This window comes from Rhamphochromis longiceps, linkage group LG4, assembly GCF_057381845.1.
Source record: "Rhamphochromis longiceps isolate RC_006_pf linkage group LG4, R_longiceps_female_GT1.1, whole genome shotgun sequence".
Classification (NCBI taxonomy): domain Eukaryota; kingdom Metazoa; phylum Chordata; class Actinopteri; order Cichliformes; family Cichlidae; genus Rhamphochromis; species Rhamphochromis longiceps.
The window spans coordinates 36188331-36290725 of NC_140560.1; the positions used below are offsets into that span (position 1 = coordinate 36188331).

Sequence of the window (102395 nt, forward strand, 5' to 3'; positions counted from 1 at the left end):
TCCAACAACGAGAAGCATGTTTAGTTGTCTGTTTCGTTTTTTTAAAGCGACTCTCTTTTTCCTACAGTGCTGTTTTTACCGTGCTCTGAGCCCAGGACAACAAAAAACACTCGCTGTGCAGCAAAACTGGACAAAAAAGCTCCTCAGAGCTCAGAGAGGCTTGGAAAGGCCACGTTCCTACTGTTGTAATCTAAAAAAAAATTGATAACTATAGGGTTAAACTGTTTATGCAGGTGCTGGTTCCAGTTTCTTTAAAATAAGAAATTGCTGCTTTATTTTGAAATTATTATAAACTGAATAGTTTAAGTTTTGGACTGATACAAGTTTGGCTGGTCTGTTTTGTGTTTGTTTGTTTGTTTGTTTGTTTGTTTTCTTTTATTTGATCAATGAAATTGTTTAAAAAAAGAAAAAAAAAAAAGAGAAAAGAAACAAGAAAAGCCACTTATAAAACGAATGGTTCCACAGGGTTGTGATGTCGCTTTATGGTGTGGCGTTAATGCAATATAAATAATGTTGCTCCAACCAAAAAAAAACATGTTTTGATTAGGGGGGGGGAAAAAACACCTGGAAGTCTAAAGTTGGCTGGAGGAGGTGATGGTGGATGGATCAAATCCAGGCCTTTCACACAGGACGTTTGGGGTTTGAGTCCACCATGATGGGAAAAGTTAGTACTGATTTATCACTTTTAGACCAAGCGACACACTCGGAGACTGAAATAAGTATGAAAATGTGCAGTTCCTGTAGCGACCACCAGAGGCTCCTGCAGTGGATCAGTCTACGTTAAAATGTCCAACTTTAATTTGTTTAAATAAACATGTTTTCAGCCAGATATAAAAAAATAAATACATTTCTGGATGGTTTCTTCCTTCAGAAAAACTGCACAGCTTAAAGTGACCACTCTGACACGTGGGTCAAACCATCTACTTCATGTAGATGATGTCATCTCGCTTTCACATTTAGGCTAATGCTACGCAGCTTGGTTAGCACATTTCATATCCATAAAGTTGATACAGCACACAGACATGCATGTCTGTTAATTGGTACTAAGAAACTCTAAAACTGGATGCTTTTCCTTTTGGATTTTTGTTTATTAGAATTGGACAGGTCCATGTTGAGACAGGCAGCTGTAGATGTTAGCTCCTAGGGTGCACTGTATTCTTGCTAACCAAACTAGCTAGCATTAGCTGATAGCTTGGTACACCAGTTTTCATCCAGTCTTTTCACTTCTGGCTCCAAAAATCAACATTGTTGGAGGCCAAACTGTGAAGTACAGAATCCAGCAGGTGAAGGCACAGTAACTTCGTCCATCTTTTAGCTTTCTTTACCCCCACGAATCTGCAAAATTGTGACATCACAACAGTGTGACTGGTCCTGGAGCAACATTAAAATGATGAGGGGACACCATGGCGGCACATGTAGTTACTGAACACGCCCACTACACCTGTTATATATAAATGTAAATATGACTGTAAAAAAAAAAACGATAGCTTTGTGATATGTATGTTTTTGAAACTCAAACACCATCAGTGACATTTTAGGTGTTTTTTAGTTAAAGGACCAAATTGGGATTCATTTCCTGCAGATTTCTTTGCTCTTATGTGTCCTGCGTCATGTGACTCCTGGATCCCTGCTGCCGTCATTACTTTGACATTTAACCTCGAGAACACGCCGGGTAAAGATTAGACATTACAGACGAATCGCACCGGGAGCATTTCAGTCTCCACGGGCAATTTTATTTTGAAAATTAAAACCGTGCTCCTGTATAGACTGTATATGAATGTTGGATGCATCTATTGTGGACCCTCTGTGTAGGTTTTTCGCGAAACAACAGGAGTAGTAACTCCTGGAGTTCTTCCATTCTCCTGCAAGAGGGTCCCCAAAACACTCGAGGGCGCTGCCACAGATTTGTAAATGAAAATATTTCATCACCCCACCCACTAGTAACAGAGTCAGGCAGTCCAGGTGCTGATGTTTTACCCGTGCCATTTTAGCCTAAATGCAGTACGAGCCTCCAGATGTGGGCAGCTGTGAGGCCATGGGAGCATAACGTCAGACATGATCATTTGGATGTATTTAGAGCTTATCGATCTTTTTTGTGTTGTTTTAAAAAGCTTTATGCCTGCTGGTGACTGATCCAGCCTGCTGAAATCTGCAGATCTGAAACCTTGTCTTTGTTCACGAGACCCAGCAGCGTTTTGCACAATACGGGAGGAGCCGTGTCGGCCAAACGAGACTTTTCTTTAACAATAATGTAAAACTAGTTCGAGTCACAATGGTTTTCTATTAAAAAGGACAATTTTGTAATAATATTGGCATCATGCTCCATTTCTTTCACCAAAGTACACGTCACTCACAGCTCGGTCACACTAGGTTCAAAATAGGACAACAGTGACTAAGTGTCGTCGTTTCAGGATTGCACTGATTTCATTTGCTGTCTGAGACTGATTGCAAGTACTTGCTGCGACCAGCTGATCGCTCAGAGCTGCAACATCCCAAACCTCTGGGTGACTTTTGATCACAAAGAGATTGCACAGGTTGATTGCACGTGGCTCTTCCCTCTCATGTTGCTGGATTGAGAGCTCTGACTTTAAAGCTGTTGTTTGGTTTTTTTGATAAAGGCTGTTGTGTCTGATCTGGTACCTTTCATTTATAGACAAATGTTGATTTATATTTTCTATAAATTATATTATGGCTGGAGCATTCCCCGCATGATTGTTCCAATATAATATTGTACAACTTTTTGCAAAGACAAAAAAAATCAAAGCAATCTGCATGCTGGGTTTTCAAATCTTCCAAGTATGAACGTTAACTGCTCACACAACAGTTGGTAACTACTTTTACTGCCCTCTCGTGTCTGCAGTGAGGAACTACAACACAAATGCAGGCAGCAGCATTTCTAAAATACAGCGACCTATAGAAGTGAAATAAGCTGATCTCGTTGCCATAGTGAAGACTTCAAACACTGATCAACACTAAAACGCACACTGATGATCTTGATCATTGATATCTGCCAACTATAATCCAGATGCTGTCCTACATGTGACCTTAGTGACTCCCCACATGAGGTGAAACATCTTCATGAACAGCTGTCATCCACTCAAGACGGTGAAGATGCACAGACGTCTTTATAGAGGTTTAACAAACTGATGTTGTGGTTCCTGTCGTGACCACTGGGGGCAGCACAGATTAGAATACATTTGCCCCTTAAACAGGCAAATTAAACTTGCATTGATGTCATTAATAAGCCAATACATCATATTTTTAAAACTGAGAATCACATGATGATCTTTATTGAACACAATGTGAAGAGACCAGCAGTGAACACACATGCAATACAAAGGTTTGACCAGCAGGTGTCACTGATGTGACTTTGACACAAACAGGTTTGTTTCCTCCACCTTCAGACGAAAAATAAAATAAAAGGGTTTTTTGAGGTTGCTGGTTTCCGGACTTTTGTACCATCAACTGGACCAAATCCAGAGTCCCACAGTTCTCTAAAAACACGAAACACTGTGCTCAGTTCTTCAGAAAAACAGGAGAACATCTGTGAGCAACAAGCTGTCCCGGCCTGTCTTTGTATCAGCTGATAACAGATTACGCCAGGCGGCTGAAATGTGTCCAGACGTGTAATAAAAGCAAGACAAGTGAGCAGTTGCAGCAGATAAATCCTATGACAGTGTGTGTGCAGAACACGTATGTAAAAACAAAAAGCTACGCAGGAAAACTCGCAATGTTAAGACATCTGAAGACATTTTTAAACCACATCAGGCCCTCTGCTCCACCAGAGTGCAAACATGAGCATGAAAAAAATTGGCAGGGCAGGAAAAACCATGGGGAAACTTCCTGTACATTACCACAGACTTTACTCCGTTTAGTTGACTGTTTTGTTAAAATGGCTGCCGGTTCGCTACTGAAAGAAATGATAACGGATCATTTGCCATTTGACGCCCTCCTCCTGCTTTAAATACTGTCAGCAAGCTTAAAAGTAACCATGTAACTAAAAAAAATAAAAAAGCAAAAACAGAATGAAACGCTCAGAGCGCCACCTGTCAGCCAGAAATCAGTCATCAGCTGTGAAATTGGGACGCATGATTCAGATTTCATTTTAAAGCCTCAGCGTCACATTTTGGATTTCTACATGTTGATCCAGGTCACATAGGTGACCGAGGTTAGAGTCAAGATCAAATCAAAAGTCCCCATAGACTCCCATCTGTACAGCAGAAAGACGTGTTTACAGCCTGCTGTGTGTCAGTTTTTAAGCCTCAACAAAATCTAAATGAGTTCAAAAAAATGTTATGAAGGAAAAATTGTGCACTGAGACCAAAACAGCGTCTGTATCAGGCTGTAAACATGTTTATTTCCGCTTTAAAGTTGCACATTTTTAACATGGGAGTCTATGGGGACTTTTGGAGACAACTAGTGGACGTTGGAGGAACTGCAGCTCGTGGCACTTTTTTAGCCCTGATAATCATCACTTTCAGCCACTGTAGACGTCTGATTTCATGCAGGACTCTAACCGCAGGCTAACATGTAAAGGTCCTGAAATGGAGCGCTTCACCTCAGATATTTCTGTGCTGCAGCCCTGAAGGATCCGATTGGTCAGAGCATTCTGAACGAGCATTTTTATATGATGCCGACATGTGTGTGGGTTGCTGTTCCCAAACGCCACGTGGAGGTTTATGGATAAAATCTGATTCCTCAGGACTTTTACTGGTTTTGGCTTTATCCTCCTCTATAACCCGTGAAGTCCAAGTAACCCTAACCTGTAGTAACCATAGTAACCCTGTGCTATGAAATTATGCGATTTTCTCAGAAGTCAAACGCCAAAAACGACACAGTCCTTTTAATCATGTCCAAACCTCAGGGTTAGGGGCTCGAGCTACTTCTCATTATCTCTGATGACTTAATAGTGCGTCCACATCAAACAAAGGCTTTGCAGGCTGCCACTCAGAAATGCAGGACGAGGTTTCTAAAAGTGAAGGGTAAACCATGTAACGTGATATCAGGGTGAATGCTGTGGGGTTCTGAGCGGCTGCAAAGTGGTTCACCCTCCATTTGGTGTGAACACATGAGACCTCACTGGGTAAATGTGCAGATGGAGGACGGCTGAGCTCAATCAGTGTTACTCAGAAAGTGAGAGGACTGCAGGAGAGGGGACAGTTAGTCCTCAGACTGAAACTCTGTCCACGGCCTCGATTACAAACAGCAGAAACCGTCACTGCAGAACCGAGCCGAAGACAGGAGCTGCAGTTTGTGACAAGCAGAAGGAAACGTCGGCAGACGCCGCCGGTTGAAAACTCGCTCCAGCGAGGAAACTCCAGAAGAGAAAGGCTCCTGTTTGAGCTTCAACCCAACAGACGTGCGAGCGGCTTTTTTGTGTGTGTGAGGTGAAAAAAAGAGGAGCACAAATGTTTGGACTGGGACGCCGGAGGAGCTGGCGTCTTAAAACACGAGCACCTTCCAGCCGGAGTGGACGAAGGAGCAGCCGAAGAAGAGGCAGTCCACCGGCTGGTCCACCAGCCAATCGAACACCACCTCGCGGTTCCCCGAGCCGATCGTCACCCTCAGCTTGAAGTTGCCGCCCTCGCTCGTGTTGTTGTTGCTGATGGGGAACAGGCTCACCACCTCCATGTCAAAGGTGACGGCGGAGCCAACGGTGACAGCGGGCAGCTGGTTGGTCATCTCTTTCCCGTTGACGAAAACGGCACCTGAGGAGAAGAAGTTTGAGAGAATTCAACATTTGTTATTTATCATAAAAAAGAATCGAAGCTGAACTTTAGTTAAATTGAAGTTTGAAGTTTAATTTTCAAGCATCTCGTTTAAATGCTTCCCACAGAGGAATTCTACACTTCAGGAGGTTTTTCCACTCTCCTGTTTTCAGCTTCGGTGATTTTGCTTTAAGTCTCTTTGTCTCCTCGTCTCCGACGATGCTCTGCTCTTTGCTTCTGCATCAACACGTCAGCACCACAGAAACAGTCTGAGTTGATTTGCCTGAAACTCGTCTCCAGACTGTTTCTTCATCTTTGCAGCATCACCAGTTCTTCTTCTTCGACATCTGGTGGGGTTCTTTTTAATTTAATTTTGGCTCCACCTTTCAGTGAGTGGCTTCAAACATTATACATCCCATAACTGGGAATAAATTAAATTATGGTCCATACTCACAATCCTGCCCGGAAATCTAATCCCTATAATGGCTCCATCTCCCACCAGGAGGGAAACCATTGATCTAAAACATGGCGTCCACACAGAAAGCCTCATCAAGAGCAACCTTTCAAAGTATCAGAGCATCAGAACTTGAAGGAAATGACTTTTCAGATCTGATCAACAGAAATTAGAGACTTCAAGAGCAGTTTTTGGAATAATGGAATCTAAACAGTCTGCAGCCTGTTTTTATACTTCAATGAAGCTTAAAGTGCCGCTGTAGGAAAACAGTAGCGTGGTGGTTAGACCCTGTGGATCCGCCATCTGATAGTGACTCCTCCCATTTTAAAGCCTCGACTTTAACCATTGTGTTTAAATGTGTCTAAACAAGAACAATTTGCACTGGCCTCATCATTTATTTACAGTCTTTGAAAAGGACCCATTAGAAATGAATCCGCCACTGAAAATAGTCCCTGACAAGTGCACTATTGTCTCTGGTGTAATTCAGTTTTGTTTGTATTTCACCGATTCACAACTGCAGTCGCCTCAAGGTGCTTGGATTAATACAGAGAAATCCCAACAATCAAACGACCCCCTTTGAGAAAGCACTTGGCGACTGTGGGAAGGAAAAACTCCCCTTTAACAGGAAGAAACCGGCTGGGGGTGAGAGCCTTTCTTATCTGCCAAAAAACAAACATTTTCAAGGAGACTAACGACTTTCAGGCTCGAATCCTCAGCTGTGAGCCACGCAGACTCGCCCTGTACAAGCTGAGTTTTTCAAGTCTATCTGAGGCGGCATACCATTGGTGGAAATGCAGACAGCCTGGTCCCGCTGTAGTGACTCCTCCTCACTCTCGCTGTCTATGCACACGCCCAGACTGTCCCTCCGATCCATCTGACCCGCTGCAGAGATCCTGCACAGACACACAAAAACACGCCGTTAGCATCTAACTGTGGATTTACATATGATCTGTACGTGACGTCCAGGAGAGAAATGGAAAGATCTCCATCTTTAAAGCTTTGTTGTGGGCGTACTTGAACGTGAGCGTCTGGCCGCAGAAGTAGGTGGGCGCTTTGGAGTAGAGGACAGGGCAGCGCGATTGGGAGGAGTCATTGCGCAAAGCGATGTTCTTCCTGCTGCTCAGGATGTAGCCCTCGGTCCCTGAACGCCACTCTGGAAGATAAAACAAACACACAGCGTTCGTTAGCGGACCTGATCTGCTTCAGTTTAAACTTTCAGGTTTCTATATATTAACACGGCTCCATACTGCAGTGGAGACAGAGACGGTCTCTGCTGATAGTACAGAAACACAGAGGTCATGCTGATGTTTCCATTAGATGCTGCCTTCCTGTTAGAGGTGCACTGATTGGCTAGTGACTGCATGAGAAGGCTGCAGCGAGTCCTGCGCACATAAATGCTTACAGGCCTGTGATGATGTCACGGTTCCTGCAAACAATTACCAACGCGACTGCATTCACAGCTCTGTTATTTCAGCTGCAACCCGGGAGGCGTTAAAGGGTCTGAGAGTTAAAAACAGAATGAAAACTGGCAAATATTTTAGAGAAAGGTCACAAACACGAGACAGAGGTCCTTGAAGGACGATAGAGTAATAATATTATTGCTTTAAAGTTATCTGTAGCCAACAGGAGGTGAAATCTCTGTTTCTTACTGGAGCATCTGATTTTAGTGGCTTAAAAGCCTGGAAGGCTTTTGGGAAGAGATGCAGGTCTTTGATTTGCTTTAGTAACTCAGACACGAGTGAACTTCACCGTTTGCTGCTACAGGGTTTCCCTCTCTCGGATGTCTCCACCTACCGTGCGGTGCCAGCGTGGTGTAGCCCGTCTGCGGGATGCTCCAGGGGCTCCACTCGGTGCGACCCTCCCCGCGGGCGCAGACCCTGAACAAATAATCCGTGTGAGGGTCCAAGTGGAGAACCAGGAACTCCGATTCCCGCCCGATGTAGGCGTCCTCATACTGGCTTCCCCCACTGCCGGAGCGCCGGTACTGCAGCCGATAATCTGCAGCCGCGAAGTCCTCGTCCACCTGAAGCACAAACGATAATGTCCAGTTTTAATTAAGATGCAGAATAATGTACTTCCTCATTTCACCAAGTTTTACATTGTAACAACAAATGTCCATATTTGAGCTGCGATTCCTCGGCACAAACTTAAAGGAACACGTGTGTTTCCACCAGAGACTAAATTAACTTCATGATTTTATCCATACAAACAGATGTGCTCGAAGGATTTTGGTGCAGAGAAGACTTCACTGCAGAGGCTGACACTCAGGTGAAGTTTAAATGCTGTGAAAACTCAAACTTAAAGGACTTCTCTGAACTTCTGAAGTCCATTTATGATCAAGAAATGTCAGTAGTAAGTTCAAAGAGCCCTTAATTACACTGGCAGTTTAACCTCCTCATTACACCGACCTTAACTTTCACTGTTTGAGTCGAGTAGTCTGGTTTTCGTCCACAACATTAAAAGTCACACCACTACGAGCGTTTTACAGAGCGAGTGAGCAGCCTGCCTGGGAACTTTTATTTTGAAAGCTGACTGGATCTTCCTACCCACCTCTGTGTGGTGCGATGGGACTTTAAACAATAGGCTCAGCATTATCTCAGATCGTGGGCTTGATAAGGTCTTTTGTTACGCTCTGCAAACTCCAACAAGCTTCCTGCTCAGTCTCTTCACCTGGAAAAGCACCGTGTGTGTCCCGTTTACCCCTGCTGACCTTACACCAGCGAACCAGGATGCTGCCTGGTCTCTCCTGCAGCTCCTCTATCTGGACGGGCGGGTGGGAGGAGACGGCGCCGTGGCGAGCCACCCGGTCCCTCAGCAGGCTCAGCAGGGAGTCATCAAACTGGGCTGAGACACACGGCACGTCCACCAACGCTGGAACCTCTGGCAGGCTGGAAAACACGCACACAGTTCTAAACAGCAGCTGATTAACTTTTTCCTTTAAACACCTGCAGCGAAACACCTTCGCCCGTATCACCTGTCCAGCTGGATGTGCATGGCCTTCTTCGTGAAGCTGCCCAGTTTGTCCTCCTTTTCTCCAAGACCACATCGCAGAGCTGCTTCTCCTGCAGAGAATAAGCATGGATCATCTTTCTGGGCTTGCTTTTGCTCTGAATAATTGTGAAAACTGTGGTGGCTGTAAATCATCGTCTCTCCTTCTTGAAAATAATAGTTTGCAGCTGTGTTCGTGGCAGTGTTTGTGCGACCCACCCTCTCTCAGCAGCTCGTCGGCCTGGCCCACGCCGTGCTCGATCAGGCTCTGACAGTCGTCCAACGGCTTGATGCTGTCGGCCTCGATGGTGTCGACCTCGGTCAGGAGGTTAGCCAGCCGCTCCGCCAGCAGTCGAGTAGCCGCCGCCTGCAGCTCGGCAAAGTGCTTCCGGAGGGTCTCGCGGGCCTGACCCGAGCTGCCTCGAATCTGAGCCACCAATCAAAGAGGAAGAAGGTAAAAACAGGTGAGGACGCGACTCCGAGAGAGAACGACATAACCGAGTGTTTCTGTCATCAGACGTCTCCTCGTTAGCTTTATTGGTGCTAATTGTTGCTGTTTTGTGTTTTCTTTTGTCTTTGCTCGTTTCAGCTCCTGAACAGATTTTAGCCAAAGAGTGAGCTCTGAAATAAACATAAAGGGGCTGCGTGAAGGGAAAATATAACATTTAAAGGCAGTGTGGCAGATCGTCAGCACACTAATTGTAACATAAGCTGAAAAATAACAACAATAATAATGCAAATTCAAAAGTACCAAATTTCGACCTGCCAGTGTCGTCTGAGCGCTCAGTCTCAAGACCATCAAGGAAAAAATGAGTTCATCTGGAATCTGATGTGAAAACACGTTTCTAAAAGTCGGGTCGGGGTCGTGTTTCCCACTGAGGAGCATCTTCTCTCCTTCAACATCTGTAAACATCTGTGAGCTGAGCAGCTGCTGCACTGTTGGGAGACAAATGCCTGATGGAGGATTGTCGCTGCTCAGCAGTCCTGGCTCTTCTTTGTCCTGTTGTGGGTTCGTGAAGCTCCAGATGAGCTCATCCGGTGAAAGGTCGCACAGACGGTGATTTCTGGAAGTGTTTTTGAGCCCGTGCACTCGTTTCCATCCCAGAATCGTGCCTGTTTTTAATGCAGCGCTGCCTGAGTGCCTGAAGATCACGGGTACCTGCCTCATCTCAGAGCCTTTTGATGAGATTATACTGAGTTGGTTGTAGAAACGTTTACTTTGCCCGTCTCCAGCAGCCACAGAGACCCACAGTCTGTGCTGAGATGCACAAATCATCACCTTCTGTATTTATTTACGGTGCACAGAGCGTCCCAGCTGTTGTGGGGTTGTACTTTAAGCGCTTATAAATCAGGAAACATTCAGAGTATAAAGGTAAAGTTCTGCAGGGCTTCATCACACGTACTGAAGTTATTATACATTAAAAACACAGTCGGTTGATTCTGGGGTTTCGTTTGGGAGGAACCGATAGAGTTTCATTGAATGACCAGCCACAGTTACGCCGCAGTTAGCGCTATGACAGGTTACACCTCACACAGAGGCGGTGCGGACCGTCTGCACACACCAGCAGCTCATCAGGAAGCTGACTTACTCGTCATCTGCAGCGGCGGAGGTCATGTTTCAGTTCCTCTTTGCAGAACACACAGAGTGAGATTTCACAATGAGTACACGGAGAGCGACGGCAGGAAACGGAAGGCTGATTGACAACTGCTGCACTGATAAAGCAGGGACTGTATGACGACGGAAAGCCGCTCTGCCAGAGTACACTCGGATCTTTTTGTGTGTGTGAGCAGTTCTCCAGCAGAGGCATCATATCCTGAGGATTATCAGCTGGACACAGATGAGCAATTATCAATATTTTGGGATTTGAAAAGTAAAATAAGACTAAAGATATGATCCAAACACGAGGCAGGACAGAAATAGTTTTCCTCTTACAAGAAGAGAGATGCTGCAGTGATAGCATTGTCTCAGATCTCAAACACACACTTTGGTATCCCTTATTCGCTCTGTGTGTGTGTGTGTGTGTGTGTGTGTGTGTGTGTGTGTGTGTGTGTGTGTGTGTGTGTGTGTGTGTGTGTGTTGTTTCCTGGACTATAATCTGGTGGGGAGCCGTCTCCCTCTGTGGGAAATCGGGGGGTCATGGGAAAGAAAAGAAAGCACATCTCGATCCAGGATAACGTGCGATGGAACAGCTGAGGGAGGTGGAGGGAGTCTCAGCTGCACTAACAAAACAAATGAAACACATCCCACATCGAATTTTACTAACAAGTCTAATAAGTCTGCAGATTGTTTCTCTGGATGAGGCAAACTGTACGTGTGTGTGGATCAGCTGGAGGGGCTCAGGTTTGCTTTGTGATACATTATGTGCTCTGGACCGCACTGATTCAGTTAGCGTGGCGACTCTTGCAGGAGACAAAATACTGATGGAAAGGCAGACAGGAATTCAAAGTAACCGGATCACAGACAGCAGCACCAGCAGCAACCCTCTGATAGAGATCATGTCAGAGAAAGATAAAAACTGGAAAAAAAAAGGCAGATTTACCAACTGGAAGTCGCTCGTGGAGCAAAGGAATACATGATTATGCCCCAGGTCACCTACATATTACACCTACGGGAGCAGCTCAGCCATGCCATCAAGTCATCAGAGCGTCAGCGACTTCTGAACATTTAGTTTGCAATAAAAGCACTTACAGTTCCTTCCATCCATCCCCTTCTGCTTATCCTTATCTGCTTACCAGGAAATCTCCTTTTTAACTTCTTTATTAGTGTTTTTAGCCACTTTATGTGTAAGTAACCTAACAAGCTTAGGCTGAAAGGGGGGTGGGGTCAACTTCAAATATAACCCTGAACAGTGTAGGTGATTATCAGCTGCACAGGGCTGGAGCCTGTCCTCGCTGCCAGAGAGGCGGGGTACAGCTAAACACATCCAATCAGAGAGACGCGACACACTCTCACACCCACACCTACAGCCAATTAAGAATCACTAAAAGAAGAGATGTTTGAACCCAGAATCATCCACTACTGCCCCCTGGTGGCGGCATTTTTAGGTATATTTTGAATTTAATGGCTGCCATCCTGTCCTGGTTAGTCGGCGCTCTCGTCCCTCAGCTTTTCTGTCGCTCCATTTTCATTGGAAGATGGTCTTTATGGTAAAATAACCTCCCCCGCCAACTCTATGCCTTCCCCTCAATAATCTATAGATACCCATTTTTATACCACCATGTGCACACGTCTATGTCCGTCATTTTAACCAGACCAACTCACTGTTGGAGCCCCCTGTGGAGATTAGAGGAACTGCAGTTGCTGCTTATTCTGAATGAAAAAACAACAATCCCATATTTTATGTTCTTGGACCAAAATCTGCCTCGTTTCTCTCCCGCTCTCCTTTTTTAATCTCTCCTCTAAGGCTCGCTGTCCGTCCACAGCGACAGGAAACAGCAGCATTGTTTACTGCGAGCAGCTGGAGGGGTAAAACTAGACAGCAGGGGGAAGGAAGAGATAGCAGAGAGGGAGGGAGGGGGGAGAATTTACTCTCCCGGGATTCTTCTGAGTCAGGAGCGAAGACAAATCACACCGCCTGGGCCTGCACGAGTCTTTCAGAATGAGCGGGTGCAGTGAAACCGACAAAGAAAGCACTGAGGGAGTGAAGCGCATCACAGGAGGAGGGAAACACGAGGCCTGAGCTTCACAACAGATCACAAATCAGGATGCAGTACCTGTTTACGGGCCTGGTTGAGGCCATGCAGGCGCTGCTGGAGTTCGCTGCGGTAGTTCTGCGCCGCCTCGATGCTTTCCTTCGCCTCCTGCAGCAACACGTCCACCTCCACAGACATCCTCCCGGCCTGCTGTCACACACACGAGGGAGGGATACTTACTAAACACACCCAGAACGCAGCGTAACCTGAAACTAAGCACTTAGAAGATGTATTTGCACAGATGACAGAGGCTGAAAAATGACTCCAGCAAACAGAATCAGGCCTCAGTAATCATGTTGTTTTTAAATCACAGACAAAACAGAAACGTGTTGTCCCTGAGAGGCACACGGTGTCCCGAATGCCCTGCTTCATCTTCTGTTTTACCTCGAGTGTGACCATAATTTACAACATGAACATCGAGTTGTATCACAAAGCCTGCAAACTAAAGACTGGGACCATAACCTGGCTGTAAAGTGTTTCAGGTTTCTCTACATTCAGACCACAGGAGTCGCCCCCTGCTGGCCATTAGAAAGGACACAGGCTTAAGGCACCTTTGCATTGAATTAACTGTTTACGGCACAAAGCGAGTGACTCAGAGTGACTGAGCGGACACCAGCGTGTCCTGTAGCTGGTCGTGACTCATCGATGCAGACGTCTCATTGGACAAACGGCCCACAGCGTTCTTCATAATTCACCTCTGCAGAGGCGCTGCTGTGGCTAATAACCAATAACGGAGTAAGACTCGATCTTCTGCTAGAAAAACTACAAGTCAACCAAGTGCGTTGAGCATTTTCAGTGACAGAGGAAATGAGAAAACAAGTAAACCACTTCCTCTGCTGCCAGCCAGCCGCAGTACCAGCCGCTTTACGACACGGCGAAAACACAGGACTTCTGGTTTCATTGCAGCAGCGTGGGACCACATTCTTCACGACCTTTACGTACAATGCTCAGTGTGGTCCACCGGCCTCACATAACTACGAAAATAAAACCCCACAATGATCATAAACACGCTTTAATGAGCCTCTTCCTGTGACCTTAATATGATTATCAAACATCAGTAAAATAATGCTTTGTTACTGATTTTGGCTTCATTTTAATGTCAAAAGCAACGACTGGAAAACTGATAGCATGGAGTTCGTCTAGTTTTAAAACTGCAGCTCTGTCCGTCTTCACGTCTCTGCACCGGGAGCCAAATGACCTCTAAGACCACTTTTACAACAGCAGACACTCAGGTTTATCAGAGTAATCAAGGCTGGAGGGTCCCTGAGCTCTTTAGTGTTTTAAAGCAGCAAGTTTAATTTTTAGACATTTTTTAGCCCTCAAATGATTTTTGTGGACCTCGTTTTTGTCGATCGTTTAAAGGAAGCTACAGTTTTAGCATCCACAGACTATTAAACCTAGAACATCCAAATAAAAACATTATTATGGTATTCTGGATTTTATTTATTTTAACTTTATCCTCCCTAAAAATCCAGTTCCCTCACGGCTAAACCGTTCACTTCACTTTGAGTCATTTAGTTTATTCATTGGACTCGAATCCGAGAGGAATCGTGTGAATCGATGCTTTCCTCGAAGCGTTCCCAAACCAGCAGAGATCACTCCAGAGTGTCCTGGGTCCACTCCAGAGCCTTCTCCCAGCTGGACATTCCTGAAACACCTCAGCTAGGAGGGGCCCAGGAGGCATCTCAGCTGGCTCCTTTCAGTTTGGAGGAGCAGCTCCACTCTGATATGTCAGTGTAGGGTCTCAGTCATCCGGGTCATGGTAGTCTTAGGAGCTTGGAAAGAAACTGACTGGACTCCTTTAAGTTTTGTGAGGATGTTTCACCTCTCATCAAATGACAAGATAAAGGAAAACCCCCACTAAGGTTTAAATTCCTGGGACTCTCCACCTGGATTTGGTTTCAGAACTGGAGAAGCTTCTCGGATCAGAGGTGAAATTCACGGGAATTAAAGAAATCCAGTCACTTTCTTTCTAAGCTCTACTCTGATGTCTTCACTCTCTGTCTAAAGCAGAACCCAGATGTCTCATTTCTGCCTCTTTCATCTATGATCTTATTCCTTCAGACCCATAGCTCGTGGCCACAGATGAGGAATGTAGATTGACAGTTAAACCAACAGCTTCACTCTCAGTTCTTTCTTTAGCACAACAGGCTGTTAAAGGGTCTACATCACTAATCAACCTGCTCCAGCCTCCCACTCACCATGACAAAAACCCAGAGATACTTGAAATTCTCCACATGAGGCAGCAACTAGTTTTAAATCCACCCTAATCTGGCCTCGGACCTTGAGGTGCCGATTCTCATCCCAGCTGCAAAGCATCCCAGCAGAAGTTGGAGGTTACCTCGTAACGAGGCCAGCAGAGCCTCTTCTTCCACCAAAAGAGGAGATCACACAGCAGGTCTGGCCAACATGCACTGGAAATATTCCTGATTTACTGACACAATGTGGATCAAGCTCTCACAAGTAACCAAGGCTTCAAAATGTAGTAGAGTAAAGGCTTTGGCACAAAGCTTTACAAGAAGTCTGCATATTTTAGCTTCTTCTTTATTTAGCTGTGCTCTCAGCTCTGTGCTGCTTCGTTTTATGTTCAGGATACAGCGTTGGAAATAATCGTTTCATCACTTCCACCTCACTTGATTTGCATGTCACTGAGTAAAATAAGACAAACATGACTTAGTGCTTGGTGAAGAAACCCTGATTAGTGTAAGACGTTTGCACACATTTACACCCACTCCTCTTTGCAGAAACTCTGTAATCTTTTGGGTTTCTTCTTCTCAAAGCTTCAGCTCACTCCGCAAATTTTCAGACTGGACTGAGGTCTGGCTAGGCCACTTGTCTATGTTTTGGGTTACTGTCATGCTTGAAGACCAGTACAAAGATATTATGGAAACGGCCCCATGCACTGGCCCCTCAATGCGATGAAGTCATCCAGTAGCCCTAAAAAACAGCCCCAAAGCATAACGTCTCCACCTCTGTGCTCGACTGAGGATGGTGTTCTTTTGGTCATGCTCAGCATATCTATTACGCCAAACATGGCGGGTCGAGTTGATGCTTTAGACGTTCAGTGGCAAACTTAAGACGTGCCTGTACATGCGCACTCTTGAGCAGGGGGACCTGCAAGATTTCAGTGCACTGCAGTGTGCTATCAGCGGTGTTCTTGGTGACCGTGGTCCCGACTGCCTTCAGTTTGATAATGAGCTCCTCCCGTGTGATTTTGGGCTGATCTTCCACCTTTCTCATGATCATCCTCACCCCACAAGCAAAGATCTTGCATGGAGCTACAGACCGATGGTGACTGATAGTCTTTTTATCAGCGTCTTCCTGATGGTCCGTCCATTTTCCCCTGACAGCCTTTGCATGTTGGTCTTTCCCAACCTTGCTGGAGAGGCTGGAACATTTTCTGTGGACAGGTAAGCTTTGAACACACACCGAGTTGCGAACAGGAGAAGCAGTTATTCCTGCTGGGTTGTAGGGGATCAAATACTTCTTTCTCCCAGTAGCATGCAAATCCTTTTTTAACTTTTATGTAATGTGGTTTTTTTTCCTGGATTTTTCCTAGGAGCACCAATCAGCTGCAGGAGCGTAGCTGGACTCTTATTGGATGGATCTGGACACTCAAAGCCCACGAACAGACAAGACATTAGTCACAGGAACATATCTAATCTTACCTGCATGATGGAAAGCATCACCTGAGTTCAATTATTCAAAGTACTCTGAGATAAGTGAACATGAGCAGTGTAATGTCAAAGTACTGTAACAGCCTCCACTTTAATAATTATTTTAATGTAAGTTTGAAAATTAATACCATAAAACAAATACCAAATTCTGCCACAAACCTCTGAGAGAAGCAGCAACTTTGTGTCCTCACAAAGGGGATAAAAGCAGCACGGAAATCTCTGTAGACAGAATGAAAGTGAAGGTGAGGTGAATTACCACCAGCCTTCAACGTCTTCCTGTCAGAGGTGTCCGCTGACAGGTTACACGTTTAAAACCGATCCTTTATCTCATCGATTAATCTGTTTATTTCACAGGTTTCCCAGAAATTGTGGTGTTTATTTTCTCTCAATGTTTACCCGACAAACATTCATACCTAATCCTTTAAACTCATGTGATCTGATAGTTCCTGTGCTTGTATTTAAAACCACATTTAAAGGTTTTTTTGTATTCTTCTTTATTTTTGGGGTGAATGTGAGATAACAAAATAAAAAAAAACATTAAAAATGACTCATTATATATAGTAAGAAATTATATATTTAGAGTCTTTTTTGCATGATAATAACTCCTCTGAGCACAGCTTTTACACCACTGCTTTGGGGCTAATATTCACCTACATTTGGTGCTTGTTGAGTGAATTTAGGACCCTGGAAGGAGGTCTCGGAGGAGTATAAATACTCCAGTTCTGAATCTATTTTGGTGAAGGCAGTGTTGGAAAAAATATCTTTTTGTTGACATAGAACAATGAAATATATCACAAAAACGCTGGATTAAATGATCTTCATGCTACAGAATATCTGGCTTGGACCTTCATGTACCTTCCGATGCTTCGGCAACATTCAGTGACGCGCTGGATCGCGAGTTTTGTCTCTATGTGAAGCAGGTGCGTTAAGTCTGAGCCAAGTCCTTCTCAAAGCTGAAAGTAATGCCGCTACCTGCTGCGGTCGGCCACGCTTCCTTTAAAGCATCTAAAGAGGAAGTTACTAAAATGCATCACGCTCCCGCCACATACAGTATGCAAAGTGTCACATGTGGTCCGCTGCTGCAGGTTATGGAGGAAAGGAATAATCTATACAAGAAATCCAGCACAGCAAATGCTTTTTTAACCTTTAACCCCTGCTAATGAGTCCTGGTGATTAAAGTGAAACTTGGAGATAAGTCGAATAATTTATACTGTAAACTCCAGTGTGATTTAAAAAAAACCCTCAAAAACTAAAGTTAAAATTACTTCAGTGGAGTTTTGCTACTGTGCAAAAGTCTTGAGCCACCACTTAGTGCTCCGAGGAAAATAAGAAAAAGGTGCAGCGATGTATCGAAACGTGCAATCATGCATAGAAACACAGTGTGTAAGAGAAAACATTTACCAAATAAATGCATTTGGTATTTTTCAGCACAGCCTGAACTCTCAGGCAGCTTTCTGTGATTTAAGTGTCTGTTCTCCAGATTCTTGAAGGACATTCAAAGCTCTCTGGATGTTTCTGCTCTCTGTCAGGACGATCCCACGCTGCTTCAGTCACGTTGAGGTCCGGTCTGATCCATGACTGATGCTGTTTGTGTGTTTTTCTATCCAGGTACGTTTTTACTGCATTGGCAGTGTGTTTGAGATCATTGCATTCAGAGGATTTCCAGATGGTACAGCATGGTGGAACAAAACGGGATGTCCAACAGCACGTGCTGAAATGCAGCTCCCAACAATGGCAGAGCCTCCGCCATGTTTTCCAGACGGCTGCAGACTCACTGCTGTAGCTCTCTGCTGACTTCGTCCATAAACACTGGACATGATTAGAACGAGACATTTCAAATCCAGATTCGTCTGTAACACCTGTTTTGCTGATTTTCAGTCCAGTTCTTGTGTAATTTTTATACGTCAGCCTTTTCTTTCTGTTTCCCTTCGTAAGAATGGCGTCTCGACAGCCGCCCTTCCACTGAGACCATCTCTGATGAGGCTTCAGTGAGCAGTAGATGGATCAGCTGACGGTACAGATGCATCTCTCTTTGCTCTTTTCCTTTTTCTCGTTTCTTAATGACTTTCACATGCTGTTCATCTGCTGTAGATATTTTTTGTCCTCCACTTGTTCAGTTTTAAGGATACACTGCACAACATGCCAAAATATGCCAAGTTTTTGGCTAATAGCTCTCTTTGGGAATCACTTTGCTGCTGTTATTCCTGTCAAACTTTTACCTTTAGCATTTTTAATACATTCATCTAAAGAAATGAGAACAGGCTGTGCTTTTGTGACAGGCTGCTAGTAACAAAATGCAAAGATACAATTAATAATAATAATAATGGATTGGATTTATATAGCGCTTTTCAAGGCACCCAAAGCGCTTTACAATGCCACTATTCATTCACTCTCACATTCACACAATTTGAAGATGGATCTTTGCTGTGTAGACACAACACTGGTTCTCCCTTCAGCTGCGTACTTTTTATATCCGAATGGTTAATAGGTCAGTGTTTAAAACCAGTAAACCTGTGAAAATGGTCAGGTACAAGGACTGGACTGAAAATGAGTGAAAACACAGCCAGTGAAGAACTTTGAAAGACCTTCAGAGAGCTGGAGAACTTTTGACGAGCACTTCAAAAAACTATTACACTAAAATCTGGCTCATTTGAAATAAAACAAAGAAATTAGGGGTGGCTCAAGATTTTCGCACAGTCCTGCCATACCAATCACCTGAATCAAACTAAACAGGACGTTTTCTGTTGATGCACAGACAGACAACCGACCAGAGATCCAGTGTCATGCCTCCAAACAAAACCCCAGTATATATATATTTATACACATGAATGCAAATAAGTATGCAGGCATGCAGTCACTTTGACTTAAACAGCGCCCACTGCTAACACTGCTCCTCGACTCTCACGCTCCTTTAACAGCCCAGACATTGTTTTACATCCTTCAAAGAGAGGGGTGCAGGCCCTCTCTCCCTCTGTCTCTGTAATCCTGTGGCTTATAATCCCTCTCTCTGAGCGCTCAGCCAGGTCGACTTGGTTTCCCTCTCTGTTTAGATGACACGGGTGTGGCTAGAAACAAATGAACAGGAATTTCTCCTCCTACTTTTTATTTATTCTCTAAAGAGTTCAGCCGTCTGTGTCTCTGGGATATTTAGGTCAACCTGCATGGAGCCATGACCCGCTGTCCTGCTTTCAAGCTCCCCCACACCGTTTACAGTCTCACAAATATATGTGTGCTGCAGCGGGGCTCCTGTGACACTTTAGCAGTCAAAAATCAATGCTTTTTAAGATCTGTGTGTAATTAAATGAAGCCTACAGTGTGTCAAAAATAGGCCTTATAGTTCAGCTTTTATAAACAAGCTCTAACTACAAGTTGGGTATGCAATTATCCAATCAACAAAGGCATGCTTCTCTTTGCCACACATGACAGTTGAGTCAATCTCTTGTGAATTTTTGGACTATTAAGCTGTTTTACTGTCTAAGCACAAGTATTTTAGCCACAGACGCAGGGTGTTTCTCACTTTTTCTCATTATTATACAAGATTTCCTCCACAGGGAATACTTCCACCTTACCCACAACAACTTTTTGTGCATTGTTGAGACATCCTAAAATGTGCATCTCCACTCATGCTCTACTTGTGCAACAGTCTTTGCTTCAATACACATCAGGGAGCAGGGCTGTAAACACTTATCTAATGCTGCCCTAGACGGAGAAAGAAAACACTGAATTTGTATCACGATGGTTATAGTGTGTACTGTGTACTACATACTGTTTCGTGAACGGGAAATTAAGCTGTTGAGGCTGTAAATAGGTCATTTTTCATGACCTTAGTTCGGATTTTAGCTTCATGCTAAACAAGCACAAGTTTCCAAGAAGAAACTAGAAGATGCAACCTTTCAAATGAAGTCTCATTTGGGTGAAGAGTCAATAAAATGTTTGGATGCTAAGAGGTTAAAATACCGTATGCCAACAATAAAAACAATAAAGATGACACATTGCATGTCAGAAGGCACAAACATATCCTCTACATCAAAAGTGTTCTGAATATATATTAAAATCAACCTCAGTGTTGCATTTAAATGCCCCAAAATGTGTGGATTTGAATGTAAAGTTGATAAAGCCCAGCTAGAAGGTCCCTAAAGAGGCCTGAGGCAGCTCCTCTGAGCAAGCTGCACATGCAACAGGAAAGCTATGACAGGCACTCAAGTGCAAACCCACGCTATTATTATTATTAACAGCGCAGGAGGCATCAGACATGTCGTGGCTCGCTTCTGTTACTTCCGTATTTTGCAGTTATTTTCTAGATAAACTCCCGCCCACCACCAACTGCAGGGGCTTCTCCAGTCTTTTTAAAAGTGCTCGAGAATGCATAAAATGTGTGACTGCATAGCTCACTCTGCGTGGTTTCTCATGCTCTGGAGCTCCAACAGTTGAGTTGAGCCGAACTCTGCTGGAAAAACTCCCATTTTTAAGTTTGTGCTGGTGTCGGCAAACAATAATAAGTCATAACAAAACAGTACATTGTTTTTTATTATAAATAAGTTGTTTAAAATAATTCGGCATGAAAACTATTTAAAAGTAATAACACTCTTGACTGAAAGTCTAACCTAAAGGACAGTACGTGCTGTTCGTGTAAGTGAAAGAGGACGGCGATAATACGATAATGACAGAAGAATTTAAAATATAGAGCTGCTCTTGTCGTCTTTAAAAAATCAAGAATACATAAAATGTTTAATAAGGTAAGTCACGCCGCATAATTTCTCACATTTTTGGTCCTGGAATGTCTTTTAAAGTCGGGTTGAGCCGAACTCCGTTAGAAAATCACCAGTTTTCCAAGTTTACGCGAGTGGCAGCAAAAACGATCAATCATAGTAAAATATTATTTACTTTGAAAAGATTTACAACGTGTTAAAAAAAATCGGCATGGAATATTTTTAGCAGGTAGCAACTTTTTCCATGAAAACCCAAACTTAATGGATGCTTCGTGCTGCTTGTCAGGCTGAATTTAAGAGGATGAGGAGAGCGTTCGACCAACTGCCGAGAAAGTTGTAAAGTATGAGGCGTAAACTGGTAATAAAGAGGTGATGAAGAGGGACGACAAAGAGTAGATATACACGAGTTGGTGTTGAGACTAGTTTGTCGTCAGCTTCTCAGAATAAGGTCGGAAACCTGAGAAAAAGTTGAAGCTTGCTTGTTGTGGAAAAAAGACAATGAAATCGGAGCACGCTTGAGAGAACAAACACAACACACACATTAATCACGACAACAAGACAACCGACACATCGACTAAATCAACAGCCCTTCTTAACATGCGGCGGTAAAAACCCCAGCCGTACCTGTTTTAGTGCTTTCTGGTGGCCATTTCTTCCCGAGAGTTATGAATCAGCTCGAAGCCGCCGCCACACCGATATGCCCAAGTTTTCACTCAAGTCCAAAAATGACACTTCCGAGGCTTTAAGGGCAGCAGCCAATCACAGAGGAAGTCGCTTCGAACGACAAGACAATCAACCAATAGGAGTAAGATATTCTCTCTTTTCCCCACCCTAATCAGACTAACCTTCTAATCGAAGTGGAACTGATGGAAGTTAAGCGACCGACTGTGTATGGAATGCCCCTTAGGCCAAAACTAAACTGACTAAATACATCAATAAATAAACTGTATATTTTATAAATAGTTATGTATACAATTTAGCCTTTTCCTACATTAAAATGTCATATATATATATATATATATATTATCGTATATATTTTCTAATTTTGTACTTCACAAGCGAGAAAAGGAAAACAGCCCCAGTGTGGAGAGATGTCGCCCTCTAGTGCTCTGTAATGGATATGGCATTTGGATCACAACCTTCCATCATTCAAGTTTTCGTGATGTCTTTCCAGACAACTCCTGGTTTTATTTGATTTAGTTGCAGTATTAGGGAAAACCTTTGGCTGTACAGGCCTTTAAGAAAAGACAGAGGATAATCTATTTAAGGATCCTCAGAATGAGAGATCTACATTTTTCTCCATAGTATTTGAAGTCTTTACCTGGCTGTACACTCAGAAAGATTCTGCCCAAACTCTTAACTTTTACATAATTTAATTACATGTAAATTTCCCGAGTAATTTTGTTAAATATTTGGCGTGTAAAATGTTACATTTAATGGAATCTGGTCAAATTAAATTAATTGTGCTGCTGTGTTGGTGACGCAGTTGGACGGGATGTACGCCTGAGCAGATTAGCGCTTGACCTGCAAGATTTGTTGCTGGAGACGCACCTGATTCACGGGAAGTAGAAAGAATGATCTGGATTTAAATTTACCGTGACCAAAGCGAAGCCATGGCAGGTTTTATGCATTGCATTTTTCGGGGAGTTTTTTGGGCATTTCTCATCTGAGATCTGATGATGTGCGATATTCCTGCTGCCAGCGGAAACGTGTAATCCCTCCCAGATTACGGCGCACTGATGGATTGCGTCCTGTCGTCCAGTAGGCTGGCACTAGGGCCTAGCCAAACGAATCCAACCGGTATGCCTGCATCCTGACTGCTGAGGTGAAACCACTCAGGGCAGGTCATTCTGTAGGCACCTGCGTCCCTGTCGGTGCCAAAGACGATGAGGAGAGCTGTACTCAAAGAAGCCGCCAAGCGATTCCCCTGGCTGGCTAATGTCACCTTGTACGGATGCTTATTCGCCGGCGGTGACCTAGTCCACCAGCTCATCGCTCAGAAGGAGCACATGGACTGGAAACACACTCGCAATGTCGCCATCGTGGCAATCAGCTTCCAGGGAAACTTTAACTACTTCTGGCTACGCGCCCTGGAGAGGCGCTTCCCTGGAAAGTCCGCCGGGATGGTTTTCCGCAAACTGCTGCTGGACCAAAGCTTCGCGTCGCCTTTGGCCACCAGTGTCTTCTACACCGGTAAGATGGGCAGCTTTCATTTTATCCACGTTAAGGGTTACAGAACTGAGAGTTTGCTTCGTGTTAAAGCAAAGCGCGTGAGTACACCCCCCCTTCAGCGCGCTTTTGTTTGAAGCCAGCAAATATTATCTTTAGTCGGAACATCAAATATGAGAGTTATTGATTATTTTTCCAACTATAAATGTCAACCAGCCATCGGAGCCAGAGCGCAGACGCAGAATGACGCTGATAATGAGTGATAATTGGACAATCGGGACAAACCATTACTATAAAATCTAAAGAGTGTCAGTTTGTGAATGAAACTCTAACATCTTAAATGAGTGTGAAGGTGAAGTGGTTTCCGGTCAAGGTTGTCTCTCAGTCAAATACTAAAGTGTTCAAGGTGATGTCTTGTTCCATAGTTTTTACATTTGTGCGTAAAGACGCACGTCCCAAGCCGTGCCTTAAACCTGCTCTCTGTTTCGCAGGGGTGAGCTTCTTGGAGGGAAAGGAGGACGTCTTTGAGGACTGGAGGGAGAAGTTCTTCAACACCTGGAAGGTGAGAAGCGCTTCAGCAGCGGCGCGAAACGAAGGAAAGTCGCCTTTCTTTCACACACGGTAGCTTCTGCCGCTGCCAGCTCACAACCGGATTAATGTAGATTACGCCACCGGCACTTCTGCTTTTGCGCAGTGGGCTCGGCGCCCGGAGGAGAGCACGCGGGGTAATTCAGCCAGAGGATAAAAATGTCAGTGGGTTTCAGGACGTTCAGGAGCTGACGTCCTGCCAAGTGTGACTCATAGTGTCATGTTGCTGTGATTACAGTAAAACAGCTTCGGGTTGCTTTATTTGTACTTGCAGTCGTGAGTCATCCATCCTCACACGCAGACAACAGTTATGCATAATACAATATCTTGAAAAACAGTGACTAAACACACACACACACACACACACTAAACAACAAAAGTGAGCACCATTAGAAATCAGTCCATCAGAGGGACAGCTCAGAGTTCGAGAGGCTGAGGTGGTCTGAGTATGTGCAGAGGTGGGAGGGAGGATCTACTGGACAAAGTATGATGGAGCTGCCAGGCAGGAGGAGAAGAGGAAGACCTCAGAGGAGGTTCATGGATGTAGTGAAGGAGGAGATGCAGAGGATCAGTGTGACAGAGGAGGATGCTGCTGCTGCACTTCCCCCTCTGTTAACTTGTAACCCACACCTAAACCTAACTTCTCTTTCATGTAACGTTTTCTAACCCCAGTCTTTTAGCTTCAGTGCTGAGCTCTAACCATGTTTGGTGGCCATGCTTCACTGTTTTTCTGAGATTGGCGTGTCTCCCTTCTATCTCTGTCTTATTCAGATCTTTTCTGCTTTATCACCTTTGTGTAAATTATACTCTAAGGAGTATAATAATTTGCACACACTAATTGAAGTGCAGTTGTGCAGGCGTTGCTGCTGACTCTCCATTTCAAGCTGCGTTAAGTGAGTGGATTGAAACTGCGAGTGAGATATGTCCTCTTTTCTAACCTTAGAAGGATCCACAGTGACCAATGTTTTAAATAGTAAAGCAACAGATGTTGCTGCGTGCAGTTTGGCAGCTCTGTGTGCGATGTTTTAATGAACGGAAGCATCCCAATCACAGCACCTTCGCCTCAGTTCTACACTCATCCCTGGCCTCTCCCTGGGATCCTCTCAGGTGTGCATGGAGATGGAAACTCTGATCGTGTCTTGTTTTCTCTTTCAGACTGGACTCATGTACTGGCCATTCATGCAGGTGAGCCTGTTTTCATTTTTATTTGTTTAAAGTCAGAAAAAATAAAAATCTCAGAGGAGTGGAACTAAAAATCAGAGATTTTGCTGCTGTGCTGTCTGATATTATTTACTGGTAAATGTTGTTGTTTTTTCACATGAAGTGTGTAGATTCAGAATCACAGTGTGCACCCCACTGACAAGAAAACCTCTCAGAAGACCCTTTTCCATGATGGTCCTCTTCTCTGCTTCTACTTTTCTAGTTCCTCAACTTCGTCCTGATGCCGTTGTACATGCGGACTGCCTTCATGGGCTGCTGCGCCTTCCTCTGGGCCACCTTCCTGTGCTTCTCTCGGCAGAACGGCGATGGCACGGCCGGAGTGGCTTTTGCGTTCATCATGGACCCACGTAAAACTCTGGAGGAGATGCGTGAGGCCCGGCTGGCCCGGAAGAAGCAAAAGACCCAACGGGAAAACTAAAGCGAGGAGGAAGGAATGGAAGAGGAAGCCGCTTCAGTCATTCAGGTTGTTGAGCCGTGGAGGAAAGACCGAGAGTTCGTTACCTCCACTTAAACCAGCACGATGAGAGCTGAGGAGCGAATGAAAGCAAAATCACTGAATACTCTCACTGTCTGTCACAAGGTTTGACTGATGTGGATTTTGAAGGCGAGTTTTTAAATTAAGGGCATTGATTGACAGGCAGGAGTCTGTCAAGGAAGTTTATGAGTCCAGCGTGTTTTATTGATTCTTTTTATGGCGATGAACGTTTTTAGGATTTATGAAAATATGATGTTGTTTGCGTACCAATTTAAAGGCTCTCACAGCTACAGGAGAATCTTCTAAAGCTACACATTAATGCAGTACTCCAGCTGGTACCCAGAACTCTTTAGTCAGTTTTGGTTAGATCAGTCTGGTAACATCCACAAGGGTCAGCCTCAGGGTTCAGTAAGCGTCCGTCCTTTTTCATGCATTTTTAATCTTTTTGGAGCAACCATAGGTAAAAGTCCCGCAGCTCTGCTCACTTTTCTTCAAACCCTCTCCCTTATTTTGCATCTTTATATAAAGCAATGGTAAATCATACGATTTAGCTGTGCACAAGCGACAACATGAAGCTTGTCCTTCATTTCTCGTTGCAAAGGTTCATTCGGTGTGAAAACTTGTTATTATATTTACTTCGAGTACACTGTGAGTCAAGGTCAAGGTCATTAAACTGGTTCCTGCTCAGGCAAGCATGAAGGCTCATTTAAACTCATTAGATCAGGTTATTTAATGTGTAGCTGAGACTTTTTTTGGGTCAAATGAGGCTGCTGGTCGTCACCATTCAACCTCAGGGAGCTTAGAAACACACCAAGAAGCTGCTGAGATGCACTATACTGCCAAAAGTATTTGCTCTTCTTCCTTCCTTTGACCATTCATCCACAAGCACCTTTGTGAGGTCAGACACTGATGTTGGATGAGAAGGCCTGCCTCACAGACTCAGCTCTAATTCACCCCAAATGTCTCTTATCAGGTTGAGGTCAGGACTCTGCAGGCCAGTCAAGTTCTTCCACACCAAACTGACTCATTCACGTCTTTATGGACCCTGCTTTGTGCACTGGTGTGCAGTCATGTTGGAACAGGAAGGAGCCATCCCCAAACTGTTCCCACAACATTGGGAACATGAAAATGTCCAAAATGTCTTGGTATGCTGAAGCATGAAGAATTCCTTCCATTGGAACTGAGGGCCAAGCTCAGCTCCTGAAAACAACCCCACACCATAATCCCCGCTCCACCAAACTTTACACTTGGCGCAATACAGTGAGAGAAGTACTGTTGTCCTGGCAAACACCAAACCCAGACTCGTCCATCAGATTGCCAGATGGAGAAGTTTGATTCATCACTTCAGAGAACACATCTCTGCTGCTCTAGATGCTTTACACACTGCATCTGACCCTTTGCATTGCACTTGGTGATGCAAGGCTTGGTTGCCATGGAAACCAGCGATCAACCTCTGCTCACTATGCACCTCTGCATCCGCTGACCTGTGATTTCAGGTCGGTCTACCTCTTTGTAGCTGAGTTGCTCTCTTTCTCACTCACTTCCACGTTTCTTTTTTATAAAACCACTAACAGCTGACTGTGGAATATTTAGTAGCGAAGATATTTCATGCCTGGTCTTGTTGCACAGGTGGCATCCTATCACGGTACCACGGTGAAATTCACCGAGCTCCTGAGAGCGACTCATCCTCTCACTAATGCTTGTAGAAGCAGTCTGCATGTCTAGGTGCTTGGCTGTACACGCCTGTGCTCATGGAAGTGATGCAACGCCTGAATTCAATGATCTGGATGGGTGAGTGAACACTTTTGGCAATATAGTCTATTTTTGCTCTGGACCAAAGTGAAGCAAACAGCGATGAATCAGCACTAAAGCAGCTGTAGGGCTAAAGCTGAACAGCAGATGTTTGCAGCTGTGGTGACGTCTCGACTTCAAACATCGCAGGTTTCACTTGAAATAAACGGGGACGTTTTATCTGACATATCGAGCCACAGCTACTGGTTCCTGATCTGATCTGAGCCTGCAGCTCAGCGGAGCTCCTGAGACCAGTTTCAAGGGCTGATATTTCTGCTTTATACCAGTCGTGCCTTTTTCTGTTGACAACAAGTCTGCAGATGTGTTTGGCTGACTGGTGACTGCCATCAGTTACAATCAATACTACGAAAGATGTGTGTTGCTGTATATTTATGTGTGTATGTACAATTAAAAACGTAGTTGCGCTGGGATGCACTGACGTATCTGCAGGATAAAAACTCAGAAAGGTTCACTCTGTGTGATTGTGCTCAGTAAATGTCAAAGTAATCAAACTTGAGAATTTAAAAGAATACCCGCTAATGCCACTAGATAAGTAATATTAAAAATAAATATACATGAAGGATCGAGCAGGCAGGTGAGCAGTTAGACAGTAAAGATAGATGACTGTCAGTTACTTGCATCGGGTGGCTTAGAAATGTGGTGGGGACCTTTTTAAAGGAGGCAGTTGAGATGGTTTGGGCATCCAGCTAGAATGTGTCCTGGGCACCTCCTTTTGGCCGATTTCAGGACACACCCAACTGGGATGAGACCCTGGCCTAGACCTAGACCTTCTTGGAGAGATTATATAGCTCATTTGGTCTAAGAACACCTGGCCTGGGCAGCCTGCTGCTAGTTGGACACAACTTTGGATTGGTGGGAGATCATAAATGGATTGATGCACAAGTAGAATTACAGATGTTTCCTCCTTACCTCCTCCCTTCCTGCCCCTACAAGCGTGCAAACGTAACCTAAACCTCACGTTTATGTGGAGAAGAAGCGACTGACCTGATGTCCTGTTTCCTGAGATGCGGTGTTACCAGAAAACATCTGTATCAATACAGATACACAAGAAGAAGAGTTAGACCATTACTAGAAGGTTACTTTACTTCACTGAAGGCCTGGAGGGAACCCAGAGGGCTCATTATAAGTTATTAGAGCAGGATACGTATCAGTGCATCCCACTTCTGCTGTGTTTGGTAGTTTGAAATGTGAAGTTACAACATTTGAATCCTGTTCTGTTACTTGAACCATCCAATACAGGTGAGTGACAAATTAAAGGAAAAGTAAAGTGCTGAACCAAAATCTCCCACCTGTGGTCAGCTGGGTTGAGATCATGTGACTGTGAAGGCCAGAGCTAGTGATGAATGTCATCTTCATCCCAACGCCCTGCTAGGCCCCGAAACAGCAGAGGGAAGCGTTCCTTCACAGGATGAAGCAGGAGGCAGCGAGCCTTCCCTCGCAGGTTTCACTGGTTTTTATTTAATTTGTCACTGTTCTGTATTTTGCCATCAGCCCAGAAACCTTACTGTGTTCACATCACTTACCTGAGTTACACGAGTTTAGATTTACTGATTCTGTAAGACTTTTGGTTTTGGTGTTATCAGATGAGATCATGTATCAAATGAAAAACAGCCCTTCAGTGGATAAACCTAGAAATCCTGTTTTCCATGTTTAGAACATTAAACCTCAACAAATGTTCATTTATTTTGCAAAGTGGTTTATAAAAGTTATCACTAGGATCTTACAGCGACTAGTTTACAGCAGCTGTGATGACCTCAGCTGTTCTGTTGTTCCATCACTTTAATATTTTCACAACGAGGCCACGTCTTTGTGCGTCCTTTTGACACGTGTTCACAGAGTAAACCTGACACCAATAAACCGGTCAAACAGCTCTCTCCTGTTGTCTCCAGTGGACGGGGTTATTGTCCTGATTCGAATGAGATGCGATGGGAAAATTGTGTCCCAGTTAAGCCATGAACAGTGAGGCTGTTGGACTGTTGAGCATTAAACAGGTTCCCGGAGCAGATAAAGACCACAGTTAGCGGCACGGTCACAGGGGTGGAGTAAATGTTGTTTCCACCCTCCTGAGACCCAGCCTGTTCACTTATGTCCTCTGTAATGGACATTTCTTTTAGGTCTCTATCTTTTGAGTTATTTGAGCAACCCCACTAAGTACTGATGTGCTAAAAAGAGGACATTGTGGCCTTTCCAGTGATATTTCATGTGTTTTGGTGATCTTGTTTAGCTCCAAAAGGGCAGGAAATCACAAAAAAGTTAATCTGGAAGATACTTTTTTCCTCAGCGACTAGAATCTCACGAGGTTCTCACGAGGATACGCACCAATTCTTCTAGAATTTATTGTCCAATAAGAGGTTTTACTTTTTATATAAGTTAAATGAAAAACAGTTAATACATTCTGATGAATTTTTCTGTGTTAGTCTCAGAATCATCCCACAGTTAACAGTTAAATATAGGAATCTTAAAGAGTCGCTGTCTATTTATACTGCAGCACCACGAGGAGGTGTTTCAGGCCAGTTTCTGGAATCTGATGCTCAAAGTCTTTTCCCAGCAGTGCTCAAAAATGAAAACTAAAATGATTAAATAAACACTTTAACTTAGTCTAAGTATTCTCTAAGATTTGACTCTTAAGTACATCACTCTAAGTTTATGTTTTTGTTTTGTTTTCCAATTTCTGGCAACTCGTTTGTCTAACCAGATCGAGCTATCCTGTAAAAATCGACAGACTGGCTTTAATTAAAACCTTTAATACAAACTCTTAAAAAGAGTCTTAAAACATTAGCTAACCTTAAATTAGGATTGATGCATTGTTTTGTTTTTAGTGTGCATAACAGGATAAGTCACTTAATGTACCGGTAAACAAGAGTGGAAGAGCTAAATATTATCCATCCATCCATCCATTCGCTTCCGCTTATCCTTTCCCAGCTGTCATAGGGCGAGAGGCGGGGTACACCCTGGACAGGTCGCCAGTCTGTCGCAGGGCAGATAAATATATTTTTTAGCTAAATTATAGTGAAGAAATTCATGCTGACGTAAGAAAGCGTCATTATAAATGGGCTGGATATTTACTTTATAGCATGTACACAATATTTACGATTCAGAGACAGGGTTCTCTGTTTTCTGTGACCCATACGCTGCAGAGACAACAGGAAAGCTGGATTTATTAAAGTTACTGATCACTGCAGAAGTCTCAAACGTGGTCGTCTAAACACATCATAGTGAAGTGAAGACTAAATCAAAGATCTGAGGTGAAACATCAACAGCCCAGTGAGTCTTTGTTCTCACCACAGAGGAAGTATTCTTAATACAAATTATTACCTTTAAATGAGTTTAGTCAACTCTACTGCTCAGCACAGACAACTAATACTAATATAAGTAAGTAAACTCCAAAAACAAGTGTGAATAAAATTAAAGTTAGATTTTACCAACACACAGTACTGACATCAGTCTTTTAATAGATTTCATTCTAAAAGCAAATAAAAGTATTTCTTAAAACAGAGATGTATCACTTTAACCAGACTGCCGCTAATGTCAGTGACGGTCACATGTTCATGTTTATAATCTGCTGTCAGTGTGTGGACTCAAAACATGCAGCACAGATATGAAGCAAGGGTACAGTGTGTGTGTGTGTGTGTGTGTGTGTGTGTGTGTGTGTGTGTGTGTGTGTGTGTGTGTGTGTGTGTGTGTGTGTGTGTGTATAAAAGCTTTATGCTCCAGTGATGTGTGGGTGGATTAACCAGGATCAGATAGGCCTCCTTAATCCCTTTGCAAAAGGACAGAGTTGACCCAGTCATTCCGACCTCTGACCCCATCAACAGGAAGTGAAATTTTTACCCAATCAGAGTGAAGGACGCTGCCAAGTGCCCTTCTTTTCTAACCCTGGGAAACATAAGCGACAGACTGTGAGGGGGCGGCTGCAGAGGACTTAAATTTAAGCACAGGTTTAGTAACTGATACAAAAAAAAAAACACAATGGTTAATATAAATAACCATTAATGACGTCATCTCAGTAAAAAAGTGATCACATGATGAAGCTTCTGTTGCCACCCAGTGTTGGAAAGTGATTTTGGTTTTTATAAAATTGTTTTAAAAAGCTGAAACTCACATTTGGGTTGGCAGAAATAAAAGTAACTTGAAGTAAGCAGACAAAGAAGTTGAATATTTAACATGCTTCTTGATCTCTTTTTAAATCACACATCCACACAGTTTCAGCTTTATCACACAGCTCCTTGTCTGGTTATGTGAAAACAACAAGTGGTTTTTTTCCACTGAGAAACCCTGAGGTTTCTTTTGAGCAAGTACTTGGTGACAACACTCGTCCTGTGGTCTTATTGGCCACAGAGCCAGGGATGCCTGCAGACAGATGAAGGGAGACCGAAGCTGCAAAGGCAACTAGGGGGGACCAGCACTGCCAAAATAATGAGGTCATAAATAAATGAATAGCTCTACTAAAAAACAAAACAAAAAAACATGCACATATACATTTGCAAAAAAGTATAAGCATGAACGAATCTTCCTTTAGCCGTCTGGCTTCTGTCTCACCCTGTTACTACCATCCTGTCCTGTCACACCAGCCCTTTGTTTTACAGATTCTGAGCTGAGCTACATTTGTGACCTCACCAGTATCCTCGTCATTATTGGTAGTGACTGAAAGAATAAGAACCAAGATACCAGTAGCAGAAATAAGCATCTTCTAAAAGTGACAGCTGCATCCTTCAGTATTGGCTCAACATCTGACCAGGATGCCTTGGACAAATGCCGGATGGATGGTACATTATTATCTTCTCCAAACAATATTATTTCTTATGAATGTACTTTTTTCTTTAACAATAAGAAAACTTAAGGTGCACTCCAAGAGAATACAAAAATAATTTAAATGCCATCTTTTAACAATATGCAATACAAACACAGGACTGTCGTGAGCAGGGGCTCTTTAAAGTAGAACGCACACACAAAATAAACAACAAGTAAATAAAATAAAAGCTTTCCTGAACTTTTTTGCAAAAATAATTTACCACCCTTTCAAAAAACAAACAAAATCTATCTGAATTTATCACTTTTCTTTATGGCTGGCAGCTATTTATGAAACAAAAAAAATTGTTAAATAAATATAAACATAAATATATTTATATATGTTTTTATTTTGCAATTAAAAATAATAATGGTCTTGTTAATAACTTTTACATGCCTATATTCTAGAACTTTTTAATATTTGTTTTTTCGACACATTTCCAACAGCACTTAAAGGCAGCATCCTCTGGTAATCCATCAAAAACGTCTAGACTCTTGGGACTGTTAAGATCCCTTTTAGTAGATTCCCCCATTCTACATTGATATCATTACTGTGATTGGACAATAATTATAAACCCCGCCTGCCAGTCCTTGATTGACAGACAGTTCACCAATAGCGAGAGGCAACGAGGCTCCCTTGTAACCTCTGATTGGTGGATTGGTCTGGACAATATGAATGGCAAAGTGTATTGTTCGACGTCTTCCCAAAGAGCAGCAACTTTGCGGTTCTCCAACTTAAGGCGAGTCCGTTAAATTGGTTTGTTTGAACGATTCTGCTTGAAATTTCATCGTCAAAGCGCCACAAGTTAAAGAAGACATGGAGAAGATTTAGATTTAGTTCAATCTGGTTAATTTGTCGTCGAACGGAGACAACTGTTGAGCGTAAGTAGCTGAAGTCATATGTTAGTCTCAGCGGGGATTTAAATGGTTAAACTCCGTTAGCCCAACTAGGTGGCTAGCGGTGGCTTGTTTGCAGTCATCTAACTTTGTTGTATACGAGTTAAAAACCAATACGACTCTAAAGGAATGTGTTACTAGTATGAAAAAAAAGATAAACTAAGTTCTAGGTTTTGATGCAAGTCTTACTGCTCATTAAGTTCCCTTTTTTGGTCTCGCTCACAGTGTGACCAGACTCCATGTAAGTTTTTCATTTAAAATCGTTTACATTAGTTCAATTGCTTACACTATTTGTGGAAGTTGGAAATATTATTACGTTCTTGGACGCAACACGGTATGCTCCTTAATTCGGCATACACTCAGGTGTTCGATAAACTGCACTTAAAACTGAACGATGTTCTCCAAGCACGCCCTTACACCACGGATAGCTGCGACGAGCGAACTCTGAAAGTTCAGATTTATTTTGTATAAATTCTGCTTCTTTTCGTGCCGGATTATTGCGAAAACTCACAAGAATCATCTCAATTTATTTCCTACTTCAGGTCCTGTTTTTTCACAAGCCTGTGTAACAATGAAGATAAACTGGCCGCTTTCAAACAGTAGTTCAGCTCTTTATTGAAATTGCCCACAGACTAGTGTTGGTGTGTGAGAGAAGAGCCTGCCCTAGAGATGGGGGACCGGGAGCCTCCAGTGTTTGGGTCCCTGGAGGAAGAGCTGGAGTACTGGAAGGAACAGGCTGCCAAGCACCAACAGAGGTATGGCCCCTGGTGATCTTCTTATAATTTTATTAATTTATAAACCCTAAGCTGTATATAGAATGAAGTGGATGTGTATCTTAATCTCACGTTAAATTCACCGCTGGTGGCGTGTTTAAAAATAGTTGGGAGTGAGACATGTTTATCACTGTGTTGCATCACGTTCTTCTTTTATCAGCGCTCAGAGTGTTTAGAAAACCAAATGTTTCTCAGTTCTCAGTGGATATTGGATTTCAGCACTTCCAGCTGTCGTAGGTTTTTGTTTCATAATGTGCCAAATGTTTTCGACAGGTGATCGGTCAGGGGCCGCTAAAGCACGTTTAACATACCCCGGATATTTTTTCCTTATCTGGCTTCACTCGAACATCCACAAATAAATCAACCTGGGGTCTAACAGCGTAGCCGAGGCAGGGTTTGCAGCATCTGACCAAGCAGAAACACTGAGAGGTCTGCTGGCAGCAGCTGATTTTTAGGGCATGTGGACACGTGTGAATGAGAGTTGGCTTTACGAGGTTTATTCAGTCGGGCTGGAAAACTGTTGCTATGTTCATAAAGTTTATTTGAAGCCCAGAAGGAAAGCTGACTAAAAGCATGACTGTATAAGTTAAGTCTTCTGTTAATCTCACTGTATTTTTATTTTGTATCATTTCTGCTCCATCGTTAGGAGTTTTTAACGCTCTGAAAGCAAAGAACACAAAAGCAAAATTCAAATTTGGGTTATCAATAAGTAAGAACGCCGTTTGAAGTTTACATGTTTAGGCTCATAGAACAATAAAATGGTTTTTAAATCGTACATAACGGAACGAAAAGCAGCAGTGACGTTGCTTCAGTGGATCTTTGTTTGTTACTGGTGCTCTTATAAACTTCAGACGCTCTTACTATCTGGGTGCTGAGGCCTTGTTTGTCTTCAAGCAATGCTGATGCACATTTCCAGAGAGCTGATTGGCCAGTAGAAAGTGATTTAATACCTGTTGATTTGTGTTCTCGCTTCTGAGCAGGTTAGGTCTGGAGCGTAAGTTACCATGGTGGTGAACCGCATGTGTAATACTGCGTCCCTGGGTCCTAAAGCTGCCTGCTAGTACGAGCTTTCAGACTGCAGGCGGGATGGTTTAATCTGGAGCTGTGTGTTGGAGTCTGAGCAACACGCAAATAATAACAGGTTGTATGTTTCTCTGCAGCCTGAGTTAGGGTTCGGGGCATATGTCGTTCAGCATTAGTGGGGCCTTCACAGATGTTCATATTACCAATCTAACATGCACTGATGCTCCGCCAGACCATCGCTGATGCAGGTCTTCTTGCAGTTTACTGATACATGACACATGTTGCTGTAATCAAATGAAAAGTGAAAATAGATTTGTCAAAGACTAAACATTTATTTGTAATTAGGGAGGTCTGCAAATGAAGGCCGCCTTCTTTTTATTTTTATTTTACACAGCATCCCAACATGCTTGTACCCCCTCCCCCAGTTAAACAGCTTCCCATAATGCTGACTGTGGTTATGTTGGTCAAGTTGGATCCAGCTGCATCTGGTTTAAATTGATCCAGATCTTTGTCTTAAACATCGTCTTGGTCTGATTGTTTTCACTGGAAGAACCAAACTCACAACCCGAGCTGTATTCATTTATGAGTTGGGATTGATTTGCAGTGAAAATATCCAACGGTAACAAACATGCGGGGCATGTTCTGTGTTTTCAGTGCAGAGGAAGCTCAGGAGGAATTGCAGGAGTTCCAGCAGATGAGTCGGGACTACGAGGTGGAGCTGGAGACGGAGCTGAAGCAGTATGAGACGCGAAACCGCGAGCTTCTGACTGCCAACAACCGGCTGCGCATGGAACTGGAAAACTATAAGGTACGGGAGACGCAAGGAGTTCTCAGTATTCTGCATCTCAGCTCTCCAAGCTAACTCAAGACTGAAAACTGAGACTCCACCAATGAAGAAATGAAACTTTCCAGCATTCAGCAGCAGAGAAGACCTCCAACAGAGCCCTGATTTTCAAGATACTCCCTTTGATTCTCTGAAGCTACAGTCACAGTGGGGGAAACGGTGGTGGGAGACCACAGCATGACCAAAATTATTGCAACTGTGTGCAATGAACTTCAGCACAGGAAGCAGGTCTGCGACCAGCTGCAGACATTTACAATCTTCAAAGTGACTTTGGTGCGTAACTGTAGCAACAAGACAGTCAGTCTGCTACCAGCGTGCAGCTGAACGAGATGGAAAATCAGCAAAAAGTGCAAATCTGGAGCAGTGTACACCGAGATTCACATTAACAACTAGCTTTCAGAGTCCTTTCGATTCAAAATTCCTCCACAAATAGTGACGTAGTTGCTGCAGGATCATTTGCTTATTTTCCAGACATGCACATCATTTTTTAGTCAAAGTGAATATGTTAATGTGCTGAGGAAATGCAGCGCTTCAAACACAGAAAATAATGGGCAGATTTCAAATATGAGAATCTTTGACGAAGCAAAATGAAGAGAATCTCCACCTAATCAAATACCTGCACCACCTCACCTGGCTCATCTTGATGTGGAATAGCAGTAGCTTTACTCTGAGCTGCCATGCTATAGGAGTCAGTTTCATAATTTATAAAGAAAAAGTAGTGAAAACCACAAATGAGACAGTTCTGTTCAATTCACTCTTTCCTCAGTTTTCTGTTTACTTTATTCACACAAAGTAAATGTTGAAAGGGTTATTGCACTGGTGACCGAACCTGTATTAGGCTCGGATATATGGCTAATTTTTCAGTGTTTGATGTTTAAAAAGCATAAATGTTGTCTTTTAAGATCCTGCAGAAACTCTGAAAGGAGCTTCTGTGACGCAAGTCTGTATCTAAACTTGAACTAAAGTGTTCAGCCGTCTTTGAATTTGCATTCAGCCGACTGACCGTTGAAGCGGCTTTGATGAGGATTTTCATATCGCTCAGCTGATTGCGAGTCGGGTTTTCTGGCTCTGGTTTGCCTGCAGTGAAGAGGAGCCGCTGCTCAGCGTAAGCAGCGCGCTCTTCGCTCTCACAGAGGATCGATTCAGGCCAGAGAGAGGCAGCTGACGCCTCCTGCGCTCCATCTGTGTCTGGAGGGGATGGCAGTACCTCCAGAAGATCCTTGGTACAAATCTCATTAGTTTGTCCCGCTGCTGTGCACAGAGCCGGGTGTGCGCCGGCATTTTGAGGAGCTCGGTTAAAAAGCAAAAAGGGGACAATGGCGCAGAGTTTGTTCATGGTGGGCGCCGCGCCCCCGGTGCCAGGCACAGTGAAAATGACGTCATGCCATTGTGTTTGATGGTGAACTGTCCCCACACGCTGCAGTGATAAGACGGTTAACAGCTGTATCTGCTGTTGCGCTCACTGCTCAGAGCCAACATCAACCCTGACGCTTGCTTGTAATGATGACGGTGCCGTTTTCTCCTCGTCATACAGAACGCAGCAGCCTGACGCTGGACCCAGACTTCTGTGGAGCGTCTGTGCAGACGGCTCCGGCGTTGCTGCCTGTGTGAGCAGCATCGATGGGGACGGTGGTGTCACCAAAACGTTGGAGAGAGAAATGCAGAATAATTTACTTTTAGATGTTGTTTTTTATATTAATATCTAAATATGCAGCACGATTCATGACTAAGGTTTTGAAATAAATGCTGAACACTGGCTGCTCTGTCGTTCACAAGAAATATGAGAAAATGTTGACGTCCTGGAGGCGAACCCTGCCACAAAAAACCTTCCAGGTGTACGAAATAAGAGACAGAGTTCAGATGGTCTCGCGGCACAGAAAAGGCTTCATCTTGGAAGGATTTTTGCTGTGCTGGATGAGAATTTATTTATTTATTTTCTGACAAGGCCAAAATAACTCCAGTAAAGTAAGCGAAGGACCAGACTTTGAAGAACTGAAACATGGCGACACTTTGCTGAATCAAACATTTGAGCCCAAACTTTCAACCTGGCATAAAAGATTCGACTAAAGAAATGTGAACATGTGAAGTGTTTTTGTGACAGACTGGGTGCAACCAAGTGCCCGAAGATACAAATGAAATTTGGTTCTTTGCTAAATTGTCTGACTGACTCGTCGCTTTAGCTTTGGAGCCTTTTATGCTTGAATGATTCGTAGGTCGGTGTGAAGCAGCTTGACAAACAAAAGGTTCTGACAGAGCTCGCGTCTAAAGGCTGGATTGAAAACGAGCGAAAAAAGCTCTTCAAGTCTGACATTTGTTTATAAAGGTTGAATATTATGCCTTCAGTCGTGGTTTCTTCATTTGTGAGGCATTTGAAAGGTTCTCTGGTGAATTTGATTCTTGAAACGGTTTGTTTTTACTAAAAGTTTATTCATTTATTTCTGCCTTTAAAGCTGAAATCAATCCTCTTGAATATTTGTTGAGGTTTAAGCCGAGTTCCTGAAGATCTGCTCCACTCCAGCCGCCGAGGTCTGTCTTTATTTTGCTTCTCATTCTCTCTCTGACTGTATTTTTCTTGTATTTTCGTCCCTCCTGCCAGGATAAGTATGAGACGCAGCACTCTGAGGCCTGTCGGCAGATCTCCAGCCTGGAGGGAGACCTGGCTGAAACCACTGCCGTCCGAGACCAGCTTCACAAATACATCAGAGAGCTGGAGCAGGCCAACGACGACCTGGAGAGGGCCAAGAGGTCAGGAGGAGCATGAGCATGGTTTTATTGAATTTCCAGAAATAAATGAAGAAATTTAAGTTAAGTGGAGGTAAAAGAAACTGGAAAATTGTACATCTGTCCACCAAAACGGGCTCGAAACCAGCAGAAGACAAATGTAGAGAAACGACAACAAAAAGCTGCAGGGCTCCAGGTTTACTGATTTATTAAATAAATGACATTTTGAACATGCATGCTCTTAAATCAGATGATTGTGGTACCACCTTAAATCACAGCGCCCAATCAGTTCTTTGATATTGTCCAGTTAAAATATAAAAATGAGCCTTAAGATATTTTTCAAAAACAAAATATTAAATATACAGAAATAAAACATTGATAAAATATGAACAATGTATGTTTTTATAACCTATTAAATAAATTAGAAGAAGAAACAGTGAAAATAATTGAAATAATTGGGGGAGAATAAAAAAAAAAAAAAAAAAAAAAAAAAAATTATATATATATATATATATATATATATATATATATATATATATATATATATATATATATATATATATATATATATATATATATATATATATATATATATATATATATATATATATATATATATATATATATATATATATATATATATATATATATATATATATATATATATATATATATATATATATATATATATACATACATACATACATACATACATACATACATACATACATACACCGGTAAATGTAATAAGGAAAAACTCCAAACATTCATAAATGAATTAGTAAAATAAATCCTTTTTTTTTTTTTTTTAAACATGCACTAACCAGCTGGTAAAAATGAAATGAGCCTTAAAAACAGCAGCAAGCCCTCCTCCACGACCAGAAGCTCTCAGAACATTAAAAAAGGTTCAGCCGGCACTAGCTCAATGAAGGTGCTTAACTCAGCGGGAGAAATCCAGGTTTCAGTCAGGAAGAGCAAATCCAGAACACGAGATACAATGGCTGTCTCCCAATTCAGGGTCTGCAGCCTTAAAGTACGCAGCCTCAACGATCCTCAAGGGCCGCGTACTCAAAGACCGCTAATGCCGGAAGTGCGAGGCTTGTGAAATGGGACGGTCTAGCCTCCGTTGCGATGCCCAGGTTGCCTAGCAACCATGATACTAACAGCTGGAAACGTGTCATACAGCTGTGTTTGACAGAGATGAAGGAGACAATCTTTTGTTCATTTGTTTGTTGCTACATGAGCTTTGATCATTCTCTGTAAGATTAAGCTCAGCTATTGAACGCCGTATATTTTAAAGTAAAGGCTTTAAAACCAAGTTAGTACAAACGTCACTAATGTCACATGACTTTGCCAACATGTGACCAACAGGAATGTTTAATGTTCTTCGTTATTAAACATTTGCACATAAGTGACGTAATATTCAGTACTTAAAGTTTACTCTTCGGGAGCCCCTCATCCGCAGTTTTTTTTTTCGGCAATTTTATCCACACCCACCGCCGCGCTATGCATTCTGGGATATGTTGGGCCACGAAGTCTACACCGCCACAGCCTTAAAATTCAGGGAAATGAAGGACGCATTTCAGGGCCGCATTTCGAGCAGCCTTTGAATTGGGACCGCCTTCGGCGCGCCGCTGTGACGTAATCGGCCTTGAAATGCTACTTTAAGGCTGCAGACCCTGAATTGGGATGCAGCCAAAGAATTCCTTCAGTATGAAGGTCTTGTTTGCCACCGACCTGGTATTTATTAGACCCAGCCTGAGAGGAACTGGGCCCAAAACTTCCGAGGCATTAGCAAGCAGATCCACCGGTCGAAGGTTGTTTTTTTTTTTTGTTTGTTTTTTTGCCAACTCCACGCCAGCACAAATGTCGTAGAGGACAGAGAGTTGCAGGACCATTTTCGAGAGATGCAACGGGAACCAACCAGGAGTCCACGGCACACAATGCAACCAAAAGTCACGGATGGAGCGGAGCTCATAGGGAAAATGAGAAATCCAGGATTTCAGCTTGACAAGACGACCTCCACGGTGACCCCGTCTCCTGCGTCGCTTCCGCAAATCCAGTGACAGTGGTAGGGAACGCCAGTACGGTGGTACTGGTTCCAGATAGGGAGGCAAAAAGCCTTGGTTGTCACATCCAGGCCGGTCAGACATCCGGACATTTTTTTGACTTAAAGACACTTTTAGTACAATTTTACCTTCATAAATGAATCTTTTCTGAGTAACAGGTGGATTCAGATTTTATTCAGTTTTTCAGTTTTGATCCTTCATAACTCCAGAAGTTCAGGAGAAACATGAAAAACACCTTTCATAGTTTCAACAGCAAAACTGCAGCGGCTCTGGTGTCTGCTCATCTCCATGTCTGCTTTGCTGTCCTCTTTCCTGGTCTCTCTTGTTACAGGACAGACTCGCTGATTTTAATGCAGTGACCCTGTAAACGGTCTGTTTTGTGACGTTTCTGGTTCGGTGCCTTTCAGGGCGACGATCATGTCACTGGAGGACTTCGAGCAGAGGATGAATCAGGTCATAGAGAGGAACGCCTTCCTCGAGAGCGAGCTGGACGAGAAGGAGAACCTGTTAGAGTCCGTCCAGAGACTGAAGGACGAAGCCAGAGGTGCAGCGAGATCTTTTTCTTCTGCAGTTTCGTTCGTGTTTGCTTTTGCTCGTCTTCATCACTTCTTTGTGTGTCTGCACAGACCTGAGGCAGGAGCTCGCCGTGCAGCAAAAACAGCAGGTACAGGAGAGGAAACCGTCCTTCAGCAGTGCAGCCAAAGAGCCTTCTTCATCAGCGTCGTCGTCCTCGGCTGGGCTGCCCACCCCTCCTCTCACCCCGTTAGACAAAAGAACAGAAGACAAACCCGCGTCTTCGTCCTCTAACCAGCCCCTTCCCTCCGCCGCCACGCCGCCCAGACCCCCCGCCTCCACAGAGCTCTTCAGCACCCCGCAGCCCCCCGTCAGCAGAGGTCAGTCTATGTTCTGTGGTGGTGTTAACCTTTTTACCATCCAGCTCTGTTTATGAAGTGTGACTTTCTCAAAATGTGCTTGAAACACAACCTGAGCTCTTCTATAATCAGTCGTATCTGAGCCACAGCGATTCCAAGAACATGCTTTATGCCTGATTCAAGAAAAAGCTCCAAAAAGTTTCAGATCCCTACAGATAAACTCTCTTTAGTGACACTAAAACAACTATAAAAGCTTCTGGCATCATAAAAAACAATGCTGTTCTTTTCTTGCTGCTAATTATGGATTTGCCCGCGATAAGCGCTCAAACTGCTCGGCTGAAATCCAACCAAACTGCCCGTGTTTACTGCTGCTGGGAAAGGATCAGCGCCGATCCTGATTGGTTGCTGAGCTGCCCCGTGGTGGAAACTACACCGAAAATACTGGGGGCTCATTTTGTAGTTGGCAACAGTATCCAGGAAGAAAGAAAAAATATGATGTTTTTTGTTTGTCTTTTCTGAACAAAACCGCCAGTGGAAAGGCTGCAGCAGCACTTTTAATATAGAAAATCCCCTTTGGTGTTTATTTTCTGTGGATCCTGAAGGAGAAACGGGTCGAGCTCAGTGTTCAGCTTTTATTTTACTTTATTTGTATGTGTCAGCTGTCCTGCATGGGTTACCCTGATCCTGTGGAGTGGGTTTTGCAGCAGTAGTCTCAGTTCTGCAGCTTCAGTTTAGGTCCGTGTGGGTCCGTGAGTCGGGTCTCATCCTGCTGCAGGTTCTGGTTAGCCTGACATCACCGGTGGAGTCCGACTCTGTCGACGGGCGACCCTTCCACCAGAGAAACACGAGGCAGGAAAGGACGGAGCGGACTCGCCAACAGTGAACTTTCACAATAAGAGTGTGATGATTGTTGATAAGTTTGAATTGGCTACAGATGATGATCATATTCATGAATCTGATTATTTGTGAATGTTTTCTTTAACTAACTGCTTTATCGAGTGTAAATCGGTCATCCTGCTCGTCTGTTTTCGTTATCACTGTGAGCTGCGTGTCTGTTTCTCAGGTGAAAGCCTGTCTGGGACCCCGCTCACCACGTCGGCGAGGATCTCTGCTTTGAACATTGTCGGAGAGCTGCTGAGGAAAGTCGGGGTAAGAAGCTCGGCTCGTGTTTTTCATCATCTGACTTACCGTCATGTGATGCTGCAGGCAGTTTCTCAGAGTCCATTAAACATTACACAGACTTATCTTTGACTTTTGGGAAGAATAACACAGCCAGTGATTTTTCTTTCTTTCTGTTTTTAAATCACCGGTACAGAGTGAAGACAGTAACTTGGCATATTTTTAGATAAACAATAGTAAGATGGGAGCAAAGCAAGAAAAGCCTTAAAAATTATACAAAAGGTACTTGGTGTCACATGACAGGAACATGTGGTCCGTTATGGCCGGTGGTTTGTGACACTCATTAAATCAGAGATTTGAACCTTTCGTTTTTTCTTCTCCGTTCAGAGTCTGGAGTCCAGGCTGGCATCGTGTCGGGAATATGTCCAAGAGCAGGCGGTGAATCGCAGAGCCCACGCTGGTGGACAGGGGGCAGCAGCGGGTCAGAGCAGCTCCTCAGAGAGCCATCCAACCAACGGCCTCTACAACAAGGGGTGAGCTTCTGTGCAGCCATGAAAGGCAGCGTAAGACTCACTGTAAGTCTCCTGCTTATCAGGGGAACCTTCATATTACTGAGAGAGGCCTAAAAATTTGGATGCATGTGTTTGGTCATCTAAACTTTCCACTGTTGCTTTCCTCGCCGGTCAGCATCGAGCGCATTAGTGAGATGAACGACTGATTTTCTTGCTGTAACGTACGATGCTGCAGCCCCGGGTTGTTCTGCAGATTTACTGATCTTTATTAAAGTCCGTCCTGTGAAGTGGAAATACTCACTCTGTTGTCTGATCAGAGATGGCACTGAAAGACGTTCAGAGGTTGTGACTGTTTACTTGTTGTTTCCAGGCTCGTTAAGAGGTTGGATTTAGGAGCTGGATCCAAGCTGCTGCTGTGAAAGTAAAAGTGCTGCTGGGCCCGTCGTCTCCGTCCACCCCGGGTCTCCCGAACGTGACACAGGTATCGCCCTTGTCGCCTCTTCAGGACACAGACTACCGAAGCTCTGAGGACACGTTACTCCAGACACGTCGGGATGTTTTTGTTTGTTCGTTAACAGGACTCTTTTCAGCACTCGCACTTGGCTTTGAACTGATCTACTGGACCCTCTCAGCTCCTTTTGTTTGGATCTTCTTGTTTTCCCCTCTCCCTCTAAAAGTTTTGTTCAGATTAAACACAAAGTGAGCTTGAGAGAAGTCTGATGGCTGAGCACTGGACGGGCACCTTTATGCACACACTGGGGGGTAAAACTGCCTTTAAACCTCCTGACAGTCAAGAAGCTTCCACCGTCAGGAGTGTCTCTGAGTTCACACAGAGAGGAGATGATGAGCACACGTGGTGGCCTAGAAAGACGATATGTTTACACATTCTTACAGACTGAGCAGAGACTTTGACTACGTTACTTAGGGCTGGGCAATGTGTCGATTTGGTAAATACGTCGATATATTTTCAAAAAATCCACATGGTTTACTTCTACGTGTAGCGTGAATAATGACTTGAAATGTAACGGTACATGTTAACTTGATGTCTGTGGTAGCAGAAAACTTGAGGAGAGGGAATCGGACTTCGTTAACAAAAACACATTTTTACCTCGCAGGAAGCCGGATTTACCCGTCACTTCAGATCCAAACTGACTGCAGGGTTTCTGCCGCTGTGCTACAACCCTGCCCCAAGCTGCTGGGATTAATGGCTTTTCCTAGCAAAACCTCTGTAACCACCTTTATCATAGTAACTAAAGCTAAACTAAAAGGGCGGCGTGGCAAGTCAACTACTAAAGGCCCATCTTGAGCCAGGAAATACCCCAGAGGTGTTTCCCAAACTTCCACGCCACCACGTTTATTAGAACCAACCGAAACTATTGAACGACTAACTCTGCCAGTAACCACCGCCGTGCAGTAACACGAACTAATGATGAGCAGCTTCTGCTCTGGCAGGTAAACTTCCTGTTTTTGTGAATGGAGTCTGGTGGAGCGTTGCAGCTTCTTGTTTTACCACAAAGAGCAACTGTGAAAAGTCTTTGAAACAGAGCTTCCACTTAAACCCGCAGTGACTGAACCTCAAACAAGCAGCGTTTTATGTTCAACAGCAGAACGAAAGGTGGACGCAGACTGTTGGTGAGCGGTCACGTGACCGCTCAGGATGTAATGTGTATTAATGTTTTTGTCTATATCGCCCAGCTCTAACATGACCGAAGATTTTACTGCTGAGGCAGCAAAGCTCAGAAGAAATAGTGTTGTTACCTTTTGACCTTTTATAAGGAAGTCACAGACAGCACGGTCACGGAAAGGTGACGCGCTGTCTGTGACTATTTTTGAAGGATCCTGCGACACCAGGTGACCATTTTGGGATGTATCTGTCAAAGGTGTCTAAATGTGTTTATAATGATTAATTGAATGTGAGAAGTTGGCTCCTCTGCAGCTCCATGTGGCCCTTTGGCCTCGTTCTGTGGTTCACTCTTTGCCTTCTGGTTCTCGGGCAGTTCTCCATGAATTTCATTTTAGTTTGTCAAAGTCAGGCTAAAACCTAGATTGAGGTGGGCCGAACACAGTAAACTGTTTTGTTTGGGTTTATTAGTGTTATTGTCTTAATTATGGAGTTCAGCTCAGTTTGTCATCAATAACCTGATTGTAGAGGAAGGAGGCTTTCTCACAGTTTAAGTTTGTGGCTGTCTGTCCACACGTGGTGTTCATAATTCTGTCATCTACAATTATTTCACGAAGACTAACCGATGGACATAATGAGCTGGTCTGACTCCGCCCTCCTGGATTGTAACTGGTAGTCTTTGTTCTCAGTGTAGTGCAGCGTAAACCAGCTCTTCACCACTTTGCTGTTTTTAACTCGCAGTCCGACTGCAGGATGAAACTTTCTGAAGAAGCAGCTGAATGATTTCTTTCAAAATCAGAGCGAAAGCATTGTCCACCTCGTTTGGTGCGTTCACACTAAAGAATCGAAGAATCGTCATATGAAAATCCACAATTATTCAATCGTGACAGCCAACGAGACGAGGAAGAGTCCAGCCCACAGCTGGAATAACGTTTCAGTAGCATATTTTCAGAGTTTCGCAGGAAGTCTTCCTTTTCTCCACGTTCTCCAAGTTAACTTGAGTAATGCCTCGAGATTCAAACAGCGACGGGTGTCAGGAGAATCTCAGCTGATCGCCTGAAATATTTTTACCTCCATTCATGTCACCAGCTCAAAATTTAGTCTCCTTCTTTGCATAAACTTTGATTCTTTTTTCTGTGAATGCACCATAACGCTCAGGTGAAGAAGATGAACCCGATAAAACCGGTTTTATTTCTCTGTGTGGTGGAAACATTAGGAAAGATTAGCCGTGGATATTCATCGTTCCTGGATGATGATTACTAATGATTCTGGAGACTTCCCTTCAGACCAAAGTTCAGTTTTATACTTAAAATGTTTCACTTAAATCACCAGCTTGACGTGAAATTTACAGGTAACATTAATGCCTCTAACAGGGTGAAACTTTATAACTTATTGTAAATTCCTGCATTTAAACAAACAAGAAACAAAACTTTTTAACCTTCCAAAACGAACCAAAGCTACCAACAGAATGTAAATAACTGCTATAAATTTGTGCCCAAATTGTACCAGGATACAGTGCAGCAGGTCTGGGAAAGCAGCCGCAACATCTGGTGAAACACTGCCCCCTGCTGGTTAAAGATTGCAAACGGTAGTTACAAAAAGTACCTCTGGCGACCCTCAGGATATTTCAGATGAGCTTTTATGCTTATAAAAATATTTGTTCCGTCCAAAAGTTTGATGTTATAGCTAACGTGTAGATGTTAGATGATTCTAATGATGGAGATTTGTGAGATCTGTGTGGCAGACGGGTAGTTTAGGCACTTTTTAGTCTGTGGAGACGTTTGTTAGATCCCTCTGCAGGGCTACTTCTGTCTTTCCAGGAGTGAAATCTGAAACATCTTCTGTTTCTGAGGAGATTCGATTACTTCAGTGAAGGCTACTCGTGTTTTATGTTAAAAAAAGTATGTCGTAGTGTTGTCTACTCACTGTAGGGTCACTAAAATGTAGGATGAGGATGTGTAGGTTGGGTTGCTCAAGCCTTGAGTCAGGACCTGTTATAAGTAGCCGCTCAGGGTGGGAGTAAAGCAACAGGCTCTGGTGTTTTTCTTTTGCCTTATGTGACTCTGTAAAATGAAGTGCTTGCATGCTCACATGAAGTGCTGAAGACCTGTTCTGGCCTTTGTTGTTTTTTACCTTCAGCGCTGCTTCTGAAAAAGCAATAAAACTTGAAACGCACAGAAGGATTGTCCTTTTTCATTTTTATTTATCACAGGAAGTGGAAACAGAAAACATTTGTAAGAGTTTGGTTTCAGTCTGATATCATTTCTGTGGTTTACAGAGCACAGACTCCTGCTTCACCCTTCGCCAAGTGTGGGGGACTTTGAGCCTTCTGTGAGTATCTGTGAGATTTAAAACCAAGTGTGTCAGGAATTAATGTGGACCCGGTTGGATACATTCAGTTTCCAAACATACAGATTTTCTCTAAATATTCCTGAAACCCTCAAAGAAAGTCCAGAAAGGATCGCCTCAGTTTGTGCGCTGAAGAGTTGCATATGATCTCCCGAATCCTGGCAAAGCCAGAAGGTTGTTTAGACAAAACAAAAGATCTACAGGTAATATTTTGACAGGAAAATCACACTGATGACACAAACCGAGGCGAGCAAGGCCGACTTCTTATATAAGAGTTATTTAGCTTAATAACACTCCACGTAACAAAAGCTGAAACGGCAAACGTTCATCTAAAGTGTGCAGCCTAAATTCCTCCTGTGTTAAAGCAGCACAGATTGTTAAAGTGTGACGGCAGGGCTGGAGCTGGCAGCTCTTCAGCTGTTGTCTGAACCTCGTTTTATTCAGTTTGACATTGTGAAGCCAGGATCCTCCCCACAGGTACACGGATGGTTTTAAAAACTGCTTTTATCCACCTGTTGTACAGTTTAGAACACAGTTTACTGTAAATGAAGATATTCCAAAACTGCTAGGTTTGGTTTTTGGGTTTGTGCAGTTTCACTGCATCTGATTGGCTGAGTAGACCTTTAATAAAGGGTGATGCTGCCATCTGCTGGTTAGGAATGCTCCTAACAGCACTTTAAAGGAGAACTATTGAGCTAATTTATTCATCTTAAAGCTTCTTTGTTGGTCTAAAAACTGCTGCAGTGTTGCACTGTAGACACATCCTGCTCATGTTTGTCTCCACGTTATGATTCTTAGACTCCACCTGAGGAGCTTTGCATGATTCATGTCCCATTTGTCCACCTATCTTCAGGTGTGTGTGGCTTGTGTGCCCGAGATGAGCAAACTGTGATAAACAGCGTTTAGAGCAGCCGGAGCTCTGGGCTCACAGGGACTCTTGTACATAATCATCTCATTATTAGAAACCCTATATGAGCGTAGACTGCTGGAACAGTGAGAAGATTTAAATGTTTTCCACCAGTTAATTATTAATAATTCTTCTCCTGTGGAGCTGCTGTCAGGACAGGGATGAACAGGCTCAGATGCAAAGCTGCAGATATTTGTGGAGCTCTGGAACTGAAGTTCATGTTTGTTTTTAACTCCAGCATGTGGTGGGAGGTTATTTGGACAGGAGATGCCAATTAAATTTTACCAATTCAATGAAATTAATTTCTATATTTCTATAAACTAGAGCGGCAGACTTTGGCGGGACTAATGGGACCCAAAATCTGAAACTCATTAAAATCAGCTTTAAGAGTTCTTGGGTGAATTTAGGAACCTTACTGTGGTGTTTTACATGTATTTGCAGGGATAAAATGTTTTTTAAAATAATTGGAGATATGTGCATATTTATGGAACAACAAAAGAAGGGAAATTCATCCACAAAGAATCATAAATTAATTAAATTGGTCTCAAATCTCACAGATTATTTCCTATAGAAACAGATTATGTATAAAATGTAAAAGCGTAGGCACAGAGGCTTTAAAATGCTCTCAGATGTGACGGTAAAACAAATTCTCACACTGAGGAAGTGAAAGTGGAACATTTGGAGAGTTTTTGCTCGTAAAATAACATTTTACTGACTTTTAGTGTCAGAAATAATTAAAAATAAATAAATAAATGATCAGACTAACAGGTTGGTAGCATTGTATGGATGAAGTATGAAATACTTGCGCTAATATTTCTAATATTTGGGACATTAAATTGTAGCTTCAGGCTATTAAATGACTTTTTTTCTTGTTTTGTTGGGGATAAATTTGGTCCGTCCACAGTTTGTCCCTCAGTGTGTTTGGAATAACTTAAAAACAAAACTATTTGCTTCAAACATAAATCCATAGTATTGATTAAATATCCAGCTCCTCCTGTGACTCTACGCTTGGTTGTTTCCTAAAACACTTCTTTATCTGCTCCTGGTCGTCTACTCATTGGGGGAGCAGGTGTAGACCTCGGCACGGGGCTCCAGAGGTGGGGTGCGGGCGGGTGAGGAAGGTGAGGGAGGCTCTTCCTCGTGCAGCTCCACCGAGTTCTCTTTGATGTTGCTCCTCCGGTTGATGCTCCCTCCGAGCCCCAAACTCCTCATGCTGCCGCCACCACTGCTGCGAGGAGTGGAGCTGCTGTACAACATCTCCCCACCAGCACCGCTGCCGCCACGCCTGGGAACACCCGACACATCGGGAGGAAGAGGAGGGTCAGAAAGAGAGGAAAGGCGGCAGAGGAAGAGGAAATGGCTTTCTGCAAAGCAAAATAATTAAGAGGTAGGGCCTGAAATCCTGAAGCAGGAGTAAACTGGAGGCAGAGCAGTGAGGGGGGGGGGGGAAAAAAGCCCGCTGAGGAAGAGGAGAACATTCCCAGAAGGCTTTGAGTTTGCAGATCAGAGGCGCCTGAAGACGAGCGTGAAACAAGAGCAGCGAGACATGAAAGGAGCAAAAGGAAATTTAAAATCACAAGTGAGCTCGTCTTCGACACTCAGCCGCTACAAACACGAGAGCGTTCGATACATTCAACAACAAAACACTTTGATTTGTGGAGACTGTCACTGAGGCTCATTTATGAGGGAAGTGTCCTGTTAAAGCTGAGCTCTGATTGGTTACTGAGAGGGAGCCGATGCTTCCAGCCTGTCAGAGCGCAGGATTAACCAAAGAGCCCCACCTTAACACCCGGAGGACACACATCTGTTTGGGGCATCCAGTGAAAAAACTAGTTGGCGTACCTGCTGTGGTGACTCCATCAGTGTTTTAAAGCAGAGTTATTAACTTACCAAATATAACCAACTAGTTTCCAGCATTTAATTTGGTCAAGTAACTTTTGGCATCTCCACCTAAGCAGGAAGATTTTAATGACTACACCTCGACAGGTAGTTTTTCTGCTAGAGTAGCTAATGCGTCCAAATTTGTCTGTTACGAACTCTCCTCCACCTTTCTTCTGATTGGCTGTCTATCTTAAAGACGAGGTTTAACCAGAAGGTGGGCGGGGCTTCTGTGCCGTGTGACCATATTAGCGAGATCCTCTCTCTGTGACGACATTCAGATTCAAGAGAGGACAAAACAGTAACTGAGGGATTGCTGTTCATACACTGATCAGGCACAAGGTTATGACCACACACAGGTGAGAGGAGTAACACTGATTCTCTTCATGGCGCCAGCTGTTAGTGGGCGGGATATATCAGAGAGCAGGTGAACATTTTGTCCTTTTTGCAGAGCTGCAGACCAGAACATGGAGCCCTACCATCCGCGTGGATGTTACACCTACTAAAGCATCGTTGCAGACCATGTACAGCCTTTCATGGAGGCGATACTCCCTGAGGGCTGTGGTCTCTCTCAGCAGGCTAAAGCTGCAGAAATGGTTCAGGAATGGTTTGAGGTGTTGACCTGGCCATCGAATTCCCCAGATCTCAATCCAATCGAGGGTTTGTGGGATGTGCTGGACAAAGACGTCTGCTCCATGAAGGCCCCGCCTCAGAGCTTACAGGACTGTGTTGATGGTGCAGCTACCACAGCACAGCCTCAGGGCTGTTCTGGCAGGAAAAGGCGACCAACGCAATATCAAACAGGTGTTTATGATGTCACGCCTGATTGGTGTGTACTCATCGCACCATAAGAAAATGCAGCAATGCTTATTATGCTCGCCCACTGTGGAACAGCAGATACGAGAGGAAACAATTGTCATTTGTCTTGTTTCAAACTCCAGAGCAGAAGAGGCGCTGAGGTGACCTTTGCTCACATTGTTCTAGTTTTGCTTCGCGGTGGGTGTGACGTATTTATCGAACGTCTCTGTGCTCGAGACCTTCGTTACCTGAGTTTGCTCCTGAGCGAAGCAACCTCTCTGTTCAGGGCGTCGTTGGACTCTGTCGCCTCTTCCAGCTCCCTCTGCAGCTTCCTGCGGGCTGCCACCACGCGCTGCGCCTCCTCCTCCGCTTCCTCCAGCTGATGCTTCAGCTGCTTCACCCGCACGTTGCTCTTCTCCACCTGCAGGGGGCAGACATGGTTTTATTTACAGTTTGTAAATGACCAAAACTCTGAACTGTCATTCATCCTTTGATCTTGCGTCACCTGATCTTTGTACTGCTGCGCCTGCTTCCTCTCGTCCTCCATCTGGATCGTTAAATCTTTCAGTTTCTTCTCTTTCTGGCGCAGATTCTTAGCGTTGGCCTGCCGCTCTCTGCACAACAAAGTGGCACAAAGTCATCTCCTCAGTGCTCGGCACACGTTGAGTTGGGATCAACACTCCTCATCCCACCGTGCGCCCTCACCTGCTCTCCACCTCCAGCTGCTCCTCGGCCTCTCGGAGTTTGGCCTCCAGAGCAGTGATTGAGGACTTGAGTTTGGAGCGGCCCTGGTCCTCCAGCTCCTGCAGCTTGGCCTTCAGCTCTCGGTTCTGCCTCTCCAGCTGCTGCCTGGATCCCTCCCTGCTCTGAGCAGAAGACCTCTCCGTGGCCAGCTCTGCTCCGAGCTGATCCACCTGTAGGAAAATCAGTTTCAGTGGCTGTTAGAGGAACTGAACTTGAGCATCAGCTTCACTGGTCAGGCCTGCTGTAATGAAATGAGATTAGAGACGATCATGAACCTACCAGCTGCTGGCTCTTCCTCAGCCGGTCGTTGAGGCCCTCCATGTTGGCCTGCTCCTCCTCCAGCTCCTCCTCCAACTGGCTGATCTTAGTCTCCAGACGACGTTTTTCATCGGACAGCAGTGACCTGAGCGAGGACATTCAAGTCAGAGTTAGATTTCGCCATCAGAAGACTAGAGATATAAATGACTCAGATATTTAACTAAATCTGAAAACATGATCAGTGTTCTTGCCGATTCCTGATTAATTCATTTACATTCAGAAATGTTTTCATTTAACCTTAAAATCTCAGTGACAGCCAGCTGGGACGACCTTTAGTGGATGTTAATGATCCCTAGATGACAAATTCCAGTGAATTTATTGATCTCTTGGGTTTTCCCCTCCCAAAGTAAAGACTAAAATTCCAGGAAGTGAAGTTGAAGCTTGATGAGACTCATGCTCCTCATTTTAAATGCATCAATAATGTAAGACACCTACTTTCCAGATGAGTTACTGGCCAGTTCCTCGGACAGCTCGTCTCTCTCCGTCTCCGCCTGCTTACGAGCTCTCTCGGCAGCTGCCAACGCCTGGACAGATGGAGACAGCAGTGTAAGAAACGATTTCCAGAGGACAACCTGTGCAATGCTGGTGAAGCCTGAAACCTTTATCGTTCCAAAAAGTGCTAAAAAACACTTGGAAGAAACTGATTCTGTGGATTAATCGCATAACGATAATGAGTATCTGCGTCTGACTGATTGAACTCGCTGTATAAAATCAGCTTTAGCTCTCCAGGCACGCCCTTTAAACCACATTTCTTCTGACCGCCCCTCCTCAGGTGGCCATATTGGGTCGATCCACCTCTCTGTGATTTCATACAAACTAAAGACTAAAAATTCAACGTTTAGAGCAGGCAGCTCCTACGGCCTTACCTCATTCAGATGCATGATGTCGGCCTCCATGGCCTTGGACCTGCGCTCAGACTCTTTGGCTGAGGCAAGGACCTCCTTCTGGGCTGCACGGGAGTCCTCCAGCTCCCTCTGGAGATCTTTCATCTGGCCCTGTGAGGAGAGCAAGGAGGCTCATGTGGGGTTTTGAACTGGTTTCTAAATACTTCAGCTCTTATAGTTACCCAAACCTGCTCAGGCAAAATGTGAAAATACATCAAACGTGGTTATGTTTAGGACTTTGTTAGGACAACTCAGCTTCAGAAACGACGAGTTCAGAGAAATAAGAAGTCAATAAAAGAGTTTGCTGACCTGGATTTTGCGGAGCTGTTTGAGCGCCTCGTCACGCCCCCTGCTGCTGGCCTCCAGCTGATCCTCCGCGTCCTTCAGCTCCCCCTCCAGCTTCTTCTTCCCGGCTGAAGCCTGACTTCGCTGCTTCTTCTCCTCCTCCAGCTCTGACTCCAGCTCTCGGACCTGACGGACGCCAAGAGGAAAACATTAGCTGTCTGAAAACTTGCGCTTTTTTCCTAACATGTGCTTAGAAATGTTCTCAGTAAGTGCACTGGCCAGTTTTGTTCTTACTGTTACATCAATGATAGCAAATCAGAATCTTTCTAAACCACTACCTGCAGTCTCCATCCCACCAGGTCTATTTCTCCAGATAAGGAAACAGATAAACCTCACAGTATTCGGGAGAGAGAAGTCTGCACCACTAAAGCAAAAAGCAGGAAGACCTCAAAGTGGAGAAACATCATCAAGTTTAAGGAGGAAGCCAGTTCAGAGAATTCAAACTTCTTCTCCTTCTCAACTCTTAAAGGACCTAAATTATGATGATAAATTCTAAAACTGTGACGAGGTGCGAGTGTTTACAAAATGAGATGAAGTAAAAACCAGCGGTGGCGAGGTTTCCCGACCTGTTTCAGGAGCTGCTTCCTCTTCTCCTCTCCCAGCTCGTCGCGGGCCTGCAGCTCCCTCTCGTGCTGAGCTTTCAGAGCCTGACTGTTGACCTCCAGACGCAGCTTGGCATCCTCGGCCACCTGCAGCTCGTCCTCCAGCTCCTCCATCTGCGTCCTCATCTCCTCCACGATGGCCTCCAGGCCGCGCTTCGCCTTCTCCAGGTCATGCACCTGAAATATAACCAGAAACACATCCACCTTCATCGGAAATACTGACCACGGATAGTAGGAGTCGCTCATGTCCAGGTTCAGTGTTTTACATTCTTTCCCACGTCGTCCTTGGAGCTGATGAGATCTTCCATCTCGGCTCGGAGCGCCTTCACCGTCTTCTCCGCCTCCTCCAGAGCCTCGTGGCTTTCTTCCAGCCCTCGGGTAAGAGCCAGCACCTTTGTCTCCTTGTCCCGCACCTCTGCCTCCGCTCGATCCCGCTCCTCCGCATACTTACAGGACACAGTGCGCTCCTCGGCCAGCATCTGATGGACATGGAGGACATTAGAGATCACAGATCATTGCAGGCTCAAAAAAAAAGCACTGAGAGAAGCTTTTGTGGAACATCTGGTTCCTGGGACAAACTCTCCCGTCTTTAATACGTGTGGAAACAAAACTGGAAAATCTGAAAAACTGATCAGTGGGTAGGTAACTGAAGCAGTCATTGTGGAGCTGCCAGACCTGATCGAACTTCTTCTGCTTCTTCTCCAGGTTGGAGACGAGCTGCCGCTGGCTGTCCAGGTCCATGAGGACGTCCTCCAGCTCCTGCTGCAGCCGGCTCCGGCTCTTCTCCAGCTTGTCGTAAGCGGAGGCCTTCTCCTCGTACTCTGTGTTGGTCGCCTCCAGCTCACGCTGCAGACGCTTCTTCCCTTCCTCCAGCAGCTCCACCGTCCCCGACATCTCGTCCAGCTTCTTCTTGTAGTCGGACAGCTGAGAAAAGTCAGAAGAATGAGAACTTCAGTGTGAGAGAGGATGAGCTTAAGCATTAGGAAAAATCCCAGTCGGCCTTTGAAACGATTGCTTCGGAGACCCGGAGCAGAGCTGACCTGCATGTTGAGGCTGGACACCTGCCTCTCCACGGCCCGTTTGACCTCAGTCTCCTCCTCCAGCTGCTCCATGAGGCTGTTCCTGTCGTCCTCCATCTGACGCAGACGCCCAGACAGATTCAGCTTCTGACGCGTCTCCTCTGACAGCAGCTCCTGAAAGAGTTGGGGGGAGGAGGACGCTGTTTAGAAACCTGGCTTCATGCATCACAGCATTTAGCAGTCAGGATGCTCCTCACCTGTGTGTCGTGCAGCTGAGAGGACAGGCTGGAGACGTCTTTACCCAGCTTGATGTTCTTTCCCTCGGCCTCGTTCAGCAGACCCGTCACGCTGTCCAGCTCCAACTAACAGAGAAGAAGAGACGAGAACTGTAAACACAAAGGCTAAAGTCAAGCGCAGATACGTGTCTCTTTAAATCTGAGTGTGACTTTTCATGAAGATCCATTTGTTCTCTTTAAGTAGAAGAAGCAGAAAGTTTAAAGTTAACTGAGAAAGCTTACAGCTACTGCTGCCAACCTCTTTATCTCTGATTGGAGTTTAGGTCTTGTTGAACCAGCTAACACAAACACAGCCTGGATATTTAAGACTCTGTTCACATACTGTGCTCCTGATGAGCCTTTATCCTTTAAACCCAGAGACATGGTGGTAACTCAGATTATAATTTATTTTTACCTCAAAATATTCTTTGACTTCTAAATATGTTTGTTTACAATGCTTTATCTTTGCTTTAATAACCAGTTTATAAATCAATATCTGTTTTGTGCATTTTAGATGTACTAGTTTCTCATTTATCTGTAATTAGGATCTAAAACATTTCCAATTAGTTACTTAATCACATTTAAAGAGGAACTATTATGATTTAGGTCAATATTTGAATTATGTTTCAGGCACTTTTATTTCAGTTTGTCACTGATTTCCTTATATGGTCATAAGAAACACCCACAGTCACTCCTCATAGGAGGCGGAGCTTCCCATTTATTGACAGCGTTTGTGTAAGTAAAGCAATCTGGTAGCTAATCAGAGGACAGTGGCCTTTAAAGGAAGATGACGAGCTTGTTTCAGAGGACAGACTCGGGGACTTGTACTCTCAGGCATTCAAAGCTAATTTGGAGAAATCTCAGAATTAAAACATGAAGATGGAAAAGAGTAGAAAAAAGCCAACTTGTAATTATAAATAGCCGACTGATATCTTCCTATCTGACTCACTTCTGTCATTGTTTGTATGGCTCACCGTCATCTTTGAGACTCGCTCCGACAGCTCGTTCTTCTGCCGCTCGCTCTCATTGAAGCGAGAATTTAGATCATTCAGCTGACCCTCCAACTTCTTCTTTTTGTGCTCAACGTCCTGTTTGGCGCTGGTGAGGGAACGCAGGTCAGCACTCAGGTCTGCTGACTCCTTCTCCAGACCTTGCTTGGCTTTCTCAAGACCAGCTCTTACCTGGACAGAAGGAACAGATGCTGAATGAGTGAAAATATCCACCTCTGTCTCACTGTTCTTATAAGGACGTGCCAGTAGCAATATCCATGTACCTAATATTAAACAAAAGTATATCTGCACCTCGTATGAATGAAAGTGTCTGACTTTGCTGAACTGACCCGCTTGGCCTGCTCCAGGTGCTCATTCAGCTCCTCCACAGCCTGACTGTGTTTCTGTCTCAGTTCCTGGATTTGGGCCTCATGGCTCCGCCCCTCTTCCTCCATGGCTCTCTTCAACATGGCCACTTCCTGCTCACGTTTCGCCCTGCCAACCATAAACACAAAACATCCGGTAAGATGGTGCAGATTAAAACAACTTAAAAGCTGCTCTTCTATGCAGATGATACTCTTATTTACTGCAACGTTTCAGATTTGTGTCGCATTAACTGTTATGGATGTTTAACCGATACCTGAAGCTCATTCTTATGTAACTGGAAAAGATTTAAGCATTTTTTTAAACGCCGGACCAATTTCTTTTCTCATCTTTTGGGTATCTTTCTTTGGATTATCTAATTCCAGGGATGAAGAATTGCTGTATATATATTTTCCCAGACACAGATTAGGGCTAGTCTCATGCTAAAAGTAAAATTAAATGAAAAACATTCAATTTGTGATTCATTAATTTTGTCCTACAGAATATGAATAACGGAAAAATGAGCTTGCTTATCAAATTATGTGGTTCATTTCGAGGATGTATATGGACGACACGGACCGTAATTCCTGCTGGGCAGCAGTCGTGTCCAGACTGTCCTCCAGCTCGGTACGTAGAGCATTAAGCTCCTCCCCGAGGTCCCGTCGTGCTGCCTCAGCCTTCCCTCTCGCCGCCCTTTCAGCCTCTAAGTCCTCCTGCAGCTCTGAGAGCAAAGCCTCCAACTCCCGAATGCGTTTCACCGCCGCCCCACGCTGACTGCTCTCCTCCTCCAGGCTGTGGACACAAATTTGTTGGAAAGGAAATCATGAAGGTTGGAGAAATGTTACAGTTTTTCTATGGTTTCATTCACACTGTTCAATTAGGAGAGAATTTAAACAACTCTGTATCTGCATCTCTTGGGTATGGTGTCCCACAGGGATCATTTTTGAGACCCATTTGATTTCCTTTATATGTGCTTAGCCACATAATTCATGATGTCTCTTTTCAAGTTTATGCTAATAAAACACAAACCCTTCCCCTTTAGATCATCTGACCTGGTACGATTAAGTTCTCTAAACAGCTACATTCATAAAGTTCAAAACTGGATGCACTGGTTCCCTCCTGGATCATATCAAGCCATGTTTGATGGCCTCGCTTCAAGCTTCGACCTGTCAGGACATCTTCAGCATTCATAATGCATCGTCTGTTCATGTTAGTCCTCACCGCTCCTGTGTGGCCTGCAGCTCCTCCTCCTTGGCAGCAAGCTGGGCCCGCAGCTCAGCTAACTGCGCCTGCAGGTCGGCGTGCTGCTCGTGCAGTTCAGCAAGCTCCGCCTCCACCTTCCTCTTCGCCTTTTCCACATCTTGGCGACTCTTCTCTTCCTTCTTCAGACGCACTGGACACAAAAAAACCAAATTTCTTTAGATGTTACAGACACGAGTTACTCCATACTAAAGCAGCAGAATGAAATAGTTGATATTCGGGTTGTCATATTATTTTAATCTTGAGATGAAATATGATATAATGCAATAAAGAGACATTTGCTCTCTGTACTGACTGCAAGGTCAGTTATCACTCCTGAAATAACTCCTTTAACTCCAACTTCACACTGAGAGTTGAAATTTACTGTAACAGCTGAAATCTTCCCCCAGGTTTAAAGCTTTAAACATTTCCTCGGTCCAACATGTGATTGCTGCAACGTCTGCACCGTGCTGTAAACTGAACATGCACCACAGATTTGTATTCAGCTCATGAGCCAAACAAACAAAGACAAAGTGCTGACTGACCTTCGAGGTCAGAGATCATGGACTCGTGCTTGGCCTTGAGTTTGGTTAGATTCTTAGACTTCTCCTCCTCCTCGGCCAGGTTGGAGCTCATGTCAGCCATCCTCTCCTCCAGCAGCTTTCGCTCCTAAAAACAGACGCATGTGAGCGCGTGCAGTGCAGTGTTCACGCTGAATGAAGCGCTCTCTTAGAGCAGAGCGTGAAGCTGCCTCTTCATACCTTCTGCAGCTTGTTGTTCTGGTCCTCCATCAGCAGAATGTCCTCCTCCAGCTTCTTCACCTTTCCCTCCACAGCCGCTTTCTCCAGCTGCAGCGTCTGCTTGGCGTCTTCTTCCTGTGCTATGTGGGCCTCCATCAGCTGCAGGAAAAGACGACGCAAAGTTAACGGACAGAAAATATAAGGATGCAGTAGGAGGACAAGCTTTCAGTGTAAGACCAGAGTTATTATCCATCATTGAGTAAGTTTATACCTGTAATCTCTTCTTATTTGCTGGACTTGAAAGATAGTATTTTAATTAACAACAAGATAAACTAACCATACGTGTCTGTGCCTTACATTGGCGATACAAAAAGCGTTGCATGTCTTGTTTTTGTAATGATAACGAGACAAACCTGTAGCTGCTGCTCCATCTCCTTCTTCTCCTGCTGCAGGGCGTTACTGCGGTCCTCCTCTTCCTCCAGCCGGGCCTCCATCTCGTGCAGCACCTCCTCCAGCTCCTGCTTCTTGGCCTCCAGTCGCACCCTTATCTCCTCTGCCTCAGCGCACAGCTCCGTCTCCGCCTGAAGCTTCAACTCCAGCTGCGCCCGCTCCTCCATCAGCTATAAACACCACAGCGAGAACATTTACTCAAAATGACTTAACGCTCAGATAAAACCCAGATAAAAACCCGAGTTTGTGTCACCTGGGTGTGCTTCTGGGTAATGTCCTTCAGTTCAGCCTCAGTTTTGGCCGCCACCTCTTTGGCGGCCTTCAGCTCCTCCTCTTTCTGACCCATCTCCTCCTCTTGTCTGGTCACCTGCAGCAGCGGCTTGACCTGAACCACAGACAGATGAAGCAAAGTTTGTTCATCTGACCTAAATAAAAATGTATTTGAGAGACATTTAAGAACAAATATGTCCTCTGGTTGGATGGTGGTGTGAACTGTTTGAATCACCTTAGTGAAAAGCCTCCACCACTGCCAGTTCTTGAGCTTGAGGTAGCAGGCGCAGTTCCTCTGGATGACCTTCATGGCGGTGAGCTGCTGCTGACGTTTGCTGAAAGCCCTGAAAACACATGAAGAAGAATCAGACCTGCAGAGATCACAGACTGTAAAGAAATGATGCATAACAGAAGACAACGTGGAAGCAGCCTACACACGTATTCTTTCTAATGGCCAGCAGCACTGCCTTTCAAAGTCTATGGGATAATGACCCTACTGCTCACTGGATTTATGACTTTGAAAAACATTTTCCTGATGAGTTTATGATCTTAATCACTAGTTTAGAGTCTTCTTTAATATGACATAAGGTTTCTTAAAAAAATTCTGGTCCCATTTAGAGTCAAATAATAAAACTGGTCATGCTTTAGGGCACGGAGCCTTCTGTTGTTTAAACCAAACAAAGATTGTGGCAAAACATCAAACTTGAAGCTTCCAACAGGACTTCTCTGTTATTTCCTGATGACTGCGTCTATCATGGGCCCCGAAAAGTAGAGGAAATGACTTCTGGGTCTTAATGCTCCACCTACTTGCGGCCCAGGAAGCCTCTTGCTTGCGCCTGGAAGGCGATGATGACGACAGTCAGTTTGAGGTCTCGCTCCTCTTCCAGCTGAGCCAAAACTCCTGTCCTGAAGAACATTTTGCTTTGACCGATGCGATACAAGTTAGGGTCCAGATCCAGGTGCTTTACCTGGAGACGAGCAGAGGAATGAACCCTGCTTCTTCCTTTTCACAGTAAATTAATATTCAAATAGCATAAATTTGTAAGCATTAAACGTTTTACTCCATCGAGCTCACCATTAAACTGCAGGCCTGTTTTCCATCCATGAAGCCTTTAGGGATGGCATTGGCAGCCAGGATCTCGTACCTGCAAACAGCACATTACCGGTGAGACCAAACCTACTACTACATGAAGTACTCGTTCCTTAAATGGGTTATCGATCGAAGTATAATTGCAAAGCGGTCAAAGAATATTCTAAATTGGAAGATATGAGGTCCCAATTCACTCTAATCTCAAACACAATCTGCTTGACACTTTATTCCCGTACCAAGCTTATTCATTTCCTTTCTCGTGGGTAAGGGGCAAGCCCATTAAAATTTAGTTTAGATGCAGATCACCTTCACGTAACTGCAAAATATAGCAATAAGCTAGCAATGAAGAAAAACAAAATAAGATAAAGAAATAGAAAAAACTCTTGTGTTTTAAACTCATCCAATTTTTGATCTGAAGGAACTTTTCTAAAAGAGGAAGAAGCATCTGCCTTCAGTCCAGAGTGAGGAACAACCAACGAAACCTGATCACAGGGCCTCAGACTGTGGGCAGGTGTCCATGGACTTATTTGAATATTTAGTAATAGCCATAGGTACATGCAGGTAGCTGTGGGTTTGTGAGATGTGTGTCTGCTGTGGGCTCTCACTGCAGCTGCATGAGTAACTTTTTTATGCAGGAATTCTTTTGACATGCCAACTTTACACAGCAGCTAATAATATTCCACAGCTGACAAGTATTTTTAAACAAAAGCATTTACACGACACTTAAGGCTCACAGTTGATAGCATCTCCCATCAAACTTTTACAGAAATAAAAACATTCTGAAGAAACAATGTTTTAGTCTCAAGTGAGATACAGAATTGAACATCATCTGCATACAGTGGAAGCAAAAATCTTTAAAGTCGTTAGCATTCAAACTTAGTATTATTATAAAGGAACTATGATACTGTTATCAGTATAAATGATCTCAGACATCTCCCTCACCTCTGCCTGAACTCCTGGAACACAATCCGGTTTGGAAATCCCTGCCTGCAGATTCGAATCCCCTCCAACACTCCATTACACCTCAGCTGCTCCAGCACCAGGTTGGAATCCATCTTTCCAGCCTGCACCACAGCAAAAAGCCAACAACTCCTCAATGAATTAACAGACTGTCTTTTATCTCGGGGTTAGAGTCAGCTAGGGCTGCCACAAACGATTATTTTGATAGTTGACTAGTCACCGATTATTTTTGCGATTAGTCGACTAATCAGATCATCATCCACTGGACGTAAAACGTACAGCTTATTGCACCAGCAGCATCTGCTCTTATATAACTATCATTATCTTACAGCTTTAAGTGTTTAAGGTCTGTGCTAACTAAAGATAAAGACAAGATGATAGTTTATTAAATTTTAATGAAGTTTGCAGATTGTTTTGGTGAAGTTTAATAAACTCCTTGCTATCTAAAATATAACAGGACACTGGAGTAAATTCTGGAGCATCTCACACTTCTGATAATCAGCTGTCTGCTTCACGTTTATTCAGCTGTGTAAAAACTATAACTTTAATCTCAGCCAAACCGATTTACTCAGAAACAAATAAAATACTGAAAAAAGCCAAACAATAACATTTTTAAGTTATCTAAGTGACTCATATATCATGTTTAACCTGAGTAGCGAAAGACGGTGGTGGGTTTGAAAATGATCTGCCGGGAGTCCGGTGTTCTCACGGCTCTAGTGACCTAGCCTCCGGCTAGCTATCGAGCTAGTGGGTAACAGACGTCTCCGAAAACGTCGGAGCGCTTTTGAAAATATGCGGTGTCCTGATAAACTGAGCAGATATTTGAGGTTTACACAGCTACATTCTCGCCTGAAAATATGTTAAACGTTTATTTTGTGACCCAGAAAGAATAATAAGAGTAACATTAAAACTAACTAGCTGCCGCCATTGTTGGAAACTGAGCTGGGCTGCGCTATGAATTCTGGGATACAGCTTCTTCTTCTTCGGGGTTTAACGGCAGCTGGCATCCTTGTACATGCAGTGCTGCCATCTTCTGTTTCAGTCCGTTTTTACACTCTTAAATCCTACTACTTATTCCTGCGTCTTTTGTGATCTTACAAAGCTTCAAACGACGCGTCGATTATTAAATTCGTCGTCGACGATTTTGATAGTCGACGTAATCGTGACTAGTCGACTAATCGTGGCAGCCCTAGAGTCAGCTATAATAACCTACCCGCTTCTCGTGGTTTGGAATGATGCAGCGGACGAAGTTGGGCTGGGTGTTGTGTAACGTGGTCATCAGTTTGCCCAAAGACTCTTTGTACAGCTGACCCACAGTGCGAAACATGCCCTTCTTGGATTTGGTGGAACTGGGCGCTGAGCTCTCAGACATCTTGGTCATGGTCTCCAGACCTACAACTCGATCCACTGACATGGAGAATAAAACAGGAAAGATTTATGACGACTTTTAATGCCCTGCTTTATGTTATTGCTCTACTGTGATGACGACTCACCGTCTTTCCACAGATCCTGAATGAAGGCACTGGAGGAGTTGTTGAGCAGAGCTGTTACGTTGTCATTCAGAGGGTCCATGTTCTTTGTCAACCAGTTGGCGGCATTATAGTCAACCTGGAGTCACAATTTTTAAAAGAAATCTCAAAATATTTAAATCACCGTGCCCAAAATCATAGAGTCCATTGGTTTCCACTCAGCATTTATCATACACCTCACAAATATACACAGTACTTCCCTGGATCTAGACCAGCGGTCCCCAACCTTTTTTGCGCCACGGACCGGTTTATGCCCGACAATATTTTCATGGACCGGCCTTTAAGGTGTCGCGGATAAATACAACAAAATAAAACTAGTACCGTACCGAAAAAAAGAAAATTTATTCATAACACATGTGAAAAGACCAAGGAAAACAGAGTAAACGATAAAAACGATAACAAAATAACCCTGAAAACCGATAAAAACCCTGAAAACCAGACATTTCACACCTGAGCCTCAACTCTCGCGGCCCGGTACCAAATGACTCACGGACCAGTACTGGTCCGAGGCCCGGGGGTTGGGGACCGCTGATCTAGACCATTGAATTGGTTGTTGTTTTCAGAAAAATTGCATGAGAGAAATTAAAATCACATCAATCAAGAGCAACAGAACCAAACAGACCCTCTGTTTCACTGTGAGTCATTTTTTCTTAAGTGTTTAAATATTTTTCACAAATGCAAAGTTTTACAGATGACTGTCCGTCTCGGGAAGCTGTCCTCACCTTTCCAGCGTAGTGCAGGACAGTGAACATCAGTTTGTCTTTGTGCTGTTTGGGTTTGGAGAATTTAACGTGACCAGTGTGGGTGTTCAGCAGCTTGTCCACGAAAGAAATATCAGTGGCTTTGGGGAACCAGCACTCCTCGTCCAGCAGGGCCAGGATACCCGGAGGGTTGTTCTGGAAGAGAGTGTCGGATCCACGGCTCAGTTTAGGAGAACATTTTTACAAACAGTTACTTTTTGATCAGTGTCGAGTACAGGGATGTTTAAAAGTCGTTCCTATACAGGCAAACATCCTTTATAGCAGTCCTGATAGGAGCAAAGAGAACGCAGTCCCTTCCTCAAAGACCTCGAAAAATTAACCTAAAATTATCCCCATATGGAAAAGAAATAGTAAAAACTTATATGTGATTACTCGTGAAAGTGGCCACTTTCTCATTACTTTCATATATTGTTTTAGTAAGTATCCAAAACATACAAGTTTCATTATATAATTTTTCAAGGGATCTTATATCTTTTTTCACACTTATATGCTTTTCATACAAGTTTCACACAAGACAGATACAAACTTTATAAGATTTATATATATCTTTTCCATATGGGTTATTGTTGGATGTTTGGGAATAACATGATGGAAAAATATTTTAAGGGCATTTAAAACACATACTTTCTTGGTCCAAATCTTCTCTTATCATTTTGTTTTATCTGTCCAGAATAATCTTAATTAGATAATCTTGTTAAATTTAAACCTTCTTGAAATTGATCTGTTAACAATCTTACAGAAAGATCTCTTTGCTCACTCTTCATTTGTTAAAGACCATGAATGTTATCTTAATTCATCAAATTGCTTTTGTCCTGTTCATAAAATAAAGGCAAACTTTGAGTTATCTTTCAATTAATCCTTCGTTAACTTAGATGCCATATTTTCTTCTTTTGCATTTATCAGTTGTGCAACACCGGCGTAGACTTTATTGTTATACATGTTAAGTTGCTTGTGTGTGTAGCTGTCTGACCGGCCTCTCGATGAGCTCGATGCAGGGCTGCAGGTCGAGGCCGAAGTCGATGAAGTTCCACTCGATGCCCTCCCTCTTATACTCCTCCTGCTCCAGGATGAACATGGTGTGGTTGAAGAGCTGCTGCAAACGTTCGTTGGTGTAGTTGATGCAGAGCTGCTCGAATGAGTTGTCCTGTGGGATCGAAATTCATGATTAAAAACTGACAAAAAACACAATTAAACTTTCATACATCCATTTTCCCAACTTATCCAGGTCACAAGTGCTTCAGTCTAAGGAGAGACTCCCTCAGGTGCTTCTGGGGGCAGTCCCAAGTAAACCGGCATAATGTCAGATGCCTGAACCATCTCAACTGTCTTCTTTCAATACGGAGGATGATTTTCGAGAACGATGATGATGACACAATGATTCTTTTTTTTTTTTTTTGCAAACGCCCTGTTGACTCCAGAAAGTTCTATCAGAAAAACTTGTCACCCTCAGCCCTCGATTTTGTAGAACAGACCAGTGAGTCTGCACAACGATCCAGGTAACTGGGGAAAAAAGACCCCAAGACTCTGAAGCTCATTCCCAACCAGTGTGGTCAATCCACCATTTTCCAGTTAAGAACCAGCGATAGAAATGCTATATCTCATTTTGGCCACTACAAAGGAGGCTGCTTGGAGCTTGAAGCCAGAAGAACCAGAGACCAACCAACCCTCTTCTCTTCGTCTTTCATTATGAAGAGGACACGTGACAGGGTGGGGCCTCATTATGGTTGTGCACACACTAAAACACCCATAGAAGGGGACACGGGACTTCTCCAAGTCTATAAAACACGACTGAATTTCCTCGAGAAGATAGAGAGCTGGACCGGCGTTCCACAGAACGAAAATCTCATTGTTTCTCCTTAGTCCTCCACCAGGAGTGGGCTCTCCACCCTTATCTGGCTAAGACCCACAGACAGAGGTCTTAATTCTCATTTCCACCACTTCTCAGTTGACTGAAAACCAGCTAAATGAAACAGTGACTTCCAGCTTACATTACTCCGAAAAACGTATCAACAGGGCCTGAGGTGCTCTCGGCAATGGACCTCGAGGGATGCATACCCTCAAATATCCTCAACAGGATAAAGAGCCGGTCCACTTTTACGCAACTGCAAACCTGGCTGTTCTTCTTGAATGATTAGTTCGACTGACTCATAGGAATGACATGAAACAGTGAAATGTTTCATGTCATTCCTATGACACACACTAAAAGTTAGTTTTTAGGAATCAGTTACCTCAAAAATCTCAAAGCCGGCGATGTCCAGGATGCCGAGGAAGGATGACGACTGCCTCTTACTCTTGTCCAGAGTCTTGTTGACTCTGGCGAGGATCCAGCGAAACAGACGCTCGTACATGGCTTTAGCCAGAGCCTCGATGGCGAAATCAGCCTAGGAAGGGAGATCGAAAGGACATGAGATTGAAGGCTGCCGTCTTCTGTGTTTAATTAACGAGGTTTGGTTTGCTTCTCGGGTACCTGCTGCTTGGTCTGAGCCTTCTGCACCACCTCCCTGCCCACTTTGATCCTGGGCGTGAGGATGGCGCGGGTGAAGTCGGTCACATTGATGCCCTGCAGGTGACACACCTTCTGCGCAGCTGTGAGTCGAGGCAGAGAGGAGGTCAGACAGGTGAAGATGCTCATTTACAGAACTGGTGATGGTGCTTTTTTGTTTTAAAGTTACCGGTGTTGTCGGGCATCGTCGCCTGCTCGTTGTTCCTCTCCTTCTCAAACTTGATGTTACCCAGCTGGAGCACACTGGACACCACCTTCAACATGCCTGCAGACAGGAAAAGGAAGAGCAGGAGCATCAAACTGATTCAGATCAAATATAACTTCTTATGTTCCACTTATTCTTTGATAAGTAGGGTACTTCTTTAACTAAAAAGGGGCATCAGAAGCATGAACCTGGGTTGCCCCAACACCTCAGAATTAAATTTGGAGGTGATTTCTGTCTACTTTCTTATAAAAATACCCCCAAACCCCAACTTTTCCTCATTTAAAAATATCCTAAAGTATAATTTCAGTCCTTTTATTTTGTAGGCTTGAATAGGAAGTCTTGCATAAATCGTTGGGAATCTTGTCATTACGTGGTCTCTGTACCTAATCGCTCCTCCTCAGTGAAACCCATGATGTCCATGGCCTCCAGCGTTTCATCAAACATCTCGTTGTCCTCCTGCCCGGGGATCTCCACGTGACCCTCTATCAGGAAACGATAGCTGCTGAAGTCCTCCAGCAGCAGCTCCTCTACAAACAGAGAGAGAAGACGTTACGCTGACTGAGTGTAATCCGTGCAGTCGCTACAGAGGAAGCAGCTGGTTTCCAGCATCATTCACATAATTTCATATCTACGCTGACATCAATAGGGCTGAAAATGAAGCAAAAACTGCTGTTCCATGTTAAAATGTTCATCTTTACAGCAGAAATAAACACGTTTACATCCTAATATAAAAACAGTTTTGGCCTCTATGGATAGTTTCCTCTTTTATAACATCTCCAGGAGTATATATTTTTAAATAACTGATCCATCTGGATTTTACTGAGGCCTAAAGTTTGGGGTGTGGCTGCTTTGATGGCCAACTGTGCAGACACAGAGTCCAAACATGGTTACAACGGTGACATCACATCTGCCTGTTGTCGTGCTACGATGGGTAAAAACTGCAGAGTGGACAAAGATGGTCCAGCTACAACATTTGATTGCTGATGATATTATTTTTTTAACTCTTTATTTTGTACTTTTTCCTTTGTATTACATACGGACAAGACAATAATAATAATAACACAACAACAAATACACAAAAAAAAAAAAAAAAAAAAAAAAACCACGAGAGGTCCCGCCCTATAAGGCTGACTGAGACTTATAAATTATCCATTTTGTCCACTGTTTTCGGTGTTTATCAGATTTCAGTCTCAGAGTGTAAGTCATTTTTTCCATTGTATATATGTCCTCGATTACGTCCATCCAGTCTTCCAGTTTTAAAGGATCGCTTTTCAGCCAATTTTTTGTTATCACCTTTTTGCTTGACAACAACATAATCTTAAACAAATACCAGTCCTCCTTTTTTACATTTTCCCATATTCCAAAATACATTACTCGTGCCTCACACAGTACTTCATACCCCAGCACCTTCGTCATTGTTGCCGCGATTCTTTCCCAATATGATTTAATATATTTACACTTCCAAAACACATGTGAGTGATTGGCGTTCCAGTCTCCACATAATCTCCAGCATTGTTGGGGTGTTTTCAACTGCTTGCTTTTGATATACGGAGTAATAAAAAACCTAATCACATTTTTCCAGCCATATTCTCTCCATCGTCTAGAGCTAGTGGAGTTATGCTGTGTGAGACATAAGGATCGCCAATCATCCTCTGACAACTCAATTTGTAGTTCCGATTCCCACTTTTGTTTAATATATAATGTTTCATTCCTATTCGAATTTTGTAGGCCATCATATAATTTCGACAGAATTCCTGATGGAAGATTTTTATATGCACCTGTTATTGTTCCTATTATACGATTTCTTTCTCTCGAGAGCTTCTTTCTAATTTCTGTATTGTAAAAGTGTCTTAATTGAAAGTACCTAAATAAATCTGATTTATCCAATCCGAATTGTTTCTGTAGATTCTCAAAAGATTTAAATGTTGTCCCATCTATTAATGTACACATTGCTGTAATTCCTTTATTGACCCATCTTAAAAATGTGCTATCCCATTGTCCACTTTGGAATTTTCGAGAGTATGCAGGCCAAATCAGCAATTTACAATCTTCTGTAATTCTATATTTCTTCATTATTGTCCACCAGAGTTTAATAGTAAATTCAATGATGAGATTTTTGTTCGTGGGCTGGGTAGTTTCTTCTCCCAATCTTGCTAGTGGATGACATGATAGGCAATAATTTAACTCTATATGCTTCCATTTTGAAGTATATTCTGATGAACACCAGTAAACAGTATATCTCAGCTGGGCTGCATAGAAATATTCCTTGAGATTCGGGAGGGCAAGTCCTCCTTTTTCTTTTCCTGATTGAAGTATTTTAAATCTTATTCTTGGCTTTGTCCCTTTCCAAATAAATCTACTAACTAATTTATCCCATTTACCAAACTGTGCATCTGTTATTTGGACTGGTAATGAGGTGAATAGGTACAATAACCGGGGAAGCACATTCATTTTTATTACCTCTATTCTTGAGCTAAGGTCCTTGACAAGCGGAGCCCATTTAATCAGATCTTTTTGGATTGTGTTACTAAACTTCACATAGTTTGCCTCGTATAAAGTACTTGTATCACTAGTTAAATAGACACCTAAGTATTTGATCTTATTTGAATCCCATTTTAGTTTAAGTTCATTTTGTAATAATTCTTTGGGGAAATAATTCAGACAGAGTACTTGAGTCTTTTCGATGTTTAGTTTATATCCTGCGTTTTTACCAAAATATTTTAATGCTTTAAACAGCCAAGGAAAGGTCGTATCAGGATCCTGTAGATATATAATTATATCATCTGCAAAAAGACCTATTCGTTGTTCAAGTTTGGAAACAAAAACCCCTTTTAAGTCTGTACTTTGCCGTATATACTGAGCCAAAGGCTCAATATACAAAGCAAAAAGAGCTGGACTCAAGCAGCAACCTTGCCTAGTTCCTCTAAAGAGCTCAAAGCTGTCTGTCAAGTCCCCATTTATTTTAACTCTAGCCATTGGCCTATGATACAGGGATTGTATACACTTAATGAAGATACTGTCAAAGCCCATTCTCTTCAAAACAGCAAAAAGAAATATCCAAGAGACTCTGTCAAAAGCCTTTTCAGCATCTAAACTCACTAAGGCTGTTGGGATTTTTTCTCTATTAACTTCATTAATTATATGCAATGTGCGTCGTATATTGTCTTGTGTCTGTCGCCCCTTAATGAACCCTGTCTGGTCTTCATCCACCAGATCAGGAAGGAACAGCTCTAGGCGTCTTGTGATTATAGATGTAAATAGTTTATAATCAACATTTAAGATGGAGATTGGGCGATAAGAATCACAGTTTTCCTTGTTTTTACCTTCTTTCGGTAAGACTGTGATGATGGCCTCTTTCCAGGAAGGTGGAATTTTAGCGTGTTTTATTGTCCAATTAAAAGAATCTATCAAAATAGGGGCCAAAACCTCTTTGAAAGTCTTATACCACTCATTGGGGTACCCATCACTCCCTGGACTTTTATTCGTCTTCAATCTCCTTATTGCCTTATCCAGTTCTTCCTTTGTAATTGGTTTAGTTAATAGTTCATTTTGAGTTGTCCCTATTGAAGGGAGGTCTAACTGATCCAAAAACTCTACAATTTCTGGTCCATTTTTCTGATCCGGTTGACTATACAATGTTTTATAATATTCTTGAAAGGTGTTTTTTATCTGTGTTGGTTCATATAGTAGTTCCTTGGTATTTGGATCTCTAATCTTGTTGACTGCATTAGTTATTTGCATTAATTTTAACCGTTTAGCCAATACTTTAGTTGCTTTGGAGCCAGACTCATAGAATGTTTGTTTTGTGAATCTCAGTTTCTTTTCTATTTCCTCCATAGTCAAATCACTTAGTTGTTTTCTTACGTTTTTGATTTTTTCGGCCAAATCAGGACTCAAATCTGTATGCTTTTTTTTTTTCCAAATCCCTTAATTGTTGTTCTAATTTGGACTGTGTAAGCTTCTTCATTTTTTTGAGGTAGCTGGTCCTTGATATCAAATACCCCCGAGTTACTACTTTCACAGTATCCCAAATTATTGTTGGGTCTATCTGATCATCCTTATTGTGGGCAATACAGGTTTGTATTTCTTTTTTGATCTCTTTTACCTCAGATTCATTATTGAGAATACCAATGTTCAATTTCCATAATAATTTCTTATTCTGATTATGTAGGTGAATAGTCAAATGAATGGCGTTGTGATCCGACAAGTCGGCTATACCAATATTGCATTCTGTGACTCTATGTTTATCATTTCTATTTATCAAAAAAAAAATCTATCCTAGAGTGAACCTTATGGGCTGCTGAGAAATGGGTATAATCCTTCTCCAGAGGGTGTAATTCTCTCCATACATCACAGAGATCCGCTTCCTTTATTAATGAGTTAAGAGATTTAGATTTATTATCTTTGCGTCTTTTTTTGCTTGTAGTATCTTTAGTATGATTTAATATACAATTCCAGTCGCCCCCACATATCAAGGTCCCTTCACTAAAGCTTATAATTTTTTCAGATAGTTTTTGATAGAATTTTGAGTTGTCCTCTGGAGGGGCATACACATTTATCAGGGACACCACTTCATTATTAATCCTCCCTTTGACAGCAACATATCTACCCTCCTTGTCACAGATTTCCTCTAACTTTTCGAAATTTACCGTGTTAGCTAATAAAATTATAACTCCTCTTCGTCTGCTATTCTTACATGAGCTATAAAAGGAATTTACATAGCCAAACTTTTTAAATTTTTCATGTTCTTCTTTTGACATATGAGTTTCTTGAATGAATATAATCTGTGCCTTGTGTCGTTTCAATTTAGATAGCAATCTACTCCTTTTAACTGGATTCCCCAGACCATTGATATTGATTGAAATAATTTTTATTTTACCTACACCACTCATAATTCGTACAGTGTGCAATGATCATCCCCTCTAGTTTAAGAAAATAAAATAAAACAATATTACTAGACATTAAACAAAAATTAAACACAAACTTGCGACTCCCAATTAGTAGGAAGAAACTGTCTCCCACCATGACCCCGTTGGTAGATCTAGGGTAAAAAACCTCCGTAAAGGAGGGCCCTATGAAATATTTGAGAACTGAAAAAGTAGTTCCCAAATTTTAGTCCAACGTATTTACCTCCATCCGGTGTTGCTCCTCCAGAACTTTGAATTTAAGAGGCCTATAATTTTCTGATCAGTAACAGGGGGAAGATATCCCCCGAACTAATCAGCATTTCTCTGAAATTCCTCCAATTTTTTTTTAACTCTCTGCCTCGGGGAAGAAATTTGCTCTCGATGGGAGATTGAGGCCCGTTTCCACTCTCGACACCTTCTGCTTAGCGCATCGTCTTCCTCAGATGCCGCCGGGATCTGGACATCGTATCCCCTCCTCTGCATCTCCATAGCCGCCTCTCGTACGTTACCGTAGTTTCTGACTCCGTCCTGCCAGTGGATCCGAATGCTCGTGTAGGGAGTTTGGAAGCGCACTCCCGCTTCCTTTAGTATCCGCTTAACTTCTCTGTATTGTTTGCGCTTTTGAACAATATCTGATGCATAGTCATGATCAAAGTAGATCGTCTTGCCATTCACCTGGATTTGCTTCTTTTTCCAAACTTCTCGAAGTATGAATTCTTTCGTTGTGAATTCCTGGAAATTAATAAGAATCGGACGTGGGAATTCTCCAGGGCGCGGTTTCTGTACAGAGATACGATGGGCCCGCTGGATCTTAAGTTCTAGCCCGGCCGGTATAGGTATCTCGTGCTGTAGCAGCTCCGAGACAAAGTCTTGGACAGATCTCCCCTCGGAGCCTTCCTCCACTCCAACCAGGCGTATATTATTTCTGCGGGATCTTGACTCCAGGTCCACCAGCTTGTTCTGAATAAATTTCTGTGTTTTCAAGCTTTGGAGGAGCGCTTCAATTAACTCCATTGTCACATCTTCTATATTTCCCACTCGATCCTCGGCTTCCCCCACTCTCTTCGACAGAGTTTTTATGTCCTCCTTTATCTTGTCGAGCTTACCGCCCAATTCCCGCTGTAGCGTGTTAATGCCTTCTCTCAGCTTTTCATTATCTTGTTTCATTTCTGATTTCAATGATTCGATGGCTTTTAGTAATTCGCCAGCCGAATCTCTAATTATGCCATCGGGGCTCGTGCAGTCTTGTCCTGTTGCGTTATTGGTATTTATTTTTGCGGCTTTATCATGTCCCCTTGGCATTTTGGCCTCCTTTTGCCTTATTCCTCACCAATTATATTCGTTTTGCTCAATTGAATTGTCTGTTGACGAGTTTTCGGTGTTTTAAATTCCTGATAGGGAGCTACCACCAAACGCGTCCACTCAATCCGCCATGACACCCGGAAGTCCCGATGATATTATTGACTGAAGGAAATGAATGAAGGCATCTTTCTTTTTGACTAACAGCTAACTTGAACACACTGTCCACCTACACAGATTCATTTATGTTCATCTGCATGCAAACTCTGTCTCAGTCGTTGGATAGTAAACTTGAAACGTAATAGGATGTTTTCACAGTCTTTCAGAGATGATCAAGTATCTGAATCATACAGTCTGTAGATCTACTCTGCACTCTTGCTGCTTGTAGCTCCTCAAAAGCAGCACCGAACTTCACCCTTCAAAACACCAAAAGCTGATGGATAATGTCACGGTGGCCATCATTTATACACAGTCTCATTTGACTGAGACATGACTCGCAATTTAACAAAAACATCTGTTATGACTTTCTCAGTCAGGCTCTGATCTGCAGCATCTGTTTTGCAGCATGAGCTTAAAATTCATATTTACCAATAAATTATAGTTATTACTATGTTATGACAGCTCCCATCTGACCCCAGGATGGTTTAAAAATGTCAGCTTGTCCCTTTAAATGAAGGATTTTTTCCTGTGGTTTGAGCTGCTCACCTCTCATCTTGTCTTTGGCTCCAGCCACCATGTAGTAGAAGATGTGAAAGGCTCTCTCGGTGTGTGCCTGTCGAATACAGCGAGACTTCTCCAGCAGGTCTGACCAGGATTAAGAAGAATGACCCACTTATTTAATGCTTACATTAAAAAAGGAAAAATTTAACTCAAAGTAGGATACAGGTGTCGATATTCGCCCCGACGATGTAGCCGGTCACATCAAAGTTGAGTTTGATGAACTTTCCCTGCGAGCAGAGAGGACGACAGCAGCTTTAACTTTATATCACAGGTATTTTTCCATCTCTGCGTTGACAGACTGAATGAAGTTCTTACAAATCGCGAAGAGTTGTCGTTCTTGATGGTTTTGGCGTTTCCAAAGGCCTCCAGGATCGGGTTCGCCTGCAGCAGCTGCTTTTCCAGCTCCCCCTGCAGCAAAAATGAGGTTAAACAGCTAAAAACATCTCTGCTTTTAAACAGAACAGGTCATGATGTAAGGCTCACAAAGCTTTCCTGTTACATTGATACTGAAGTAAAAACGAGTCTTTATGAGATTTTATACTCACGTAGGCCAAAGATCCCGCCTGCTGCTGCTGCAAGAGAAACACGCCGGTTAGAAATCATAAAATATTTGCATTTTCCCCAAAATTGGCCTGAAACGCAGCAGCGGAGCAGCAGGGGTCAGAGGTCAAGCACTGATAAATCCTGACTAAACAAACCAAAGATGGTTCATGACTGGATTAAATGCAGCGGAGCGAAGAGCAGATGTAACGTTCAGGTTAGTTATGGAGGATCGTGAGAATCATGGAGACTTTTCTTTGATTTTTCTTTTAAATCATCAAAGATAAAGAATTAAAAGCCCCGCCCCCAGCAGCAAACAGCAGTAATCTGTCCTCACCTTGGCCACGGCGCCAGCGACTGAATCCTGTCGTACACAGCAGAGTTTGCACTTTTTTATAGCAGTTTTTTCAAACTTAAAGCTCATTCTGATTTCATAATGTCTGAACTTTCAGTCTGGATCCTGAAACCTTATAAAACTTTTAGCTTTTGTCTGATTATTTGGCTGCTTTGGGCTTTATTTTCTTTAAGAGTCAGAAAGCTTGAGGCGCTGGTACTCACAGGGTTGACGGGGTTCTTGCCCTTGTGCGAGGAGGCGATGACGGCGAGGTACTGAATCACCTTCTTGGTGTTTTCTGTCTTCCCGGCTCCAGACTCACCTCTGGGTGACGCAGCAGAGACTGATTAACCTCCTAACACCCAGCTGCTAGTTTTAGCATTAGCCTGCTAGTCAGCTGTAACGCTTCTTTAAAGAGAGTTTTCAGCTGCAGCTCTTTTAAAATGATAAACTTGGATTAAGTAACACAATATTTGAACACTAGCGATAATCAATTAAAGATTATAAAAGATTTATGATGAATATTCCCATCGGTCGTGTTATTATTTACATGTAAAATAAAAAAGTGCTTCTCTTTTAAAAGCAGGCACCAAAGTGGACACATGTTTTGGAGTAAATGAAACTAAGTCGATTAATAGCAGGGATCGTAAAATAAAAGTTCTGTGAAGGTTCTTAGATATCCAGGTCATCGTAGTCTAAGGAGCTTGGAAAGAAAAGCATCTGGATGTCTTTAGGTTACTTGAAGATGTTTCACCTTTCGTCCAAGAAGCTTTTTCAGTTCTAAGAGCGATTGGTGGAGAGTCACAGACTTTAAGCCCGACGGGAGTGCTCTCAGAGCATGTCTAAAGACATCCAGATGCTTTTCTTTCCAAACTCCTTAGACTCCCCATTTTTATGTTTTTACATTGTTTTACAGCAAAAGATCCCATTTTTGACCAGAACCACCCTCTCAGATGTAAATACCTGTTGTTTTCTTTGTCTTTGTGTAAATAAATGACATTTTGAAACTCCTATTCTGATAATGTTTTATGGGCCCCCAAAATTAAAACGGTAAACAAGAAAATAGTGAGAATATTAAACAGGGCATCGTCGTTTGATTTGTTTTTCTTAGTGTAAAGTGGACCTTTATGACATCCCTAAAACGGCCATCTCTGGCACAGAGGCCCCGCCCACCTGCCGTTTAAACTTTGCTTGCGAGGGGCAGCCAATCAGGAGAAAAGATAAGAAGCTTAAACAGCTTGTTTCAGACAGAATATCTGATCTGACAGCATCACTGAGGCCCAGTGTAAGAATAATTAAGCTTATTTTGAACTCTGAGTCATGCAAAGCTGCTCTGGTCTAAATAGATGGAGCTGGAAATGAGGTGAACTGGTCCAGTTAAAGGTTTGGGTAACAAACTGGTGGTATGTGTCTGTGAAAAGGTCAAGTGCTGTCTGTTTTGACTCACGTGCAGAGAATAGACTGATCCTCGCGGTCTGTGGAGAGAGAGAGAGAGAGAGAGACATAATGTGACACTGAACTCGTCAAACTCCAAACACTTGGACACGAGAGCGAAAGAGATCTCGCTCACTGGGAGATTAGCCTCCATCACTCATATCCTCTAAAAATAGCAGGTGGATGCAGGACTCCGTCACTGTAATCTCGTCTCACTGCTCCATGTATGGCCATCCTGGAGCTCAGTGGAAAGTATGGAGCTGCTCTGAGGTCACCGGCGGACCAAACGGAGGCCAGACGGCACGCTCCGAGGCTTCAGTCGAGGTTGCTCAACGCCATCGCTCACCTCTGAGAAAGAGCTGTGATGTGACTGTTTGTGGCTGCTTCATGTTTTGTACAGCAGCGTCAGAAGCAGCAGGACTTATGGGACTGAATGTGTTTTCATATTTGTGGGGGGAGATGGGGGCATCTGGGGATAGTGATGGTCGATCTGAGGGGACAGGATGAGTGTTTGTGTATTCATCTGATACACACCAGCCTCATGTGTCTTGAAAACATAAACACTCTTACATCAAAAGTCATAAAACACATGATAAATGCAGCATTTAGTGGAGAGAGTATGTCATTAGAGAAAAGGGTGGCCGTGCAAAATCCTGTGAGAGGTCTGCCCGGGAGTCAAACGTCTGACCAGCGTGCTGCGATTTAAAAGTCAGTTTGTGTGTTGGCTGATGATGCAGAGTGGATGAGCAGGACTTATCCGCTTATCCAACTCGGGGTCATGGGGGTGGGATGGTGCCTATCCCAGGTGCCACAGGGTAAAAGGTGTTGTACATCCCAGATGTGAAACCAACCACACACTCTCACATTTACACCCAATCAAAAGTCACGTCTCTGGACACAGAGAGGCCCACAGGCTCAAACCAGCACGCTTCTGAATCTGACAAGTGTTTCAAAGAAAGCATGTTAGCATGATCCAGCTCCTCTGACTTCCCCGGTCCAGGTGAAGCCAGGTGAAGCCAGGTGAAGCCAGGTGGGCTTTCTCAGTGCTGCTGACTCCCAGTGCTTCAGACTGGGGGTGCCAAACATGCAGAACCACAGAGTCCAATCCAACCCACACTGGAGGGTTGAAAGTGTGGAAATTTTACGACAGTCATTATTCTGAGGGTAACGTTTCTACACAGGAATGAAAACACAAAGAAAGTGAAAAGTTCTTTGCACATGAAGGTTTTGTGCCTTCATAGATGCCGTAAACTGTACGGGAACGGTAGGTTCAATGAAGGTGGGAAAACAGAGACACGTTGTTTCTCCCCAAAGGGAGGGAGTATGTCACCGCTCCATTTGTCTGGTTGTTAGCAGTCTAGATGTAACTGTCATATTCCATGTGATGGTAGAGACCAATAACAGCTGGAGTGGATTTAATTTAGGTGAAAATCTGGTCGAAGTCACACCAAACATCTTCCAACTGTACAACATACTGGAGCTTGGGGGACATGAGTACCTAGGGTGGCTGAGCGTTTGACCTTGACTTTCACTGTTAGCTCCCAAGGTCAAAGTTGACCTTGTAAAAAATTTCAAGAAATCTTATCAAGTAATATATCATATGAGAGAGCATGGACAGAGCTCTATAACACACCGTTTATCAGTGCGATGCACAGGTAAACAGGGGGAGTGCCATCCACACATTGTCTGCAGGTCCCCAACTTCCTCACACTCTTCTGGTCACACACCCAAACCACCTCATCTGATTCCTTTGCAAGTGCTGCTTACATCTTATATCTGTGATCTCATTCTTTTAGTCACGACACAGAGGTCCTGCTCACAGGTGAAGGCAAGAAGATGGATCCTCAGCTTTACTTTCACCCTCATCTCTCTCTTTGCTTACAGTTTCCATGCCTCCTAAAGTCCCGTGGCACACCTGGACTTGGCTCAAAATATGTGCTTTGGACTCACTGGTGCACCTGTTCAGGTCACCAGCAGTGAAACACCTTCCAGGTTTGAAGTGGCTCAGGTTAACGGTTGTTGGGACAGGTGAAGAACAGTTGGATGGATAAAAATGTTTTTGTTATCATCACAGAGCCTCTAAGGAGATCTGTATCTTTATATTTACTATAAAACTGGTCACTTATGTGCTAAAATATTGAAATATTCATAATTCAGCATCTTATTTACAAATTTTAAAGGTAATTTTGGTTAAAAAAAAGTTTTCTACGATGTGAAATATTGTCATTTATTTACCTGAGTGCATTTCCCACCTGTCGTTTACTTCTCGATGGTCTAACTTTAATCCGTCTGTACATATAAACTTGACTAAATTCTTTGATTTTCAGTCATCTGGGAACATCTTTGATATTTCCAGTGATGCTGATGGACATGTTTGTTGGTTTGAGATAAAAAAAAAGTATTTAAATACTTTCTGTATCAAACACAAAGTTTGTAGCTGCTTTTCTTGGACTCTTGATAAGAACAACAGTCGTGTGCGTTTTACCGTGTGATCTGTTGTCTGTGCATGCAGACAGTTACCCTGCATCATGTTCCTGTAGGCGTTGTCCGTGATGGAGTAGATGTGCGGTGGAACCTCGTGGCGTTTCTTGCCCTTGTACATCTCGATGATCTTCTCAGAGTAGATGGGCAGCATCTTGTAGGGGTTCACCACCACGCAGAAGAGGCCCGAGTACGTCTGTGGAGGGACGAAACATCACTTTATCACCACGCCGGAGCTGCCAGCTCATTCTGACGTCTGTTTTCTACTCGAGTTTTTAAAATGTTAAGACATCGCCCAGTAAACTGGTGCTTTGATATCTGATTACTCACGCACAGCAGGAATAAGGAAGGTTATCTTATGCTGTACATGCAGATTTTAGTACTCCTGTAATAGTTCATGAACAGGTGTGTGCTCCTAATAATGGGAGTCATCGTGTTTGACAGGTCACACTTCCAAAGTAAAAGTGTTGTTTCAGCTGTGGCTCAGTTTCAGGTGTGTTCTGCTTCCTTCTTCCAGCTCCTGTCTGATTGTTTGACTCCTCCCACCTTCTTAAGGGACTGGCCACACCTCGACTGGGTGCATTCAAGATCAAAACAGTGTGAACTGTTGAACTGGCGCCTCGCTCTTTTCATGCACGAGCAGGTTCATGTGCTTTATTAACCTGTGACTATAAGAACTTCCACCTCGTTGACATGTTTAAAAGTCAAGACTATAAATTAATTTTCGTTATAAACTGTTTCCTGACTGCTTCTTGTTGCTGCTTCGTCTTTTATAACAATAAAGTTTCATTCAGTTTGTTTTACAGCAAATAGAGACAAAATAATAAAGCAGCCTTAGAGTCAAATGATGGGATTAATTATATTGATACATGGTAAGAATGAATGTAATCTGTGTGAATCAATGCCCTGTTTTGTCTAATCTGATGGCTTTAATGATTAAAACAAGATTATTTTGCTTCTGAATATATTTAAACCTAATCACACGCTTCCTTTCTAACCACAACATTATAGAGAAAACTTCACATTGCTGCATTAATTCAAACTGCACAGGCCCTGCAGCTCGTTCTCTTAATAATCCAACTTTAGGTTGAACAATAGCGGTGGCTCGAGTTAACGTCAGAGATGGTTTTAGCTGCTCTGAAGTCCTCTGCTCATATAAGGACTGGAGGAACTGGACCTCCTAACTCTCGGGGATCTGCACAGTGGTCTGTATGAGATGCATGAGCTCGGATTCAAATTTTTACATGCAGTACCTTATTAGTCTTTGAAAGACTGACTAAAATAATACAAACATAAGCTGCTGATCTTTCCAGTACATCAGTCCTTAAACGAGGACTTTCCACCTGAACGTTAAGTCTCTTCAGCCTCTGAGTTTATGAGGGGCCCTCAGCTCTCCTGTCTCCCGCTGACTTTGTCTTTACTGCAGTTTTCTTTACGTAAAACCTTACAGCACATTCAGGTTAACACCTGATTCTTTCAATTTGTCTTCAACATAGGGGGGCAAAGTTTTCACTTTAGTTCTATAAACACAGACCTGTGTGGTTTTTATAGAACAAACTTCCTTTTTAATGTAATTTAAACACAGTTTCTAACAAAGAGACTTAAAATCATGGGTGTAAGTTTGACTTGAGCACCAGATAAATCAGGCGCCAGGTGATCATTGAGTGTTTTCCTCACATAGATCAGGCTGGAGAAGTATCTCTCGCGCAGGTTGTGCAGGACGGAGGCTTCGTTGAGGAAGGTGAGGGCGGCCATGTCCTCCACCTTGCTGAATTTGGGCGGGTTCATCTTCTGGATGTCGTCTTTGTTCACCGTCACCTTCTGACCGTTGGAGAGCTCCACCAGCACCTGCAGAGCAGCGGCAGGTATTCAGCACAAAAATTCAAATATCACATCGCCTGACAAACCAAACAACCGTGTTGGTGTCCTGCACATCTGTGTCATTCAGAGGAAACAGGTTTGAGAACAGGTGAGAGAAAACTAAAAAAGACAACGAAGAGAAGAAAATCTCACAAGAAAATTAAAAATGTTGAAATTCTACATTTAATTTATCTCAAGTTTATTTTTTAATCTTTGAAAAGTAATTTCTGAAGTTTTACACGCGAGGAAGTAATGTCTGTAACCGCTGCGTCTCATGTTCGTCCATAACAAAACAATTCCCATAGAGTATTCTGGAATATATGGAAGCTTTTCCATTTGTTCTTGTGTTTACTCAGTTTGCAGAAAGCGGTCCCGTACTGAAGTGCCAGGTTAAATTTAATTAAAGAGTTTAAGGGTAAAACTCTGTTAAAAGACCAGAATCACTGTTACTCTCTTCATAAAGTAACAAAGTAACAAAGACAAACAGTTGGTGTAAATGTTTATCTGCAAGCTGCTTTGCAACCCCACTCTGCTTCAGCTCCTTCTTTTCACGCTGTTTCTGACTTAATCAACATCATATTTGTGTTTCCTGATGGCTCCTGTCAATCATTCTTGTTTCCATGCATACCTGGTCACCCTTCTCCTCCTTGATGCTCGCCGGCTCGAAGCCCTCCCTCTCTGATGGCACCCACACCATCTTTTTAGCTGCCCAGTCGGCCTGGGCCACGCCGCTGTTGCGGAAGTCGTTTTCCAGGAAGAGGTACTTGTCGTCGGTGTCGGCCATGTTGGCGGTCGGATCGACCTGCGGGTCAGCAGCGGCGGGATCGGAGTCTAACGCTGGTGGTTCGGAGGCAGTGACGCTGACGTTTGAATCGTCGATTGGGACCGGCTCAGCCTCTGATATGTGAGTTGATTTGACCTCTGACCTGCTGACAAATCAAAAATGTGAATTAAAAAAGACACTTTTTCTTTCTCTGCTTTTTTATATTCACTGCAGTTTTAATTTTGCCTTATTGTACTCATAAACCTGCCATTTATCTATTTTTATGCTGCTACAGGTTCAGGCTGCAGGATGATTTCCCATGATGCACTGAGGACCTCTTTTCACTCCCCACGTGTTCACATTTTTAGATCTATTAGCTTATGTCTTTGCTCCCATAATTGTTTCTGTGTCTCTCTGTTCCTCTTCTCAGACCCCTCCCTGAGCCTGGTTCTGCTGGAAGTGTCTTCCTGTTAAAAAGAAGTTCTTCTTTCCCGCAGTTGCCAAGTGCTGCTCATAAGGGGTTGATCTAATTGCTGGAGTTTTCTCTGTAATATTACATGGTACTTACCTTACAGCACATGCTTCATATCATTGGCCTTTTGCAAATTTTATTCCATTCTGCACTTTGCTTACAGGATCGTACCTGTGCTCACCTGCATGCCAAAAAGCTATCTAATGCATTACAGAAAAAAAGGAAAAGCTGATGCTGAAAACAGATTCAGTAGAGTTCTGTGTATCCACTCACCCATAACTGAGATTGTCTTCAATCGAGCCCAAAGTCAGTGTTACGACACTCTAAAGGAAAGCTTTTATCGGCATCCAGTTTCATCCCAGAAGGTTGGACAGTTTAGTACATGTAAATTACAACATTTATTTTGTTTCCCTGAAACTTCCTACACACCCCCTGAGCTCATTATTTTTGTTTTTATATCAGGATGCTCTTGGTTTTATTACATCAGATGATGAGTAGCTGTCATATACAGGCTTGTGTGGAATCTTATAAAACTGTAATTAGAGTGAATTATTTTGCATATAGAGGCTAATCTGGTGGTTTTGTTGAGCCCAGTGCATCCCACTAACAGCCCAGAGTCATAGCATAAAGAACGGGTGCTCTATAAAAGAAAAATGAGTTTCAAACTCCCAAATTCAAAAACAGCAGCTCACAACTTAAAAAAAAAATTTATAAATCCATCTCCTGGTTTCTCCATAGTTTTCCACCTGCCAGCACCAGGACTCACAGCAGTGTGTGCGTTGCAGATAATTATGTTTCCAACACAAGATTCATATTTTATATTTTGGGAGTAAAAAAGACCAATTTTTAAAGAAAAAGACCTTGTTGGAGGCATTTTTTCCCATACGGACTACTGTTGATGTGTTTTTGTTTTTTTCATGCCTTTACTGAACAGGACAAATGCATAACTTGTTCAGTTTTCTGAAGGAAAAAACTACGCCTACGCCTTCAGCGCAACTTGATTTAAAGACCAAACTATTTTGTAGCACAGTCTCACACAGCATCAAGCAGAGGAGGAGAAATAAAAGCATCTTTCTCACTGACTTCTGAAACCTTTCAGGGGCACATAAAGGCTAAGAAGTGATGAAGACGCGCCAGCATCAATAAAACTGACTCATTAGCTCATTTTTCTGCCTCACACTTCCTCCATCTGTGCCTCCAACTGCTGCCTTTGCATCTCACAGCTCATTTACATCCACTTTCAGTGAACTGTCTCACAGATTACATCTGATAAATAAATGCCATATTTCCCTAAAGTTTGCATACAGCTACTTACTCACTTATCCTCGTCTGTGCCTCTGCGTGCAGGTCACAAGGCTGCTCTGACCTCCCATTGAACAGCAGGCAATAAAATATGAAAAGCAGCACACAGATAACCCCGAGTATCAAACAAGTGAGCTGCCATGCTGGAATGCCCATGTTTGGCTAACCATTTGCTCCTGGTAGCTTGGTAGCCCAAAGAGGGATGCTAGGGACTTAGCAGGCATACTACCTTATAAGGTGCAGCTCATGTGTCCAGCCAAGCTTACCGTTTACACCAAAATGGTGACATGTCAGGGGGGAGCATCCATGTGTGGCTACTGGCACACGGGCTATGCAGAGCAGGTGAAATCAGCATCCTGCATCATTTCTGACACTTTTCACAGTTTAAACTGAGAACAGGTCAGCCTGGAATTATTGTTAATGACGAATAACGGATTCAGGGTCATGCAGAAGGCCATTAGTTCCTAATTACACCTCATAAAATAGAACATTTCTTTTGTCTTGACACAAAATAGCCACCTGTTGGAGATTCATCTACTGAACATTACACATTTCTGCAAGTTTAGATGCATCCACACAGGCTCTAACTCACTGAGCAAGGCAGCAGCTGTAGGTTGGCATCAAAACTGTGGGAGTATTAAAATTAAAATTAAAATTAAAGCGCTGTACTCACCGTTCAGGGCTTCAGTCCTCAGTGCAGGATGCAGGCTGAGCTCCAGGGAAATGAGACTCTCATGTCAGGTAAATGAAGTGATGGTGATGATGAGGATGAAGATGAAGATGATGTCCTTCCTCCTCCCCTGGCATTTAAATCAGCCGCGATACCTGGGGGTGGAGCCCTTGGGCTCCTGCCTACCTCCTATCCAAAGTTAGCAGCAGGTCTTCATTCAGCCAATCAAACGAGGTTCAGTCAGTCTGCCTTCAAATTAAGAGCCCACGGTTGTTCTGGCTCAGCTTGATGACATGTATCTGCTAAAGTGATAACAAAATTGAGTTGGTTATTACACAGAGGTGCTGGAAAGTGCCTACATTTCAGGATTTTTCAGCACTTCCTTGTTTTGTGCCGACAACACACTGGGAATCCATAAATTAAGCTGTTAAAACTAACAATATAGAAAGTATAGAAACTTGGCTTCACATTAGTATGTTGCACACATGACCAATAACCAGTGTTATTAAATGATCCTCAAACTCTGCTCCTCTACCTGCATTTTCTTGTACGTGACAGGCTTCTTTTACACTGACTGTACATAAAAGATGGACATGGTCTCTATGACGCCTGGGTTGTTTTTTCAGAAGCCCGGGTGTGTCAAATGTCTGCCTCCGCCTCTGCTTCACCCATTGGTTTTGAACTCCTTCATGTCACAGATAGGCCACGCCCCCAATAATGCAAACTTTAAACCTTCATGCAATTTAAGCAGGTGAGTTATACAAACATTCTTCCTTGTATATCGGTTAAGATAGAGACCAAAATTGTTTTATTTCAGGCAGTAAACATTTTTATTTCTGCTGTAAAGTTTCAACACATGAGTCTGCAGGAACTCAGGAGTCTCCAGTGGACATTAGAGGAACTGCAGGTTTCGTCTTCTTAAAAAAACAATGTTTTCATCCCACTCTTTTTGTCAGAAACTCCGAGATTAAGCTTTTATGAGAATCACAAATTTAAAAACACCTTATTAGATCAAACTGAATAAAAGTCCATAAAATATTTTAAACTGGCTCCACACCTGAAACCCTTCTCTGTGTAAACTTAGGTCATTCACACAGTTTAAAATCATGCAAATCATTAAGTTTTATTGACGTTTTAAACAGTGTCTCAAATTTAAATAGCAGACACATCTGGGCTAGTTTTAGCACTGATGGCTCAGTTACATGTCATGTAGTCCAGACAAGTGTCAAAGGTCACGAGGAGAGAATAACTACGGGTTACAGCAATCGTAGTGTGACCCGGACGTGCAGACATAAAAAACAAGTCTCCATCTTTGTTCTTAAAACAAAACAACTAAAATAAAATGATTATTGTGTCCGAATCTGTTTCTCAATAATGCCATCATTTTACTTTTCTTTGCTTTTTCTTTGCTTCATGAAAGTCCAAATTCAATCCTTGCCAGACTATTTCAGTTCTTATTCATTTATTTAGATCATTTATTTTCATTATGATTATAGTTTAAGGAAATCCACTTTATGAAAAAGACAAATTCCTGGATTTTTCCTGGATATCCATCCTTTGGCAAGCCCTATTTTTAACCAGTTTTATTAACTGGGGTTTCATTTAATTAAGCTTAATTGACATTTTTGTTTATCAGATGGTCAGAAACATTAAGAATGGCTCAAAAGAGAGCGCCAAAACATAATAATAATTAGGCTACTGTATGTGATCAGGAAGGTTTATGTGCACAGTCAACTCTAGTCTGCAGCAACTGAAACAGTTTTGTGAATTTTACTCGATAAAAGCTTAAATCCATGAGATTAAGTGATGGGCTGTCACTGTGTTTTTTCCTCTTCTAAAAATTGGCACTGACAGACAAAAGCGACTGAAATGATTACATTAATCCTGCTTTTGAATTTATTTTGAAGGCTTACGCGCGTCAAGAAAATCTTGACTCCTGCTGGCTTGCCGTAGTCTATTTCCATGGTGACAACAGTAAACAAGAGCGCCGTTATCTGTTTAAATTAAAAGTTTCTCTGTTTCTCGGTTTCTGGCCCGAAGGCTCAAATGTCCGTTCAGGCGGATCCTCCGGAGCAGGAGGAGACTGATCTGCTCTTCATCGTGTTTGAAGGATCCTCCCCGGAGGATGTGTCCCACGCCAGGCAGCTGTGGAGCTCCCTGGCCCTGCTGCCGCCGCTGGAGTCGCGGCTGGTGTCGGCGGATATCCGCCAGAGGCTGCCGGTGTCTCGGCCGCAGCGCAGCGGCAGCACCGCCGCCGGTCCCGCTCCGGAGCCGCAAAGAGTCCCCGATCCCCGGCAGAGGCAGGAGGAGAGGCAGCGGTACGCGGCCATGGGGGACCAGAGGAAGGAGATCCTGGCTCTGCTGAGGAGGCAGAGGGAGCGGAGGATCCAGAAGGAGCTGCTCTCTGTGGCCTTCAAGCCCAAAGGGAAAGTCGGCAGAGAAAACATAGGAAAAGAAAAGCCTGAGGAGAACTCTGAGGAGGACAGGGAGCTGGTCAGGCAGCTTCAGTAGGAGGGAACTGGGAGTGTAGAGAGGAGCAGGTGTGTTTGAGATAAACTGCAGGATTAGTTTAAAGTGTTCAGACAACAAAACGTCTCTCACACACACTGCCTTAATATATCAAAACCAGTTTATCCATATGACTGCTTCAGTATGGGCACACTGTGGGAAAAACAGATATGTAAAGCAGTGTAAAAAAAAAGTATTATAAAGGGGAGCCAAACAGCTCTGGTGGCGACTAAATAATATTTTAAATACTGATCTGCTGATGATCCTGTAGAACAACCGGAAGTCACAAAAAATGGGACTAAAGTGGTTAAAAATTAAATGAGGGAGACCAGTTTCCTGTTTCTTTTTCTAAAGAATGCACTTCTGTAAATATAGTTATATAATATTAAATAACATTACATTATGCAATAAAAGCTGCTATCCTAATTACAGTTTTTTCTGAATGCTTAAACCCTAACTGTGATTCCTGTAGCACAATCTCTAAAACTATTCAGACTTATAGCAAAACCACTCACTGAGTTTGCAAAACTAAAAGCACAAAAACTGCTTTGCACTCAGTTTGCAATTTTGTAACACACACTTTGCAAAACTGTAGGCACAATTCACTGCACAACACTCAATTACCAAATTTCCAACACACTCCTAGCAAAAGTATACACATGTATGGCTATCATTAACACTAATTTGCCAACTGTCTGGCACACTTTCACATGTGAAAACTTCTTTAGATAATTAGTTCACTTTGCAATCAGCCTAAGCACTATAATACAGGTAAGCTGTGTTTGCGGAGTACAATGGAGGGAGCAGAAAGAGTGAGAAGAAGAGGAGGCCGAGGAAGAGGACGTGGAGGTGAAGAAGTAGGATGAAGAGGACGACAAGGACAAGGAGGAGCAAGAGGAAGACGAGGAGGGGGGAGAGGAAGGGTAGGAAGAGTAAGAAATAGAATTGCTGATGACATCAGAGCTACAATAGTGGACCATGTAATCTACCGTGGAATGACCCTGAGGGTAGCTGGCCAACAGGTCCAGCCTAACTCGAGCCGCTACACTGTAGCAAGCACCATAAGGACATCTTGAAATGAGAATCGGTTAGTACAGTCACTTCGCACAAAGATTTGTAGCACTGCCATATGCCAATGAGAAACACACCAACACCATTGATGTAAAAATACTGAAATTGTTACTTTACAGAGTTGCTAGATGACCAGATGCTGGGGCAGAGGAAGCATGTTCACTGCAGACCAAGTAACCCATATAGTCATTATGGCGATTGCAAATAATCCTATACTTGGAAATAAACACTTGTGTTTGTTTTGATGTGTTTGAATAAACACCAGTACTTGAAGTTTGGATCCCTCTATGCTTATGGATCTATGACAGCAGTATGAGCTCAAACTGACATAGCCTACCTTGTGCACAGGGAAAGCAAAAGCCAGATGTGTTTTGTATTCATACCATCAGTGTGCAGTTGGCGCATTGTGTGCTTAGTAGATGATGGCTTGTGTGTACTGTTTGATACGGAAACACCATTTTTACGAAGGTGTGAAGAGTTAGTCTAGCTGTGTTTGCTTTTGCAAGAGAACTACAATGTTTTGATTATTGGTTGACAGGTTTTCTTATTTGTGTGAAGAGTTTTGCAAAATTAGCCAATAGTTACAATAAATGTGCTTAAGCAATCAGAAAAAACTGTAAATGGTTCAGGTCATGTCTTCTGTTCTATTACAGGTGTTCCTCAGGGATCCATTCTGGGACCTCGTTAATTCACTGGGCTGATAACATTTTAAAGTATATCTGGCCATTAAAATGTTTCTTTTTTGTTTAACTAAAAAAATGAACCACATTACATTTATATGCAAAGACGATGCTTTATAGGCCACAATATTTTTGAGTAGTCACCAGCAGCCCATCTAAGTTTAGGGGGTGAGTGTTCGATTAACATCCACTGCTGTTTGAAGAATTTTGAAGAATATAGATATTTCCACCCAACAGCATCACTTTCATTGAAGAGACATGCCATACCACACACTTTTACAAGTTTTATAAGGTTGTATGATCTAAGTCTTACCAGGTTTTATTTAAAATTTAAAACACACTCTTTATTGGAAAGGTAACAACCTCTGCTTTCTAAAAATATTCCTAAATGTCACGGACAAAAATAAAACCCATTTATTCTGCTGATGAGCTGCTGGGTCATAAGAAACTATATCTGCTAATTAGCTTCACACAGAGAACAGATGAGGCGTGTTTTGTAGTTTTAATCTGATTTTTTATGTAAATAAGAATAATCTGATTGTGTTTGGAGTGTTAGACTGATACTGGTGTCAGACACAGCGTACACAGCAGTTTGCTTCAAACAGCATTACATAATGTGATGTGAAGCCTGTGTGGATATTCAAATTCCAAATGTCCAGTGGAGAAGGGCCGACCATAATAGGATAAGAAGAGTCCTGCTGACTGTTGACTTGAGCTAATTTGGTTAAAGTTTTCAAAGCGCACAGAAGCCCATCGCCTACAAACACTCTTTAACCTCTCAAACCCAGATTGTGAGAGTAAGTCACTCTTAAGTGACTCTAAAGTGATCCTCCACTCAAAATCCAAGTATCCGAGTATCAATAATGCCCTTCAGCGCTGGCTATAATAAGAACGTCACTAGTACCTCTCCTAATGATCATTTCTTTTATGGCATTGTTGAAACTTTAATATTGGATGCTGTGGAGATCCTAATGTGACCCAATCTTACCATAACCTTTGACAGAAGTTCGGTAAGGGCTTTATTGCTTTATTACTTCTTCTTATGTCCTATTATTGGATTGTCAGTCATCTGTGAAGTACTTTGAAGTTCACCAACCTGCTTGAAAGGTGCTTACAAGTATGATTCATTATTTATCAAAGAGACCATTATGAACATCAACAGGCTCTGTATAATAGCTCACACAGAGTTTATATTAGATATGTGAGGTTTCAAAAACACTTCTCCTCTTAGGCTACGTTCACACTGCAGGTGAAAGCGCATCAAATCCGATTTTTTTGACCCTATGCGACCATCTATCCGATCATGGTATGACAGTGTGAACGGCACAAATCCGATATTTTCAAATCCGATCTGGTTCACTTTCATATGTGGCACTGAATCCGATACATATCCGATGTTTCAGAAAGCGACTGCTGTTTGATGGTCAAGTCGCATTAAATCCGTCTTTTACGTCACTGACACAAGACAGACGCTAATTATCAGCACTGGAGAAGACATCGTGAACGCTTTCTGGCCATCCAGTGAAACTGTTGGGAAGACAACGTGAACATTTTATTTGTACTGTATAATCTGCAGATTCTGACAGAAATCTACAGCTATCCTTTGAAGCAGCGCTCCTCTAAAACAGCAATAAGGATCATTATTAGGTTATTTACATTATTATGTAGATAACAAAATAACTTAAAGCAAAAATTGGGAAACGTGAAGTCCGAAGTCTTTATATTAAGGCCATCAGTCAAACAATACTGTTTGCTCTGGGTCTAAACAGAGCGCGTTGTGTGTGACGTCTTCTTTTGCGCATGCGGCCGCTTTGAGCGTTCACACTAGAGCGCGTTCGCATTTTATCTGTAGTGTGAACGAGCAGACAAAAAAATCGGATTTGATCAAAAAATCGGAATTGAGCATTAAGACCTGCAGAGTGAACGTAGCCTTATAGTGTGCTGTAAATTGAGAGAACCAATCCCATTTGGATTATGAGTGATAATGCCAGGACCATCCAATCAGACCTACTTTGGGCTGCGACTCTGTGAACGGTCCGACATCTTCCTCCTTGAGATTTGGACAGCCTTAATTTGGAACACCTGCCAGTTTGTCCCGTTCAGCCGCGGCCTGTCTGAGAGCACAGTTACGTCGGTAATTGCACTCAGATCTGTCTCCTGTCATCATCGTGGTCTGAAAACACTGTGATACTCACCTGGAGGTTCAAAATAGAACTTCTCCAAACCCGTGCTTGATGTCATAGTGGCTGTGTCCATCTTTTATGTACAGTCTATAACATGGGTGGAGGAACTCTTGGGCTTGAGGGCCGGTGTTCTGCAGGTTTTAGATGTGTCCTTGATCCAACACAGCTAGTTGAAATGGCTAAATGACCTCGTCAACATGTCCTGAGGTTCTCCAGAGGCCTGCTAATGAACTAATCATTTGATTCAGGTGTGTTGACCCAGGGTGAGATCTAAAACCAGCAGGACACCGGCCCAGGACAGTTCCCCACCCCTGGTCTATAAGACTACCTTTTTGAAGCCTTTGTCATCGTCATCTTGGTATTTGAATAAAAGCTTAGAGCTGTCGAGTTATCAGCTCATGCTAGAAGTGGTTATCTCGGTGGATCTCTGTCTCCTGACAAAGCATGAAACAGTCGCGTAAAAGTAATGTGTGCATAAACTGACATGTTTTACTTTGGTTTTTAACCTTCAGTACGCCACGAGTCTGCAGCACGTCTGTTTTCAAACCACCTCAGAGCTTTAAAAAACAAGGCAGCTGCTGCTGTAGGAGTTTGTAGCTGAATGATTAGAATATGTTAAAGGTTTAAGTATTTATACACGTTTATGCGTTTTGATTAGGTTATTTTTATTTAGCTTGTTATTTAGTCTTATTTTTCTTTTGGTTGTTTAGTTGTTTTTGAGAAGGTAGAGAGGTACAGGACCAGCATGCACTAAAGAATCCATTTTTTTAGCAGTGCAAAGGATGAAATAAACCATAAATTCCCCTGATTTTATTTGAGTTCTTTTTCCTGCATACATTATTTGCTCATCATGCATCAGTGTCCTTTTAAATGGTGGTTTTTCAGTTTGAATGTGAGCAATAGCCACTATAGTTGCAGTTGAACAGTGTTGGTGCCAAACATTGAATGAAAATTAAATAAATCTGTGAACGAGAATCATAAACTGTGAAAGTAAGTGCATCTGTGTGGGACTTGCACTTATCTTTTCTTGTTTTTCTTTCCTACAGCTCAAATAATTGTTTTTTCAGAGATTCTTCTTTAAAGTTTAATACTTGGAAACTTGATTTAGGCAATGGTTTCAAATGTGATCTTTAACTTGAAAAGATTTCAGCAGCTGACGATTTAAAGATGATTTTAGAGGTGGTTGCAGTGACGACAATTCACCATAAGATGTCAGTAAAAGTTCATTTGTGGGAAATCTCCTGAGATGAAGCTGTTTATTTTCCGCACTGCAATCCCTCCGATGGTTATTTGTTTGCTCAGACTACTTTCACCCAAATAATTTATCACGGCACCCTGCAGCTCCGAGGCTGCCCGGTGGGTGATATCTCGGCTCAGCAGTCTCTCCTCTCTCAGGGCTGGAAAACAGATCGCTGTAATATCTGCCCGCCAGCTGTTGCCCGCTCTGTTTGCTGCATGCGCTTCATCACCGCTCTTATGAGACGCAGCTCTCTGAGGGAGTATTACGGTCAGTGGAAACTGATGTTCCTGATATTTACCTGACATTTCACACAGAGCCAGGAGACTCTGGGAGCTGATCTGCTGAAGCCCGGTGTGGGAAACATGTTGCTGAAAATCCAACTTCTTCTCTGTCAGGAGAAACTTCTTTAAAAATACATGAAGCTTTCATAAATTCTTAAATGCTGTAAACAGGATCTGTGGGCGAATCAAATGTTAAACCTTCTTTGTAAATATTTTCTGATGATCTGAATCAATGGTGTTTTATTCCCTGATGTCATTTCCTTTCTTTAAACATATTTCCCATAAATACTTAATACTACTATAATAAACCCCATTAAATGATGCAAATAAACATTTGTTACTCCATCTCAGTCCTTTATCCATCCATCCACTTTCTCTTATTTTCTCTTATCCTGACCTGGTCACCTGAGCAAGAATTCCCAGACCTCCCTTTTCTCAGCCACCTTCTCCAGCTTATCCAAGGGAACACCGAAGCGTTCCCAGGCCAGCTGAGAGTTGTAATCTCTTTAGCATGTCCTGAGTGTGCCTCGGGGCCTCCTCCCTGTGGGACATGCCCAAAACGCATCATTTTCAGATGCCCGAAACACCTCAACTGGCTCCTTTTGAGGTGGAGGAATAGCAGCTCTATTTCCACTGCTCATGCTCTTGTTTTTTCGGTGTCTACCCAGAGCTCGTGACCATGGGTGAGGGCAGGGACGTAGATCGACCGATAATTTGACAGCTTAGCTTTTATGCTCAGCTCTCTCTCCTCTCCAGTACCCTGGCGTAGAGAGGAGCCTGAGGAATGTAACCCCCTCCTGTAGTGGGATGGGAACACTACCCCAGTCTGCCAATCCAGAGGCACCGCCCCAGATCTCCGTGTTGTAGAGGCGCGTCAACCAGGACGGCCCTACAACAACCAGAACCTTTAGGAACTCAGGGCGAACCCACCCTCTGTGATGTCACCCATCACTGAGGTAGTTCAACAACTTTCTGACTATCTCACCTTTTATATGAGTCTGGTATTCCTACTGAAGATTACAGTTGTTAAAACTGCTAAAAGAAAGTATTATATATTCTTACTGTTATATTGTGGTCTGTTTTTATTGGCAGATAAATTCTTGTGATGAAAAAACCATTGCATGTAAAGTTTACATACATTCATCCTGGTGATGTAGTAGCTCATCCAGCTCGTGAGCCATCACCCTGTCCTCCTTTAGTCGGTCACTGTGTGCGGCTTTAAGCAAAGTCTACCTGATCGACACGGCAGGAGAGGCAGGGATTCAGAAACAGCAAAATTACAAGCTGTTAAACCAAAACAAAGCTGAAAGATGCTAAAAATCTTCATCAAGTTCTTTGGCTTATGTCTTCACTGAGCCCTCTCACTTGACATTTAGTCATTTGAGCCACTGCAAATATGAAATTATTGATCTATGCATCTTAAAATGTGACATATTTGCATATTTGGGAAGAAGAAAAAGAACTTTGAGTTCTCCTCAGACCTCCTCCACTGTCGGTGATGCATGCTGTGCTCATGCAGCCTCCAAATGGTGACATAAACCTCTTGTTTGGCACTAAGTGAGGTACAGCACAGTGTCAGTCCTTGGAGGATATCGTACATTAGATGCATATTTCTGTGCTGCCCCTGGGCCTAATGGGGCTTGATGATAGTAATGCTTCATCTCAAGGAGGACCTGCATTTTTAAGTGCATACAAACAAGCTGACTGCGTGACCTTCTCTGTTAATGACAGCGCAGCATTGCATAAGAGCTTTTAAACACTGCAGCGAGGTTGGATATACATCAGTGGGTGTTGTGTTGTGGGCATAAGTAATACAAATAAATTAGCTGCAGATGCTGGAAGTAGGTTATTTGTTTCCATTAGAAACAAGGAGGACTCATAATGAGACAATTTATTTTCAGCGAGGTCTACCCCGGTGATCGATGCCCTGTATTCTCATGAATTCATCTTGGCCTGGACTCAGTCTCACTCTGGGATTTCCAGGGAGTGATCAATATCCTTCCTATTGACAGTGACCTTGTCTGTGAGGTCACCCAGTGGATCTGTGTTTGGACCTCGAGCTTTCACAGAAAACGGATTAGACTGCATGTCTTCTTGGATTTCAGAGTTCAGTTCAGTCCAATTGCTCATCCCTTCCTGTGGCATGAGTCAGGAGACTGAAGTGTTCTCACTGTGGCAATAAACACTGTGAACAACTACCTTCTTCAGACAGCTTCCTCCTTTTGAGATGAGATCAAACAGAGACAAAGGAGGAAACTGGCTTTCAAAGTTTTCATTCAGTGCTGTTGTAATACACTGTTACATAAAAGCTAACATTTTCCAAGCATGTAGGTGCTTTAATACTTGAAATCCAGAGAGCAAGGTGGCACATTTAAGTGTGTAATGAACTAAAGTCCAATATTCAGCCTTTTTTTTTGGCTCAGTTTTGGTCTCCACCATCTTCTATCTGCGACTATTTAGCTGCTAACTCCTCCAGCTGTTCATTACCTTACATTTAGCTATGTTGAGCAGGTCGTTTACAGCAGCTTTCTGTGTAAACCGCTGCCCACTGCAGCTGAAAACAAAGACACGAACAGTGAAAAACCCAGGCGATAATTCTTTGGAGCATCACTGTGATTAGCTGCCCTGAGATTTGACGCTGTTGCGTTCACTGTCAGTTGTGGCCACTTTATGTTTAAGTGGTTGGTTAAAGTTATTTAACTGGATTAAATGTTGACCGGGCTGATGTAAAACACATTTAGCTGAAGAGCTTTAGTAACGTTTGAGCCACATCAGCAGTGTTTTACAGTTTGTCTCATCCATCTGAAACTACAGCCGATCAAACATCCCTGAGCAGCGAAGCAGTTTAGTGCAGCTCTGAGACGAATCAGGTGAATCCCAAAAGACATCTGAAAGTCAGAGAACAGCCGCGTGTTATGTTCTTTAAAAGTGGGACTAGTTTACAAACCTGCTACTTATCAACTGTAAAACATCCCACCGGCTGTGTAACCTTTATTGGAGAGGAGGCAGCTGTGTGTCACTTCATTTCCAGCTCAAACTCAGGGACGTGGCTTTGGAAAGCCAGCGCTGTGTCGCTGTGATTTGTGTGGCTCTACAGTTTACTGACCGTGAGGTTTATTTATGTATTTTTTATGCGTGCTCTGGTCTTGTATTACACAAACATGAACGTCATCAATGCTCTTCTCTAACAGAGCAAATGAAGCACTTCAGTGTCAGCATATGCAGGTCTGATCACACAACAGAAGCTTTGTGGCTATTCAGAACATCAGCTTATAATAATTATACTTATTATTTAGAAAAATATTCTCCTCTGTCCACACCTGCTCATCAAACCACAGCAGCAGCAGCAACAACAACAAAACTAAAAACAGGACTCTACAAATCAAGAGGTAACAAAAGGTAGGCGTGCAGGCTTACAAAAACCTCACAACAATAGGCAAAGTGTACTTACTTTAATTTTTATGCAGATAAAAACAACAGAAAATTAATTCCTAAAGATAAAAGTAGCAATTTTTGACCATTAGGGGGCAGAAATGCCACTTTTTACAGCCAGCAGATGGTGACATTTAAACATTTTATTACAACATCCAGTAGATACAGAAGAACACTGTAAGTCCAATATTGACCTTTCTTGGCAGTAAATATTGTTTTCCAGGCACACATGGCAGGTTATAACATCAAACCAAAGTAATCTGGTTTGATCTTATAATCGCGGATAGGTTTATACTGTTAGCAATCTGGGCATGTTGCTTGACAGCTCGTTCAAACTCGATAAACAAGTGTCTGCTGTAGTTAGATCTAGTTTCTACCAACTCCGTCTCATCTCTAAGGCTAGGCATATGTTCTGCATAAGGACCTGGAAAAGCTCATCCACGCCTTTGTGACCTCAAGGCTGGATTACTGCAACTCACTTTATTTTGGTCTTCATTCTGCCCTCCTTCATAGACTACAGACTGTCCAAAATGCTGCAGCACGCATTCTGACCAGAACTGGGAAGTTTGCCTGTATCACTCCTGTTCTAGCTGACCTGCATTGGCTACCCATAAAATACCGTATCCAATTTAAAATACTGCTGCTCACGTTTAAAATTACCAACAACACAGCACCGAGCTACCTTGAGGAACTCCTTAAATCGTATGTTCCTGCCAGAGCTCTACTCAGATCATCTACTCAGTTACTCCTGGTGCAGCCTAGATCTCGGCTGAAGTCTAGAGGTGACCGGGCGTTTGCCCTGGCTGCACCAGAGTTGTGGAATAACCTTCCGATTGTGATCCGGGCGTCTGATTCCATCCAATCTTTTAAATCACGGTTAAAAACCTATTTGTTTAATCTCGCCTTTCCTGCTTGTTAATGCTCGCACCTGACTTTTAGACTTACTCTATTTTTTCTTACACATTTTTTTTAAATGGCTTCTGCTTTTATTATGTTTTTATTTTGATATGCATTTTATATTACCCCTGTGTATTAGTGGCATTGACCTGTGAGTATATTTGATACTTTGCTAAAGCCTTATAATACTCGTGTTACTTCTCTTATGTTAAGCACTTTGGTATACCGCTGGTTTTTAAATGTGCTCTATAAATAAAGTTTGTTGTTGTTGTATACACCTCTGAAATGACTACACCTTGCATCATTTTGCAGATGTGACGTGCTGCATACAGGAATGATTTTGAAGATATCTCATACATCTGTTAGGTCAGTATATCCAGCTGTATGTGTCAAATTATCTTTCAGGATGTTTTAAAGAACTGGGTGGCAGCCAATTGTCTGTGTTGAAAAGCACAAAACACTAAAGTTCTTCTCTGAATCTCGGACCGTTTCACCTTCGGTTCTCCCAGCTGTGAGACATCTGGTGGTAATTCTGATGAGGCACGTCAGCCATCTTGAAAAAAACTGTTTTTATCACCTGTTCAGTATCACCTGTCTTAAATATGCTGAGTCTCAATTTGAAATGGAAATTGTCATACATGCTTATTTTTGTCATGCCTTGATTATTTTCATTTTTCACTGATAAATCCTCCCTGGATCACTTTCAAACGGTCTGCAGTGCTGTTGTAAGGTCCCAGGTGACACTGACGCTGTCTTAAACGCCTTAAGTTTCGGGTTCAGTTTAAGATTTTGGTGATTGCTTTCATGGTCAGGTTTTTTTCTAAATTTCTACAGTGATACAAAACAGTGGGGTCTCTGTGGTCAGCTGATCACTGCTCGTTAGCAGCACCTCGGTCCAGGTTAAGGACTAAGACAAATGAGGCTTTTGAGGAACTCACTCTGACTGGATTTAAGATCTGTGGACTTTGATACCTTTAAAAAAAGCTTAAAGGTACAGCTGTCTAATTTTTTAGGTTATTTGATAGAAAAAAACACTTTTGTAGTATTCAGACCTGCAGACTCAAGATATGATATTAATTACTAAGATGCAGCAGATTAGACACATAACCGTCCTGTTTCTGTGTGAGAGTTTATTCACTAGGTGTCAGAGTCCAACAAGTTACATCCACTTCAAAGATAGTTTCACTAACACTGGCTGACAGCCACCAGTGTCAGCTAACAACAGCTAAAAGGGCTCATAGCAACTAACTTTGGCTAACAGCGGCTAACAGAGGCAAAACAGTAGCACTTACCGACATAAAAGTTTAGCATGAGCTCAACAACTCACCTCAGTGTTGCCGTCATTGGACAAAAGTAAGAGGCTTCACTGGCTCATCGACACATATCAGACTCGTTTCACAGTAAACAGTGGACTGACAGCCTTCCACAGATAGTGACAAACCTCTGGGGCCGACATAGTCCGGAGTCACTTTGCTATCTGCGTACACTCACTACAGGTGAATGGCGAGAGTATCTCGTTTTAAGTTGATCTAATTCATTGCTAAATGCTAATTTTATTAAAAATATAGTCTGTACAAAACTGTTTACATGAAATCTACTGGCATCTACGAGTGAAACCTTTACACTCTGTTACATTAAGACCCACCTGTACAGGCTCACTTCAATTTAGATTTATTTATTGTTGCATCTTGCAGCACTTTGGGACTTGTGTGTTTCCTTCTTTTGTTTGCTTTCTGTGTTGCCCCAGTTGCTGCTAAAATGCTTGTGTGGACATATTTGGCCTCTTTCAGTTATTTCAGGTTTAATTTTGAAGGTTGTGTCCTCATGCTGCTTTCCATTTTTTTACTTCCTTCCCTTGTTCTTTACTGTCTGCTGTAATTATTATCTGCTTGAGTTCACCTTTCCTGGAGTATATTTAGACTGCGTCCGCGGTGCAGAAACACTTTAATATTTAGATGAATTTCCCATGCGCCATTATATCTGAGTGGACAAAGCAGAAAGGAATTCTTGCTGTGACATTAGTGAATAAATCACCTTCTTTCAGCGCTAGATTAATCTGCTGAACACACCAAAGAGACTGATTGCTGCACACAAACACAAAAACAGCACCAGCCATTCATTTTAATCACAGCTCCATTGTTGAAGTGACGGTTTGGAAATGAAGCGCTTGTCTCCTCCTTATTATTTTCTGCATGTCTCTGAGTGGTGAAGATGTCAGAAACAGGTGATTGCACTGAGCAGTATTGATTACGCCACCCTATTGATTATAGAAGTACCTGCTGGTTTCACAGACCGCCTGTTCCAGCAGGCACACCTTTTATTAACAGCTATGTTTGCTGCATTCATGCAATGTTTGGGTGAATGAGACTGGATGTTTTTCTGAGAGTAAAGCTGTGCAGAGTTTAAAAATCTTAATTAGCCAATTTAGTTAATTAGCTGAACCAAACAACCATTTTAAGAAAACAGCTCAGCAGCAGCAGATTCCCACTGAGGAAGAAGAGGAGACACACAGCAGAACAGAAGTTTAATAACTTTCCTTTTATCCAGGAGGCAGATACTAAGCATCCGTAAGACTCCAGCAAATAAAATGCTTCCAAGGTTTTAGACATTTTTAATAAAAAAGTGAGTAAATGTTTAAATATTTGGACTGTGTGGGTAGCTCCATGATTCTATCAGTGTGTCGGTGAGATTATATATCACTGGATGTTTTCCTCTCAGTAATGGTCGCTGGGCAGCCGAGTTGTCAGCAGTTTATTAAATCTAATTTTTTTTAGATGATGCTGCTGTTTGAAATGGCCTATATCTCAAAATACATCATCCAATCATAAAGCCTGATAAGCGACTATGGGTGAAATAAACTTTTGTAAACTTTAGGTGAGGACTGAAGCAGCTACCAATGAGAGTGAAGGATACCCATGATTACAGATGAAAGAATTCAGACAGTTTTTCAACTCTCGGTAATGCTGCAGTGATTATTTGACTCAGGGACCTGCAGCAGTGTTTGGGCCCAGGCACGGCTAATGACGTCAGACTTGAAGACCGGATTGGTGCAGCACACTCTTTATAACCACCCAATGTTTTCACCCATGACAGCCAGAAACCACTCACCAGCCACATTTTTCCCCACAACTTGTGATTCACTAGCTGTGCCCACGTCTTCATTTTAGGGTTAGTCTTAGACTTAGTTCCTCCTACGCCGGGCGGCGCATCGGGCAGCTAGTGATCTCCATCGATGTCGGTCAGCAGCGACTGCTTCAGCTTCGTCCCAGGCAATGTCGACAGTTCTCAGATCGTCCATGAATGTTTGACGCCATGTGGTCTTTGGTCGGCCTTGCTTTCGCTTGCCAGTGCGTGGACGCCATGTCATGGCAATCTTAGCTGGGCGATGAGGGGGTAGGCGTAAAATATGGCCCGCAAAGCGGAAGCGCCTTTCTGCAACTAATGGGCGGGTGCCTGCTCTTCGTAGGACCTCCTCATTTGTTATTCGGTCCCGGTAGGAAATTCTCAGGATTCGCTGCAGGCCACGTTGTTGAAGCACGTTCAGGTGTTGAATAATTGCACTTGTTGAGCGCCAGGTTTCACTAGCGTAAAGTGCAGGAGGGAAGACGATAGAGTTCAGTAGTCTGATCTTGACCCTGACATTCAGGGAGGTCGAGTTCCAAATAGGCTGGAGACGTCGCAGGACACCAACTGCCTTCCCTACTCTGGCGTCGACATCCCGATCAGAGACCCCGTCATTCGAGATGATGCTGCCAAGATATGTAAAATTCTCCACCTCTTCAGCACGTTGTTGGTTGATCATGACAGGAATGCGGGCATGTGCAGAGCCAACTCGGAGTACCTTGGTTTTTTTGGCGCTGATTCTTAATCCAACTATCGCCGCCTCCCTCTGCAGGGCCGTGGTCAACCTTTGGAGATCTTCCTGAGTCGAGCCCGGCAGGGCGACGTCATCTGCGAAGTCCAAGTCAGTGAGATTCCGCGCTTCGTGCCAGGGCACACCGATGTCAGCTGGGTCAACTGATCGTCGCATGATGACGTCAATTACCAACAGGGTTTAGGGTTGACAGTGTTTTTTTAGTAGATAAAGGTGAATGGCTTGAACATAAATTGAGGAAAGCCTAGGAGGGTACTGGTGGCGGCTCACGAGCCTATCACACCCCCCATGTACTACTGAGAAGTGAAGAAGTATCCCAGCATCCTCCTCTGCCACACCAATCTTCTCCATGTCCTCCTTGACTACATCTATGAATCTTCACTCTTTTCCTCCTGTCTGGCAGCTCCATATTCCGTGATGATTTTCTGATATTAGTTCATGTTTTATTCAGTTTGTTCTGAGACCTGGGATTCAGCCCATAAAGTCATGTCACAGAGAACCAGAGCTGCCCTCTAACCGCAGACTTCCGTAGGACCATAAATCTCTTTCTGGCCTTCAGGAATTTCCCCACAGACATCATGACATCACGGTGGCTCTGTCCATCTTCTTTATACAGTCTCTGGATTTTATTGGTATATGTGTAATGTAAAAATCTGATGAAATGACTCAACCAAGATAAGAAAACTGAGAAAAAAACAAATAATCTGTTAGTCACCTGAACAGACGAGAACAGTCACTAACAGTGTAGCGCTGCCTGAAGATGCCCAGTGTGTGTTTTATGTAAGCGCATGGATTGGAAACAGCGAGGATTGTTTTGGCTGAGATTTTGGGGCCAACGTAATCCAAACAGAACGTCTAAAGCTGCCTGACTGAAAACGGTCGGTTTGTGGAAGGTCGTGAGTCCTCTGTACACCGGTGTCTGTTAAAAAAAAACATTAGCATTGAATGTATTTACTTAAATATTTATATCATCTTTTAATTAAATATTAAGTACAATGTATCATTTATATTGAATTTGTTTTAAATCAATGAATTTTATCTCCATTGTTTAATTCACTGACTGACATTAAAATCTGTTTTTTAGACCTTCAGCTGTTATAAGTCTTTTAATATCTCTTTACACAGACTGTTCATGTGCACTCTAATGATTCATTCAAGGGAGAAAATTTAATAATATGAGGGCAAATTTACTAATCCGAGTGCATGAAATCCCGAGTTCCAATTTTAAAAACTAATTAGCATTATTACCTGAACTGTTTTGATTTGTTCCGCCACGCCGACCTGCATTTATGGATTTCTCTCCTGCCCACATCTTACAGACGTGTTGATTAGACTCGCTTTGATCCATAACATCTGATGTGATGAATGGACTCTGTGGAGCGTGATGGCCGGCAGACATGCAGAGAGGGAGGATTAGCTGAGCGGGTTAAATCAGGATAAATGGAGTCCCAGAGAGAGAGAGATTATTAACCTCCCAGTCAGACACACATGTTGAAGGAAACAGGTAAGGTCTCCACAGCCTTTATCAGCACTTTTTATGTATGGTATGTGTATTATGGGTCAGTTACACTTATTAAAAATAGGACGCTAACTTACTTTGAACTCTGAAAAATCACGGCTGCTTGGTGATTGCACTGAGTAGTTCCACCAACTGATCTGTCTCAGTGGTGATTGGACTGGTCTCCAGCAGCTTTTTGTGGTTTGCACATTGCTGGTTTTTACTGTAAACTGATGGGAGAGCAAACTGCCTCTGGCTGCTCTGCTCTGAGATCAGTAACCACCTGCACTTTGTATGTATGGATGATCTGATATCGTCGTGTTGGTGTTGTTCCCAGATCATCATGAAAATGTTGTTCCAGGTTCAACATTGCAAGTGACCAATCACATTGTTGTGACGTTATTATTTGGCGCGCCAAGCCATGTGTGCATTTATGAAATTCCAATGTTGCAAGGACAATATCAGTTCTGCTTACCGTTTATTAAAGGGTTACGGTTAGGGTTAGGGTGAGGGTCCATTGATCGGCGGACAGAGGAGCTTTCTCGCAGCTTAACTACAGTTTTTTGTTTTACGGCGGTTTTTCCCGAAGTCGCAAAAGTATGACATCACAACATTCTGATTGGTCACTTGCAATGTTGATCCTGGAACAACATTTACTATGTTGATCTGGGAACAACACCAACACGACGATATCAGATCGTGCTGTATGGACACACAGCTAGCATTAGCAGGTAAACGAGCTTCTTGCTAACCACCTTGGCTAACTTTTGTGATGTAGGGAAGATGGAGTTTTAAAAGTTGTTAATAACTCCTTTGATACATTCATTAGTTAGGAAAGCTGTGATGATGATGAAGGACGGTAGCGCTCACCATGTCTATAAAACAGGCAAGTTGAGCGGATGCAGTCTCGGATTAGCATCCGTGCAAATGACTGAATCTAAAATGTTTATCCAGCTGTTTTATCAACACTCTACCTTTAATTTATGGACATTATTCTGCAGAAGAAACATTGTTACCTTTGATATTTTATGCACAATTTTCCAATATTACAGTTTTATGTGTACCGAGGTGTTTTCATCGTGTTTCCTTGCTTCTTTTACCCAGTAGATCTTTATCCATAAAGTGTTTCCTAGTGAAATTTAACATGTTAACATTCAACTGAGAATTTCTTTGGAAAAATAAATGTAATTAGTAAAAATAATAGAGTGCATTCATTCACACAAGTAAAATAAAGCACCTTTTTTTTTTAAATCATGTGTATCGAAAAAAGGTGAATGTCGGCAACTCGTGGACTGTTTTGGGGACCAGAAGTTGCCGCATTTGGATCAGATGGTGGAGGACTAATTTATCAGCCTGAAGCCTGGGTTACATGTGCATTACTGCAGTAAAGTTGGAGATTTTAACATATGTATCTGCAAACACTGACTCAAGAAACTGCAGGTCTTCTTCAGTGGCTTCTTTTGTCAGTCCTGGAAGCTGGTGGTTGATGGAGGCAAAGAAATGAAAGAGAAGACTGGACTGAACCCTCAGCGCTCAAGATTTTAGTTTAAACACCAGCCCCACATTCAGCATCAGCAACAGGATGTGGCCTGAACACGACCTGTAAAAGTGCAACGTGTGGTATTTCATTTTAATCTGACTCAGGCCAAAAATAATCATAATCTCTGTTGCTTCCTGTCCTGAGGCCAGCTTTTCTTGATTTCCCACAGTTTCTGTGTTTCTCTCTCGCTAAACTTCGCCTCATCTTTCTGCAGACTACATCAGATAAGAGATACCGAGGCTCACAAAGAAGCATGTCTTGGAGCATGCTTGATCGGTTGGCAGTCTTGCTTGCCCGGGAGATTCTCCAGGGACTGATTTGACCTGGAAAATCGAGAGTTCACATGAGCTACAAAGCCAGTGTGTTAATCTAATAGCATGTCTACTGCAGGCTTGTTCAGTACTGGGCCAAATAAATGTGGCTGGGATGATGTAGTTTAATGATTTATCATCTGTTAA

General features: G+C 43.0%; 5 protein-coding genes across 10 annotated transcripts; 3 read left to right on the forward strand and 2 right to left on the reverse strand.

The window, feature by feature from the left end:
- Positions 1–3258: 3258 nt before the first annotated feature.
- crlf3 (cytokine receptor-like factor 3) lies at positions 3259–21979 on the reverse strand. 5 transcript variants are annotated; one of them, XM_085404764.1, is made up of 9 exons: positions 21854–21979; positions 12865–12993; positions 9370–9577; positions 9137–9224; positions 8873–9050; positions 7957–8185; positions 7177–7315; positions 6943–7055; positions 3259–5708 (listed from the first exon to the last, which is right to left on the reverse strand). In XM_085404764.1, the coding sequence occupies exons 2-9, from the start codon at positions 12979–12981 to the stop codon at positions 5443–5445; spliced, it is 1338 nt and encodes a 445-aa protein (XP_085260890.1). In that variant the 5' UTR covers positions 12982–12993; positions 21854–21979; the 3' UTR covers positions 3259–5442. The 5 variants fall into 5 exon arrangements, with proteins under 5 accessions (XP_085260890.1, XP_085260891.1, XP_085260892.1 ...); XM_085404765.1 differs by having other exon boundaries at positions 12865–12990; positions 21854–21965; XM_085404766.1 differs by lacking the exon at positions 21854–21979 and adding an exon at positions 13395–13416 and having other exon boundaries at positions 12865–12990.
- Positions 21980–22836: 857 nt separating this feature from the next.
- LOC146672230 (mpv17-like protein) lies at positions 22837–29284 on the forward strand. The gene is made up of 4 exons (XM_085405308.1): positions 22837–23422; positions 23890–23960; positions 25142–25171; positions 25410–29284. Exons 1-4 carry the CDS (start codon positions 23116–23118, stop codon positions 25623–25625), a joined length of 624 nt encoding a protein of 207 aa, XP_085261434.1. The 5' UTR covers positions 22837–23115; the 3' UTR covers positions 25626–29284.
- Positions 29285–32966: 3682 nt separating this feature from the next.
- LOC146672231 (nuclear distribution protein nudE homolog 1-B-like) lies at positions 32967–46926 on the forward strand. 2 transcript variants are annotated; one of them, XM_085404769.1, is made up of 9 exons: positions 32967–33164; positions 33722–33934; positions 35630–35783; positions 38416–38564; positions 41017–41153; positions 41236–41502; positions 42545–42630; positions 42988–43133; positions 43483–46926. In XM_085404769.1, the coding sequence occupies exons 2-9, from the start codon at positions 33849–33851 to the stop codon at positions 43529–43531; spliced, it is 1074 nt and encodes a 357-aa protein (XP_085260895.1). In that variant the 5' UTR covers positions 32967–33164; positions 33722–33848; the 3' UTR covers positions 43532–46926. The 2 variants fall into 2 exon arrangements, with proteins under 2 accessions (XP_085260895.1, XP_085260894.1); XM_085404768.1 differs by having other exon boundaries at positions 33811–33934.
- On the reverse strand, positions 46925–80414 carry LOC146672232 (uncharacterized). The gene is made up of 42 exons (XM_085404767.1): positions 80155–80414; positions 79344–79514; positions 77706–77862; positions 75199–75226; positions 73976–74075; positions 73423–73449; positions 73193–73285; positions 73041–73104; positions 72863–72961; positions 66335–66478; positions 65916–66011; positions 65711–65829; positions 65472–65624; positions 64214–64387; positions 63205–63378; positions 62447–62561; positions 62167–62360; positions 60936–61057; positions 59979–60048; positions 59711–59871; positions 59139–59247; positions 58887–59018; positions 58597–58803; positions 58205–58342; positions 57989–58112; positions 57426–57597; positions 56784–56996; positions 56192–56336; positions 55827–56033; positions 54835–54939; positions 54599–54751; positions 54234–54482; positions 53825–54037; positions 53523–53735; positions 52921–53082; positions 52594–52722; positions 52163–52251; positions 51689–51812; positions 51371–51579; positions 51171–51279; positions 50914–51086; positions 46925–49274 (listed from the first exon to the last, which is right to left on the reverse strand). The coding sequence occupies exons 1-42, from the start codon at positions 80308–80310 to the stop codon at positions 49040–49042; spliced, it is 6027 nt and encodes a 2008-aa protein (XP_085260893.1). The 5' UTR covers positions 80311–80414; the 3' UTR covers positions 46925–49039.
- Positions 80415–84041: 3627 nt separating this feature from the next.
- hoatz (HOATZ cilia and flagella associated protein) lies at positions 84042–91041 on the forward strand. The gene has a single exon (XM_085404770.1). The coding sequence runs from the start codon at positions 84780–84782 to the stop codon at positions 85242–85244; it is 465 nt and encodes a 154-aa protein (XP_085260896.1). The 5' UTR covers positions 84042–84779; the 3' UTR covers positions 85245–91041.
- The last annotated feature ends 11354 nt before the right edge of the window (positions 91042–102395 follow it).

Excerpts from the sequence above, each read along its gene's own strand:
- hoatz (XM_085404770.1), top strand. The coding sequence starts at position 84,780 with ATGTCCGTTCAGGCGGATCCTCCGGAGCAGGAGGAGACTGATCTGCTC.
- crlf3 (XM_085404760.1), bottom strand. Across the intron at positions 8,186-8,872 it reads TCCTGGTTCGCTGGTGTAAG|GTGGACGAGGACTTCGCGGC; the intron begins GTCAGCAGGGGT and ends TTTGTGCTTCAG. Across the intron at positions 5,709-6,942 it reads TGTCTGCATTTCCACCAATG|GTGCCGTTTTCGTCAACGGG; the intron begins GTATGCCGCCTC and ends TCTTCTCCTCAG.
- LOC146672232 (XM_085404767.1), bottom strand. The coding sequence starts at position 80,310 with ATGGCCGACACCGACGACAAGTACCTCTTCCTGGAAAACGACTTCCGC. Across the intron at positions 58,804-58,886 it reads TTACCCAGAAGCACACCCAG|CTGATGGAGGAGCGGGCGCA; the intron begins GTGACACAAACT and ends TGGTGTTTATAG. Across the intron at positions 52,723-52,920 it reads AACAGCTCCGCAAAATCCAG|GGCCAGATGAAAGATCTCCA; the intron begins GTCAGCAAACTC and ends CTCTCCTCACAG.
- LOC146672230 (XM_085405308.1), top strand. The coding sequence starts at position 23,116 with ATGAGGAGAGCTGTACTCAAAGAAGCCGCCAAGCGATTCCCCTGGCTG. Across the intron at positions 23,423-23,889 it reads CACCAGTGTCTTCTACACCG|GGGTGAGCTTCTTGGAGGGA; the intron begins GTAAGATGGGCA and ends TCTGTTTCGCAG. Across the intron at positions 23,961-25,141 it reads AGTTCTTCAACACCTGGAAG|ACTGGACTCATGTACTGGCC; the intron begins GTGAGAAGCGCT and ends TTTCTCTTTCAG.
- LOC146672231 (XM_085404769.1), top strand. The coding sequence starts at position 33,849 with ATGGGGGACCGGGAGCCTCCAGTGTTTGGGTCCCTGGAGGAAGAGCTG. Across the intron at positions 35,784-38,415 it reads TGGAACTGGAAAACTATAAG|GATAAGTATGAGACGCAGCA; the intron begins GTACGGGAGACG and ends CCCTCCTGCCAG. Across the intron at positions 38,565-41,016 it reads GACCTGGAGAGGGCCAAGAG|GGCGACGATCATGTCACTGG; the intron begins GTCAGGAGGAGC and ends GGTGCCTTTCAG.